The 144,179-nt window shown below is 40.1% G+C and overlaps 4 protein-coding genes across 5 annotated transcripts in view; 3 read left to right on the forward strand and 1 right to left on the reverse strand.

The window, feature by feature from the left end:
- Positions 1-10,514: 10,514 nt before the first annotated feature.
- On the forward strand, positions 10,515-28,455 carry fgf5 (fibroblast growth factor 5). Its single transcript, XM_085426437.1, has 3 exons — positions 10,515-12,258; positions 15,740-15,843; positions 24,938-28,455. The coding sequence occupies exons 1-3, from the start codon at positions 12,048-12,050 to the stop codon at positions 25,307-25,309; spliced, it is 687 nt and encodes a 228-aa protein (XP_085282563.1). The 5' UTR covers positions 10,515-12,047; the 3' UTR covers positions 25,310-28,455.
- A 3,906-nt stretch (positions 28,456-32,361) lies between these two features.
- Positions 32,362-112,103, forward strand: cfap299 (cilia and flagella associated protein 299). 2 transcript variants are annotated; one of them, XM_085426440.1, is made up of 6 exons: positions 32,362-32,504; positions 34,658-34,800; positions 51,817-51,907; positions 92,566-92,708; positions 106,919-107,048; positions 109,260-112,103. In XM_085426440.1, exons 1-6 carry the CDS (start codon positions 32,397-32,399, stop codon positions 109,350-109,352), a joined length of 708 nt encoding a protein of 235 aa, XP_085282566.1. In that variant the 5' UTR covers positions 32,362-32,396; the 3' UTR covers positions 109,353-112,103. The 2 variants fall into 2 exon arrangements, with proteins under 2 accessions (XP_085282566.1, XP_085282567.1); XM_085426441.1 differs by having other exon boundaries at positions 34,661-34,800.
- Positions 112,104-115,691: 3,588 nt separating this feature from the next.
- bmp3 (bone morphogenetic protein 3) lies at positions 115,692-124,572 on the forward strand. Its single transcript, XM_085426439.1, has 3 exons — positions 115,692-116,443; positions 117,736-118,658; positions 121,592-124,572. Exons 1-3 carry the CDS (start codon positions 116,167-116,169, stop codon positions 121,781-121,783), a joined length of 1,392 nt encoding a protein of 463 aa, XP_085282565.1. The 5' UTR covers positions 115,692-116,166; the 3' UTR covers positions 121,784-124,572.
- Positions 124,573-124,610: 38 nt separating this feature from the next.
- Positions 124,611-144,179, reverse strand: part of prkg2 (protein kinase cGMP-dependent 2) — a 37,725-nt gene continuing 18,156 nt past the window's right edge. The window contains exons 7-19 of the mRNA XM_085426438.1: positions 142,940-143,017; positions 137,544-137,638; positions 136,477-136,545; positions 136,096-136,194; positions 135,236-135,386; positions 134,536-134,672; positions 132,526-132,615; positions 132,300-132,441; positions 130,928-131,091; positions 130,653-130,775; positions 130,348-130,410; positions 129,752-129,818; positions 124,611-128,749 (exon numbers count right to left, since the gene is read on the reverse strand). Of these exons, the coding sequence (XP_085282564.1) occupies positions 128,654-128,749; positions 129,752-129,818; positions 130,348-130,410; positions 130,653-130,775; positions 130,928-131,091; positions 132,300-132,441; positions 132,526-132,615; positions 134,536-134,672; positions 135,236-135,386; positions 136,096-136,194; positions 136,477-136,545; positions 137,544-137,638; positions 142,940-143,017 (1,374 nt within the window). The 3' untranslated portion in view covers positions 124,611-128,653. The remainder of the gene's footprint in view (positions 128,750-129,751; positions 129,819-130,347; positions 130,411-130,652; positions 130,776-130,927; positions 131,092-132,299; positions 132,442-132,525; positions 132,616-134,535; positions 134,673-135,235; positions 135,387-136,095; positions 136,195-136,476; positions 136,546-137,543; positions 137,639-142,939; positions 143,018-144,179) is intronic.

The following is a 144,179-nucleotide window of genomic DNA, read 5'->3' on the forward strand; positions in this document are numbered from 1 at the left end:
CTAAAAACAATTTACTTTTTTAAAGCGAGTCCTACTTTCATGAAATATACCCAACCTGCTCCAGTTCCAGATGCCGCATGTTGTTGTAAGTTCTACTTTTAGATATGTATTCAGTGACTGAAGTGACTTTTCCTCTTGTCAAAACCATTAGTAAATCAAGATGAAAGAAAACGAAAAGGCCGCATAAACACATATGTTAATCCTGAACTGTCAAGACTTTGTTTTGTGGGAGTGCATGCATGTGTGTACGCTGGGAGTTCAAGTGTGTGATTAGACCCAGTGAAAGCTCCAAATGAAGATGTATGGTGGCCCAGGGGTGGGCCAGATTCAGAGGTGGATAATGGATTAGTGAAGATCAGTGTTGCTCAGTCTGGCTGTTTCCTGTGAGGAAAAACAGACCAGATTTATCTTCCGTCCTCCAACCCATGGCCACCCAGGCACCACTTAAAGTGAAAAAAAAGGACCTGTGTCTCATGTGTAAATATCTTTAGAAGGGACTTTATCTGTGGAAAAATGGATGTACCATCATGAGTTGACCAGAACAGAAAGAAGAGAAGGAGAGTTTCTGTTTTGATTGCTGGCAGATGTGTTTCTGGCATTTCAGGAGAAGTGAAAAGTGCTAAGATTTAAGTTTTTGCTGCCCCCCCCCCCTTCTCCCACTGTTAGTGCTTTTGGAGTTACCTGGCTCCAATTTGGAAATGTGCATAATGGAATTTTATGTGTCAGCTGGTATGTGACACAGGGTTAAAATGTAATCCATTTTTGACTGAAAACGAGTCCATAAACACTTAAATTCCAGCTGTCAGCTGGAATCTGAAGCACACAAACACACAGTACCAGCTACAGGCACAAACAGCTCCATTCCTTTCTGCTGGATGAGCTCCAAGTCTAGGATTGCAATCAGCTGCTTTTCAGCTGTTTTACCAGGAGCTGAGGACCTCCAATAAAGTCTCCACAGGGAACATTTCAGCACCTGAAATCCATCCAAGCAGTACACTTCCACACCTTAGTCTCAGCAACTACACCAGAGCTCTGCAGGAATCTGATCTGGGCCTGGGTGGACATGGCTGGTCTGCTTACTCGTGCAGTTTCACTCTCTATGTGTGCACAGAAAGCTGTTTTATGCATATGTGAACTATAGGGCAACCTTTTCTATTCTTGGCTTATACGTTCCTAAATTAGTACAACTTATTGTGACTCAAATCCAGGCTCCGCAGCAGCGACTCTAGCCTACAGCACATGAGTCACCTGTTCAACCAGATGAGCTATAGCAGCACCATCAGCTGAGAATCTTGGCCAAGGAATGAGCCACCCTGCATGGCTGCCAATGTGGTACAACGAAGGCCAATAAAAAGCTTTTCACTGTAGAAAATCATCCTGATCAGGAGATCTCCCTGCTCTAAATCCAGTTGCAACAAAACGAAGAGCTGCAACGTGTGTGTGTGCACCGTCTACGCGCATCAACTGCAAAAAACACACGTGCAACACACAAAACTGCCCCTCATGTGTTGTACAGACTGGCACAAAGTGCCCATTTGTTCAGTGGTGATCTGTGCAGATTGACATGAATCTGTTCAATATATGATTAATTTCAAAGAACCAAACATCAGTAGTGATGAGAAACCTCCTTCTGCTTATTTGTGTAACATAAACATGATTTTTCTTGCATCCATGTCTCGGTTATGGTTGAATTTTTCTCTCTTTTAATTAGATTTTATCACAAAAACCAAATAACTCTTTTATTCATAAATGTGCTCTAACAGAGGCAAATGCCAAACATTAACCATATATGTGTTGTGAATTGCTTGGAACTGGGATATAGTAAATTTGTTACTATTAGATAAGTTGTGCATTGAGAGTGTATTGAATTAATACCCTAATAATGCGACGTGTCCATCAGAGAATGAAAACAAACCTAAAACTTACCATTTCTGAACAATAGAAACTACGCTGAAATGAGAAAACTGGCTCTGGAAACTCACTGAAGCTGAAGCAGCTGAGACCACACACACACACACACACACACACACACACACACACACACACACACACACACACACACACACACACACACACACACACACACACACACACACACACACACACTTCTTTTCAGTGCTGACAGGTGGAGTATTTGTAACAAGTGAACAGGTGCTGCTTTGTGGCTCCGCCAGGAGACAGTGAACTGAGAAATCCAACAACAAACAAGCAGCGGTGTTCTTGTCCTGCTAATTACCGTGAGAGCTCTTTGATTATAACCTTAGTCTGAAGTTTGGTTAAAAAGCTCCTGAGCCCAGGTTTTGCAGATCACATGCAAATTTTTCATTTCCCCCTCCGTGACCTTCCTTTTTCCTCAAACTACTAAACTTCTTCTAATTTCTCAGAGCTGTCTTTCAGAGCCAGCCTTGAACTTTGGTTAAAGGGAAAGTTCAGGGAAAATGGAGATCCGCTGGGACTCAAAGAGGTCACCAGCAGACTTAACAACACAGCCAGTGGCAACTACTGGACATCTCAGCAAGGGTCCCGAGAACTTCTGATGGTAAGAAAGCACCGATCAGGGTGAACCACATCATGTTTGTGGATTCAGTGAAACACTTGACGTAACACTTCTAAAAGTCAATACAATCAGCTGGCAGTAATTTATTTCTGTGTGGCCTCTTCCCACTGCTGGGCATGCCTACATTCTTGTGCAAAGTAGTATAAACACTGTAAATCATATATGGACACAGCTGATGACTATGAGAATAACTTGGCTGACCCCTTTAGTCATAGATGAAGCTTTGGGCAAGCCACCACTGAAAGGCCTGATGAACCATCCTAAAATATTAAGTGACCAAAGAAAGTGTACACACCAACTGAGAGTCCACAAGTAATTTCACTCCCACGAACGAGCTCAGAAGCATAATAATATACAACAATCTGAGGCACAGCTCATTAATTCTGACCCATACACGCAGGACACATGGATGCTGAAACTAATGCATGTGTTCATATCAGTGTAGGTCTGAAACTACAAAGCTTTAAGCTTTATGTGATTACTTTTATTTCACATTAGTTATTTGCACACAAATGCTACGATTGTTTGAGCAGAGAAGAACTTGTCTTTAACCTCCTAGGACCTGGCGTCCACATATGTGGACATCACATTTTGGGTTCTCTAGACCAAAATACTAAATTTTGCTCCACAAGGGCCTGATATCCACCTACGAGGACGTTATACTGCCACTGCTCTATCGAATTTTAAAATGAACGTCCTCATATGTGGATCTCACAGCGCTGTACTGAAAACCTGTTTGTGATTGCTATGATTGCCACAGTGACCTAAACTGGTAACAGATACTATTTTCCTTTACAGTTAAGTTGCAGCTTTTGAAGTGTGTTCATTGCAGCAGTAAGGCATGAGTTTTACTTTGAAGGGTCCTGGTTTGCATCATGTTTCAAGTATTGAGTCAGTGTTTGGAGGCAAATCAGTGTCTTCATGTAAAATATTCCTCCTCCTCAGATACATCGTCCGGACAAATTTAAAAAAAAAGAAAAAGAAAAAAAAGAAAAAGTGCAAAGATCATAAAGAAGAGGAAAAGTCAGAGAAAAAAAGCACAGAAAGACAACAAAGAAATAATGACTAACTTTATAAATAAAAGTATTTGTAGGTAAATTCAGTCCCCACTTGATTAAAAAAACTGATTTATTTATAGATTCATTACATCCTTATTTGGCAGGTTGTAGTGTTTCTAACATTTCACAAGTTTGTGAAATCATTTCTTTGCAAATTTTTAGAAAGGATAAACTTTATACACCACTCGTAGCACAGTCAGCCCAACTTATACATGAGACAGAAGTCTTTTCTAATCTCACTTTTGTAACATTATTCTCTTTTTCCTTTTCCATTTTTAGTCCAAAAACAGATCCCTTGTTGAATATTAGCTTGAAAGATATTCAGAAATCCTTACATTTTTTCCGTTAAGGTTCTCAAGTAACATAAATGAGATCATTGGCACTAGGGGTGCAACGATACACAAAATTCACGGTTTGGTTCGGTACTTTGATGACACGGTTCGATATTTTTTCGATACAAAAAAAATGTTCATGCCTTTTTAAATTTGTCATTTATTAAAATTATAAATATAGATTTTAACTCAAACGTACAGTTTTTAAATTTAATGTTGCTGAAACAACAAAGTAATAAAAATAATAAATCTACCTGATCGAGAAATCACTCATCTTTGGAAAAGAGAGTTTATTACAGAGAAATGTCTCTTTCCAAAATAAAAGCTATACTATACGCTTCTTCTGGGCTATATTCTCAGCAGCATATTAAACATATCAGGTCCCCATAAGGAGAATCATCTGCTAACGGCTGTCTAAATGACTCGGGTGAAGTTTGTAGCATGGTGCTTGTTGTTTTTGTCTGCTTCCACTTGTCTTTGCACTAAGATGATGTCGGAGTAAATGTGCAGTCATATTCGTTGTGTTCCCACTAGTGCTGTCAGCGTTAATCTGAAATGACGTTAACGCCACAACACTGCAAATTAGGGTTGCCAACTCCCTGAAAAATAAATAAGGGACACCTCATGGCCAGGGCCGGGCAACCTAGTTGTCTTCACCCTTCCCAGTGTGGTAGCTCTTTTTTGTGTGTGTGAAATTATTTTTTAACCATTTGACTTGAATTTGATTTAAGCAGATGCATATTCTTTGTGATATGACCATATGGGAAACAAATGATCATTTAGCCATTTATTTTTAGCTCAAAATGACAACATTAACACAGTAAAACAGGTCTCTTTCTTAAACAGAAGCCTGTCATGCTTAACTTTTGAGAATATAAGTAAATCTTTCTTTAAAAGAACTCTGTCCTGCTTAACTTAAAATTATATAAATTAATAGAAAGCAATAGAACGAAAAAATATTCTTGTAACTGTGCACATTTAGTGCATTTAGTACAATTGGCTTCAGTTGAGGTATTATTTCAGCTTTTCTAATGCTAATCAGCTGCTCCTGTTTGTAAACCCGCTTGTTCCCATGATTACGCATCTTAACTCATCATCATTATTCATCTATGTATTACTTTTATGTATTAGTGATCTATTTGTTGTAATCATCTATCCTTGCAGTTGTTTATTACACAAAATAAATTATATTATCACACTTCTGGCCACATAGCGCTGATATTCACTGCACATGCCCATATTAACCTTAACCAGAGGGTTTAAAAAACAAACCAGTGTTTACATACCATATCTGCTTCTGCCGTGGCCTGGTGGACAAAAAATTGGTTAAGGGTTCCCCGAGCTTTCACGCCCCTCATGTTCTTCATGTGCCCACCATTAGAAGCATGCCTATGGTTAAAGTGCGCCGGCACACAGTGCAGTGCGCTTTATAGGTGTTATGGTGACCTTTTCCAGCCAGGTGTTTCCCTTTTCCCATTCCTCCCTGTGCTTTTGCAGCCTTTTTTTTCCTTTCTCTGAGCGAACAAACATTGCTGCTCTAATGCTGGGCTCACACTGTGCGATTTTTGGCATATTTTGAGACGATTTTTGAGTCGTGCGACCGATTTGGTGATCGGCCCAATTTTGGCCTTCATCGTGCATCGTGTAGTATACGTGGGGTAACGAGAAGCGATTAACACCTCGAGCAGCTCCCGATCATCAATCGCTCGTGAGCCGCTCACACTGCTCACGCGCAAACACGTAAACGTCGGTGAAAAAGACGGAGCAGCACGGCTGTGCAGCGTGTGATCTGGACACAAGCGATGGAGGCACAACTTGTAGAACTTTGGAAAGCTCATCCGAGCCTTTTCGATGTGGCCTCACAAAATTATCACGACCACAACAACCGTGAAAATAGTTGGATTTACATCGCTGCTCATTCACAGCCTGATCAATGTTTTTCATTAGCAATTTAGCAAAGTTGATGGTGGTGTGTCTGTGTGAGTGAAAGACAGGGAGAGCGACAGATTTTCTGTTATAACCTTCATGTTATGCACAGTGTGAGCACTCAGGTCGCATCAGAGCATCGGGCGGTATAGTGTGAGACCTGCATCGTGACCTACCAACTTCTAACCCCTGCGAGTCAATCGTGCAGTTTGAGCAGGAGCTGAATAACGTGACTGAAAAAATCGCACAGTGTTTGCCCAGCTTTAGGTGTACTGTCGTCCGAGACTTGCACCACAGTGTCGGCGTTTGTTTCCCTGTTGGCCATGCTTCTTGTTGTGGTCATCTGTTGTCTTCCGGTGTTTTCTCCGCAAGCGACCTTTCCTCGACCAATGAGATGAGCGGTAATCTGAATTGTCATAAGTGTGCTGTCAGCTCATTGGTCACAAAGCAGGAGAGGGGCTGGGAATTATGCTTTCAAACAAAGCGTTGATTCCATTAACATTTATAGACTACTTTTGATTCTCACTGTATTACGGGACAAAGTGCGTCCCTTATTAGCTCAATACGGGACGTGTACTTTTGTTTCGAAATACGGGACGATTCCGTTTTTTAAGGGACGGTTGGCAACCCTACTGCAAATCTCCGTTAACGAGCTACCGCGGATCGCCCCGTGCGTGGGGCTGGACAGCGTCAACACGTTAACAAGCTAACTGCGCTAACGCACTAGTTCCCACCAATGTAATTGAGCATTGCATGGCACATCCGACATACTGTTTTACTTTTGTCCATGACGCGCTTACCTTCAGGGTCATACGTCACATGAAGACCAAAATAGTTCCAAAGGCCAGATCTGAATGAGGGTGGGGGAGGTTCAGTTTGCCATGTTGCAAGGAGATTAGCTTCTGTCTCGCTAGCTTGCCCTGCGCTCAGTGAATCTGCGTTCGACTACTCCGCCTAGGCTGCACTGTCGAGCGCAGATCCACTGAGCGCTCAACACAGACAGCATCGTCAGAAGAAAAGTTGATAAAATAAATTAAAAATTTTGTATTGTTCGATATATCGATACAAATATCGTTGCACCCCTAATTGGCACATATTCATTTTGCCAAGCCATCCAATAATAATTGACTTTTTCCTTATTAAAAATTTATTCTGTAGCAACTTTGTTGATATTGTGATTCTTCCAAAATCCTATGTGTCCATGTCCACGCCCACTGGGAATGCTGTTAAACTGGGTTTCCATTTTTTGATAACAGTTCTACAACACCTGATGGAGCTACATGCATCCCATACATCTTTTCAAACCCAGAGTTGTACTCATAATAATACTGCTGTCACACTTCTTCAATCTAAGCACATCTGTATGGTGCCAGCATCATCCATAGGACATAATGTCAATGTGAGACCATACCTGTACTTTCCTTGTTGCAAACTGCCTTGAACCTTATGTAACACATACATTTATACCATGAGAAGCCAACCAACGTTCAGTCAGCGCTATCACCCAACAGTAAGAAGCCTACGTAATAGAACAGTCTGAAAGTTCAAATTTATATGAATCTTATGACCTTAAATATTGAGTTTGCATTGCAGATATTTTGACTTGCCACAGTAGGTCTGCCATTGAGTTACCTACTTAAGTAGGTAAGTAGAATAAGCAGAGTCTCACAGATATATCAGTAGGTACATATATAATAGCTAATATTAGCTATTTGATATGATTGCCACATCAATAGTTAATCTACTGATGTCCCTCTCTGGCCACTTACAGTTTGTTCAATCCTATGTGTCCATGTCCACGCCCACTGGGAATGCTGTTAAACTGGGTTTCCATTTTTTGATAACAGTTCTACAACACCTGGATCACAACCTACTTCAGTTAACTCCGGTGTACCCCAAGGCTCTGTCCTGGGGCCTTTGCTTTTTCATTATTTATCTCCTACTTCTAGGTAATATATTCAGGAAATATAACATTCAATTTCACCATTACGTAGATGACACCCAGCTCTATTTCTCTTCTGAACCCACAGCTACTCTCCCATTAACATCCATTTCTGATCGTTTAAGTAAAATCAAAGTTTGTTTTACTCATAACTTTCATAAAACAGCCAAACGCTTTTCATTATTTATTATTAACTCTGTTGTCACACCTTCTCCTCAGGTTAATAGTTTTGGTGCCATCCTCGACAGTACCCTCTCCTTCACCACTATCACTCTGCTTATTTTCATCTTCGCAATATTAGTCGCCTTCATCCTTCAATTACTCCAAACAGTACCGCCATACTTGTCAATGCTCTTGTCACATCTCGTTGATGTTATTATAATTCTTTTCTGTACAGCCTTCCTCATAAATCTCTCCATAAACTGCTGTTACTTCAGAATTCAGCTGCTCGTATTATATCCAGAACCAGAAGACCTGTGGTTAAACAACTCCATGTTATCCGTATTCATCTGATCTTCTCCATACATACTTACCCTCTCGTACACTCTGCTCCTCTTCAGCGTCTCTTTTGTCTGTTCCATCTGCTCACCTGACTATTATGGGACTAAGAGTCTTTAGTTGTTCTGGCCCAAGACTGGAAGGATTTCCACCAGATCTCCGGACCACGAACTCTCTTTCTACTTTAAATTTTGTCTTTAAAAACCCATCTGTTCACAACAGCATACCCTTCATTATTACTTGTCTTACTCTATTGTTAGGTTGGTTGGTTTTATAGTTGTGATTTTATTTTTTTATTTATTTGTTTTAATTTTGCTGTACTAATGTAATGTGAGCTTGAGGGTCTTTAAAAGCACCTATTATTATTACTACTGCTGGGATTTATGACAGCTGATTCAATTTTTAAAAATTAAGGAGACAGGATCAAAGAGACAGGAGAAGCAGTCTTATACCTTGTTATGAGTGTTGGGGTTGCTGTAATTTGTCCACCAGAGGCCGCTGTGCAATTTCCCACGTGGCAACACGATGACCAGCTGATCCGAGCAATGCTAGAAAGTGTGTAAATGAGTAATTTACAAGTTCTTTGTGACAAAAACAAAACACTTACACGTCCTTAAAATGTCTGTCTGGCTCTACTAGTGAGCCATCACAGTGAACCACTATTCACACAAGCAGGACCTTCCTGTTTCCATGAGGGAATGCAGACATTGTTGCTCTTTGCTCTTTGATCTAGAGCTCCAATGCTAAAGCTTGAGAATGATTTTATAAAACTTTTTGTTTTCTGTGAGCATTAACATAATAAAACTGTCTTTCCTCCTCACACTGATGCAGACCGTTTGAGCACCACACAACATCAGAGGACCATTGCCATTAAGTTGACAACTGCGACCGTAGCTGGTCGGATGCTCCCAAACACACCCTCACATTGATCACCGTCAGTGGGCTCAGACGGCTCAGGGGTGTAGCAGAACCTGCTGTCTGCTGTTTGCTTAGACTTAAAAGCTGCTAAAAGCTGGGATCAATCGGGCGGGAGAATCAATCAGGATCATCCATGTTTATACGACTCAGGGGGATTACCTCACTGTTACTGGAATGGCCTCACAAGAATGGCTGCCCATTAGAACAGTGGGACTAAACACTGCCCTGCTGTTTACATAAAATGTAATGTTGGCCCGGCCTTGACTCTGTGTGCCAGAGACAATTAGAACTCTATACAGCCTGTAATCCACAGCCGGGCGCAAGCTAATCAAATTCAGACATAGCTGGGCCCCTGAAAACAATGAGGGATGAGATTACGATGAATGTGTGTGAAGATAGAAAATTAATAAGCTTAATACAAAACACGTGCTAGGGTGACCAAGAGTCAGAGAGCACAGGTTCAGATGGACGATTTTAAACTGTTCTACATTTTGGCACTTTGAGCTGGCTGACAAATGTAATTTGAATTGAAATGGTGCAGGTAAGGAACAGGTAGATCATACCGTGTGCCAGAAAATATACAATTTAATGTATTTATAATAATGCACATGTCTGTGTCTTTTTTAGGTGTCCTTTCATGAGAGTTTAAAACAAAATCTACTAGGATCTAATTGCCAGTTGATCATAAAACACTACTACTGCTACTGGAGCAAGAAAGGAAGGGATGCTTTCATGGAGGAAAAATTAGTTTGTGAAAGATGAAAAGAAGTTTGAGGGGAAGTTTAAATACTTGCATACTTCCGGTGCTTTTGAGTGCATGAGAACCTACAAGTACCCAGATGCTGTAACAGTCAAAAAAATCAAAAAATCTTAGCTATATAGAAGAAAGCAAGAGCCTATCAAACAACTATCAGCCACTAGGCATGATAATCATGATTAAACCTAATGATCATTAGATCTAGAGCAGTGGTTGTATTGAAAAGTGGGCCTGACAGCCCCCCCCCCCCACCCTCAGCCACCACTCCCCAAGACACCATCTTTTCAAGCATTGTTTACTAGAGAGAGTACATAATCCAACAAGCACATTTGTTTGAGCCATACACGGGGCCTTATTATCCCTTTGCTGCAGCTTAGCAAGAAAACTGTGTCAGATCTCAAAAAGGGAATTTCACACCATAAATAAATAAATAAACACATTTGACTTGTGCAGTTCTGCTGGACAACTACTGAATCCTGCCAGGTTAAACTAAATGGGATGGCTGATGTGTTTTGGTCAAGTTTTTATTTGTCATGTACACGTAACAAATCAGAAAACCAGAAAAAGGAAGATTCGTCTGTCACAGGACAAACATTCAGACTGTGGTAAGCATCAGTTTCAAGATGACAGATTACTATATCTAAGACATTTTTACACATTTTTAGACACACATAGTAAGAAAAGCATAGCTGTTATCAGTTACATTAAGGAGGTTCCCTTGACAAAAAGCCAGAAAGTAAGAAGACTTTGAAGCTGATGCATCCAGATTGATCCTTTTATGATTTACCCATGCTTTTCTTTCTGTGATGGGTCAAAATGCCCATTTTATAAGTAAGAAAAACATAAAAAGACATTTAATTGTTTACAGATTAAGGCTTGACATGTTTATCCTCAGAATGACAGCTAGTGTAGTAAGCAGTGAGAACGGGCACTGACTGGAAATCAAGCAAAAGGCAGTGATCTCTGCAGAAGCTGTTCACTTGTGTCATTTCAGGTCCACAGGAGCTGTGATCTTCTAACAAACTTTTTTCGCTGACCTTGAACCAGTAAGATAAAGCCTGACAAAAATAAATATGCAGTTCTGTACAGAATCACGTAATCTTGCATCTTTGTGTTACTGGTTATAGGGCATGTTTTTATTTGGGGCTTTCAGTGTTTGGGCACTTTTCCTGGTAACATCTACTGCAAAAACAGCCATCCTAACGGGGTCGTTCAACAGGTTCAAGGGGATATGACTTTTGAAGTAGCAAAAGTCAAACTTGGGTGGAAGGGAGGGAGAAATGTTATACATAAATATGTTACTCATATATCTTCCTTATATTATTTATTTATTTATTTATTTGTTGCATTAATCCACACCACAAACAGATAATTGCATTGTCTCTCCCGCCACTGTACACTGCTCAGAATACATTAGTCAGCTTGACGCTTGTTCACCAAATGTGTGGACGCATCAGATGAAAAGGTGGACTGAGGCCTATAAATACGGCTGCCTGAGTGTCCGGTGAGCCAGTGTTAAAACCCTGCTGTACCACCTGAGGATCTCAGCCCGAACCTCTCTGAATTCACTCCTGCGAGCGGTGTTTCATTATTGCCGTCCGGTGTTTCTTTTACGGAAAGAAGCGTCCACAGCGAAATATTTTGTCCTCGTCGCTTCAAGTGCGAATTAATCGCGTCCACGCTCTATTAACATGTCGTTTCCCTGTGCGTAAAATGCCGCGCTCAGTGCGTCCTGGCGCGGACGATTGCTTGGAAAATGTGCGGTGTCTGTCGCGTTTCCATCACGCCCCGCTGCTGTGGGTCGGTGCTGAGCAGGAGTGGCATCTCGGCGACAAAATCTGGATGAAAGAGCGTCCTTTAGAGCTCAGGCATGCATCGAGAAGTGAGATCATTGGCGTTATAAATATCCCCGTGCCAGCAGAACCACTCCAGCTGCTGCAGCCGGGGTAATGCCTAGGAGCGCTGCATGCAGTGCGTGCGCACGGTTTCTGGTGCTCAGATCTCAGGAGCGAGACCAAAATGCTAGAAGTGGCCTCGCGGGTGTCTCCTTTTTGAAAGAATGAATGTTCCTCTTTACCTTCTGACCTTCGCTCACTTGATTTGCACCGCTGCGGGAGCTCAGCACGTCTCTTTGGAGCACCAACTTCTGGAGGAGGGGATCCGTTCGGGACGCAGGACTTGCAGACTCTACTGTAGGGTTGGCATCGGCTTCCATCTCCAGATTCATCCCGACGGTAGAGTCAACGGCAGCCATGAGCCCAACCAGCTGAGTAAGTCATTCAGTCCGGCCTCACTGTGCACGAAGCAGCCTAAGTACTAATTTATGAAGGTCTGAGGCTTGGATGAATCCGGTGCGTCCCGCTGAGAATGCGCACTTGGATCCTGTGTTTGTTCCAATTGATCCCCGTTCTGTCTGCAGCGATGTCTATTTTGACTGCCATCCCTGCAAGTTTGAACAATGATTTACACATAAAGACGGTAAGGAGCGCGCTGCTAAACTTAGGCTGCCCGAGCCTGTGAAATATCTGAGCAGGCATCTGTTTGACGAGCCTTGTTTGTGTCTCTCCGGGGATGTTGGCAGGTAGACTATTTGTAGAAGTAACAGGTGCAACAGGATGTATTGGACTGCGACTCAGCACGACTGACATAATCGCAACAACGCGACAATATGCACAAAAAAACAGATTTCTTTTAAAACGTTTATTGTTTGTTGTACCTGCAAAGTTAATGATTTGAGCTGCAGACTCAAGTATTAAAGTGAAATTGATTTTCAGATGATTTAAGAGAAATGAGATTTTGGAACCACAAACAAACGCTGATGTTTGCAGTGCAGATATTCGACTTAAGCGTCATCCTGCACGCTGGATTGTTTAGAGCTGAAATTCTGAAATATTAATGATCATGAATGACAAAGATCAAACAAACGAGTTGATATTTGTTGTTGCTGATAAATGCATAACAGAATTCTGGAATCACAGAGTAATATAGTTAAATGTATAGGTTGGGTATGAATCTTACAGCTGCCTGTGTGTTTCTGAAGGGACGAACTAAAAAAAATCCCCCTATAGATTTGGAAAATTGAATTATGACTTGAAATGTCTGAGGTGTAACCATTTCCCCCTGTTTCAAATTCATTTACACCTCTACAGGGAGATGACTAACATCACAGTTTCACTAAATAATCTGACTTTTAGAGCATGCCTGGCACTTTGAAAGCTATCTGTTCACACTAAAAACTCCTTCACACTCAAGTAGATGTTGACCATGAACACTAGTTTCTAAGTGACAGCACAAAGTAATGTGCAATTTGACAGTAAACATTTATCTAAATAAAAACCCTTAAGGGAAAATGAACTGTTAAATTTAGCTGTTTCAAAATGCAAAAAGTCCCACCTCTCTGTTTATGAAGTCCTGTGTCAGCTAGGCCACAAAACTAAAGCCATAAATCAGATTTTCAGCTTTTACTGCACCATCAGATCCTTCATCGCTCATCCGTTGACGAAACAGCAAAAGCTCACCGTGAAAGTGCACTTGTGCCTCCATTTCATGGTCCCCTTTAGAAGAGTTGTCAGGTTACATGGATTTCAGCCATGTGGTTTTGAAGCCTGAATGACAGGGCAGCAGACTAGCAGGAGACTGGGCGTCTTGGATTTGTAATATGAAGATTCTTTTACCATCACGCAGCATCAGATTCAACTCTTAGATTTAACTCAAATGCTCACATTCGAGTTTGGATGCGAGACCTTTCTGCTTCAGGACAGCGGTTCTTTATTTATTGATTTATTTCTGTGTGGGTCCAACAGTGTGTGTGCATTTTTGGGGAGTTAGTTTCACAGTTCATTATATTTAATCTTTTGTTTAATGCAGAGGTTCAGGGACTTCTTCTGGCATTGACCGCTTCAGAAGCAGAAAAGGATTTATGCCCCACACCCCACAATTTACAGTTTTCTCAAAGTTTTTTTTTTTTATCATAAAAAGAATCTGATTGAAATTTTAGTTACATAAAGATCAGCACAGCTGCATTCACACAGTCTTGCTGTTTATATTTCCCTCATAAATCATATTAAGCTTAGGTTTTCTCTATACTTTTGTATGGCATTCAGTCATTACTCTCCCCTGCAGTAGTCTCTGAGCCTGTGTGTTGTTCCTCTAATTGAAAAAAAGTGTATTTATCCAAGTTTATTCATGGCTCAAATACTCACATAAGCCATCAGCACAGGTAAGGTTTAGTTCAACATGCTATCACTTAACCCTGTAAGACCCAGTCCATCAAAAAATAGCCAGAAAATTCAGATTTTTTTAGAACTGAGATGTTTATCAACCCTTATAACAAAATCCACTTTTTTTTGCTATATCATGCTGTGTATGATATATTTTTTATTATATTTTTATTATATATGTTTTGTATCACATTTGTATCAATTGAGTGTTTTTGGCAACTTTTTGTTAACAACAATGTTAATTTTAGACAAAAAAAAGAATTTTGTCCATAACATTTTGAAATTATGGCGAGCACTGATCATGTCTGATCATGTCTCAGAAACGTATTTATCAAATATGATACCAAGGGTATTATAGGATCAACAATATCAAGCTTTTTGATGCATGCTCAATCATCCAGGAAAGTAAATCTCCAAAAAGTTGATTCCATTCATCTGGACGTAGCGTTTTGTGGGAGAAACGTTTCGTCACTCATCCAGGTGACTTCTTCAGTCTCAGCTGACTGCAGGTTTCCCCAAATCTTATAAACAGTACATTTGCATAATGACTGAAACCAGCCCACTGAAGGAACAATGGGCTGGGAGGTCAGCAACTTAATCTTAATTATGCAAAGTATCATAACCACTGATCAACAACCACTGATCAATGACCACTGAGATTAAGTAACTTGGATGAGTGACGAAACGTTTCTCCCACAAAACGCTACGTCCAGATGAACAGAATCAACTTTTTGGAGAATATCAAGCTTTGTTAGCAAGATAAACTAATTTACTAATCATAACTAAAGGAATAACTTTGTGGATGGTCTGTTTAAGTAGTCAGCTAGCTGCACTACAAATCACTGACAATCCTCCAAACGTGGTCCAGTTCAGTGGCATGTCCAGTTAGGCACGTGCATTTGTTCAGAACATTTCATATGGTATATTTGATGTAAATAACAAACACTTTGCACATCTTCATAGTAACACTTTAACGGTACACTTTTACGTTTGCATAAAATGTTTTCATTAATAATAAAATGGTTTTGCTTATTATTTTTGTATGAAGCAACTTTGGTATTTGGTCCTTCAGTGTTCAGCCATTAAACACGCCATGAACACTGAAGGAGGCGATGGTGGCGATAGGTTTGTGCCTCAGGAGGTGTTCTTCTGTGGCCCCCAAATATTTTATACACCAGTATCCCTCAGTTTGGTTCTTACTCATAACAACTGATTCCTCCAAAACAGCCCATAAAAATCTTTCGTCATAGAGATTTGGAATAATTAAAGATAGAACTACTGCTCCGTGTTCCCTTTTTTCTATTCATGCAAACACTAGCGATCTAAAGAAGCCTACTAAAGAGCCCACTAAGAGATAAGTCTCAACGGTGCAGCTGAACAGGATAATAGCGCTGACATGACAGCAGAGTAGATCATGTCAAAGTCTGTTATTCGGAGTGAGGACGAGCAGCAAGAGACAGAAAATCACAAGACGAGTAAAAATACATCCTGTCACCAGTCAATCATCAGATCATGTTGTTTGTCCTCTTAGGTGTCCTGGAGCTCTTTGCGGTTTCTCAGGGGGTCATCGGTATCAAAGGGGTCTACAGTAACAGATTCCTGGCCATGAATAAAAGAGGACGGCTGCACGCAACTGTAAGTATCCCACTCAGTTCCTACACTATTAAATTCACTCAGCACATACAGTGTGTGGATACTTGAGGGGGCACAAAGCAAGTGCTGACTGGAATGTTGTTGCCCAATTAAGCAGCTTTTAATATGATTAATTAGTTATGTGCAGTTTGGATTTATAAAGGTCAGGGCCTTACTAATGTTTACACTGTCATATATGCTTATATATTGTATGTTCATCATATTATTATTGCTAGCAAGCTGCCTTTTTCCATATCAGGCAGACACTGATCAACATTATCATCCAGCTGCAGACCTGTAATTACAATGTGTATTCGTCCACAAACTATTAAAGTGGATTACACAGAACACTAGCAGGGATATGGTGAGTGTGGAATCCAAGTGAAATCTGGTAACTTGCAGTGATGACATGTGAAATAATAGTTGATGCTACAAAAACTGTAACTAATAAGTTTTTGTAGTTTGAGTTTTTGTGCCAAACTCAGAATTAAGTTTGCCACTCAGATCATGGCAGATAGCTGCCCTTCACTGAGCCTGGTTCTGCCGGTGGTTTCTTGCTGTTAAAAGGGATTTTTTTCCTTCCCACATTTGCCAAGCCCTTGGTCATAGAGGGTCGTCAGATTGTTGGATTTTTTGTGTATTATTGTAGGGTCTTTACCTTCTAATATATATAGAGCATTGTCATGACTGTTGGTGCTATACTACTAAAGTCTTTGTAAGCTACCTAAATGAAAAACATGAGGACAAGACGTGGATACAGACAATTAAACATGAAACGCTAACACAAGAAAGAAGTGGGACATTCGGTATGCTAATGAGCGTAAAAGCATTCGGTAATGATCTGTATTAAACTTGTAAATCTTGACAGAGTATATGATCGATTATTCAGAAAGCACCATTATTCTTTGTGAGTGCACTAGCTAACTATAGCAGCTTGCTAACACATAGCTAGCTTTAGCTTTCTAAGAACAAACTACATATGGAGACAAATACCTGCTACTTGTAATTATGCTCAAGTGTTAGTCACTCACCTTGTTTGGTTAGTGAATATGCCGCTCTGTAGCATATAGTGTAGTGCACTGGTGACTGCTGCTGCTAGAAATGGGTCTGTCAAGAAGTGTAAAGCTGGATGAAAGTGGCAAATGTCTTATAAAAACATACCTGCAAAGACCTAAAAACTTTAAGTATTGTCTTTGTTGACCACTCGTCGTGCTCTGAGACTTCCTGCAAACATATAAACTCAGCACCAGAATTTGTTAACGGTTATTTTCTGCTGATATGATGCTGATTTCTGCTGGAATCAAACATCGTTTGGACTCGTGGTGCATTTATTCATTAGAATCTTTTCTGTTTGTTTTATTTATTAGCTTGTGCAGCTTTATATCTGTGCTGCATAACAAAAATCCCTAAATCTGACATCAACATGTCAAGGCACACTGCTGTAATCTGTAGGCACAGTTTTGAAGATTTTCAAATTCCCCCAAACACACAGTAAGCCCAAATCTACCCACAGCAGCTTGGCCTTGCCGCCGTGAGCAGGCCGGACAGCCAACAACCAGCCGCACTGACGAGTCATCAGCGGGAGTCTTGGCACGCACAGACATAGAAGCAGCTCCCGATTAGCATGTGCTAATGTGAAGAGCAGATTAATTCCAGTCTGGGACGTCTGATAGTATAAAGAGGAGTGAGCCATGAACTGAAAATCAATATGCTGAGTAAACAATCAGCTGGACAAGCAACAATCGGAGAGCCGGAGCGTCTGTGAGCTGCAGCGGTGCTCACGCTGAGCGATTTATGGCCCCTCAGCTCCCAGCATTGTTTCATGAAACCATGTCAGTGGGAAGCGATGCAGCGTTTTCCCTCAAAGTGGATTCTCAGCCACAGCTTGTTATTAAAATTATACACATGTGACTGTGTGCTATTCACCAGCAGAGATTTGTTAACCAGCTTATATTAGCCCTGAAATAAACTTTTTCGAGGTCTCAGTTCTTCGCAAACAAGATTTCAATGTAAACTACATCAGCTGGATATTAGGAGAAAACAATGTGACATAGCGCTGTTGGGTATTGCCTCAAACTAAAGATAATTATTTTGTTCTTCTGGAAGTCTTGAGTACACAATCACCAAGGCTGTGGAACCACCACAACTGCGTTTGGCTGACACTGTGGAAACCTTTAAAAAGCAGTTAAAAACTTAATCAATACTTTTGCATTGTTTATATTGTCTATTTTATTACTTAATGTTTTCTTTATTTTAACCTTTGTGTACAGCGCCTTGTGACTGCCTGTCTACGAAAAGCGCTTAATAATTAAACCTTACCTTACAATCATCACTGGATCAGGGATTTTCTGCTTGGTACCACAACTCCATGCCATGAACTGCATGGCTTATACTATGCAGAGGTCACCGACACTGTAATCCTAATCTGTTGGTGGTTTTGTGTGTTTTTTAGTTTATATGGACCAAGCATCACACCTTAATGTTTCCAAGGATTATTTATGGGCCCCTACAAAAGTGTTCTTGATATACCGTCTCTGATTTTGAGGCCTCGAGATGAGTGTTTTCACAGTCACTTGACAAGTGAAGTCAAATATGCCACAGATGGTCCTCAATTCTGAGCAAAAGCTACACTTTGGAGAGTGTTTGACCCAATAAACTCATCAGGAAAAAGTGTTAACAGAGGTCAAATCAGAAATCCTTTATCCCATAGACCAGTACGGGAGCAGAAATCTTCCTGCAGCTGTAGGTATTGCAATCTGGTGGCCTTAACATAGAATTCTGGTTTAATGCAATTTGCACTGGCTTCTTTTCCACTCTGGAAGCTACATTCATGTTTTATAACCTCATAGATCACGAGTGTGACCACAAAACCTTTTACACTACACTGGGTACACTGTCATTGGCTAACGATGTAGTTCTAACTATTTTAACCTCATTTTTAACTCTAATGAGGACCATGAGTCATACTGATAAATTTCATGTGTTCGTTATGACTTGAAAGTAGTGACTGACCTTATGAACTCCCCAGGAAAGCTTTTATTCAGACTATAGAGCAAGAAGCCATAGACATCTATACAAATGAGAGTTGCCTCCTGCTGGTTAGTTGAAGGAATGCATGTTTAAGCCGCTTCAACATTGGCCTCACTTTCAGATCCATTTTCTATATATAGCATATTATTATCTGTAAAATAACTCTGAAACTTTCAGTGACATCTGCCTTGATAGGTGGAGTTCAGATTTTTTCTTGTCACATTTCAACACTTTGCTGCCTCTGCAGGATGATCTCAGGCTTTTACGCTTATATTCTTGTGCACATTGCAGCTTATATAGTTGATATTTTCTTTCTTTGTAGTAGAGCTTCGCTGGTTAGATGCCTCGCACTCTGATAGTCTCGTTGCTTCCTGCAGTTGGAGTGTATTTTTGCCTCCAGAGCGGCTCTGCCTTCAGAGGAATATTTGTACAGTTAAACTCCAATCTGTGACTACAGCTGCACTGTGCTATTTAACTGCCTTGATGATTTGGTGGATGTAAAACCTCGGGGGCCTCAGGCTCAGGCCTCGCGGCAGGGTGTCAGGTGACGTGATGAACTGTATCTGTTGCATCGTCTGTCATATTTACTGTTTAGATGTTTTCACAGTGGCAGTTTATTCGCTGAATAATGGGCGAGGAGACAGATGCACATTGCTCTGCGTGACCTACTCAGCAGGCTATCGCAAACATAATCTTCTGAAAGGTGAAAGGGTCGCCAGCATTTGTTAAACAAACAGTGAGGGAGGGGTTATAGATAAAAGAGAGAGTGATACACACATACATAGCTAAAAGCAAGCCTGTGTAGTGGCAGAAAATACCACTAATCACTTTAATTTGTCACAAATGAAATAATTAATTAGGCAAGGCAAGGCAAGGCAAGTTTATTTGTATAGCACAATTCAACAACAAGGTGATTCAAAGTGCTTTACAGAGACATTAGAAACAAGAACAAATAAAAAGCATGATTTAAAATTGATTAAAACAAGCAAATAAACTAACTAACTAATTAACAAACAAACAAACAAAACAGTATATAAAATCAAAACAGATAAAATCAGAACAGTAGATAAAATCAGTAGTTAAATGTAAGTTTTGAAATTTAAGCTTAAAGTGTGGATTTGGTGCTTTATTCAAATGCAGCTGAGAACAGGTGAGTCTTCAACCTGGATTTAAATAAACTGAGTGTTTCAGCTGATCTGAGGCTTTCTGGGAGTTTGTTCCAGATATAAGGAGCATAAAAGCTGAATGCAGCTTCTCCGTGTCTGGTTCTGACTCTGGGAACTGATAAAAGACCGGATCCAGATGACCTGAGGGATCTGGAAGGTTCATACTGGGTCAGGAGGTCATTGATGTATTTTGGTCCTAAACCATTCAGAGCTTTATAGGCCAGCATCAGAACTTTAAAGTCTATCCTCTGACGGACAGGCAGCCAGTGTAAGGACCTCAGAGCTGGACTGATGTGGTCCACTTTTTTGGTCTTAGTGAGGACTCGAGCAGCAGAGTTCTGAATGAGCTGTAGTTGTCTGACTGATTTTTTAGGTAGACCTGTAAAGATGCTGTTACAGTAATCAAGCCTACTAAAGATGAATGCATGGACTAGTTTTTCCAGGTCCTGTTGAGACATCAGATCTTTTATCCTTGATATATTCTTGAGGTGATAGTAAGCTGACTTTGTTATTGTCTTAATGTGTTTTTCTAAGTTTAGGTCTGCATCCATCACTACACCCAAATTTCTCGCCTGGTTTGTGGTTTTTAGATGTATAGATTGAAGTTCTCTGGTGACCTGTAATCGTTTTTCTTTGGCGCCAAAGACTATTACCTCAGTTTTGTTTTTGTTTAGCTGGAGAAAATTGTGGCACAACCAGTCATTGAAAGGCCTCACCACCAGGAGCTGTGCTCAGCCTGCACTTCAAAATGTGAAGTAGAGTCCTTCAGGAGACACTTATCATCACTGAGGCACAAAATAATGGCAGGTGTTCAGGCCTTTGATGACATCTCTGCCATCAGATCAGATAACCTGACTAACACAACAGCAGGATCGTGTGTGTGAGTCAGAGGGAAACAGAAGCATTACAAATATGTCAGGATTTGTCTTTTTTTTTCTTGTTTCCTAACAAACAGAACAGAGAAGCTATTAAGTAACTAAATAATTGATCGTTTAAATTAAAACACTCATGCATTATATCCTTTGTTACAATAAAAAGTAATCTAATGTATTACTTTGTAACAACTGGTCTCCTTTTATGCAAATGATTGTATAAATGGAACTGTATCATGTACAGTCAAGTTATATACCAGGTTCAGAGAAGAAAGGTGAGTTAAGTTACAACTTCATGTTGTTGGTTGAGTATTTCTGTAAGTGCTGAAATACTAAGAGTATCCCACACAAACATGTCTACAGCCCAAAGTTAATTATGTAAAAAAAGAGAAAATAATTCATGCCAGAGATCAGAGGAGAATAGAAAGACTTCCAAGTGATAGGAAGGTAACAGCAGCTCAGATAACCACTTGTTAAAAAAGAAAGCCTACCAAAGAACATCTGTGAATGCACAGCACACTGAACTCTGAGCGAGACGGGCTACAGCACCAGAAGACCACGCTGCTTGGTCTGATGAGTCTCAGTTTCTGCTGTGACATTTGGAATGCAATATGACGGCATGGATCCGTCCTGCCTTATATCAACAGTTCAGGCTGCTTGTGGTGATGTAATGGTATGGTGGATTTTTTTCTTGGGACACTTGGTATCAAATGAATATGTTCAAAGGCCGCAGCCTACATTAATATTGTTCCTGAGCACGTCCATCCTTTATGACAGCAGTGTACTCATCTTCTGACGCCTGTTTCCATCAGGATCATTCGCCATGCCACAAAGTTCAATTCAACACAAACTAGTTTCTTGACCATGACAATGTTAAGAAATCAGTTGCAGTCAAACAGCCTCCACAGTCACCAAAGCTCATTTTGACACTTAGGTTTCGTTTTTTATTTAAATAAACTGAACTACGCTGTATGCTTTGTTTCACTATATTTCAGTAAAGGATCATTTTAAAATCACAGCACATTTAGTTGGAAAAATGTAGGATGTGTTATGTCTTACCTTTGTACCGAGTCTCTACAAGATGTTTGATATATATATATATATGTATATATGCATGTATATATATCAAGGATCATGGGAACGGACCCTTTAAAAGACTGTAACCTATCCTGCAGGGTAGGAGCCAGGTTAAACAGCTGTACAAGCATTATGATTTTTACAATGAGATCTCTGGAATCTGGCTGCAGCTATTAAATCCTATGAAACGCAGCACGGGCCAAATCTTCTTCTTGGTATGCATGCTTATGTGTGTATACGTGCCTGCATGTGTGTGTGAGAGAGTACATTCATACACGCTCCAGTGGATTTGTTTCCAACGTCTAATTCCCTGACTGGTTCCAGAGACGGTAAGTTGCTCAAATGTAGCATTTCATTTCAGTCCACCCACAGCTGTGACTCTGGAGTTCTATACTTTTTTCTTAAAATCGTCCTTTAAAAACAACAACTAAAAGAAACAGTCGGTCACTTTGAATAACTTAAAGGTTTGCGCTGTTCTGCTGCGGCCGCAGTGCACTCTCCTGTGACTGGCATGTTTACCGAATGCTGTAATGGCATCATTTTCTGCTATGCTGCACTCTTCAGCAAAGCAGAACAGTTTGTTTTATTTCAGAATGGCAGGAGGTTATACAAGGAAGTCATGCTGCAGCAAGAAAGCCGGCATCCCTGGGTACATGTCAAAGTTTCCCACCCGAGATATATTTAGGCACAAAACGGGAACATTCAATGAATATCTGCATCTCTGTGCATGACACGTGTGCAGAATGCAGTGCTGCATGCCAGTGTTACATTTTTACATCTCTTTCTAATACTTTGGTAGACAAAGTCTGATCAAACCTGCGACCCAAATAATACAATTTTGATGCAGTCCAACTATGTGCGTCAGGTCCATCTGGAAAACTTTAAGCTTTATGGTTCTTCTTGGATAACCAAACTATCGCAGGCATGTTAAGCAGTGTTTGGGAATAATATTTGGATCATTTAGATTATTAGTAATAATTCATTAAGGATTTTACTTTGCAGACTTGCTGATATTATCTGCACTATTCATACACGAGTAGTCTGATTTAAACCTGCCCCATTCCTCATCCTCTGTTTGAGAACCTGGGTGGGATGAAAACTTTTGTTTCAACATGAGGAAAAATCCATCTTATCCAACACAGTTTAGAAAAATACAATAACTCTGCTGATTAAATTGTAAGAAGAAGAATGATCATAAAAACGCCGGCCCATGTCTTCGTTCTGAAGTTCTTCCTGAATGAGTTCAATAGCAGATGCCTTTTGAGTTTTGTGGCTTTGCTGCTGTCAGTGAAGGTGTGACTGTGATAATGAAATCATGTAGATCAGCGGTCCCCAACCTTTTTTGCGCCACGGACCGGTTTATGCCCGACAATATTTTCACGGACCGGCCTTTAAGGTGTCGCGGATAAATACAACAAAATAAAACTAGTACCGGTACCAAAAAAGAAGAAGATTTATTCATAACACACGTGAAAATACTCAGGAAAACCGAGTTAACGATAAAAACGATAACAAAATAACGCTGGAAACCGATAAAAACCCTGAAAACCATACATTTCACACCTGAGCCTCAACTCTCGCGGCCTGGTACCAAACGACTCACGGACCGGTACCGGTCCGAGGCCTGGGGGTTGGGGACCGCTGATGTAGATGACTTATTAAACCCATCACCAAGGAGTATCTGATGCTTCTGCACATCTGTTGCAATTATTGCAGCACAAGCATGACCCAGCTGTCTCATTAGAAATGTAAATTCATGCTATTTTTATAGTGTGTGCAGGTCCAGGTTCAGTTCAGGTTTCTGTAAGTGGACCTGAAGGTAGAGTTTGGTAGGTGAACTGTCAGGCGCAGTGGCCCGTGGACATGGGATGGACTCAAGTGCAGATTCAAAACCGGAGGCCAGGGGTGAGGTGTAACGAAAAGAGATTTTATTTTACAATGCTCAGAGGCTAACAGAAAGTGCAGACTAGAATCAATGAACATAAACTAGATGTCTGAGGCGAGAGAAAAATACTGTGATGATAACTAGATGGCAGGGATAACTGGGTGCAGGTACTGGGCAGGGGAAACTGTGGCGGGCCAGGGCACTGAAACAGAGGACAGAGCAGTCAGGGGAATCCCACAGAGGGTTGCGAGTGAATCTAAGGATAGTACACTGAGCTGTCTTACAAGCTTGCAGGTGGGGGTTGCGTGGAGGGGGGAGGCAGGAGAGGTCCAGGTGGGTGCTGCATGCAATGCAGGGAGGCAGGCAGGAGAGAATGGCAGCTCCAAAACGGAGAGGGATTACCGGCGGCAGCAAACTGGTATCCAGGAGAGCTTGGTAGGTGGGTTTCAGAGGCTGACGAGAAAAACAGAGATACGGTTAATACACACGATTAGTCACCAAGGAACGGACGTGAGGCCGAGAAATGACTAAAGTTGGCAGATAATCTGGTGAAGACCAGTTGAGTGCGCCGGTCATAAATACTGCTGGTACGATTGCCATCAGGTGAGGAACAACAAAGACTCCACCCAGTGGGGAGGAGCTGATGCTGTGGAAAACCACCCAGACCACGACATGAACAGTAAATCCTCACGTGTGCATTTCCGGTTTTGCAGGAAAAGGACAAAAATCTCACAGCAAAGGAAATTTGTCACAGAAAGCACAGAAGCTTTTCACAGTAGTTGTGTGTATGTGCTGATGTGAAAGTGAGATCTTCTTGCAAAAAATGAAATAAAATAATAATGCTAAAAGATTTAGTAATGACTTTTTCTGTGTCCACTCACAAGGTAAACAAGTTTAGGTTACATTACATGTTTGGATATGCACAGATCAAGAATCACGTGTGTGAAAATGACTTGGGACTGTTTGCAAATACAGCAAGGTTCAATTATTCAGAAAACAAGAAAGAAATACAAGAAAATGACACGGAATAATACTTGTTAACACCCTGCATTTCCTTTCTTTTGTAGGAACGGTTCACGGATGACTGTAAGTTCAGGGAACGTTTCCAGGAGAACAGCTACAACACTTATGCCTCAGTAATCCACAGGAACCACAGGACAGGTCGCGAGTGGTTTGTGGCCCTTAATAAGAGGGGGAAAGCTAAAATGGGCTCCAGCCCCCGGGTCAAATCCCAACATGTCTCTACCCACTTCTTGCCCAGGGTCAGCATGCACGATAAGGGCGAGCAAGGCTTCACCATCACAGACAGGAGCAAAGAGAGGAGGAAAACCCCACTCCCACCACCTCCAAAGCCACCCGCGGCAAAGGCAAACATCCAAGCAGGAACCACACCGAGGCATACGCAAGTCAAGTACTGGCCCAAGTACAGGTTTGGATAGGTTTATAGAAATTGGACAAATGGACGTACCCCATAAACTGACAATGGTTATTTATCACATTCAAAGCATTCCAGGTATCTACAGACTGTGTGAAAAACCTCAAAGGGCTGACAGGTACAACTGCTGAGCTTTTCTTTTTTGAAGCTATGACAATAGCTGGATGCTGTGTTTGAGTTAACGATGCTCTGTCACGTTTTACGTCGTCATCCGTGTACATACCGATGAAGCTGAAATCCATAACATTAGAAATATTCTTGATGAGGAGTATTTGACAGAGAGACTTTCAGTTTGTTCTGCTTAGGATGTGGTACTGCAAAAGAACAAGAGCAAAGTAAATAAAGAAAATATTGTGTTTAGTTTGGATAAATTCAAATTAAAATGTACCATTACAAAAAGAATTGGTTAAAACTAATTAAAACTGATATAAAATTGAAAATCTGAAGTCGAAGCTAAATAAAAATAAAAAACTGATGAAAATTGCAAAACTATTACAACCCTGGTGCAGAGATTGGCAAATCTCTGCACGTTTGGGCAGTGGATCTGTGTGAAATCAGCAGCTTGCAAAACGAAATCAAAATGTGTGCAATTGATTCTAAAAATAGAAATCACACTTGCAAGAATAAGAATGATGCTCTTAATCTTGCAATAATGACACTACCCCCCCTGGCTAAACAAAAGCGATTTCGTTCAGGACCACTGGTGGATAGGAGATTATTTCTGTCTGCAGTAATGTATTTTTGGTCACGTGCTTCTGTTCTAGACTGCCCCACCCATCCATGTGTCCAGGTGGAAAGCATAAGGCAATGTTGCCTGCCTCCTCATCTTTCTATGTTCATATATGGAAAGCTAGAAGTAAGGGAGGACAGTACCAAGAACCCTCCACACAGAACAGCAATGACAACTGATCTGAGATTCACTGAGTCAGATGTGACTTGAAAGGAAAAGCTGAGGCTGCGAACTGATCTGCCAGTATCGCAGCTTGACAACATGCTATGACTGATTATGACTCGAGTGAGGACTACATAGTTATTTTGTTTTGTTTTGTTAAATGATAAATAAAATGATGATCAAATGAAGCTGGCGAAACACCATTGTGACTTTTCAGTCATACATTCTTTGTATGGGGGCCTTTTATTCTTCTAATAAAACATGTCATTTCAGAGGAAAATCATTTAAAATTTGCAATTATTTTATGAAATTATGTTGCGTCTAATTTCATTAGGCCAAAAAACGTATCTCAAAGTCCGATCTGAAAAAGTAACGTTTTATATTATGTCTAAAATTAGCAGGGAGGTGACACATCTAAAGCAGATAATGGATTTCAGCTTTAAACACTAAAAAATAATGAGGTCATGAATATTTTCATGTTGGTTAAGTCACACATGCTGTGATCACTTTTTGATGTAATCTGTATTTTCAAGCCACTTTTTGAGATATAACAATGTCTCTCAGTGATTCAGCCTGAACATACACACCGGCCAACTTTTTAGGAACACCAGATTTGTGATAATGAGCAAGAAAACGTGGACTGGCTCTCTGGAGGCTCCTCTTTTTTCTTGGACAGCTGTGAGGGATCATGGAGAAAACTGTCCATCAAAACTATCATTTTAGCAACCGGCTGTCCCCCCAAAAAATCCAGAGTCACGACCTCCCAGCATTCCACCCAGGAGGAGCGCACACCGCCGTCACCACAGGGATAAAGATGCCAAGAAAGAGCCGCCGCTTGTGTAGAGGAAGGTTCAAGCTGTAGGTGTATCAGATGGCAATGACCTCATAGGAGCACCGGGACATCTCAGGGGAAAAAGAAAAGCTTGGTGGTGAGGAACGCAGAATGTCTCAGAGTTTGGTTTAAAAATCAAATATTGTCTTTAATGTAATTGTTTGACTTATTGGAGACGGCTGCACATTTTATAAAACACTTGTTTGAAATCAGTGTCATGAATTTACTCCACTGGCAAAAAAAATGCATATTAATCTATGACGAAACTATTTGAGCACACAGCAGTGAGTGCAAACGTTTTAAACGCGTATCAGAACGCTCTATATTTAGTTTGCACTTTTTGTAGCTTGCCATCACCCAGTGTGTGAATGTGTGTGTGAATGGGTGGATGACTGGATATGTAAAGCGCTTTGGGGTCCTTAGGGACTAGAAAAGCGCTATATAAATACAGGCCATTTACATAAGATTGTCTCATCTTACGTTATGAAGCCACCCTGTCTCACAGAAAAAAGAAATATTTCTATTTGTTTGCGTACATGGAGGTTTTTGGTTTACAAAACTTCAAACTAACGTATTTCAATTGTAGGAAAGTTTTATGCCTACAGTAATGTTTTTTTAATGTGTGAGACACCTCGGACAGCGGCAGCAGTTTTATTATAACCCAAACAATGAAGTAGTTTTATTTCATACGCCAAACCAAAGAAATCTCATTCAGCACTCCTGCCACCAAACAGAGACTTTTTTGGCCGTTACACCTAAAAAAAACTACATTTACCCAGATATGAGTGAAGGTTGATAAATAAACAAACTGTATTTAAGTAGGTGAGAAAACAGGATGAAATTTGTGTCCATAAACAGAATTCTATATATTATTTTAGGCACTGCTGTGAGTCTCTTGACTGTATCTTCAAAACATGATCAGGTCAGTGTCAAACTCACACTTACATCCTTCAGAGCTGTATAATAATTTAAATGTGCTGTATTATATTGTTGTAATCGTAAGCATTACCAAATTATCATTTTGCATCCTGAACCACATCCATCCTCAGTTTTACCAATTACAATTGAACACACATTGTTGGTGAACATGGCAACAGAATATGAACACGATCATAGAGGAGAAGTAAAAAATATGTAGCTTCATATGTTAAAGTTATTACACCGGTTATTACAGTGGAATAAAGCCATTGTAGCCCAGTGTTAGCCAGTGTTTCTGTTGATGTTCAGCTGTACAACTGATGTTTCTCATGAAAAGCATGTAGCACATGAATGAAGCATTTTCCACACTGTATTTATGCAGATGGCAATCTGTAGTTTCTTGATGCTGTGTGTCTTGTTACAATGCTCTGTGTTGCCACTGCGTTGTGTGATCGCATCCCAGAGCAATATTTTTTCTACCAGATTGTTTTTTTCATAAAAATGTATGTACGACAAAAATCTTTATGTAATAATACCATTAAAAATATATATCAACATGTATGTGTTTTTTAATTGCATTAAGTGGGAAAATGCAGAAAGTGGTTAAACATGCTGATTTGAAGGTTCAGAGAGAAGGCTCTATCTAATTTGTGTGTTAAAGTTAGATATCTGCGGTAAAATATGGGAGTGTAGTATATTTCACTTAAGTCCTAATGAGGTCACCAATCTGTCACAGCAAAAGTCTGTGGCTGACTAATGAAAGACAGGTGTGTGTGTGCGCTGACAGGTCTGTGCTGGCTGACGTTCTCCAAATCCTCTGAGGTCATGACAGATTTTACTTTAGTCTAAAACAGGCCTGAGTGCTGATTACTTACCAACAATCTTCCTGTCCTTTCAGATATGAACACCAGTGGGATCCCTCCTCCCACTCTAATGATCCAACATTTGACCTCATTCACATTTTGTGCCACTCTATCACTAAAAGAGAATTTTTCTCAAATCTTGCTGTCTTCTGTGAAGAGGTATGAGGCCAAAGGTCAGGCACAGTGCTAAAGTTTAAAGATCATGATGCTGTCCATGCTGTATAACGTGGTTATTATCAATTTTATTTCAAATCTTTAATCAAAATCTGAAAAATGCCTGTTGTGTTCTGGCCAGCAGTAGATGCTGGCCAGTTACAGCTTTGTGGGTAAAGTAACAAAACACAGATTTATATTTCAAAATTAAGATTCACATCAAACTAAGATACATTTTGGGCAATCTGTACAAAGCAAGCTATATTATCTGTGAGCTGCTGCCCTTAAAAACCATCCATCCATCCATGCTCTGCATTTGGAGCTGTAACTCACTCCCAACCTTTGGAGTGGGCACTCCACTCTTTTCCACCTGAGAACCATGGCCTCAGACTTGGAGCTGCTATTTCTCATCCCAGCTGGTTCAGACTTCGCTGCAAACTGCCCCTGTACAAGGTAGAAGCAGTCATTTAATAAAACCAGCAGAATGATCTCATCTGCATGTAGCGGAGATGAGATTCTGAGACCACCAAACCCAACACCTTCCACCACCTCTATCCAGAAAAAGGTTCAACGAAATCAGTGACAATCAGTTTGACTTATTACTGGAAATGCAAACTAATCTCTCACTACGACTACACACAGTCACCAAGCAGCCCAACTGCCCAATACCCAATACACATGAGCTGCAGCCCCCAGATGCAGGCAAATGCCTTCTCCAAGTTCAAGGCAGGATTTATGTAGAACTTGGAGTATCAACATGGGTGAGTTATAAAAAGAATCCCAAATACAGTTGTTATGAAGATGGAAATTATTTATCGAGGCCCCAAAAGGTTGATTCTGTACACTTTGGCTGCCATGATTCAAATTATGGTTTAAATGCCACAGCTATGGCCTGCTCTTTAATATTGCTGATCATGTCTTCCTGCCAACACTTTGATGAATCCAAGACATCAGGAACTGAAACTTGTTTATGAGCAAAAAAAAGGTTCTACTAAGTATTTGATGCTTCTAAAAATAAAGTACTTGGTGAGTGTATTTTATCAAGCTCACCAAAGTGTAGAAAAAATAACTGTACATCACAGAATAAGAACAGCAGAAGTTTCACATTTATTATTTAAAATAGTGTTAATAATTAAATAGGGTTTATTTCTAAGTAAGAAAACACTCTATGACCTCAGAAATGAGAAGCAGCTTGCGTGACAAAGCTAATCTAGAAGGTTGTTAAAGCTCTCCTCCTTTGCTCACTAACCCACTGTGCCTCTGCTGCCTTTTGTCTTATTTGTCTGTGTGCATACGTGCATATAGGTCATATGTTACAGGGCTGCTGTAGGAGAGACCATTCATAAGAAAATTTTTGATCGTTACTTCACTTTCCATGGACGTCACTGCAGAGCTATTAAAATTCACGCTGGATGGCAAAATTAAACAAAATGATAATAAAAATGATAATAACAGCCAAGAGTCACAGTATTTCTGCACATGAAGCTGAGAAAATACCCACTGAAGGTTTTCGTCTCTATTTTATAGTCAGAAAAGGTGCCAAATTGTGTAGATTTGCCAGGATTTAGGGACTGACATCACGAGACAGGATAATTTGTCGTGTGAGACACTATTCTACTTTTATGCGTCAACTGAGCTCACATTAGTTTAAAATAGAAAAACGGTGTTACTGAGGACCTGCAGGAGCTTCTCTGATGGGATGTAGATATAGATGGGATATTATCGCAGGTCACAGGTCACAATATGATCAAAAACAAAGCTATGCATTTCATCTTAGGCAGGATGTATCATAGACCCATCTCATTTCTTTGTGTCTAGGCTGAAATAAAGCCACTGAAAACTCAACATTCGTAAAAAAATTTTTTTGAAGAAAGACAGTAAGACACAGTCTGAAATAAGGCTACAGTAGAATGTAGTTACAAAAGCAACATCTTAAAGCTTCGCCACAGCCACAGTTAAACAAAGCTACACAGTTCACACTTCCAACACTTTTTTTTCTGCGGTGGGCGTTAGATTTTCACCCAAGACCCGAGAAGAAGAATGAGACTCTTCCCAAACTGGTAGGCTATATTTTTCACAAGGAGCAGAAAAGACCTGTGACACAACAACAAAAAAATTCTGCAACAAACATTTTAGGAGCTCAGTTTACATTGCTACCTGCTCAGGGTTTCGGGGTTCTCTTCGGTTCCTCAGCGGCTGTTGACCGAGAGTAACAGCTTCTGCAGTAAAACTGTACAGTCCATGCTTATATACATACATCCAAATCTCTTTAACACGTACGCTATTACAACAAAAGCTTCTCACAGGGGAAATAAATACCCAGACAAACTTTCTTTCTTTTTTTTTCTGTTTTTGAAAAAGTGAGCTGGCGACTGTCCAGAGTGTATCTTTGCACCTTTTGTCCAACTCAGCCAGGATAGGCTTGAGACCCCTAACTAACTACATAAGAAAACAATGGATGGTCCTCTATTGTTGGTGCTTTGTTTCACAAATGACACAACAGTCTATGCAGTTACTTTTTCCTGAAGACAGACTGTTGATGAGCTTCAGACTGTTTTTCAAGAGCTGCAAGCTTCACTGTATGGTCTCAATTGAAAGTACATCCAAAAATTAATTGGGTATCTGGGTGTATAATGTGCTCTCTTAGAGTGTATTGTGGGCATCTAGGAGGTTTAGGAAGTCTAGGTTCAAAAATGTTCCACACTATAAGATGATAGTTTGGACAAAAGCTGCTTCCTCTGCATTATCTACCAACTCTATCATATTATATCCAATTAGCTGTCCAGTGTGCACTTTAAAATCTGGTTTCCAGGCCCTTAGGTGACAGGTAAGCCTATATTTTTATTCCTTTTTATCTATGGAATGTCCTATGATCCAATAAATCAGGAGATGCTGGTTTGCATCCTATGTGGACCATTTTTTAATTGTAATTTTTTGTCTTTTATTTTATTAATTATTTTATTTTATATTATAATATATATAATATATAATTTAACAGTTATAACAATTAGAAAAAAATATAAATATTTTATAGTTATATATAATGATATTTTATTTCTATAAATATTTTAGGTGTATTTAAATTAAACTGTGTAACACAATGCTCTTTATTTCTACCACTAAAATAAAAAATATAAATGACTGGAACCCGCCTTCCTTACCTCACAGGTGAATTCTGTGCGTCGTTACAGGGCAGCTGCTTCTCCCGCCTGTTCACAGCTAAAATCATTACTTGTGTGTTTTGCTATTTTTTCTGAAGGAATTGTATTTTTCTTGGACGGTTCTTGTTATAAAAATGATCTCAAAGAATTCCGGTTTACATAAAGGTTAAACGTGATGTCGTCAACTTCCGCTTCCTGTCTGATGAGAAGCCGGTAAGGCGGTTGCCATAGCAGCGTTTTCCAATACTCACGAGCGCACACGCACACAGAAGATGGAGTACAGCAAATTCAGCCGTTTTCACGATTCTCTAACACAGTTTAAATGTTACGAGGATTACCTGGACTCAAAAGTCACGCCACTGGATCTGTTTTACTTTAAAGTGAGTGAAAAGTACAACTTTTATAAGCACTTTTATCCTACCTATCACTCCTTACTCCCCGCTATTTTGTGGCATTGCGCCTCAGAGCCGCACTGACTGCACTACAATTTCTTCATCAATCTACAGCAGTGAATTTTATTAAAAAATAACCATAGTCTCTCCAAAATTACCAGGACTCCTTCAATTCGCCACGTATAAAACCGTCTGAGCTGCCTTCATTAGCTTGCTAGCACATCACCTGCTTCTGGTACGTTAGCCTCTTGGTATGTTGCTCATCTAATGTCGCTCCGGTGTGCAAAGCAAGAAAATAAATTTTACACGCTTTATGCAAATATTGGCCATTTTTAGCTACGTACTATCCCGACATTAAAAATATACTCTTAAAAATATGAAAATAACTTCATGGGTGTTTTACAAGGTGTTTACCTGTTTACCTGTGATCAACCAAACATAGTTGACAAACACTTGTCTGACTTGTGGCATATACTATACATCAAGTGTTATTTTCATCGACAGTAAATATCGTTTTAAGTTAATATCTGTTTGTTACTGCTCTCTGTTATTTTTTCTGCATTGGACTTAGTTCGCTTGTTTCGTTAAAAGCAGATTTGACTTGTTGGTGTAATTTCAGTAGTTCAACGCTAGGTGGTAGTCATACCAAGGTTTAGAATAAAACCAGTAACTCTTTATATTCAGTCTGTGGTTTAAACTCTGAATTTAACAAGCAGCTATCATCACTCCAGTCTGCTTGGTTCATGCGATAAAGTAGAGAAACAATTACTCGTATCACATGGCAGTCGTACCGTTTCAAAGCCACACAGACAGTACAACGGGCTGTATTACATTTTGTTGTTGTTGTTATTGTTGTGTTGTGCTCGCTATAGACCACAGATTATTTGCACAAGTAGCACTATTGTATATGAAATTATAATCCATCCATCCATTATCTTCCGCTAAGGTTAGGGTTAGTTATTTTCATATGTTTTTCAGGGATGAACGAAAGACTTAGGAGAAGTAGCTTTCAGGCTGTATATTATCAAACATATGTCTTTAAAAGGCCCTAAATCGCATTTGTTCTTTCTTTCATGTTGGTCTCTTAAGTTTTTCGAGCCACGTATTCTGCTAAATAAGTTGAAAATGAACCTGCCCTTTAGAAATCAGCAGTCCTGCATCCGTCCAGCAGATAGCGCCCATGCTAATGAGTTATGTGTCTGCTGCGGAATTGTTTGAACACCTGTGTCCACATTGAGAGAACAACGCCTATCTGACCTGATAATCAGCTGCAGTCAATCATTCAGATTCTTCCCTGTGTTGTGACACAGCACACTCAGCCCAGGTCATCTGGCATGTGTAGTTGTGTTGAAAAGGACCAAATCTGGATAAATCCACTAATTATGAACCCATTTATCACAGATCATGTTATTCCGGTCTTCTCTCTGAAATGCCGTGTATTACAAAGTGATTTCCACCTTAGCTGATTAGTGTAGATCCTGGTGTGTGCGCTCAAATCATCTGTTTGAGTGGATTTTCAGGCCAATTTTAGGACCAGCAAAGGTCTGAGACTCATTTCTGGTCAGCCACATCAAAGCTGAAGGAAAATATAACTTTTCCTCTTGGGTGCGGACACAGGCCCGGCTGCTGGGATTTTGGGTATGAGGACATGTGGCAGAAGCTTTGATCTAACAAGCCACTGGGTTTGACGGCGAGATTTGGTTTTTAGATGATGACTTTATGGCTTTGCTTTAATGACAGCAGGTTTGCAAGTGACGATCGGAATAATGTAGCTAAAAATCCCTGCTGACATACATTAATGCTCACACTTACAACAGAAATAGATCTGGAAATAGGAATGAAATCATCCTGAACCCATAAAACTAAAAATGTGGTGGTGTCGGAGAGCAGGTCATCGCTTCCATACTTTTAGGCAGGGCAGTGAAATGACACCTTTCAATCGAAAGACAAGCGTGACAAGTAAATCCTAAAAACCAGCTGAGAAAATTTCAAGTTTTATCTGTCAGTACTCTTGTGGTGATTAGTGAGTTGAGAGGCCACAATTTGTAAATTCGGCACTGCAAACGTCTGACAATATCCAGCCTTGACTGTAAAGCATGCTCCCTCTTCTTCACTGATTCTTCTTCTGTTTTCATCTCAAGCAGAAGGAGTTGGCCCTTAAGCTGGTGGAACACGGCCACAGGGGCACGGTCCTGAGCAGGGAGGAATTTGAGGAGAGGAAAGCAGCTGTGCAGGCTGCAGAGGCTGCAAAGAGCAACGCTTTCTACGACAGGAGCCGGCCAGTGTGAGTTAACTTCTCACTGACCCCACTGTGCTGTCTGAGGTGTTGTCCTTACGACTGACCAGGAGAGACAGATTCACACAAAGCACCAGTTAAATGCTAGAAGAGGTTGGGTTATATTTGGAAAATTAAATGAGGCTGTTTACAGTCCGAATGTGGTCAGAGGATTTTAAAATCAGTCACAGTGGAAAGGGGAAAAAAAAGTTACTGTTCTGTAGTTCATTATATTCACTTCTCATTTAGTGTGAAAGAATAATATTTTAGTTGAGTGATCCTCAGTCTCTTCCTTGGGTCTTTTTCTGTAGTTGCGGTTGAAGCCAGGGGGCTCCCCGTGAATCAGTTTCTGTGCTTGAGCTGTTTCCATTCCTAACCAGATCTTATATCCCGAGCCATATTTTTGTCAAAGTACCAACTTTTCTGTGTAAACAGTGTCACAGCTCACGTCAAGCAAATTTATTTGTCTTTACTGTTGGGGTGTTTCACATCGTTTCAGATTTGCAGGGGTGCATAATGAGAAGGAAAACCTAAGCTCCATCTGGTGGACTTTGATCCCTTGTTAAAGCAATAATATGTAACTATTTTCTTTTTAAAATAACAACTTCAAAATCATTTTGATGGTACACTGACTTGTAATAGGGCGAGCGGCTTCTCTTTCAACGCCTGCTCTGGCAGTATGTAACGTGGGTGAGTGGGTACAAACCTCCGAGAGAACTGTGTTGCCAAGAACACTGAGAGCGGAGCTCAGCAGATCAGCTACCGAAGACACGGTGCCCAGCAGCAGACGACTGGTGGAACAAGAGGAAGCGGCGTGCAAGAAAGCTTTAGAGGGGTAAACTGATCGGGCTTCTATAGAAGTTTAAGATTAGCGCAACCAGGTTAGCTAGTCCTGTGTTTGTTCCAGCCAAATTTTGTTCACTGTATAATAAATTATACCCGCTCCAGCTAAGATTAAACACACAAAAGGAAACAAGGAGCTATTTAGCTTTCTAATGACCAAAGCTTGGCTCAATAACAACTTGCCGGACTCAGCATTTTAGCTTGATTCGTCTTTTTCAAGTGGGCCAAGACTTGAAGTCTGGGAAAAACAGATGATGGCGGGTCTGCACATGTAGGTTGGTGCAAGAACTGCGCTGTGATTAACAACTGTTCAGTAGTAGAGAAATATATTACAGTCAAATACCCACCGCTGTGTCTTGTTTGATGTTTGGCTGCGTTAGCAAAGTCAGGCTGTACTCCAGTGTATGAACAGGGATTATTTATTATATATACTGTTTTTTTTTTCTTTTTTCTTAGACATAAGCTCCATCTGTTGGGTTAGCTTACTGTTGTTTTTACACATATCTTGACAGATACGGTAGTAGAATTAAAACTTCCACAAGGAAAGAGCTTTTTAAAACCTTATGTTGGCACCAAACCTTTAGTTTTTTAATTTTGGGGCGATCGTGGCTCAAGAGTTGGCAGTTCGCCTTGTAATCGGAAGGTTGCCTGTTCGAGCCCCGGCTCCAACAGTCTTGGTCGTTGTGTCCTTGGGCAAGACACTTCACCTATTGCCTACTGGTGGTGGTCAGTGGCGCCAGTGTCCGGCAGCCTTGCCTCTGTCAGTGTGCCCCAGGGTGGCTGTGGCTACAATGTAGCTTGCCATTACCAGTGTGTGAATGGGTGGATGACTGAATGTGTAAAGCGCTATACAAATACAGGCCATTTACCATTTAATACGAACCATAAGTAACCGAATAAAGGTCATGTTTTTATTAAGGCTTTAAACCAGACATTAATTTAGGTGATGTCAAAGTGGCTTTGTCCATCCATGGTGTCTCTGGCTGGATCCATTCTACCCTTGTTCAACATATATTTTGGCTAAACCACCAAGGCACAGCATCCATGGCAGCAGACATCTACACATTCACCAGTAAGTTCTGCTTAACACCAACAACAGGTGGAGCTTTTAGACTGTTACTGAGCAAAACTCTAAAAACAAAACAAAGTACTGTAGCTCTCAGCAATTTTGTTTGTGGCAGATGATGGTTGTCAGTATTTCAAACCTCACCAGTCTGACTAGGTGTTCATCAGTATAAAGCTACTTGCATTTAATCACACTGTGTATTCATGCAGTAGTGTTCAGAAGGAAAGTACCAGTTTGTTTTTCTCAAATGATGGAGATGGTGTGCAGGTACAATTACACATGAGGACACAAGTATTTGCCCCTCACTATTAATAATAAATGTTTGTCCTTCTTTAACAGAGCAAGAGATTTTTAACATAGCACTTTGAAACATACTTTCTTTAGAAAGCATCAATTATTTCTGTTATTTCTGATTGCTTTCAGACAAAAAAAATACCAGGGCCAATGTTATAAGGGATCGTTAGCTATTTTTAGCCATAGCACAAACCGCTGGCATGCAATGATATTCTTTAATTTTGCAATGCTCTAATCTATAAAATCAAGTTAAGACTAAGGGATTTTTTTTCTCCAATTTACGTAGTATCAAAACTTCAGCAAGAGTTTGAGATGTCACTTGAGAAAGCATCATGTTAAACACAAACGAAATCAGCAGAAAATGCATATACAAACTTATCACAGTGTTTTCAAGTGTCAAGAACTGAAGCGAGAAGTATAATCAGAAATTCAAAGAGAGCCACACAGTGCAGCACCAGTCTGGCAGAGGTAGGAAGCAAAGATTTGAACGACTGGGGGAAAAAAGTGAGAGATGTGTCTAAAGACCCAAGAACATCTGCCAAGACACTAAATTACTTAGCCAAGTTGTAAATTGTAGTCTCAAAGGAGACAATCATTGGCACCCTGCACAGTAAAAAAACAAAAAAAACAACTCCACTTCTGCAAAAGAGATGCCTTCAAGCCAGACTGAAGTATGCTAAGGACAACCTGAAGACAGATTATATATACTGGAAGTCTGTCCTTTGGTCAGATGAGGTGAAACTAGAGCTCTTTGACCCCAGAGACAATGTTTACATTTGGAGAAAGAAGGAAGAGATGTACAACCCAAAGGACACCATCCTCACAGTGAAACGCTGTAGAGATGCTCAAGTGTGCCTGGAACACCTTGAATTCTGTCAGGGTGGAAGGAATCGTGAAGAAAGAAGGATTCTGAAAGAAAAACTCAAGCAGTCAGTAGCAAAACTGGCTCTGGGTCATTTCTTTATCCTCCAACACAACAGTGAGAATGTCACTCCCTCCAGAAGACCAAAGTTAAAGTTACTGACCGGCTTGCACAAAGCCCTGATTTAAATCCCATTGCAAATTTATGGGGTGAACTGAAGACCAAGGTCCATGCCAGAAGATCATCAAATGTTGAGGAGCTTGAGAGATTTGCCAAAGAAGAATGGATTTGCTCAGGAGGCGTGTTTGAGAGACTTGTCGAAAACTGCAATAAATGACTGCAGGCTGTTATTCAACAAAAAGGATTCACACTTGAGTATAAGCATCAGGGGGGTAATAATTTTAACCCTGCTAATTCTTGGTTTTTCTGAAAAAGAAATCTTCATTGGGGGGCTAATAATTTTGTCCTCATCTGTAAAAAAAAAAATACAAATGAAGCAAGCAGTAACTTGACTTTGTCTGATATCAACTGAAAAATTATTATGTTGACATAGACTTACTGTTTTTGAACCGCAACTGTATATGAGTCATGTTTTGTTTTGTTTTTTAATTTATGCATCATAGGTCACTATATCGTTTAGATTCTCCCTGTGGCTATGAGACACAATTTCTGTCTTCCTGAATGAACCATGTGTTGGAAAGGAAATGCATTTTTGGCAGAAGTTCTGCACTGTTAATAAAAGCCTGACAGGTTGTAAAATTAGATTTTTTTTCCTTATAGCTCTGATTTGCATGGCTGCATTTTTTTTAGCACTTTATATTATTTTAAAAAGACAGAGAAAATGAGACCAGCTCATCAACTTCACATCCTCTGACTTTTGTTTGAACAAGGTCTCCCTGTCTGTTTAAATTTAGATATAAAAAAGAATCTTAACAAAAATAAGCCAAAACTACAAACTGAAGTCCTCTATATACTGCCCGGGATAGTGATCACACAGATATTTGATAAAGCCAAGTGTTTGTGGTGTCTACTTTGATGACAAGCCAGACAGGTAACATCATATACACACACACACACACACACACACACACACACACACACACACATACACACACACACACACACACACACACACGAGTATCCAAACATTTACCTGCTAGGTGTTGAATTTGATTGAACCCTCAGATGGTTATCCAAACGTGCAGATGTCTCGTCGTTCCCCCTCCCCATGGCCCCCTAAACATCAGTGACACTCGTGAAATGGGAGCCTCCACACCTGCAGTTACAGTGATATTAGGGCACAAAGCCTTTCATCTTGTCCCAACAGGATCCACGGAAATGTTGTACTGGAACATTGGGATGCTATACACACAGTAGTCTGTTCCCTTTCCAAGAGCTACATCCATGAAACCGTTTCCAAAGGCTGTGATCATATTTGTAAGCTCTTAACAGTGTTTGGACTACAGAATTGGATTCTTCACATTATCCAATCAGACCGATTTTAAATGAATACTCCAAGGACGATTGATCTTTGTAAAAGCTTTTGTTTTTAAGCGGCTCTGAGAGATTTCTAGCTTGCTTCTTCTTAGAGGACAGCAGCTGTTGTCAGCTTGGATTTACAACACTTAGAATGGATTATGTCCCGTAGTCACCGTGGAAAAAAACCCATCTCCCTGTCCATGAAGTGTTCTTAAAGGATTCATTCAGCATAATCAGCTTCTCAGCTGTTGATTCATATGTTGACTGTGTTTCAAACAACTGTCTCTTCTTTCTTTTTTTTTTTTGTAAGAGCTTTGAGAGCAAAAGGAGGCAAGGAGGAGCTTATATTGTAAAGTTGACCGTACTGTCACCCATTAGTTTGCTTGAAGGCTTGAGTCAGCAAGCCTTCTGCGTTTTGGCTATTGCCATCTTGTTTATTTTAAACCAGGTGTCACGTCAGAGTTGACATAAACTCATAAATTCAGCTGGAAAATGGTTACTGGGTACTTATGGTTAGACTTCTTTTACCACCACAGAAGTTTCCTGATGTTGTGCATTAGAATGTACTGCCCAACATCCACACTTCTGCATTGGCTTCACTTTTTTTTTCAAAGGTTTAGAGAGTACTTTGTTCATTTAGGTCCCAGTTACAAAGGCCTTGAGACTGGTCAGCAACCGTCTGGTAACCACTGGTTGCTAGGACAAAATGTGTATTCCCAAACCAGTAGTTGATTGGCTGCTGGAGAATTCTGTCTGTTTCCAGGTGAACTTGGTCGCAATGAGGGTGCTACACAAAAAGCACTCCTTGTGATTGCTTCGGTTGTTCGCAGATTTCTGCAGTTGCACAGAAGACTGATCTGCAAACACTCATTGTTTACTCTCTTTACTCTCTTTGCTTACCTCTAATGAAACATGGAGAAGTGTGATGCAGTATGCAAACATTTACTTTCAAAGTTGTCTTACACCAAATGTGTTGTTGCTGCATTCAGCATATTTCAGTAGGTGCAACTTTTACTTTAAATGTGAGCATTCAAATTTCTGGTTTGCAACACACTATTTCAAGTTTCACTACTTTTTGGCGAGGTGTTTGCGAGTGTTGGCAGACTTGTGATTGCAGCAACATGCTAGCAACCAAAGTAATCGCAATGATGTTTTTGGCACATTTTATACCAAGTTGAGCAATCAGTTACACACTAGCGACTGTCTGCAATCTCCAGCAATCACTTGGTCCAACTGGTCATGGAATACAAACTTTTACACACACATACACACAACTGCCTCTGTAAATAATGGGCCATAGCTGAAATACGCCTCACTCATACATTTTATGCCATATTTTTCTGAGCTGACTTAACTCTAGCAAATGATTTTTTTTTTAATCCCGTCAAAGGTATTTAACAGACGTGTTACATTATTTCAAAAAGAAAACTCTCCATGTGGGATCTGATTCTGTTCTCTGTCAGTGATAGCTTATAGCAACGTTAATGTTAATTTTATTGCATTAAATTTAATCCTTAAATAATCATCTGCTGTATCAGCTGTCTTTGAAGTTTTCTCACACTTTTATTAGTCAGTGTCTGACCCACTCCGGTGCCAACAACCTATAGCTGACTGAGCACCTTTTCACCCCCCTCACGTATGTCTTTTGAACTGATTAACAGCTTTCATAGCTTTCCCACACTTGGAAATTTGACATCCTGTAAAAGACCTTGACATGACAGAAAAAGAGCTGTACATCATTTACAAACTTTCCCCATCAAAGTTGCACGTCTGAGCTGCGTCCCCCTCTCTGTCTAAATGCAGATTTCTCTTTCCTCTGTGGTTTTTCTGATTGGATTTCCACCACACAGACCCCTTGACCTCCTGTTGTGGTCAGATTGTGAAAACATGGGCCCCAGGATGCAAAGTACCACCTGCAATGTGGCTGAACACAATCAGTACAAGGCTCTGAAAAACGACTTTGGCAACAAAGACTGGCAGCAGCACGGTAAACAGAATAAATGTAGTTGTTGGCTGAAAAAGAAATTGTTTTTCCGTATTTTCAACAAATCACTTCTGTTTGCTTCAAACATGTGTTCTTTCCTAAAGATTTCTGCACCTGCATGCTTCTCTCATGGCACTTGGTAGCCATGCTGTTTTGGGAATGCCTTTTGCCTTCTCTGCAGGCTTTAACCTATGTCTCCCAAGGCATGTCTTTTTTCACAGTTCTGTCACTACTCTGTTTTCTCCCCCCTTCCTTTCTCTTCTCTTCAGCCTCCCTGGGCTCTCTTAGAGACCTTTAGTGCCTGCAGGTGTATAAATAGAGCTGTTTTCAATTAAGGCCTAACCTCAACTATAGCGTGCATCTGATCAATGAATGCCCCTGCACCTGTGGTAATAAAATACCAGGGGAGTGGAGATAGTGCAGTGAATGCTAATCAGATGTTGCCCTGTTGTTGCCCTGTCTCATTTTTTTAGAACAACAGGCTCCTCCTGACTGCTTGGCTGTGAAAGAGGGGGGCTTTGCCAACACATCACAAAAAAGACTGAACAAAAGAGCTGCTGCTCTCATCAGACATAAATGAAATTCAATATGTGATTTGGAAAAGGAAACTTGGATGAATGGGATGCTTAGTGAGCTGTATGGATGTTTGGCTTGGGGGAAACCAAAGGCGTTATCAGAATTTGCAAATAGTTTTAGTCTCCTGGCTTCGATTGGTGGTTCCATTTTTTGATGTTAAAATAGATTTGTTAAAGGGAAAGTTTCCCACAAGATCAAATGTACGTATTTTGTCTCTGGTATGTAGTGTTATTTCTCCATTTATATAGATTATTTGGTTGTCAGTTGCTTAGTTTTGGAGATAACTGACTTGAATCTTGAATATAAGGGATCTAAATGGCAAACATGTCCCTGTGCAGAAGTAAACATGATCTAACCACGATGCATGGCTGTCAGATTATTTCATTTATATCTCTGGCTTCATAGATTTTGAAAAAAAGATAGTGAACAACAACTTATTGAAGTTCCAAAAGAAACTTCTCTTTGTAAATGTAGAAATCTTTTTAAAGTAGGCTTCCTTGAACTCTGTGCTGGTGACTGAGTTGGGCTTTTAGGGAGAGGCAAATGCACTCCTCTGTAAAGGAAATGGGTGTGCTTGATTTTATGACATGAAATAAAAGAGAGCTTTGCAGTGGAAACGAATGCAAAAAGCAATATTTTTATCCCAAATGTCTTGTTTTCTTTATATTGGAAGTTATGGTTAATTAAATTAAAATCAGATGAATAGCCCAGCCCTACCCCTTACTGTACCTCTCACCATGTGAAGGCAAGTAAAGAAGCTCCAACATGAAGCTGCTAACAAGATTTGTAGATACTTTTTTTGTGTGCTTTCTGGAGAGAGACATTTGTGCTGAATTTGTATTCTTAATCCAGTTCACGCCAAAAGGAACTATTATAGCGAAGCTGGCCTTTTAAGATCCTATCCAAATAGTTCAGTTAATGAATATGTAGTGTTGTGTTCTTTATCAAATATTCGTACTCATATCATCAACCTGCTGCACTTTGGAAACTGCTTTGTGTTTAATGTGTGCAGAATACATCCATGTCTGGGGTCTTAGTGTTGCATTTTGCATCAGGCAGGACTAACATTTGACATAAATTCAGAGACAAACAAGAGGAGCAGCAGAGCGCTGCTGAACAGACGTGAGGCCTCGGTTTCCCTCCGCTCTGGCTCTGACTCGGGCTCAGAAGTCCATGTCAGCATATGTCCTGACCTCGCGTGCTCACGGCAGTCCTGCGAGGTTTCCATCAGGCTCCCCGCGATCTTCCTACAGTCCAAACCACAGCCACGCTCATTGTCCATTGTGCTGCTACGTTTTTACAGTCTGCCTCAAGAATTCTGCGCTCTCTAACTCTCTACTCTATATTAAAAGTGAGCTATCATTTGTGGTGCCAAGTAAAACCAGTGCCACGAACACGCACACTGCACATTTCACTGCGGATCCAACCTCCAGATACTTAGCAAAAATAAGTTTGTGTATGTGACTGACATGAGAAGCCTCACAAAGCTGATCCCAAACTCTCTTTTTTTTTAAGAGAGCCAAACCCCCCGCCACTCTCCTCCACTGCTACTCTGGTGAGGGCCCTTGGGCGACGAGGTTTTGCAGTCTCTATTACATGTGCTGTCAAGCCAATTGCCTTGCTTGCACTTTGTGATTTTGGACGGGTGTGTAAATTTGGAGCTCTCCACTGCAAGAGCTGTCCAGAGACAGACATCCTGCAAGGCTTAAGCTTGCCACCACATCCCTTCATGCACCTCACAAATGAAAATATATGCCACTTTTTAACCAGCTGGTGCAAAAGATAATAAATAACAAGCTGTCATTTGACCGAAATGTTTCCACATTTTCTTTTCGTGTATCATATTAATGATTAATAAAACAGATGTACCTGCTTACTGCTACTTGTAACACAGTGCATCAAAGTGTTGTCACTCGCTTGCTTTCCTGGAGTTTTCCAAACAAGCCAAATTTTAACAATAATACTCTGAGAGTATTTAGTGTTTTACATATATTTCCATTAGTGTCCATGTCAACATTTGCAAAAGAGATGACGGCAAATTTTAAATTCTGTAACTTTAATATCCTAACACATTGCTGTTGTAGTTTAAAAAATAGAGTGAAGCATAGGAAAAGTTTAGCTACCTTAAATAAATATATAGTTATATTTAAAACAATACTTTTATTATTCTGTGCAAACAAATTGCTTTAAAGCTATAGAAAACAGTGATTCAGTCTCTGGTGATTCATAATATCTGACTCATAATATAGCTTAGCGGCCCTAATGATGTATACAAGTAGTTTTCTACATCATAAGGTCTTAGTATTTATGTATGCTATAGTTGGCGGAGTATTGTTATGGATTCATCAGGCAAGATCTGATGGAATTGCTTTAGTTTCCATCCATCCATCCATCCATCTATCCATCCGCAGCTTGTTTGTGTCTGGGTCATAGGATTAGCAGTTTAAGCAAAGACTAATGGAGTGTCTAATTGTTTTAATTCAGTTTAGAAGATAAGCAAACTTAAATACCAGCTCCTGAGTAGTTACACTGCTAAATAAGAAGAAATTAAAAATAGAGCTCTGCAGGCTCCATTGTGGCACTGCTTTGCTTGAGTCAGTGCTAGCATGTCTACATATTGAAGCTCTCCACTGCCACTTGGAGGCACTGCCAAAGCATCAAGCAGCTGAAGTTCTACTCTTAATTATGTTTGTGTTGGTTGTGTTACAGAGAAGACGAAGAGTTTCTTAGAAATAGTCTACTTGCTTGTTGGTGTGATTCCTATTATCCTTCTCTTTGGGTAGTTTCAGTAGAAGTGCAAATGGACACCAACACAGGACCATAAATCTGCTGTAAAAAAGTTGGTGCTAAGGAAATTCTTCACTAATCAGCAGCTGAAATTGGTTGAAAAATAGTTTTAAATGATTTCATATGTGTTGCTTTGGATTACAGTGTAAGCTAATAAGCTGATGAGGAAGAAACCACATTGCTGACATGTGCACTGCAGAAAGTCATTCAAGGATGAGAGCTCGCCCTCTCATTTTAGGACTAACAATTGGGTAGATTTTCCAAAACTTTCACGTTTCCTGTTGCTCTCTTTAAATCTACACATCGGATTCAAATTCAAAACATGGATTTGAATCATTGTAGTCTTACTCTTTTTCTGTTGTTGTTTGGAGGACATTATCCTTCACTGATTACAGAGGATTTGCTTTGTATGTTTCCCAAATGGAATACATCTTAATATGAGCTCCGCTGAAAAGAAATGACAATGACTCCTTTGATCCACATTTAGAAACAAGTACTTTTTAGGCAGGCGGTACACAATATGTAACCCCCACAACTCCGAAAGCCAAGGTGGCCACAGTATACAAAGAAAAGTCAGGTATAATATCATGTATGCCACATGTGTAACTGATACATTCAGCTCATTGTAATCAGAGGTGACAGAGGATTTTATAAACCCCCCCAAAATAAAGTAAATTGTCATGCTGTGTGGAATTTCCCTTGACGTCCACCAGCCCAAAATAATATTTTCCATAAGATTCATTTTCCCAATCATGCCGAGGAAAAATATTCTGGTACAGTATGTGTTGTTTCTAAAGAAATCACTGTACTATTGAAAGTTCCCATCTGTTACACTGTTGAAAGCTGCAGGCTAATGAAATCTTCAATCTGCTAATCTTTCCTAAGAATAAAATAAGGAATTATTCTATAGCACCACATCTGTTACCTGTCATTGGATCAAATTCTCGTCCAGTGGCTGCATATTTATTTGCAAACCAGTGATTCCAAATTAAGGTGGAATGCTACTCCACTTTTCCAGAAAGAACTTTTTAATGACAGTCAATGGTGGGAAATATTTCCTGTAGCAACTTTTCACACATGAAAGACAGTTAGCTGTAGATCAAATTTATTGAGTGTGATAAAATTTCACAAGCCTAGAATAAAACAAAACAAATGTTATAAAATCAATAAAAATTAGGATTCAAAGTTTTTTTTAAGAATAGAGTCATTATTTTAAAAAATAGGACGTAAAGAAAATATACTGAAGGGAAAGATATGGGCTTTAACCAATTAATTTAAGCATGTTACAGTATTCTTGGTCTTATCTTAAACTATCGTATCTTCTGTTAAAAATGACAAATTATTTGTGGATGTCATCACTTACAGTATATTATTTTCCCAGAAAACTTGTTTGGTTTTTTTTCTCATCCTGTCAGCTCCGAAGTCCACTTATTTAAGTTTCTTCTGTCAGACTTTCTGCTGTTTTCTTGCATTAGACGTACTCTCTTACAATGCTGTTACCATTTTCTCCACTTGAGCTAGAGGTAAACATGTTTTCCTAAATAAAGAAATGGGTGCAGGACAGTATATGGGTAGCATGTTCATGCTACTGCAGATGCCTGTTGGTTTTGATTTGCTAGCTTGCGTATAGTGGAAAGAACAAAATAGGCCAGTGCACAACTTCATGAATCTGACAGTAATTTTGTGTATCTGCTTGTTTTTTGCAGGGTATGAACCTTTTTATTTAAATTATTTGGTGGTCCAAACTACAGCATATTTTAGTGGTAAAAAAAAAAGTCTCACTGTGTATCTCTAGTGGGTGAGTGAGAGTGAGTGAGTGGACTGAATGAGCGTGTGTCCATGGCTGGGCTTGTGTTTGGGGCTTCCTGAGCCTTGGCCCCTGTGGGACATAGTCCCTGCTGGACTTTTCTGCCCCTCCCCCGGATACAGATGCTTGTTGGTTCCGGGGTACGTAACTGGCCCATTAAGGCGGGGGGGGGGGTTCTCTGCCGGGTGCTGTGTGGTTCTTGGGCACCTGGGGCCCTTGAATCGTACCAGGGTGCCCGTTGCCTCTGGTTCTCTAGGACTCTCACCCTTTGGCCTTGGGCTCCCCATCTGGGGCCTACCTCCTTCTCTTGCTTGGATGAACGCACGGATGTGTGGTCTCAGGTCTTTGGTACTCCTGGGGGCTGTGGTTGGCGTGGTTGTCCTGTTTCCATCTCTGTCTGCCTCTGGCCTTGGGTTTGGGGGCAGGCTCCCACCCTTATCAAGTACATTTGTGACAAAGACATACATAGACTCACACTCTCTCTCTCTTTCTCTCACATTCACACTCACACTATAAGAACATTGCTGATTTACGTATGTGTGTATTTTCCAGTTTTTGGGTTCCAGGTGCTGTTTGTTTGCTAAGGCCAAGCTGTATGAGAAATTATATATAAGAATCTATAATTGTAATGCAGCTGACAAAGCTCCAGAAAATACAGAATTACGGGATGACAGAATAAGATCCGACTGTTTTCTGTTGTTTTAACAAACAACATGGACTGTCAGATTTGTTTTTGTACAATCAAACAGTATACATAATCAAATGCTCTTTCCAAAAAGATATTAGAAATATGAAAACATGAATTCTCCAGTGCATCCAATAAGATTAGTCAGTGTATACTAATGAGAATAAATAGTGTAAAAACAACAGTTTAAGAACCTTGCAGCTCAGGAAGAAGCCGTCTGGGTTTTGGTATGCAGTGCAGTGGTGTGTTTACACATATATAAACACACTTGGAAGATACTGGTTATGCAGTAACAGCTGTTCACCCCCAGCAGAGGTGAACTAAACATTACATAAACTCCAGTTTGTAACACAGCGACCAGGAGTTTTTGTTGAGTTTCTGATTGTGTCATATTTTCATGTATTTCATAATTTATTGAGTTGCAGTCAAGTTAACAGGAAACCCTGTTAACTTCATGGCAGGTGTTGTCGTTGCTTTTACTGAACACTGCAATGCAACATCTGGAGGGTGTGGTTGTTATGAGATGCTGTCAGTAGGTAGTGTTGCACGATATTCGCTCTGGATGTGTTTTTCTTTCTGTTTCATGCTTTAGGATTGCTAGCTATTTAAAAAAAACAAAACATTTTTGCCCACATATGCATTTTCTACTGCATACTGTTTTAGCTACTTTCTCACTTATTTAAATGGACTTACAAACTAGCATTTCAGTGTCAGAACCACAACTAAATGAACTTCAAAAAATGTTTATCAATCTTTGATGCAAAAGGCTCATTAAAAAAAATACAAAGAAAGAACGCTAGCAGTGAGCTCTTGCACAGACATGTCATTGGAATGGTGGTAAAGATCAACGTGACTGCACACTTGTGTCATCAAGCCAGCTACACCAGCCGTGCCAGGTTACAAAAATAAAGAATAAAACAAAACTGCAATGCCATCTAAAAGACTTGTGCACAGTTAAATTCATTCAGGTATATATAATAATATTAAGTGCATAGAATTGGTAGATGGCTTGAGCTGTTTTCCTAACAAGAGATAAAGTTACAACTGTAAAATGGTCAAAGTTGTAAAGTCCCGACTGTGGGCATTACACACTGCTGTGCAGTGTTTGGCATCCGATAAGCCTTTTAACGCCGCTAAGGCCACTACTTCAACTGGACTTCCTGGATCATATTTCGTTGTCTCACTGGTACCTTAAACCGCACCACCACTAACCCAGCCCCCTGCAGTGTTTTAATCCAGCCCCGTTTAATCGGTGTCTTTTTAATAATAAGAGTTCTTGTTAGGAAAATTTGTACAAGCAAAGTAGTGTTTTCGTTTTGGCGAGCAAGGTCTTAAAAGATTTTGAAATCCCAACTCAGGAAAAACTGTCCAAGTGTTAAAGACGCAGATACGCTGACACTTGCATAGCGTCCAAAATTAGATTTATGATGTTTTCTAGCCTTTCCCCCTTTGAACTGGCACACCAACACATATTCTTTGCAAAAGTAATTTCATATCTGCCGTACAAATGCTCTTAGACAGATTTATTTTTTTCACAAAGCCAGATAATAACTGCTCACCTCCTCCCTCATTTCTTTTCTTTGAATTCCATGGACCACCTGCATGACCACAATCCAAAAACAAGACACTGGGGGCACATGGGTGGATCACTGTGAGAGTAATGCCTAGTCATTAGCCACTAATCAGCATCATTTAATAGTGAAATTCTTGTTATTCCTAAATGAGGCTTGATAAGAAATTTGTTAATTGACAGGAAACTCAAAATCTCAGCGGTCCGGTCCATATGCTTTACTGAAGTCTTACTTACTGAAGTCTCCGTGACTGTGTGTGTTGCTTTAGCTACTGGATGGGGTAACCCCAGTCACTTGCCTCCGCAACACCTGTGTTTACTTTGGGGCCTCAGTCCCCATGACCCAGCAGCAATCCTTCACTCACTCAGAAGATGAAGTGAGCTTCTAGCCTCCAAGTATGTGCTGTCCATGCACTTTTACCACTGTGTGATTCCTCTAAGACTTTCATTATGGGGTACTGGCCAAATGACTAGTATAAATTACAATCTTGGTCCAAATTCTAGTAAAGTTAAACATTTAGATTCTGTTCTGTTTTACTGTAATGTCAAGTTAATCTAAGAGCAGAAACTGCCTGTTTGTCTGTGCTTGTTGTGGATGTTAAGGCTTTCTTAAAGTGCTTTGGGAATGGAAAGTGAATTTGAGGAGCCATTAATGTAGAATATAACTGAACCTGTCTGCTCTTTGGACAGTGAAGCAGACAGAACTGGATTCAAGATGGAAGAAACAGATTTATTACCAACTCACAGGTGTCTGCAGGAACGTTTGGGATCATTACTTCCTTTCACATTGCCTGTAAAGATCCAAGTACTGAACCTCAGTACACTGTTTGGTTCTGTTATGTGTCAAATATACCTACTAAAAGAATTGACCGCATATTCAGTCAGATCCTTAATTGAGAAAGATTCAGTGACTCCTCCTACAAAAGTAAAAATTATACCTAATTTAAATTTGGTGAGTGTCCCCTTTGAGGTTTTTTAGCAATTTTTATTCACACAGAAGGCAAACATCTGCCTTTGTGTCCCAAATTTCATGCTGACGCTGTGGTTTGAAATCTATTCCTCACAACCAGGTAATTCTCTCCGTGCTCATAGCACGTTTTTCGGCCACACCAGCACAGATAACCAGCAGAATGAGATGTGCCTTTGTCTGCTTTCCCAAGATCCAAATCAAGTTAAAGGTGCTGCTTCGGCAAAATGAAGACCAGCTCACATCACAGATAAAATATAGCGCACAAGTGCCCAGAAAACATTTTGACACTGAGTAACTGTTGACTGGAAGTATTTTCTAAATATCCAGTCTTGGTTAAAAGTTCCAAATTGATTGATGAGCCCATGTCAAGAGGTGGTTCGGTGCAGATTAGTAAGAATTTTCTGTTGGATCTAAAACTTGACACCCATATAAGCACTAATATTAAAGAATTGAAAATAACACCCAGGTATTATTTTTAGTTATTTTAATAGATAGATAGAACCTTATTAATCGCTCGGGTAGATTCCTCTGGGAAATTCAGTTTCCAGTAGCAGAACACGGAAACAAATGTTTCTTTTATTGTTGTAATCCTAATATGTTTGCCTAGGTCTCTCTTGTAAATGAGACATTAAGTCTCAGTGGAACTAATAAAATCAAACCCACAAAAATACATATAGCTACATGGTACAGACCATCCAAGAAGTTCTGCTCACTCCAAGTGAGTGAAATTCTGCCATTTTATTAGTGAGTTACTTAGCAATGGTTAGCATGTGCGTCTGTGCATTCAACCCACTCCATTTATAAATTCAGATTTGCTAACCAATCCGTATGGCGTTAGCGCGCCGCCATCTCGTCCAAATACTTTCACTCCTTGCAAAAAAATAAAAAATAACTAAAAAATAATGGCAAAAAAGCTTACTTTGGTCTGTTTAACTAACTAAAGAAGAAAGAACAGTTTGTTTGGTCTGTTTAACTAAATATTTTCTGAGTTGATTAACGACCATTTTTAATGGATCAATTTGTCCCACAATGCACTGTTGGGAAATGGGCTTTGATGATATCATTACAAATGAAGATGAAACTGCATAAATATAAAGTTGAATTTAGGTGAAAAAATATTAAAAATCTTCATAGTTCAGTTCCACGTTATAAGTGAAATACTTAACTCAACACTACTTGAAAAATTGGGCATAATGCACTCATGGGAAATCTGTCGAGAATTTCAGATTTTGTTTGTGTTCATCACTGTTCCAGAAAGCTGAAGTAACACCGGAGTTGCACGTTCTACTTTATTGTAGCTTATTTAAAGGCTGTTCTGCTTCTTCTTTTTTTTTTTTTTTTAAATTTACATTCTTTCTTCTTCATGTTTTACCACAACTGAGAAGTCACCAATGGCCTGTTTACTGCCTTTAAGATGTTAACTTGGTGTGGGTCTGATGAATGTTTTGCACAGTCGCTTCTGGATGCGTGCCAAAGTTCTGCTGCTCATACTGCAGTGTTAACTGTTCAAATATTAGTGCCAGTGTTTTTTCAGGTGTGGATACGTTTGTGTGCGCCAGAAACAAGTCTCCATGGAAACAGGCTGGCCTAAGTGTAAAAAGTAAAAAGTCATTGAACTCAGATATGATTAATAGCATCTTGCTGGAACGTTCTGCTGATTTTTGTACATTTAAGATGTATTTTAGAATAAAAACCCCTACTTACTAACAACTTAATTTGATACCTTCCGTTAAGAATTTATATGTGGAAGCGTTCTCAGAGCTAGATAAGCTTTGGTGAAGTGCTGTGGATGACATACTAGATGCTGGCTTGAGTCTGCGGGATTATACTTGCAAATTGAAAGGAAAGTCATGCAGACAGAGAGCGGAAATATCTCTCTTCTACAGTGTCAAAGGAGATAAAAAACAAATCAATGGCCAATTTTTAATTCACTTTTTCTTTATAATGTTTGATTATTTGCTCATGTTAGAGCAGAAGGGGGTCAGACTGCCCTGTAGCAACACGAAGGTGAAAAGCTTCCATTAAGAACCTTTAAGGCTTCATGTGACTTATTTTCAGGTTAAGAGAAACATTTCAAACCGTTTGAGTGTTGTCTTTTCCAGGACACTGGCAAGTGCAGGAAAAGAACTCAAAGATAACTTCCTGAAAGCCCTGGCAGAGCGAGAGGAGGCCAACCGCAGTGGGAAAATGACTGTGAGTACATTATTACAGCACTCCAATTGCTACGTAATGGGATTCCCCTCAAATATTTCTGCAATTCCATTAGGATGGGAACAAAATCCATACTGTGTCAAGTTGAGTGGAAATGCCCTCCCCAGTTCCTTCCCAAATACCATGAGACCCGGCTGCCTACCCGTTTCTGATCCATAAAACTTTGTTTACAAAAACTCAAACTACCTGGTCCCAAGTTTGCTTTTTGGGTTGAACCACTAAGATCGTTTCTAAGGGGGCCTCACCTGTGGGGCTGTGGTGCCGACTTGAAGTTATATAAACTTTTAGGGGAACACGCTCAGCTCAGTATTTCATCTGGCATTGCACAATAAAATGGAATGATTAGTCTTGCTAGTGAAGTGAGCGAAGCCCTACCCAGACCTGCTGTTTTAATGTCCTTTTGCAGATAACCAGTAAATTTAGTCTTGGACTAAAGTGGACCTTGGAGAACCTTTCACCTGTAAAGATTATCCCGAGATTGTTACTTTATGTGTACTAATCACACCGAGTTTAAGGCCCAGATGTATTGTTAGTCAAATGCGATGGAAATGAAGGCCTTCAGTTGAAGAGTCATAAAACTGCATTCTTGTTTTGTGCCGAAGGTCAAATTTCTCAAGTTGGGAAGCACTTTGTTAACTTTATTGTGATCGTGTACTTCTAACGTCAATCCAGCAGGTCTTTGGGTGACTCACATAGGGTTAGGGGTAGTTTGAGTTGGATTTTTGGAATTCATATGAAAGGTTGTCTCATGGCGTCTGCATCTTTTTCACACATCTTTTCTGGGGAATCGTGGTTGAAGAGATTAAGTTGCTAAATGTTTCTCTTTCACAGTGCAAAATGTGGGAAGGAAAGTATTTAAATTGTACTGAATGTAATTCAGAAACAAGCACTTCCTATTTAGGCCTAATGTAGCCATGGATGGTTCAGCGCTGTGACTTTGTATTCAGCGTGAATGTTTAGAGCTGAGCCCCACATATTTCTGGTCCTCACCCATATGGAAAAGAAATAGTAAAAACTTATATGTGATTACTCATGAAAGTGGCCACTTCCTCATTACTTTCATACATTGTTTTAGTAAGTATCCAAAACATACAAGTTTCATTATATAATTTTTCAAGGGATCTTATATCTGTTTTCACTCTTATATGCTTTTCATACAAGTTTCACACAAGACAGATACAAACTTTATAAGATTTATATAGATCTTTTCCATATGGGCAGTAATGCTCGTCTTCTGATTAAACAGTGCTGTCAAGGTTGTTAATAATATTTTGTGAATTTCCCCTTATATCAAAAATGCATTCTTCTATAGCTGCCTCTATTCAGTCTGAATTGCTGTGCTGTGTACAGACTGAAACATATCTGTAAACCCTGAGCTTACAAAGAGTTATTTTGATTAGTACAATACTTGCTCCCTCCCTTAAAAGGTTTCCTACTTTTCGATCCACTGATTTGTGCTGCTCTTGGTAGGTTGCGATGCCGTTATTGAATTGAAACTACCTGAATTGTTTTTTGTTTATAAATTTCAAATCCCATTATCACATTTTTGCAATTGTCCTGCTTAGAGAGTCTGGTTCTAAACCAGAATCTGAAGACGACAATGATATTTTATTTCTATAGTCTCTGGTATTTCTGTTTAAAAAAAAAAAAAAAAGTTCACTAAACTGTGTTCAAAAACCCAGTTTTAATTTTTTATACCGAACTTCATTGGTTTCTTGCATTTGTTTTTCTCCTCTCAGTATATTCTTTCATATCCTAATACATAACTGTTCTTTGGATGCATTATTTTGACTGAGCCTTCAAAATAACTGCCCAAATAACTATCTGGAAGTGTTACTGTGTTACCAAGATGGTTTCTAAGTGGCAGGACTTGCTTATTTCTGGGTTTTACTTACCCATCTGTCCAGTCTCAGACGTAGCTGTTGAGTGAGATGTTTTTGGATCACAGGCAAAACCTGTATGCTTAATTAAACCTAGATGCACTAGGGAAAGATTTCAGCTCGTGACCATGAAGCTGACTATTTTCATTGCAAACAGTTACTTTTAACATAATTCTCAGTCTTTACTTATATGATGAAAGGAATGTGGACCATTTGAGGGCATGTACACTGCATTGTTCTGCAGGGAGTGTTAGTGTTGATAGACTTCAAACGATTCACTTCCAAGATGCTGGAGTAACAAAAAGGAGTTTTGTTTGACCTCCATTTACCTGCCCCTGTGGGCTTTGCAATTATGAGATCACATGAAGTGCATGGAGGGGAGTAGGAGTAGTAACACCAAAAGCTTCCCTGCTGGTTGTTAACAGAGTAAACCCTACCATGTAAAAGCCCCCACTCCCCTTTCTTTTATCCCTTAATAACTTAAGCCAACTTTTTTCTTTCACAGAAACATCCAGTGAAAATGTATTATTTCTTCCTGCATGCAGAAAACAGAGTCACAATAAAAACAAGCAAACCGTTACAGTTTACATCCCTACCTCTGTTTTGCTGACATATTTTCCCACCTCTTCTTATTTTTCACCTTTTAAGAGTTCCCTTTGCTGAAAAATTGGATTGGGAAGATGTTTATTTTCCTTTCAGCTCTTTTCTGCTTAAAATTGAACCCACATTGGTGCGCTTAATACTCCTCCTCTTTGAAACTGTTTATGTAACAGGTCATCTTAATGCAGTTTGACGAAGCTTGACCTCATTGGTATATTTACATTACACAGATGTGTTCCAGAGACAACATTTGCACATGTGTCGACACAGAGTAAAACATATGTTGAGGCCAGTTCCATACATAGCTTCAGACTGGTATTGTACCATATGTATTGTTTATAATACATTCGCTGTAATCTGTTAGTGAGCGCTGATCCCAGTGTTATTCATAAATACCACACATGCTGTATTTCCATACTAACATGTGCAAACCCCCCCGAAAAGACACAAATACAGTCATGCTGCATGAAAAATTTGGGCTCAGTTTAAATTTCTTTCCTCTTCTCTCAGTTACACCTAAAGTCCCTTCAGTGAAAGTGTAAAACTACACCTGTTTGTCTTCGATAAGGTTCGATAGTAAGACCACCCGGCATCATAAAATGTCTCTCACACTGTTTAAAGTTAGCTTTTGGAAGGACTAGATTTAAGCTTCCTACCTGCTACGCACCTCAAACCTGAAGATCAGTCCCTCCAATGCATTCCAGGTCCTCGTGTCTTCATTTTCTTACTGTGCTCTAATGCAAAGCAGTTCTCGTCCAACATGTGTTTTTACTTTTTCCTTTCTTTTTTCTTTGTGTTTGCACATTATTATTATTTGAAGCATTTAATTTTAAGTGTGGTGCATGCTTTAAAAGACCCACAATTAAACACAGACACACTCAAACACTCCCAGCCTTTCTTCTTGGTCAAATCCACAGGGTTAAGTTTGTTGCTTAAAAACTATCACATTTGAATTGAATTGAAATTAAATGATCAAATGACCTTATCTGTATGATGCAATGTGGAAGTTTTTATGGTTTTTCTTGTAAATCCATCTGGTGTCTCAAGTTTCACCTACCAAATTTCTCATAAAGGATTTCATCACTGAAAGGCTGTGAGGAGAAAAACCACACAATGGACAAGAAAGCAGAGTAATAGCTTTTCCTTTAGATGCATGACACATTCATTGTCATCTCTTGTCTGATTTGTCAACGGGGTCACTCCTTTGTCTTTCTTTTATTGTCACACTCAGCCTTTCAACTTTTAAGATTGAAATTACACCTGTCAATTAATTCACATGTTGGGTTATTCTGTCTCCTCTGTCCTTGCCCTAACAATGGTGTTAAAAAAGATTGATAGCAGACATGACTGTTGATGAAAAGAACTCATCTTTCCTTTGTGTGCTGTGTCACTGCACCCCTCCAGGAGCGTGACCTATTTAGTATTCACAGTGTTGACTTTAATGTATTTTTTAAATTTAGTTGCTTCATAAGTGTTCAGGTTGTAGTCAGCAGAAGGAGCCCTTTGCTAGCCGTCTGATCCAATGAACCTATAAGGCTTTCAGTGCCTTGCCTTTGTTGTGCTATTGGTTCCCAGACTCTGTTGCGAAAGCTGCTGCACTGCCAAAAGTTAGACACAAACAAAAGCTGCACCTGGGCAGCTCTGACTTTATTTGCACTGGGTAAGAAGTTAAGGGTTTTATCAAATCCAGGTCACACCTGCACAGGATGCCTGAGGGTGTCCATTGTTGCGAGGTTCACATTTGAAACTTAAGGTGTGCTGCCACCACCCACCCTGCTCCCTGTTTGTCTTCAGCTGTTTGTTGAAAGGCTCTGATGTTGCAATTTCACAGCCAATCTAACATTACCTATGGAAGAGCACAATTCTGTTATATATGAAGCAGGGAAATGATTGACACTTCACAGGGCTATTTAGCCAAGGCTGTGACAAAGATTATGTTATAGACTAATAAAGATTAAATAAGAAAAAATTGTCAAGCTATGGTCAAATACATTACATTTTAATATTTGAGTGGAGAGTGTTAAGTGGTAACATTGTTTTTGTAAAACATTTAGTAACAACATTTATCGTTAATTAACATTAACCTGTGGCAACGCGAGCACAACATGAAGCTTTTTATGGTTTTGTCCCGGAAAATCAGACCTCAGTTAAATTGTGGTTGTGAATTCATTAAAAAACAAAAAAGTTTACGAATGTTTCCCCTTGTTTGTCTGCTCTGAATGGGAAGTTACTCCTGATTATCCTCCTAACACCCCCACCACCACACTCCCCTGCTGTTAAAGTCAAACCTGCCAACCCACACATTCCCACCCCATCCTACCTCCTGTTGTCGTGCCAGTTATTCCTGTTAATTCATTTAACTTTGACTTCTGTTCAGTTTTCATGTTTCACTCTATTCCAAAAGAAAGAAAAGTCAGTTCGACTGTCGACCACCTTTGTTTGCTGGGTGAATCCAGTCCTGGCTGTATCCAGAACGTTTTGAAATGTTTAGTATTAATTAAACTTAAAATCTCTCTTCTTTGTTATTTAGGACCACTATATTCAAAAGTAGATTATTTTATATAGCCAATAGTTTATGAATTGAATAAGTTGCACGGTGGCTTGCAGATGCACTGTGTGCAAATTAAAGTAGTTCCTGCAGTATGATGGAACTTCTGTGTATCGTGATACAGCACACAAAACTTTGCCCCCACTTCTTTTGGGGGCTTTTGAATTTGTACAAGAAAATAAGACGCGGTACACAAAATACTGCCAGTGAACATAAATCATGCGATTAAAATTCGCCTTAAACCATGTAGCAGTTTATTAAATTAATTCTTCACACAGCAGATTTGATTAAAACTTGTTTAGCTGTTACATTTGATGGCTAAACCTGTGCCTAGCATGTCTAAAACAGTAATGGTGAAGCAGGTGAGCAGTGTTTATCACGGAGAAAAATACCAAAACAGGAGTAATTTTACTTTATCATCCTTTAAAAGGCACTCTGTCAAACAGGCCACAAATATTAAAACAGAACTGACAGGTTGATATAGAATAGTGCTGCACATTACAAAGATATGACATGCTCAACATGTAGTTTGCTACTGAGTAACATAATATACTGTCATCAAATGGTGATGAATCACTTATTCAGTTACAAAAATGTCTTCAAGTGACTGCAGAACATAATATACCCTGAAAGTAAACACCCACCGCCTTTAAGAAGCAATTACATGTATTTCTTATACTTTTAGTAAAGCCATCAGTCACTCCGTAACAGCAGGCAGCTTCATTCAAGAATGCATTGGGCAAAATGCCTCACAATCAGAGTGTAAGGTATGTTTGCTCTCAGATCATTTCCAAGCAGCAAGGCTGTCACAGAAGTCAGTGTCTTGTGTAAGGACTTGCAAAAAAGTGAGAAAACTGTTAGGAGCTGAATTTGCATACTAAACACTGCCTGCTTGTCACCTATGATCATCCCTCAAATTAGATCCAGTTTCCAATTCTAATATTTGCTAATGTTGCCTCAAACTGCGTAACGACAAACCAGCTTTTACTGGATGACTGAGTGGTTTAAGAATTGGCACTAATATCTTTGTTTTTTGTTTTGTTTTATTATTATTCTCTATTTTAAAAGAAAATTGCAAGAAGGTCACAAAGACGTGGGTATTTTTTTCCAGTGTACTCAGTGTACTCGTCTTTTCAAACCTCTCACATGTTTGGCTTCCTTTAGTCTGGTGTGTTTGCAAAGGTTTAACCATACATATATGTCTTAAAATCATATCCTGCCAATACATACAGTTATTCTGCTGTTGAATAATGGACAATTATTGGTTGAAAATCAATTATCCATGAAAACTCAGCTCTCGAGAAAGAGTAAAACATTTCTCAGCTTATGTTCTGGGTTTTTTTTTGTTTGTTTTTTTTTTTTTTTTATGTTATCCGATTTATTTTACTTTTTTGTTAGACTAATTTGGCTGTTTAGAAATTATTTTCAGTCTCCCACCCTTTCAGTTGTGGAATTCAGCTGGTTGGCCTGCGCGGCGTGTCTCATGCCCCGAGGGTACATCCTGCATAAAGGAAGTGTTTGTCTTTGGTCTGTGGGCCCAGCGAGTTCTGTATTGATAAGCTCCTGTCGCTATAGATAATAAGGTGGTCAGTCATGCAGCCCAGAGATCAAGTATAGCATTGAAATTAAAGAGGAATTCCCAGCCCTATTGCATTTCAAGCCGTGTGTGTGTCCCTGCTGCCCAGTCCCTTTGTCCTTGTCATGGGCAGTAAAAATAACAATGGCAAGTTTGATTTCAAAGCAGCAGGACCAAGGTGGACAGCCTTTAGAAAGGAAAGAGTCCTGCAGGGCTATCATATGACCTTGACTTGAATGGTCACAGAGTTGTGGAGAGGTGGGGATAAGGCCTCAGCAGTTTGCAACCATCTATCAAGTGGACAAAGAGGACATTTTGTCTGGAAAAGCAACCATTGTGATATTTGAGAATCACCTAATCAGGATCTATTTTCTTTTTAGTTCCACGGCTTGATTTTACCTGAGAGACACACAGAAATCTCTATATGATATACCCCAAATCACGCAGAAAAGTTATTTATTCATTAGCTCTTACTTCACGCACCTTCTCCTTTTTTCTTCTCTCCAGTTTTGCTGGGGCTACACTTTCTCACAGTTGCAGGTCTTGAGGAAAAGCATAACATTTAACTGTGAAATATTACTCTTGGCTGATTACAAGACATGGATTTCATGGCTAGTGTCTTAGTCTATAAAAAGAAAATGGATAGCCAGAGCATTATGTATTATGTTAGTCTGTGCAGCCAACATGGCAGCTGTGCCCTGTCTCTCAATGCATTGTATCTGCCACTGGGGGATATAGAAAGGAATTTGGAAACTAAAGATCAAACTGGCCTCATGTTTTATGCAATAATCTTTTAGAGCGCTTGATAAATGGCAATCAAACGATGCTAATAATAGATTGATCTGAATCATGCATATTTTAATTATTTGGACAGGCTCTCCTCTAAGAGAGGAAAGCTTTTGACAGGAAATAGTTCCTTGAATGAAAGCACAATTAGTTGGTTGAACTTGCAAAAGCCAAATCCAACGAGAACATGCCATGGGCCATTTGGAAGCTGTTTCAGGGTGGATGAAAGGCTTGTTTACCCATTTTTTGGGTTGTATGGAAGCCCCAAACGCAATTTCATTGTTCTTGACAATGACAATAAATAAATAAATACTAAATACTAAATCAAACATCACATCGCACATCAGATCTGTACAAGAATGCAAGTGGCACTTATATTGGCTCGCCTCTCTGTTTTGCCACTGAAAGCCTGGATGAGCCCCACTGTAATGATTTCTCCTGTTCCCCCTGCATTCTGTGAACAGCTGCTATTGTCCAGAGACAACATCACCCCAAAATTGGGGCCCCTGGACCAATTTCAGAGCAAATGAAAACGGATACACTTAATCTAATCTCTCTGAATTTTTTCCCTTTTTTGCGTGCGTTAAAGTTGATATTCTTTTCAGATACACTGGGATCGCATGTGGGCTGTGGACCATCATCATTAAAAAAACATTTGCCACTGGGAAGATTGAGAGTCATCTTAAGCTGTCTACTTGGTATCCGAGGAAGTCTTGCATTAAGTACACACCATCTGGGTGCCTGAAGAAAATATGATATCACTTTGTCTTCAACGGCACACATATTTGGACACAGTTAAAGATTTATTCGAAGGCTGATAATTGAAAGGATTGCTTGGTTTTCTTTAGGTCTTGTGTTTTATCTTGTATAAATATCTCTTAAATCAGGACACCAACTGTAAATACACCAGCTTCCTCTATTTTGTATATTTCACAAAGTCTGAAGTTTAAGTTATGACGGCAAATGTTTCCACCAAAACCATCAATCAGTACTTACTATCCATTATTTTTATGTGGTGTTTGGTGTGTTATTGGAGGAAGACATTTGGCTCGGTTAACCGTTTAACAATTGCTGCTGGTAATATAAGCAAAATGTATTCTTTGCCTTTTTTAAAACATTGGATACAAGTTCACAGAAAGTGAAAAAGCGTCAGATTCAAGCAGCAGACATGAGCTTCCTCCATAGAGTGTCTGGGCTCATACTTAAAGGTAAGATGAGGAGTTCAGTCATTTGAGAGGAGCTCAGAGTAGAGCCACAACCTCTTCATATCAAAAGGAGATAGCTGAGGTGACTCAGGCAGGATGCCCCCTGGATGTTTCCTAATGTAGGTGTGGTGAAGTGGCTTAGAATCACATTATTGTTTCTCTCTCTCTAATCAGATCCTAACCAATGGTATTGGTGATCATTGAGGGGGACTTTATGAGCAACCTGAAGTTGAGTTGAGTTTACATGAGACATTTATTAAAATAGGACCGTTCCACGAGGTGTTGCGGGCATGTCCCACTGGCAGGAGCCCCAGGGCAGAACCAGGACATACTGGAGAGATTGTATCTCTCGGCTGGCCTGTGAACACCTTGACATTCCCCTGGACAAGCTGGAGGAGGTGGCTAGGGAGAGAGGGAGGTCATGGCTTCTCTGCTTAGGCGCGTGCCCCCGTGACCCAGCCCCAGATAAGCAGCAGAAGATGGATGTATGGATCGATGGATAATAGTTCTTGTGGCATCACAAGTTTCTCTTGCACAAGCTTGAAGTAATTGTGATCTATCATTATTTACTGTCTCGTTATCCTTTTCATGAACCTTGGTATGTTTTTTACTCGAACTCCCAACCATGTATTATGAAGATAGAGGGCTAACATCTTAAGTAGGGTCAAACATCTGCGTTAAATACTACCTCAAGGTTCCTGGCTTGTCCCTGGAGGAATGTGCACCTGCTGCAGCGCAGGCAGGTTTTCTTAAGACTCCTTGGGCTTAAAATCAACACTTTGTGATGCAGGGCCTTTAATAAACCTGTTATGCTCTGAAATATAGTCACTAAAATACCTTTAAATCAGCAAGACGCATTTAAGTGCAGCAGAAAACACCTTGCCTTAAATCTATACTCTCAGTCACGTTCATTCTGAAATAACAAAATATTTAGTTTAATTGCGATGACAATGCAGCTGTATATTTAGCCCCTGTTTACATTTCCTCTCCATCCCATATCTCTTACATCATCCCTTTGGATTTTCCAACAAAACAGTGATTAGACTATTACAGCTTGCATCTGCACCCATCTTCTTCCTGGCCTCCTGTTCGGGATCTAAGCCAAAGGTGACTCACAGTCTGAACTCAACTTCTGGCACCAATCTTTAAGTAATTTTTTTACTACTGTGTCAACATGTCTGAATCTGAACTATTCCAATAATCCAGAAAGACACTTTCATGAAAAATGGAAAGCATCAGTGATCAAGGAGCAATGTGGATAATGTTTTTCAGTCGTGAAAAGATGAAAATTTACAACTCCCGATCTAAAAAAAACGACTCACCTGTTCTAAAACACAAGAGGCAAAATTACAGTGGTGTCTGGTGACATTAGCCAGTCTATTCATCATTTCACCTGCTTTGGTTCAGAGAAAGTTTGATGTAATTCTAAAAGTATGATTATTGAAATCCATAGGATACAAGTGTGATGGACTGGAACCACAGAATGTCACTTTTGTTCATTCAAAATTAAATGTCAGTCAGTTAAAACAGGCTTTAGCAACCACGAGGAAATGATGAGAGCCAGGCAGAAAATGATTTGCACTCCAAACCATCTCAAATGACCGTTTGGAAATAAGCTGGATTTTGGTCAGTAGATGATAAAATGTTGGAGTCCTCACGGTAAAGTTGTGTGACAGTTGTAAGCTCCACCTACTATTCCAACACGAGCAAGCTTTGAAAAAAATCCTTGATAGTACGATTACTTTGTATCATTTTAGGAAAACATAACTGACATAACATCAGTTATGTGCACATGTCTTCCAGAGGTGTGCAGTGCATGCTTCAGCCCCTGTACCTTCTGGCTTACTCTTGGGTCCAGTAGCTCGTTGCTCCCTGCCATCTAGGAGCAAGTCCTGGAGTCTTTTTGATTTGTATCTTGAGAGATCAGCTGCTGCCGATGGACAGTTTCTCTCTTTCTTGATGTTTTGAAGAGGGAGTGATGGATCTGATTGGAAAACTGAGGAATGTTTAACCCTTTAAAGCCGGCCGCTCCATTTTGCATAACTATTTTTAAATCCCGGTAGCACTGCAACCACGTAAGCTAGCGCAATAATTTTTTTTGCATATGAAACCGGAGGAGTTGTACTTACATCTTATACCATCAGCTTGTCCTAGGTCACGGTTTCCCTCCACATATAGCTTTGCAAGAACTGCATAAAAAGCACTAAAAAACACATAATATTCCAGAAACACGCTTTGCCGATCCGATCAGCTGTTTGTAACACTTCCTACGTCCATCAGCGCGAACTATCGCATGTCCGCCATTACCTGCCCAAAACCGGGAGTGACGTCATTATGCGGAAATGTAGTTTTTTTTTTTTTTTTTTTTTTACCATCAGGGCCTTATGAGCCTATACTGGTGTTTTTAAAAGTTATGTTTGACTTTTTGACTTTCTGTTTCGTTTCTGGGATGCTTAGGACTCATATTGCACTGCTGGAAATAGTTTATTTTGATGCATATGCTGTTTTTTTTTTGCAAATTTGCACTATAATATTTATTTTCGTTTTTCCTGCAATGTATAAAAATTGGTGTATTTCAAAAATAAAACTATGAAGACACTTAAAATAAATTTCCTGTGGTGGGAAACTATTTTGTGCAATTTTTTGGTATTTACAGTTTTGAGGGATAAGCCTGTTAAATTTCTCTAACTAGAAATATATGTTAAAAAAACAAAAACGATTTTATTTTTTTTTTTGTAGTTTATTGGGTAGTCTTAAAGTATATCTTGCTTTATAGCCTTTATAGACACTTCTAGGGACCATATTTTGTAAAATAAACATGACACATTCTAAAAGACTTGAATATGAAAATGATAGGAAAATAGGAAAAACTCATAAGGAAAACGTGTAGTGGTGGCACTAAACGGTGTTCAATGCATTTATACCAACAGCTTTGCTTTTCAGACAAAGTCTACGACTATGTTTCATGCATAGTTCTTGTGTCTAGATATGGTTCATTAACTGGTGGTTTTGAATGTGAGGGAGATAACTATATAGAATAAAGCACTGTATGAATGCGTGGTTAAACGTGACTTACTGTTTCAGTGGTCAGTATGTCTAGAAATGCTGGTATATTATAATTTTACACTTAGATATTTAAAAAAAGAAAATCAGACTTGGTGTGCGAACAGTTTTACATTTGATCCTTTAGGGACTTCCAGTATTCCCTAGCTAATCTTTTTGACTAATAAGGTAGCCCAGAAAGTGTTAAAGGAATCCATTTATGGCCCAAACATTGATACACAATCTGGGACTTAAGCTAAAGCTTATCTCCTCTTAGCAATATATGGAGCACATTTTTCAGAATCTTCTTTGTTTTATGACTACACACTGTACAGCTTTGGCTTTGTATTATTCCACCTGAGTAAATATTAGATGGCATCTCTCCTGCTCTCCTGCTCTCCTAGCATAGTGCACATGTCTTGCAGAGGTGTCCAGTGCACACTTCAGCCCCTGTACCTTCTCCCTTAGTCTTTGGTTCAGTAACTGTCTCATCGCTCCCTGCCATCTAGAATCAAGTCCAGGAGTGTTATTGATTCGTATCTTGAGATCTCAGCTGCTCCCGATGGACAGTTTCTCATTGGGTCAATATCAGTGTGTCTCTCTGTTTCCTGCACAGATTCCCACTGAAATACCAAAGAATTGAGCTCATGTTTTTACTTTTGAGCTCCTAAAAGTCTTACAGGCCAAATTCTCAGCATATTTTCATGTCATTGTAATACATATTACATGTGTATGATGCTCTTGCCAGAGAGAAATGCAGATGGTTAGAATATATTTACAAAATCTGGAGGTTTAAGTTAATTATATTTAAATCACCTCCTTTTAAACATGGGGTATCTGTTGTCGACATCTGTTTTAATTCAAAGTGCATTCAGCTATATTACTTAACCTTTTTCTTTGCCATCGGGTTAAGAAATTATTTTATGAACAACTCGAAACATTAACACTAGGCAGAAAAGACTCACGCAAAGAACATAGTGTTATGGTGAGTCACATTAATTACACAAGGCTTTAGACCAAGTGGATAAAATGAAAAATAAAATGTATATCATGGTTAAGAATTATCTGACACTTTAAGCTGCTGTATTTAAAAATAGGTGCTAAGACTGATAGATGTATTTGCATTAATGAGTCTGGTTGGAAGGTAAACAAGAGTGAAATAAGTATACACCCTTATTTGTCCGAAAAGCGATATGTAACCCATTTATCTGATTCAAGATAACGAGCTCCGAAGACTTGTTTGTCATTTATTTTGAATGCTTTGGAGTGGCTACTCTTAATGTAATAGTCTCAAATTAAAGCATTTTCTTTTCCTTTTTAGAACTTGGTGTGTCACAGAGTAGTGACATGAAGAAAAAAAAGATTTTACTGGAGTTTCTGCAGCCCTGTGAAAAACTAAGTACACTCTGCTTCCATTGGAAATAAGATGGTAGGTAGCAGGCAGGTTCACGTGCAGAGTTTTCTGGAGTGAAGCGTTCAGGTGTGCGTCAGAATGCAGCAGTTACCTTAGAGAAGCAGCTGTTGTGCCCATCCATCTGGTAAGGCTTGTAAGGCCATTTCCAAGGAATATGAAGTCCATCATTGTAGAGCGAAAAAGACTATTCACAAGTGAAAAAAAGTTCAAGAGAGTTGCCAATCTTCCCAGGAATCACTGTTCCAGCAAATTCAACTTAAGATCAAACCACGCAGTTACCTTCTCTTCCAACCAATTTCAGTTGATCTGTTTTTTAGATTTTCCTTAATGTTGTTTCACCTTTAGATTATCTTTCCAAAAAGTTGATTCTGTTCATCAAAGGCTGGTGTCCTTCAGGTTTTAGATATCACCCTGGGTCAACACACCTGAATCAAATGATTAGTTCATTTACAGATCTCTGGAGAACTTCAAGACATATTGAGGAGGATCAAGGACACATCTAAAACCTGCAGGACACCGGCCCTTGAGGCCTGGAGTTCAACACCCCTGGTCTAAACGTAGCGTTTTCAGTGGGAGAGACTGAAGATGTCACTTGGATGAGTGACAAAACGTTTCATCCCACTGAAAACGTTACGTCCAGATGAACAGAAACTTTTTGGGATTTCCTTACATGGATGATTAAGCACGCATCAAGACATTTAGCTTGTCTTAAATATTTTAGTGTGGTTTGTTTCAGTGTTTGAAGTGATACACTTTGCTATTTGAAGGTACGTTTTAAATGAAGTTTATTATCATCAATATTATTTTGAATTTGTGCATCTTCAGCAGACAATCTGCAGAACAGAGGTGCAGTTTTGCAATTGTGGCGTCAAGCTTATTTATAGTGCCGTGCAGGTTGAGAGACATATGTCTGTATTCAGTGACATATATGTCACTGTAATATGATTTGATTATGTGGTATGCCTCTACACTTTGTTTAGTTGTTTTTAAATGTGCTGGTGGTAGCACTACATTTTCTTCTCCAGTAATTGTTGGAATCGGGAATGCTTATTTAATCTAAAATTCAATATACAACCTGAACCTAAGTAAGTGGCAGGGAAATGGATGGATGGATTTTCCAAACCTGTGTCCTTAATGTGGGAGCAGAAGCTTTAATGAGCTGCCAGAAAAGTCTTAGAAAGTATGTTTAAGAATCCAGTTCTGCATTTTCTGGTTGCAGTAACACAGTTTTTGGTTGAAATAAATACAAGAATTTGGCCATTAGCATGAAACGGACTAAAAAAGCTCACACCTATCATCAGAAAAGCCCAAGAACCTATCACTCTGCTATTTTCCCTTCATTTGATTCCAACATGGAAACAAGTCTAGCAAGTTGCTAAATAACAAAGTTTATTACAAGAGCCTACCACAGCATTTTTTTCCCCTTAACATCACACATGCACACACAAATTAACACTTAACCACAGTTTCCTCAGTGGCTGGCAAGAACTCACCTGCTGCTTTAACTATTTTCTTTAGTTACCTACCAAAGTGGCTGGTACAGTAGATAAACTTCCAGACCACAGCCAGATTTCCCCCAGTATTTAGCTAAGAGCTGGTATTTACTTCCTTTCCTGCCCTCTTGCTGTGTGCAATGTATTTCCAGGCACCATCTGGCTGAGCTGATATGCCATTGGTGGACTGGCTGTAATATCGATATCTCCCTCATTTATCTTATCCCCTATAACACAAAAACAAAAGAAGATCAGCTCATCTTGTCTTAGCAGAAAATAGTCAGATATCAGGCAGCAGAGGCCAAGAAAAGGGTGAAAAAAGATAAACATGTTTGCACTACCAGACATGCAGCGTTGTTCTTATTGCTTTGGACAATGTTAGTGTTGTCTTAAACCACAAGCCCCCTCTTTAGTTATTTCAAAGCAAAGCAGAGATCAAATGAAATCACAGTCTCTATTATTCTTTTCCTCTTGCAGGGCTGAACTGAAGTGCATTTCATGCTTTAAAAAACACAGTAAAAACACTGTGAATTCCCTGCATTGCAGTGTGACAGCCGGCGATTGCAGGAGCCTCATGGCAAGCCCAAAGGGGGAGCTTCTCAGCAGAGCTGCAGGCCAACTAAAACAGAATCATGTTTGAACACCTATTTCCACTGGGATGGAGGAAGGAGGGGGAGCGCTCCTTGCTTTAATCAGTCTTAAAACAGGCAAGCCTTTGATAAAGACCTTGCTCCTTACATTTATCTTCTTCCTCCAAAGGTTGTGCTGGCTTATGTCATCTACTTTGATCCCAGTTTTTTGGAGCGCAGTCCTGGGCATATCTCTGCCGCTGATAACACAACGGTCAGGTTGCAATGTAGAAAATAAAATTTAAAAAAGAACAACCCCGAAACCCTGACCCCCACCTTCCCTTCTGTAAGTGTATGAGAGTGTGTGGTATATAATACCTCACACATTTTTTTTCTTCCTCTTTATGGAAACAGGGTCATTAATTTTCCAAGGGCTGTCATAAACATCACCTCCTGGTTAAAGAGGAGCTGTGACAGGGTGCTGCCCCACAATGTGTGAGGGCAACAATATTTGACTTGGACGTGTTCCTGGTGATGAGGCCAAACCCTGCAGCAGGCCTCTTGGCAGATGTCATGCCTGAGTGCTTTGGAATAATGCTGATAGGAGCTGAGCTGGACTGGACTATACCCATGACAAACTCAGCTTTTATCTGTGCATCAGCATTCAGGGCACGCCAGGCAGTGGCACAACTCTTTGTCTGCACAGACTCAAGTTGTCATACAGTTAATTTTACGTCACTACTCTGCCTGACCCATTGAAGTAAATGGCTGTCCAAACTACACCTACCTGCTGGATAATAATAATAAAAAGGCAACTTTCCATCAATTGGAGATTGATGTCACAGTATGAGCAGCACAAGACACAATGGCTGAAAAACGCCCTTTTTTGAACACAGTGCTCCCCGTATTTAGTAACAAGGTATCTAAAGTTGGGGAAGGGAACAAAATTCAGCTTTGTGTTTGAAACCCTGACCCACAGCAATTAGTATAGATTTAGGAGATCATATTAACCCGAGCTTAACCTTCCTGTAAACACTAAAAGAATATCTGAAGACTTGGAGGAAGTTCACCAGGAAGACAATGGGAATATTGAGAATTCTTCTGCGTCATTAGGGAAGACCGGGATTAACGGACTTCCTGTTTGTGACTAGCTTGGGGCCAGACGAGCCTGTGATGTTGGCATTAAAGCGAGATGATAACCTTTGAAAGTATACCCTAAACAGGCCAGCCACAGGGGGCATGTTTTCTTTCCCGTGACACATTGAGCTGCCATTTAGGCCCACAGAGCAAATTCAGCTCGCCCCCTTCTCCGTCCAGCCCGGGGCCAACTGACGGATCATAAACTGATACTAAAGAAAGGGCTCACAAAGAGAAATTTACTATTATGGTTTGTAAAATAACTTTCAAATTACAAGGAGTGGAGGCGCTCTGTTTTGTGTCACAGTGGTGTGGTCACTGTAGCGCAGCCGTGTTTAAGGTCCACAGGTGTGAGCTATATGGTACAGAGCTCTGCAGCACTTGACACCATTATCATTCGTCATGCCAGCTCAGTATGCTTTATTTATTTGATTGCCGTTCACTACAATTTGTCTGGGGAATCCTTATTAATGTCTTGATAATGTTTTCGACACACATAAGTGTTCTCACACATTTGTTCTGTGCTTCATGTTTTTGACAATCCAAGATAATTCTGTTTAAAACGAGACGGGGACACACCTTCACTGTGGAATCACATTTCCTATGTTGCTGTCTTGGTGACAGTTTGTAAACATACAGTTTTCAGTCATATAATATTTTAGTTTAATATCGCCCCATCATATGGGTTTAGAGGAACAGATCCATGGGACATGCAGCTTAACAAACTGCACGAATGACAGTGTTGACATGTGATATAAACATATACATATAGCATTCAAACTCTAACAGGTAGGCATGCAAGCCTAAGAGAAATGTTTGGGTTTTTTTTTTAATATAAAATAATTTATGTATTATTTTTAAAAATGAAAATGTTTCTGAAAATAATCCTTAAATATAAAATCTTATTAGAAAATCTATCAAATTGCACATTGAATCCTGTAAGCAGTTAATCTGGAGTAAAACGCCCCTGGTGTGTAAAACACATGGCTTAATATAATGTGTTTGGCAGAAAACGACATTAAAGAAAATGTAGATCTTGATATGGAAATCACTTAGAGAACATAAACAAATTCAATTGCTGCTTGATATTTAATAAAAATGTTGATTATAGTTCAAAAATACTGTGTAATTAAAAAAAAAACTGAAACCTTTTGAGGCCTTTCTACATAATACCCAACAGCTGTTGGAGCTTATTCTGCTCCAACTGTCACTTCCACCAGAGGATGCTTTTCACAGTATTTGGTGTGCTTGGGTCATAGTAACATCCACATGAAGGTTTTCCGCCAGCGCAGAGCATCACTACATTGCCTGTTATTCCTTCTTCTGATTGTGCATTCTGCTGTCTTCAGGGCACCCAACAATCTGCATCTTCATATGCCATTTATTTTTACCAATAAATGACGAACCCATGACCAGGATTGGCTAAAGAAAGCACACTCATTAATGCAGTGTTTGCTGGTGCACCAGTTTGCCTACAACCCCCCCCCCCCCCCCCCCCCCCTCGTTTTGAAGAATTGTTGACCTACCCATCCATCAAGATTAGGTTCTTGTCACTCAGGTCTTTAGGTCATTAACAGTTCATTAACTTCCAGAACTGACACCCACCGACCAATATGCCGGTTCCAAGTGCCTTTGTAATACAGTTGTTAACTTAACCTGTCAGTCATTATAATATATTCATGTCTGTTTTGGTAAAGGTTTTATTTCGAATTCAAATTAGAGTTTAAGAATAACACTAAATATGTATGGGGAAAAAATTACGAAACAAATCATAATACATTTCTGTTGGAAACAACACTTTCCTTATGGGCGGGCTCTAACTCTGTAGAGCCAAGTCAAAAGAGTTATTGCCTCTATTCACTCATCATGACCACCAAACAGGAGACTCCTGCCTCATTGAGATGGCTGGCATTCTTGGTACTTTCGCTGACATGTTTGGTCTGTAACGAACAGGCTTTGAAAGCTTCTGTCAACGGCAGAAATGCCTAATAACGTGGAAAGAGTTTGTCTCAGGTCAAAAGAATTAACCTCTAGTTGTGTGCGTGGCTAAACTTGGATAAGAGTCAGACAAGGGGCATGATAGTCAGGTCTTTCAAGATTTATTTTGGGTCCCTCCCACTCTTAAAAACACACTTCAGTTAATTTTACGCAGCCTGCTTGGTATGTGTAAGATTTCCTCCTCATACCACCACACACCCTCATTGTTCCCCACATAAGGACACTCAGCATACTTTCAGATTAGCTGAAACTGAGGCCGTGGCATATTGGGTCGCACTATCAGGACATATGTTTGCCTTGTTAGCCTATGGTACTCAGTGGCTTAATGCTGGTATTTTAAATGGGCAGACTTGCAATCCTTCCAAACATTGCATTTTGTTTTTATTTACATTTTAAAAAGCATTTTAACTTCTTTGGAATTGGTGTTGTACTCGAGACGGAATGGATGGATGTTTTCTGGTCTGCTACCTTTACAGTTAAGGTGTAGAAAACTAAAACCCTTTGATAAGTTTAGAACAAGATTTTAAATAATTATATTAAATGCTTACCTGGAGATTCGGCAAAAATGTGCCATCTTTGTAGTCACACACTTCGTACTCCCAACCATCTACCCTTACTTGCCCATACCGTAACATAAACTTCTTAACAAAAACTAAGGTGGTCACAATTTAAAATCCCCAAAAAAATATGCTCATATGTTTTTATTGAAGCAGTTAATAGCTGCAGTCCTGTATTAAAATGCATGATAAAAATTTTCCACATGAATCGATGAAAAACAGAAAAGTACAGCATCATCCAGAATCAGAGGCCATTCCCCTCTGTTATGTTACCTAAGTTGTGCCTTTAGAAATACATCTCTTACAGAAGGCACAACTTTTACTTTGAAGGTAAATGTAATTGGCAGCTGTCTGCAGACAAGTCAGTGTCTTCCATGCAAACCATGGAATGCAATAACAAGGATTTGTTTGGTGCAGTACTCTCTTTGCGACTGATTTCACAACAACTGCCAGCAACCTCCAGCAACCCCTCGCCAACCAGTCAAAGAATACACATTTTTCCCTAGTGACCAGAGGTTGCCAAGAGAGTCCAACTGGTCTCCAAGCCTGTATGGTAAGTGGACTAAGTTGGTAGGTGTGAATATCACAGTGAATAGGCACAAGTTAGTCTGAGGATTGGCCTTAAAACAGAAGAAAACCAAGCTAAAGAGGACAATTTTACTTTCGAGTTCTGCGTTTCTTTCTCTTTCAGTGTGTTGCCTTCTCCAGTTTCAGATAAAACATGTGCTCACTAGCAAATGCGGAATTGTGACATTGCTAAAGAACCACAAAACCTCTTAAGGATGAGGTGGATAGATGGGTCACAACTGTGTGACTTTTATATGTAAAACCACTTTCTTATTGCCAATGTTGGCTTCATTTAACCCTGCCAGAGTTCTTTCCTCATCATTCATTAAGAAGTTCTTTTAAGGCCGTGACCAAGACTATTCCCTAAACTTCCACCAAGTACTTTCTATAAACCAAACCATAATCTATATTTGCTTAACCTTACCATGTGTGCACATAAAACTGAAACCATATCCTAGCCACAGAAATATTAGATCAGTCATTTGCTATTGTTTTTATTGTAAATAATAATAAATATTACCATTTAGGTGCATTTGTTGGCAACAGTTAAACCATAGGCCATTTCCGCACTCTGCATCCGCAGTACCACTTTGATGAACAATCTGACCATTAAACAGTTATAGCACAAGTGGACTATTTAGACATATATATTATATTTTTATGGCATTATAAGCTTTAAAATGCAATATTTAAGAACTCTATAAGCAAAGCTCTCATATTACCACATTGAGATTTCTTAACATAGTTTCATGTCTCCTGAATCCAATCTAGACCTTCAAAGGCCTAATCATTACCTTGTTTTGCAGTGTTTATTTCTGTCTGCTCAATCTTTAATTACCAAACTGGAAATCAATCTCTTGCAGGTCTCTCATTTGTTTGTGCTTCACCACTTAAATTATTAGCTGCATTTACCCACCAATAAAATTGTACCACTGTTTTTTGTTTTTTTTTTGAGGGAAGATGAATATATGCCAACTTTCTTCCACTGTCCCTCTGACAGAAAGTGGTAATCTAGAAGCTTATTAGTGGATGTAGCAAGTTTGGTCATATTATACTTAATTACAGGCCACGTCTACAAATCTTCCCATTTGAAGCTGGTAAATTGTGAACAAAGTTTTCACAAGTTTTCCATCAAGTTTTCATAGTTGCCGTGTACAATGCTCTCAATGTCAACCTAATGCTCTGTAAGAATCTAAAGGTTAGCATGCTAAAGGTTTAGCATGTTTAATACTTACTCCATGGACAAAACTAATTGAATTAAGTGCAAGCATTTCCTTTAAGCCCTGCCCAACCCATGCCCTAACAGTCATTCATCTGCCTTAAGAACCGATTGTGCTGTGTACACTTTCCCTTTCAAGGCCTTACACCTGTGGCTTTGTCTGCCTGGGAATGTGTCCACAAACATAAAACTCTGATAATACTGCACCTGTTTTATGAGTTATTTTAAGCAGGGTAAACAATAATCATGGAACAACTCATCATTATGCCGTGAGCTGAGCTATTAACATGGTTATGTATGCGTGTACGTTAGCTTCAGTTCATAGTCCCACAATTCTTTATACAGCTGCAAAAGCTCAAGAAGTTGGGGTTTTAGTTGAAGGCAAGTTTTTATATTAATGATTGTAGTGTTGAAAAGCTGTCTTATGGCTTTCAAAACAGACAAAAATTATTGTGGTCTTGAATAAAGAGGGGCAGAGAGCAAAGTTCATGCACTTCGGGCTCAAACAACCTTCCTCGGGTCATTATTATGTTAAAATACACCTGTGTAAGCATCCTAAATCATGGTTCAGGGTCCAGCAGTCTTGTTTGTACTGACCGAGATGCACTAGATTCAGACTGTTTCCTAAGTCTACAAGTCTTCTCCCCATGCAGAAGCGATTAATTAAGATTTATGAGGTAAATATCTCAAACACGAGGGAGTGCTCCGTCTGAGAAGAGAGTAAGAGGAAACAATGTAAAAAGTTTTAATGTTCCTGTTCCTTTAGTATCTGTTTATACAGGATAATTGTTACAGATTTTGTACTTTGCTGAGTACAAATGCTAATGTGAACAGAAGCCTTACTTAAAGTTGGACCCAGTCAGTCTGTACCTGGCCTCATAAATTTCAGTCAGAGCCTAATCACTCAGACTTTATTCTGGCATATTTATGTTTAACTTACTTGTGTCTTGGCACAGTCTTCATCAAGGTGTTTGCAGATTTCAAGAATCAAGAGTTTTCTAGGATAAGCACAAACACACCATGAGAATAAAATCATTTCACTTCTTATTTAAAAGCCTATATATATACCTCCAAAAGAGCACCTTCAACAGAAACCCCTTTGAATCCAGGGAGCACTCCTGCTGAAAATATTGTTCTTAAGGTTTTCTTCTTTCTTTAAGTCTTTTATTTTGATTTTTTTTTCTTTTATTTACTCCACTTAGGTTTGACTTTGGTACTATTGCTGTGTTAATAAGGGCATAGTTTCATGTTGCCTTCCTTTTGGTTGAAGACCTAAATTGTAATAGCAGTCACACTTCACGGTACATTTCTGCAGCAGCCAAAAAAATGACAGCTAAATAAAAAAACTGGTGGCATTTTCTCCCATTCCTCTTTGCAGAATTTCTCAAGATCCATCAGGTTGAGTGGGGAGCATCAGCAGCCATTTTCAGATCTCTTTAGTGGTGTTTAGTTGGGTTCAGGTCTGGGCTCTGGCTGGTGCACTCCTTTGTTATTTTTGGCTTTGTGCTTAGGGTTGTTGTCCTGTTGGAAGATGAACCTTTACCTCAGTCCAAGCTCTGGAGTGCTCTGGACTAGATTATCATCAAGGATGTCTATGCACATTGCTGCATTCTTATTTCCTGTCGACCCTGACTAGTCTCCCATTTACTGCTGCTAAAAAAACCCACCATAGTTCACTGTAGGCATGGTATATACCAGATGATGAGCAGTTTCCTCCAGCCATGATGACAAAGTCAGCCTGACAAAGGCCCTTCTACTCTGATCCTTTAGATTCACCAGGCAGCCAGCTCTAGGAAGAGTCCTTGTGGTTCCAACTTCTTACATTAATGGATGATGGAGGCCACTGTGCTTATTGAGACCTGCTGATTTTTCTTTGTACCTTTTCCCAGATCTGTGCCACAATACAGCCCTATCTTATGGGTCTTAAGACAGCTCCTTTGGTTGTGCATGGCTTGGTTTATTATGGTCTGACATTCACTGTCAATTATCGGACACAGGCGTGCCTTTACAAATCAATTCCAATCAACTGAATTTACCACAGATGGACTGAAATGAAGTTGCAGTGTCATTGCAAAGGCTGTGAATATTCATATACATATTATATTTTGGTTTTTTTAGTCTGTTTTTTTATCATTTATAAGAATTTCAAGCAAACTTTTTTCTCATTGAGAGGCTTGTGTGTGTAAAACGTTGAGTTGAAAAATAAATTTTATCCATTTTGGAATAATCCTGTGGAACAAGTGAAGCCCTGTGAATACCTGAAATAATCACCTGATTTACTTCCTTGTACACTATCCTGGACTTAGGTGCACTGTTATTGCTGCCTTAATGTCAACGATCTATCACGAAATAACAGCAGGACCAGATGTTTATATTATACAAAATAGTGGTAATTATGGGTGCCTGGTTATATTTTAACCAATCTTGAAAGTATTTAGAATTGGCAGGAGAGTCTAGGGTTCTTCCCCCAGGAAAAAAAAGGGTATTTATAACTGCATTTTCACACCAACTAATCTCTTGGATTACCTCAAGAAAACACCTGCTGCACAGATTAGTTAAAGTTGCTGCAAAGACCAAGAATGCATCAGTTATATTCAGAAAAACATTATATCACCTAAAAATGGTCTTCATGGCTTTTAGTAAATCCTGACGCAATTTGACACATTTGTTATTCATCTGGCATTTAGGGAACGTTAATGTGAATAAGTTTGGTCTCAGTTTCAGTTGATCTACATATGGGCCTTTGCAGGCATCATGCCTGTGACCTTTTAGTTACAAGGTGGTTGCTGCAACCACAAGGCCACCCTGCCGCCTTTAGCTCAGTGGAGGTTCCTGGCTTGACTCACTTATATGCTTAAATGTTAACAGACTTAATACAGTGGAACTCCATCGTGTCATAAGCAGTGTGTGGTTAGAAAGGCTGCTTCTCATTAGCTCATGGACTGGAATCAATATTGTGTGTGCACTTTTATGCACACGCGTATGCACATGCAGATGTGTTTGTGTCTGTATCTGTATTTCACGTGAAATCAACAAGTAGGGACTTCCCCTCAGTTTGGATCTAATCCCCGGCTGCACTGGCCAGATTAATGTGCACTGGGAGCAAGAGCTGACAATTAGAAAAGTGCTTGCTCACTTCAAACCTTCAAAGAGAAGCCTGCTGTGACAGACACGCACCGCAAATGTTAACATTTCAAATGGGGATCCTGGAGATGTGAAATGTTGAAACGTCTCTGAAGACAAGTGTAATAATGCATAGCATACTTGCTTTGAACAGGAAGGTAATGGCTTCATGTCTGCAAATCACGCTGTGGTAGATTTGCTAAGATCAAACTAATCTCCAAACATTTAAGGAGGAAATTGTGCCCCACCCAGTGGCTTTGAAGTCTGATTTCTTGTCAAAAGATTGACAGTTTACTAAGAACAAGTAAACTAAGTAGAGAACATGTGTGCTTGAGCAACGTGATGCTCTTCATCATTCTAAATCCAAGCAATTTTTTATTTTACTAGATGCTGTCAGCACACAGTAGCTGCTACTGGTTGCTTTTTTTTATCTAATAGGAGTTAAATGTAAGATATAGAATCTATTGTCTAAATCAAAATCGTGGCTTTCTACTGTCAAAAAAGTATTTTTTAAGCTGGCATGCCTTTCCATTTAGACTGGCAAAGCTATCCAGGCTGTACCCCTCCTCTTGCCCTGGACAGCTGGGATATGCTCTAGCCCACAGGTGTCGAACTCAAGGCCTCGAGGGCCGGTGTCCTGCAGGTTTTAGATGTGTCCTTGATCCAACACAGCTGATTTAAATGGCTAAATTCACCAAAGGCCTGGTAATGAACTGATCACTTGATTCAGGTGTGTTGACCCAGGGTGATATCTAAAACCTGCAGGACACCGGCCCTCGAGGCCTGGAGTTCGACACCCCTGCTCTAGCCCAACTGTGATCCTGAATGGATAAGCGGAATTAATGGATGGATGCCTTTCTATCAAACCTCAAGAAATTAATCAAATCAGTTATAGTGCTTGTGTCATGTTAGGGTTTTAGGTAGCAACCTGTTCTGTGGGGACTTGCTACATTCAGTTCAAAGATTCAGTGGATAAAAAGAAAGTGTTTAAAATGAAATATGATAATTATTAATTGAACTGTAATGTTAAGGATTTCAAGCATGTGGGATTCTTTCATTGTAGGAGAATATCAATTTTATTTAACCTTTCAAGACTTTCATCTTTAGGAGCAAAATCTGGTCCACATGTGTTCTGAAACATATTAGTATTTAGACATTACACAGTTTTCCATTTTTCTGAAAGTCCTGTAGCAAAGTCTTTGTTGGTGCCGATTCTCGACCTGGAGAATGTTGAGAATTTTTTGGGGGGGGTTTGTCCCATGAACACAATGCAACCTAACATGTGAGTTGAAATGAAAGCTTGGTGTTTAGATTGTGGTAAACAATATCAAGCTGAAGCTTTCTAAGCATTTACTGTGTGGCTTCCTGTCTCAGAGGATGCAAGATGTTGAGGAAATGACTTTGAGATTCAGTAATTTTTACAGCTTTATGTGGTTGGTCACGGTTTTGAGTTATGTTGCATTTGGAAATCTTGCACCAGCAAGATTCGGACAAGAGGGCACAAGAGGGCATTTCGTTGATCCTGAAACATTTCCAAAATCTTGTTTTTACTTGTGTCAGGTATGCTGCGGCATTTCTGTAGTTTTCAGTCCTTGAGTCCCTACAAGCCGACCCTTAGACAGCACTGTTTCTAAAATAGGTTGAGATGCTGTGTAAAATAAAACTACGACTTTTTTTTTCTTGAAAATGTATATACTTATTTTGAATTTCACACCAGTAGCACTGCAAGTGTTTGGAAACTGTGACTTTATTTTTTGCTTTCTAATGTTAAAATTGTTTATAATACTGTGTTTTCTGGGATATTTTCTTCAGCGTTAATAAAGTAAACATTTGCAAGTTACCCATGCCAGTGTTTGCAAAGCTGCCCTGAGGACACAAAGTGAAAGTGATATACATTTCTAACAAAAAATTTGAATTAAGCACTGTGTAACTGATCCTCAGATGATTGGATTATCTTTTTAAGAACATTTCACACAGCATCCAAACTGTGTGAGACAGCGTTGCATTACTGCTCAGTGTATATAAAACTCAAGAAGCAATATTTCTACACAACGAGTGAGCAACTTCACCACATTTGGACCATTGCAGACATGTAGTCAGGTAAAAACGTGGGAAATAAAGACATTAAACCCCTTAGTCTCTCTTCATCTGACAAAAGCAAAACTAACCTTTGTCCAAGACAAAGAAGGAAGGAAAATAATTATGCCTCAGGGGATTTCTGCAAGAGTGTTTTCACAGTGGTCAGCTCCCTCAAAGCATCCTTTTTTATTTTTTTGTATTTACTACACCTGTGTTGGCTTTTGAAGTCTTTTGATTTTTTTTCTTCATGCCATATAAACAACCCTTTGACAACTTTTTTTTTAACACTGTCTCATAAAGACATTGGCGTTTGACTTTACTTCCTGTGTTGACTAGAACAGATAAACTATCAATCCTGGCAATGCATTTGCTTTGTTTCACTGCAACAGAATTAAGTAAGATGTATGTTTGCTTTACATTATTGAGATCTTTGCTTTTAATTTGTGTAGCTTGAGTGGATTTGAAGTAAGAAACCAGGAAACGGATAATGGACGAGTGTAACACATGTACACGTAAAAATCTAGGCTTAAATTTGTTGACATTTAATTTTATGTTAGAGAGCAGCTTTTGGTTCATAACGTTTGCGCCACATAGCAAAGACTAAATATTGTCAGAAGTATGAAGTGAATCTTCAGATACCAGCAGTCCTTATAGAAGCTGTTGGTCGCCCTTTAAATTCTACTAAGTGTTGCAGTGAAAGATTGGTATGTGTTTACTACTGCTGGATCATCGTCATGTGGTTACTGTAGCCAACATCTCCGCTTAAAATAGTGACTTTGTGAGCCAGGGCACTGCTGTATCTTCTAAGCTGCAGATGCAGCTGACCAATGTAACATGTATTTGCCTCCACTCAAAAATCTGTTAAAACATCCGTCTCAAATAACAGGAAGGGAGTGCACTCAAAAATAAAGTTGTTTGTGGCAGCCTTGTTCGAGCCTACTTTAGAACTACGGGCACTGTGTAATTTCTGCATAGCTGCACTCTGAGTAACTATACGACAACTTAAACCACATTAAAGTTATTTGTCCCCAAGGTGATAATAAGTATTCGGACCACTAAGATGACTTCCCGATTCCAGCCAAATGATTCAAGAATTTTTGTAATCTTGACTTTTGCATCATTTGCTGTATGTCATCTTGGTTTAGGCCAGTTGTGGAGATGCTGTCATACTGTAGTTCATAGAAGCTCATAAAATGTGTTTAGTAGCTATTACTCAGTTTCACATAACATGCAGAAAATCTTCTACTTTACTTTCCCCTTTACTGACTTTTCTTTTTTTTTGCATAGTTTCAGATCACCAAACAAATTAGAATATTAGACAAAGGTAACCAGAGTAAATACAAATACAGTTTTTAAATGATGATTTCACTCATTGAAGGAAAAATGTTGTCTAAACCTACCTGGCCCCATGTGCAGACATAATTGCCCCCTAAACCCAATAACTGTTTGTGCCACCCACCTTGCAATGAGTCTTTCACTCTCGGTGGATGAATTTTCACCCACTCTTCCAAGCAGAATTTTTGTTCCATTCAGCCAAACTGGAGGGTTTTCCATCATAAGAACGTGCCAAAGCATCTCAATCTGATTTAAATGTTTTCTTCTTTTTGAACCATTTAGAGGCAGACCTGCTGGTGTGTTTAAGGTCATTGTACTGCTACGTGACCTGAGTCCACCTTTTCAGGGCACAAGCTGATGGCTGGTCATTCCCCTTCAGGAGTTTCTGAGTTCGTGGTCCATCAATTATCAAGTTGTTCTGAAGCAGTAAAGCAGCCCCAGATCATGACACTATCACCACCATGTTTGACTGGTGATATGATGTTCTTTATATGATACGCTTTTTTTTTTTTGTAACGGGACGTAAACCTTGCAAATTACTTTTTTTTTAATGTAAGCAGGTGGGTTTGGATAGTTTTGGCTTCTTATACCACTAAACATGCATATTTTATGTTTCCTGATTCAGGCGTTTGTATTAACCAATGAGGTCATGTGAAGTCAGTGGCAATAGCTTTGATAGCTTTAGAAGGCATAAAAAACAAAGGAAGCAATGAAATAGTTTGGAGAGAAGATATATAAAGAACGTTGTTTTGGCAGTGAAAGCAATTTAGTTTAAAAATAAAATGTCACTGATTGATTTATGAAATTTTCTTTATTTTAAGCCTGAGTGTTGTGTTTTTACTGCTGCTATGAATTTGTTGTTGTTGTTGTTGGTTCAAGAAATTACCATATTTGGGCAGGGAATGTTTTAGCTATTGCTAACCAGACTGGTTAGCAAATACAATAATATATCATATGATATAGTTTACCACCAGCAAGCCATATTATTGCTTAGATAATTCAACTGGAAAAACTTTAAAAGGCGCCATCAGTGCAAACACAGTAGAGAAATCCAGTTTAAATGAGCTTTAAGCCTTAACAAAATCCAGACAGGTGAGTTTTGATAACATTCACCCTCTTGCAGTTATCATGAAGAGGAAAACTGTCCATAGAAGTCTGTTCTGTTTGCAAATGTGTATTGTTGAAGGTAGACATTTTAACAAATGTCTTAACTTATGTGGTGATGCGACATTATGATCCTCAGTGAGAGGAAGAAGCAGCAATACATGTGTGTGAATGGGAGGGAGACAGGTGCTACAGGTGCAGGTAAAGCTACAAGGAGCAGAGGTAGTGAAGCAAGATGTGTTTAAATACCTGGGATTAACCATCCAAAGCAACAGACAGTGCACAAGATGAAGAAGAAGGTGCAGGAAGGGTGGAGTGGGTAGGATGATATGTGACAGAAGGATAGCAGCAGGAGTGAAAGGGAAAGGTTTACAAGATGGTAGATCTGCTATGTTTTATGGTTTGGAGCAGGTGGCACGGACAAAAAGACAGGAGGCGGAGCTGGAGGTGGCAGACAGATTTTCACTGGAAATAACCAGGATGGATTAGAAATGAGTTCCTCAGCTTAGATTGAGTATTTTGTAGACAAAGTTCTAGACGAGGTTGAAATGGTGTAGAGAAGGGTGGTGGACATACTGGACAAAGGATGTTGAAGATGGAGCTGCCAGGCAGGAGGAAAGAGGAAGACCAAAGAGAAGATTCATGGATGTAGTGAAGGAGGCAGGTGTGACAGAAGAGCATGCTAGGGAGAGGTGGAGGTGCAGGTGGAGGCGCAGGTGGAGGCATCCACTGCGGTAGAAGAAAAAACAAAAACTAAGTAACTACTGGCCATCTTAGCATGTTGTTAGAGCCTGGCTGATGTTGACGGGCCGATCACATGCATTTACATTTGTGTTTAGATATTGTTTGAAATGCATTCAAATTTGAAACGTGAGGTTTTTCGATTGTTTCTTCTTTTCCTCCTGGCTTCAACCCTATAGTTTACACTGCAAACTGTCTTCATCACATGTGACAGAGCTGAGAAAGCGGTGTTCACAGAAAGTTACTGACTAGTTTGTGCAACATTCAGTCATTCAGGTTCTCCTGGTCCCTTTTTATCATAACTCTTTCAGTGAAAACAACTTTGTTCTTTCACAGCACTAAATCAGTTGTTACAGATGGTACAGCATGTAGCACAGATGACAACATTGCTTGCATGGCCCATTTTCACATAGATGTATAAGAAATCAAATCCTCAGCACGGCTACAGTTACCTGAAGGTCTTCGCCTTTGTTCCACCAAGAAAACACAGCAGCTTACATTCTGAGCAGCTTCCCACCGAAAAACAAAGACAAGAAAACCTCAAGTTTTGTGTGTCAGGCATTCATGAACAGGTTCTCAAGGACTCAGATTTTCATAAATGCTTGCTCATAAGCTGTTGGTAATTTCATGCACCTGCACAAGCAGATCTCTGGAAGTAAGTCAGGAAGTTCTTCTTTTTGTGTTTAGGTGTGTTCATCTTTTGTAATAATAATAATAATCCTGTCAAGAAAATACAGTTTCCATGTGATCCACTTTCTATATCACGAAATCACAAGGAGATACAATTTATAGAAACAAAAAATTCTTGGTTTTCGTGGCCCCTAATGCACCAGATCTTAAAGATGATCAGTAATGATTTGAGATAATAGAGGTTTGTGTATTTTCTAGAACTTATTAAAGGGCTTTCTCTTTATTTATACTGTATTCTGTACCCTTGAATAAAATAAAATAGGGTGGGGCCTTCAACATCACTCTTAACAATGAATATGCTCATATTATGCTCAAGTTTTGAATCACATCCTCAGTATATTTGATCTGAACTTCATGACTGTTTTGCTAGTTGTGGTGTACCACAGTTTGTACCCTGCAGTCTTTGGTACAGATGATAAAAATCTTGTTTTAATAAGGGAGGGTCTCAAAATAAAACTGTTTCCTAAAGAAGCCCAGAGCACAGAAAATACCTGTGTTTGCAAAGCAACTTCTGGTCTGTAGAACACTGAAAGATTTTCTTAATGTCTGTGCCAACGATGGGCATGTGGTCAGAAGTGGAGGCCTGAACTGACCTGGAAAAATGAGATTTCTTGAAAGATGGATAGAGTTGTAAATGTCACTGTTACAGTTAAAACCCCCAAAAGAAGTTACAAAAATAAAAATCAATCGTCATGTATGTAATTTGCAGGAAAAATATGAATAACTGCCCTAAAAAACTGATTGGAGGGAAGCAAGATTAAACTATAACTCTAAGATGACTCGTGGTATGCAAGGATTTCTGTAAAGTGTAAAGCTGAGGTAATTACACAATAAGAAGCAATGTTACAGTATTATAGTGACTACTGCAGTAGTCAAGTCAAGCTGAAAGGTTTATTTATGCTGTATTAATAAGTAAAACTCTGAGTCTTATCTTAGACAAATTGAATATTTAACAAAAGATTACATATAACAGATGAAGGTAGAGTGTGGTTTTGAAAACTGAAGCTATTGATGGGCGATTAGAATCAGAATCAGAATACTTTATTAATCCCGAAGGAAATTATGGGTAAATTAGATGTTTTTGTCTGTCCTACCTTAAAAGCTTACAAAAGCTTACAAAGATTACAAAAAGGTGCCTTTGGTCAGCCCACCACATGTATTTTGGTAAATGTACATATCAATATCAATATTAATAACAATTTTACAACATAAAAATTATGAATATTTTTGCTACAATCAAATAGTCTAAAATGAATCCCATTGCTGTGCCTTGAACTGTCTTTAACCGGGGGCGTGGGGGTACTCCTGCAGTTAAGATGTCTGATTGTATATGGGTTTATGAGAAACTGTCCTCTGGCTTTCTTGCTATTTAACCTGAGAAAACTTTCTGTTCACCCATTCGCTAGTTTAAAAATTAATGTATATGTTTTGTTTGTAAATCATAGTCCCCATTAGAGTGAAAATGGACGATAAAGCAGGGTATGCTTTTTGTTTCTCAGTCAGATCCGCCCCTCACTCATTGCATCCAGTTTGCAAACACCAAGATGTTGGTAACCTAAATGTGGACCTCAAGTTTTCACAGCTGGACCTTGCTTTCCAGTGATGTCACAATGTCTTCATCAACTATATTCGATACAGATGTTGCATAAACGATGATGCTGCAATTTAAAATATAAAAAGCACTGGTCATTATGGATGTGGAATCTTGAATTTCTTAGTTACTGCTGAAGCAAACTGTCATAAACTGAGGATTTTTTCAGGTTTAAGACATGCAGATTTACACCTTGTTTGCACCGAGACTTAAAGAATATTAGATGTTTTAAAGTAGAAGTAAAGTAGGAAGGCTTAAAGAAATGTTGTTTTCCTTCTATACATGGACGGTTGTGTCAGCCAACCAGGTTTAGCGTAGAATTTGCACAATAAAAGATTATCTCTACTTAAATAGGATTAAAGTGGCCACAAAGTTAATGACACCATCGCTCTTTTAGACTGTGATTTGCAAACTTGCTAGTGGACAAACAGCTTTGTTGCACTACTCTCACATATATTTTGGGCTAAACTTGTATTCTTCTTCCCACTGGTAATTTAAAAGCCAGTGGAATGTGGAAAATGATTGTAGGAGTGGAGGGGAGGGAAAAGATATGCCTCGCATGGTCACTTTGGTGTCTGAAATCCGTAGCTGAGATGGCGTTTGACTGATTTGTGTTGCGACCACATGTGCCAGACCCGCCCGCTATTCTCAACCCGTAATTCCTCTCTGAATTCAGGCATGCGACTAATTTACTGTAGGGCCAGGATTTTTTTCTCCTCTCGGGAGTAGAAACTTTACCCTGTTTCTGTTACAGGGCACTGCACCGAGCGCTGTAAGTGATGCCACCTGTCAGGCTGACAGCTTACTCTCCATATGGGGAAGGCCTTTATCAGCTGCAGTTGTGGGGAACAGGAAAATGTATGCCACCTGCCAAATATTTCAAACCTTTTTCTCTTCTTTAGCAGGCTGCAGAGTAATTCTAAAACTTTACTGTCTTTCTGTCTATTAATTTAACAGTGACGTTCTGGCCATCATGAAGTAGCAGCAGCAGTAAAAGCCTTTTCTTTAAACTTAACTCCTTCCTGATACATCGAGGTGCATAGCAGATGATTCACTGATGTTGATCTTGCAAAAGAACGCGGCTTGTTCATAATAGGCCTGCATTTACTGCTCATACACGCTCCCTTCTTAGTTCCAGATTAGAAACTAAACTGATATATTGGGTTTTCTACAGTGTTTTCATTGAGTTGTGTCTACAGTTGTGTCTACTCCACTCAGAGTGGCTCCAGTCGATATGAACTGATGCAGTCAGAGGAAAAACTGCAGAGCTGCACCGTGGGCCCAACTGAGGAGGTTTTAATAGAATTTCTAAAACATCAATTGCAAAAAGCAGGATAGCATTTTCTGATTTCGAGTGCCCTGTAATTTGAAGTGTGTGGGTTCAAGCCACTTATTTTGTGGTGATGGCTTTACTGGCGGGTTCTCCAAAAAGACAGAGGCCAATGCAGCCAAGGGTTGAGCTAGCTGCCTTGCCTTTCCTTGCTGACTGACTGAGCCGCTTCCTCTTTGGTATTTGGCCATAGTTGTTCTGCCCGTACGGCTAACCTCAGTGGGTGTAGCTGTCCACTGTTGGGTGTTTAGAAAGCTCAACAGCAGGACACCTGTTTCTGGATTTATTTACTTCATTTCTTGCGCAAACAGTCATGTAATCTGTTTATGGATGCATTTGAAGAGCAAATAAAGTAAACACATGTTTTTGTTTTTGTTTTTTGTTTTTTCAGAAATGACGTCTAAACCAGAATTAGATATCCTGTATTTTAACATCCACCTAGAATCTCATGCATGTCCAGGAAAATATATCCAAACATACTGTGCATTATAAAAAATTTATTCTGGACCTTAGGTCGCATGACTTCAAAACACTGTATTCTGTCTTTTGTGCACTTTTGGACATTTTTATGGTCTTTAGCAACAAAAGCATGTGTGCATACACTCTGTGACGATCTAAAACTCTTTTAGCTCGGTGCTTTTCATACAATCATTTAAAAAATATTTGTACCATTTTGTGTGGCCTGACCAGCCTTTGTGCAGTGCCTTAAGTGAATACAGATATAACATTAAACCACAGTGTAGAGCTTGAAGTCCTTTTGAACAGTTCACTTGTGCATTTTTGCATCCGGTGCCAAGACATCTGTCTAGAGACACACCCTGTAATTATAAGTGAGAGAAAAAAAGAAATGTCTTTTGATTATTTCCAATCCTTATTGCATACATATACTACAGCGTCTGTTAAGGCAATTACATCTTTTATCTGTAAATTAAAGATTTTATTTTTCTATAAGGTAAGATAAGCCAATAACATGATAAGACGAAAATGGCGAGGTGTAGAATAGAAGTTGTTCCCATTAAAGCTGCTGAGCAGAAGTTACCAGCTTTATTTATTTATTATTTTTGTAGTTATAGACCTGTTTTAAAATTCCACTCGGCTGTGGGTTAATGCAGCAACATTCACTGGAAAGGGTGGCTGCAGTATATCAGTGGTTGAGGGTTGTGATGAAAGGGTATGCTAAAGACTGCTTCAACAGATTATGGCTAGCAATGCACAAACAGTTCACAACCCTCTGCTCTTGTACCTGCTCTTGTAAGACGCAAACTCTAACACATTTTAATCATTGCATATATTAGATGTCTCTGTGTTGTGGTATCTTTGTAGCTTGTTACCTAAAGTCTCTTCAAAATAGCTCTGATACACACTGAATTCAGCTGCTGGCTCGTAGAATGAATTCATAGCAATTTAAACCATGTAAGTATTTTTTGTGGTCTCAGTAGTTTAATCATAGGTGATGACTTCAACCCCAACCTCTGTGCTGTTCTTCCAAACCCTGGCAATTGTGACAAAAGATAATAATCATTCTGAGGGATGCACATCAAATCTATTTGCAGTTTTTACAAAAAAACCCCAAACCAAAACATGCTTTCTGCCTGCCTTCAACATTAGGTTAGCATTAGAATTCAGTGCTAGGGTTTGGGTCATTACTGAGGTCAATTATTCTTTACCAGAAGTGATTCGTCTGCAGGGAATACATGAAAGAAAAATCACAATTTGATTAAAAAAGGCTGCTGTGAGCCACAATAACAAGATAGAATAGAATAGAATAGAATAGACCTTTATTGTCATTGTACATGCATGTGCAACGAAATTGTAGGTACTCCACAACAACTGCTCTGGAATAAAATATAAGTAGTAAACAGCAGGAAGAATAGCAAACAGGAAAATGTATACAATCAAGAGGGATATATCCAAAACAACACAAATATATATATATAAATAAATAAGAGAAAGGCACACATTGGAGAACAAAATACTTGCAAAGTACTCAGAGGTAATGCAAAGAAAAGACTTGGTCTGAAGGAGGCTGTGTGTGATTCGCCTGAGTGATGAAGGTTACTCACACCATGGCTCAGATTGGTGAGGTGGGTGGGCAGGGGTGGGGTTTGGGATGGGGGTTGTGTTTGTTAACAGCCCAAATGGCCCAGGGGAAAAGGGTGTTTGTGAGTCTGGAGGTGTGGGACCTGATTGACCTGAGGCGCTGACCAGAAGGCAGCGGGTCAAACAGGTGGTGGGCGGGGTGCAAGGGGTCACCTGTGATGGCCCTGGTTTTCCTGAGACATTAGGATCTGGCGATGGTCTCCAGGGGTGGCAGAGGGAAGCCAGTGATTTTTTTTTGGGCGGTGTTAATTACCCTCTAAGGCTTTCCTGTTTTCATTAGTGGCCCCTGCGTACCAAACACCCAGGCAGGAGGAGAGCACGCTCTCCATTCAGCAGCAGTAGAAGGCCAGCAGCAGCTTCTGGTCCAGGTTATTCTTCCGCAGGACACTGAGGAAGTGCAGCTGCTGCTGGGCCTTCTTTATCAGGGCGATGGTGTTGTGGGCCCAAGTGAGATCAGCGGAGATGTGGATGCCCAGAAACCTGAAGTTTGACTCAGATTCCACCCGCTCTCCACTTATAATAAGAGGATAGAGGACCTGTTTGTGCCTCCTGGGGTAAAAATACACAATGACTCATACTTTCTCCTGTGTTTGCATGTTTTGTATTTGTGTTTTTCGTTCTCCTCACTGTCCTTGTGTCTGTCTACTGTTTTGCAACAAAATATATATTAGTATAATGTTTTTACTTAAACTCTTAAACCTAAAAAGAGAGGGGGGGGGTTCTCTATTCAGGTTTCTGCTCCACAGCCCAGCAGCATGAGTTACAGAGGATGGATGGGTGGATGAATGGATGGATGGCATTATTATCAGGCCAGTTCAGATTTGGTGAAGCCTTTTCAGAAGCAAAGCTGTTTGGAACGATTAGCATGTCATGCACATAGCCTGGTTGCTAAGATTATTGAGTAAGTTGTTAGCGTTGCTCTCTTTTTTTTTTTAAAGTCACTGCCATTAGTGCCGGCTAATGTAGGTTACTGACTGCTTTGACCTGGTTCATTGCCTACACTCTTCAAGTAAGTGAACGCGGGCTCTGGATCACATGTCCTACAGGATGTGTAATTCGGGTAGATCCCCACAGATGCAACACACCTCACCACATATGGTTTCTGCCATTGCATCTATTACACAAGCAGCCTGTGTGAAGTCACTTCCAAGTCAAATAAGCAATGAGCGCCCCCCCCCCCCCCCCCCCCTTATCCTACTCCTGAACCCCTCCTTAAACCCTCTGACAAACACACATATGTTTCTCAAGAAAGGGGACAAGGGTAAAGCCAAAAAAAGGGCTCTCACCTCAAAACATTCCTGCAGTACAGGCCATGTTTTCCTTACCCCAACAAATTTACACAGTTGTTAGTGATGGCCCGGGATTCCTCCTAAAGCGTAGCCTACCAATAATAAACAGTATGGCAGCTGACACCGCAAGACACCTGCACGGCTCCCTGACACTGCAGGATTGTTCCCAGGGACTGGGGGCATGTGGGTGTGGGCTGAAGGATGGGGGAAGTGGGGGCCATGAGGGCCTTCAGACAGGTTGGTTGTGTGTGTGTGTGTGTGTGTGTGTGTGTGTGTGTGTGTGTGTGTGTGTGTTTGGGATGGGGGAGAGGGGTTGGTGAAGGTGGTAGTAAACAATCAGTTCTCTACACAGGTTTACTGATATGATTTTATTTATGTGAGATTATGTACAACGTGCAAAAGATAATACATTTTGCTGTTTCACTATTTGAGACCATTACATTACAGCCTATTTTATTACTCTGTTTCTTATTTTTAGTGGAACACTTGTTTTTTCAATATGAATTCTTTGCTTTACCTATGTATTCTCTTATTACCTAACACAACAAGTAAAATACATCAGAGCCAGCCCTACACACAGGGAATTACAGTCCAGTCGCTAGATTTAAAACCGTTCAGATCCACTGAATGCCGAGTTGATTAATTAATGTCTTTTATCCTGTCTTCCTTCTCTCTCCCCAACCGGTCGCAGCAGATAGCCCCGCCCCTCCCTGAGCCTGGTTCTGTCGGAGGTTTCTTCCTGTTAAAAGGGAGTTTTTCCTTCTCACTGTCGACAAAGTGCTTGCTCAAAGGGGTTCATATGATTGTTGAGTTTTTCTCTGTATGTATTATTTTAGGGTCTACCTTACAATATAAAACACCTTGAGGCGACTGTTGTCTTGATTTGGTGCTGTATTAATAAAATTGAATTGAAGTGAATTAATGTGCTTCGTCTTGTTTTATTTTGCGTTTTCTCAGATGTCACTCATTGACTGACCAAAAGCAATGTTGACTTAAAATTTAAATAAGGAATCATTAGATTAAAGGATATGTGGTACTTCAAAAGATAATAACACTCACCAGCCATTTCAACTATATTTATATATAGTATATTCAAATATTTTAATCAATGCAGTTGTATTTTTATAGCAGCAGTTCACAGAAACACTTGTTTTAAGGTGCTTCATATTGCAAGGTAAAACTCTATAACCCCAACAATCGCTCCTTTGACCACGTGCTTGGTGACCCTCTGGACAGGAAAATACCCATTTAAGAGGAAGAGACCTCCATCAGAACCAGGATCAAACCGGTTCTGGGTTGAAGTAAAAGAAAAGCGTTAAAAGGTTATAAGTAACAAATGGGGCAAAACACAAACTATTGGAAATGAAACTTTTCTTCTCCAGCTGGGCACTTCTACTACTCATGTTCCGATTACTGGACAACTCTCTCGATCTCCTGATCTATGGTTGCCTCCATCTATCCTACAGACATATTTAAGTGGCTTCTAAAATCGAAGCTTCAATTTCCTTGTTGCCACTTAGCTCTATTCAGCTCTAATTTGGCATTTTTCTTTCTTTCTGTGTCGTACCCACTACACAGGCAAACATCTACAGTCACACACACATTCAGATGTCTCATGCTCCTCTACAGGATTTCAAGTGGTCTGGCCATTGTGTCCCCACCTGTAGAACATTGTCAAAGCACAAAGGAAGACCTCCTGTCAGCTTCTGTTTGATGTGATTTGATTTTGTATAGCCCTCTCAAACTGTACGTCCATGGGGCTTTGAAAGAAAGGCCAACAGCATGTGGAGTAATTTACATGTGTGTGTCAAGGAGGTATTGAGTTCCTCTCAATTTGTCACAAACCTCAAAAATCCTGCTTACTAACAAACATGCTTACTTTTGTATGGAAGTGCTTTTATTTGGACTTTTTTTAAGGTTGTATAGTCAAAAGAACTTGTAGATGGTTTGTTGTGTTTCGTGGCCACAGGTAATACTTCACTTGCGTACAAAAAAAAAAAAAAAAGAGTTTCAAACTGAATATTGAGTATCACAAAAGGCTGGAATCTCTACCTGAGACTAGTTCAGCGCTCAGCTGCTCAAGCATTAAATAGACTGATGTTTGCCATAAAGTGGGGCCCCTTACTCGCCGCCCTGTGAGGTCACAGCACCTGTTCTTGGTAATTGCTGGCAGGTGATGTAAGGCCTCCACTTGTTTTCCATGGTGTAAGGTGGAGGTCCCCCTGCTCCCTCCTACAAGGCGGCTGGAAACTCATGTTGCTTGTTTGGAGCAAATAATAGAGTCTGACTCGTTTGTTCTGCTTTCCCTGCGACCTGTGAGTGAAATGGCTCTTTACCCACCTAATTCTAGTTCCAGAAATATGCAGTGGCTTGTTTTTGATGGATGGACCATATTGATTTGATATAATTTTCAGTTCTAATTTTCCAGAAACTTATGTCAAAGACTATTTTCTCAAGAAGTTATACTACAAAAAAATAAACTTTTACAGAAAGAGAAATGCTAAGTAAGCAAAACATTTAAAATACTGTTGCATTTGTTGGTAATTCTAAAATTTTAGTCACATTTTAGTGTAACTACTAGAGTCTTGAAATACAGTTACTCAACTCAACACAATGCATATTGTTAATATCATGATATAACCTTGTTGCAGTTACGTCCACTCAGATTGACAAGACCTGAACACATCTAAGAGCTGAAGGCTGTATAAAAATGAGACGTTTTAAGTGTTACAGTGTGAAACTGAGGACACTGAAAATTGTGGACTATTTTTTTTTGTTTGCACCCCAAAGACAAGCTAAACTGTTATTGTTTTAATCAGAATTTCTGACCATCTTTGTCTTTGCTGGGTCCACCTGATGATGTCTTTTCAAGGCTGGCTGCAGGAGGACAGAAGCCAGTAGATAGGGTATATGGCTCAGTCCTCCAGCCAGCTGTGAACCTGATAGCATCTGTTTTAAACGTTTGAGAGGTGGAGAGAAAGCAGCCCTCTTTTCGTCTGAGCTCTGGAGTGCTAGTTATCTCATGCCTTTTTAGTAAAGGGATCCGCAGATGGCCCGTGTCCTGACAGCTATACAAATGTGATATCACTAGCTGAGGTATTCCACAAGGATCCTCTTACTGTGTTACTGTAGGCCGAGAAGTGGGACTCATTCATGCTCAGAGTAAACAAAACAAGTCGGCCACAAAAAGACTTCTCCTATCTCAAGACGAGGCAGAAAAGACAGAAAGAAAAGCTGCTTTCTTGTCTTTGTGATGGCAGACAAAACAACCTCTTCACACCTGAGTGTGTCTCCTGTTCAGTTCTTTCCACGCATTGTCATCCTGTGTTATCGAAACCATCGAATCGACATGAAAAGATCATTTCATGTTCGGCTGTCGCCTGAGGGGGTTTGGACAACTTGGCTTCCATTTGCTTTGTCTGATTCCAGTGACGGAACCATTCGTCATCATCTTTTTTCTCAGGTTGTGTCTAGTTTGAACTAATTTCAAAGACATGATGAGCAGTCATGAAGCTGTCCTTAGAAGTATGTGTTTTGCTGGCAGTGAAGAATCCAAACCTGTTCATGGTGTTTTAATCAGATCGTGTTTGAGTTAAGGTGGCCCAAGTGTCGCCTGCACATCCTGTGTTATGGTGAATGGCCTGTATTTACTACTCCCTAAGGACCCCAAAGCGCTTTACACATGCAGTCATCCACCCATTCACGCACACATTCACACACTGGTGATGGCAGCTACATTGTAGCCACAGCCACCCTGGGGCGCACTGACAGAGGCGATATTTCATATTCTAAGCTAAACAGGCATTCAGCTTATATTTTGCTCCCAGTTTTGGTGGTCTCTGTCAAGGCCTGCACTGTTTTGTTACATAAATAAATGTAATGTACTGGCAACCCTGCTGTTAGAAGTCTACTGTAAAGGGTGATTGCCTGTGTGCCTGATAGGACCCCTCTTGAGTTGTTGATTTATGCCTGTCTGGTAGGTTTTCAATTGTTTCAGACCAAGTCCAAAGACTTTAAACATCAAGGCATGGGTCTGTCATTTTCATGTAATTTTACTAGACTGACTTGGTCTGAAATCACAACTTTGCTTCAAAGAGCTTACAATATGCACAACACATGACACCCTGTGTCCTTAAACCCTGAAATCTGGATAAGGAAAAAAAAAGCGAAACCTCAAGTGGAACAATGAGAGAGGGTTCCCTCTACGGGATAGGTTTTTTCTGACTTGACTCTCCCTCCCTTTCCACCAAAGAGTCCTTATATGACACACAACATCAAGTTTTAACTAAGCACTTCATTTTTTATGTCATTTAAAAGTACATTCTTCCCCCAGCTGTAGGTGTTTTGGAACGGAACTCAGACTTTAGTTACTGTAAGTGGAAGGACTCAGACCGTGTCCCACGCTAGTATCTGAGCAGGATATTTTGTAGACATCCCACTTCTGCAAGCGAGGCCTATTGAAGTATAACATAAGTTGGACTCATTGCTGATTTGAACCTGATTCAAAGTAAAACACGACCCTTTATATTTCAAAGTGGGAGGATTTGTAACAGATCCCTTCTATCTTTCCACAAGTGACTTTTTCCTCACTGGCTGTTACTCAGGAGAGGTTTGATGGTCATGATTATTTACACAGAGGGTTTCCTTCTTTTTCTCTCTTTTTACAGTCGGTCATTTTCATAAGGGATCATAATACTCTTGGACAGGAAGTATCTGGCTATATAGACTACACCCACAGACTCAAGACCCAAGATTTTGAACCATATTTCAGTGGAAAGAAGAGGCTCATGCCAGCACGCTCAGATTTATGGTAAGTCTCCTTCCATTGTAACATGTCCACATTGGTTTAAGAAACCTTTACTCAGGTGGGATTTGACAAAATTTGAAGTGTAAGGAAATCATATTATCCAAGAATAAAAATTCACATTGTCGTGAGACACCAATATAGGTTTGGAAGGAGCTCTTTAAAAAGCACAGTATGGTTGATACATACAGAGCAAGCTGCTGTGAGCTGAAAATGTAGAATAAATAAATAATAATAAAGTAGAGCTGCCAAAGTGCAGAACTTCTCTGGCTGACGCAGACGTGACTGAAGTCTCGATTTAAACAGACTGAGATCATGAGATTATTTTTAATGTATAGTTGATGACTGTAAAACAAACTGAAGACAATCCAGTTTCTTCAGTGTGACAGCGTTTTAGATTGCTCTTTAGTTCGTGGGGGGCCTGGACACAGTTCCTTTAAACAGGTTCCTTTTAGGTCTTCCTCTTTGTTTGTAATTCTGTTTTCCACTGTGCCAAATCTCCCGGAAGAATTTGTTGGAGAAGGCAAAGATAGAGTGACAAAAACAGAGGAATGGAGAAGCATCACATTAAAGTTAGGGTCCTTGAATTTAATTCAAAACCAGCTGTCAGTACTGTGGCATCTCTGTAAGGTTTAAGTAAGGTTTCATTAAGGGTGAAGGGATGGGAACATTTCACTAACCCACAGTGACTTTCTGTGCTTTTATTTATCAGTCACCAAAGTTAGACTAACACATTTTCAGTCATACATGTGTACTGTACGTTTGACAATTCGAGGGTCAGCACCGGTCACACAATCCCAGAACAAGCCATCAATGAACTGCTGACCTTACAGGTGTAAGCTAAAATCTCCACTCTACTATTCAGCAAGGCAGGTGACATCTTTATAATTCCTGGTCTATCAGGATAGCTGTTTACACAGAGAGCTGTCAGCAGATTACCAGAGCCAAAACCATTCCCACATTCCACATATTCATGCAGACTAACACCTTACCAACATTTCAGATACGTGCGAGAAATCCCAAAAGGACAGACACAACCGGAGAAGGGTGAGAATGAGAGTGTAATACGTGGTTTTATTCAGAGTTCAGCCAAACGGCACACAGCCTGTTTGACCTCGGTGACAGAACAAGGTCTATAACATCCTAATGTAGATAGCTTTTCACGCTGAAATTCTGCTTTGTTTTTCATGCTGTGAATCTCATTTTTCTACTTTCAACATTTTTATAAACAACTTTCCGTCTTCATGTGTGAACCCCACATCACTGAGGACAACATATTATAATCATGACGTTTTTGTCTTTTTAATGTGGTTACAAAGAAATACTGAGTATATTAATAAAAAGTTTGGAATTTGTAAACAGCATCTGTAGTTTGTTGGAACCAAAAACTGCTTCATAAGCACATTGTCCAACAACAATATTCAAAATGCTAAATGGCAGTCTTAGAGAAAACTGCTATTGTTCCAGCAGTCAGAAGACAAGAATGACAGTTGGGGTTTTATTTTTGGAAGTGGTTTCCCCTTCCTTTTGAAACCAAAGTGTCAGACATGTGAAGCTTTGTTGTTTTATTTATCCATTTCTCACCACGTGTTCCGACACACAACCCCGCTTGTGGCCTTGAACTCGACCTCCTCTCTGGTGAGTAGAAGCCCTAACAAGCTCTAGGTGTGAGTCATTGGGTGAGCATGCCTGGAGGTAAAACCTACTCTCTAATGATGCTTTTAAGACACCCCTCACCACCCCGCCCCACCACCATCGACCCGCACCCCCATCTGACTTGCCGCTCCCTCTCTCCGACTCATTTTTCAGTCACTAAAACTTCATCAGATTTACACGTCTCCTTGTCTTTATTTAACTTCTCTAAACTTGCCTTCCATGCTTCGCTACCGCTCCCCTTTTCTCCCCTCATATGTCATCTTCCACCCCCCCCTTTTTTTTTTTCATCTCTGTCGGGAACAATAACACCCAGTGTGGTTGCCGCTAAGAGGGAGCAGATGCTGGAGCTGCTGCCCACTCAGTGCACTAAACCTCCCACCGCAGGACTCTGAATCCTGTCCCTCCTCCTCCTCCATAGCCACAAAGAACACAGGGCAGCGACACCAGCGCCAGCTCTGGCCTCCACCTCCCATCTCCAGCAAGGAAGGGTGGATAGGTTCACGTACGCAGCCTTATGGGGGTGTAGCAGTAGCAGTACTGTCCTCTTGGACTAAAGTATGAAGATTTAAAGATATAAAATACTAGAGAAAAAAACATTATCGTTGAAAACCAAATGTGTTAAATGTACAGTTTATCTGTTCCACAAGTTTGATGTGGAAAATATTTCTAACTTTCCAACTTTGTGTAACAGGTGCCTGTGCTGTTTGGAAAAAAAGAAAGAAAAGGATATTCAAGACTAAATACATACGACTTCCCCTCTGAGTAATAATAATAAAGGAGAAGAGTTGTCGTCTCTTATATCTTACTACAACCTTTAGTTCCTATTTAAAATCACATCTGGTTACACAGGCACAATCATTTCACAGTTTAATTTCTTACATGTGAGTTGCAAAAATGGGAAGTGCTCAGTCATGTGACCGATAGAGCTGTGAATGTATTTGTACATAAACAACGAGCCATCCTTCTGAATATTTCCATGGATTCTATAAGAGCAGCAACAATATTCAGCTAAATGCTGGATGTGATTTATTTTAGCACGCACACTCGGCAGGTGGGTCATATAAATATAATTTGTAAGGACACACGTTCTGAGCCTCTGACCTCCAGAGGAAACCTGGTTAAAGTATGTCAAGGACGGGATTTTCCCAATTGCTTCAGAAGAAATTTAACATCTAGAAACTAGTAAACAAGACACAATCTCATAACCAGAAACACAATATTTGCTCTTCTGCTCTACTTACTGTCACCTCAGGGGAAACTGTGGCGTAAGCCTTTAAGTAAATAAAAGCAAAACCTGACACTAATACTGCAAATGGAGGGTGAAAAAAGTGTGTTTTTAGGTTAAATTTGTGAGCTTCCAACATAGACACGCACTGAAGTTCTGACCCTGATCTAATTAACCCACAGATCTGCAGCTCTGTGCACCCACCTTCCTGCCACTCCAGATGTGCCTACAGCATCTCTGATGTCTATTTAATGTTCACCAGCTAAGTGACCATCTGTTTATGCACTCTAGCTGTTCCCTTCCTCCCTCTCTTTATCTCTCCCTCTCTTCAGGCCCTGTGTTTAGCCAAGAGTTTTAAGAGGCTGAGCAGCTCACTATATGGGAATCCTAATTGATTTACTGGTTTTTCCTGCTTTACATTGTTTATGTTTTGTTCTACTTGAAATCATGCCTCTTCCTGAAAACAAAACTTCTTTCATCTGAAGTATAAAACATCTTTACTCTTCAACAAGTCGTTCAAACGCAAACATTTTAAATTGCTGAATAATATAAATATCTCCTGCCTGCACTGCACGCCTTTGCCAACAGACTGAAACAATGAATCTAAAGGATCAGCTCGACTGAAACATATAGCGCATGCCTCTTCTGGAGCCAAAACCATGTTGCCGCCACGCTCGGCCTCTGCAGTGCACCTGTGTGTCTGGCTTCATTTTCTGCTGTGAAAATATTTGCACTGCTGTCCCATTTTATTAAGTTTTAATACAAAAGAGAAACTGTTCCAGCTCTGAAGGTGATTTAGCGGCTCCGTCTCAAGCGTTGTGCCTGGGCTTTGTGGGGGTCGGTGGGACGTTTTATCAAAGCCAGCATGGTAAATATTTGCGGGAAGATTTCATGTCATCTTTGCTGATCTTCACATATGACACACACATACCCTTTTGGCAGGGTTAAATCCAATCAGATTCTTCCCAGTGCTTATGGGTATAGATTGTTTTTGAGGGTTCCAATGTCAGTACCATCGTCAGTCTCTTACCATCTTTCTATCTCATGTGCGTGTAAAATGACAGCGGCGACTCTTTAAATACCATAAGAACAAAGGCATTGTGTGTTTCACCCCCTACCGCTGCCCATCAGTATGCTCTTACTCAATGGCTACATTCAAATGGAACATAGCATAGCACCCAGTTCTGTCAGTTGACATGTAATGCATGTAATACACACAAACAGTTTCACCTTTTCTAAGTTACAAAAATCTTTGCAGTTCAATAATTGGAATAACAGAAGTAAAATACATTTATCAGCTCTACAGTGGCTTGCAAAAGTATTCGGCCCCCTTGAGCTTTCCCACATTTTGTCACATTATAGCCACAAACATGAATCTATTTTATTGGAATTCCACGTGAAAGACCAACACAAAGTGGTGCACACGTGAGAAGTGGAACGAAAATCATACATGATTCCAAACATTTTTTACAAATAAATAACTGAAAAGTGGGGTGTGCGTAATTATTCAGCCCCCTGAGTCAATACTTTGTAGAACCACCTTTTGCTGCAATTATAGCTGCCAGTCTTTTAGGGTCTGTCTCTACCAGCTTTGCACATCTAGAGACTAAAATCCTTGCTCATTCTTCTTTGCAAAACAGCTCCAGCTCAGTCAGATTAGATGGACAGCGTTTGTGAACAGCAGTTTTCAGATCTTGCCACAGTTTCTCGATTGGATTTAGATCTGGACTTTGACTGGGCCATTCTAACACATGGATATGTGTGGACAGATTCCCCCACCTGAGCTGTAGATCTCTGCAGCTCGTCCAGAGTCACCATGGGCCTCTTGGCTGCATTTCTGATCAGCGCTCTCCTTGTTCAGCCTGTGAGTTTAGGTGGACGGCCTTGTCTTGGTAGGTTTACACTTGTGCCATACTCCTTCCATTTCTGAATGATTGCTTGAACAGTGCTCCGTGGGATGTTCAAGGCTTGGGAAATCTTTTTGTAGCCTAAGTCTGCTTTAAATTTCTCAATAACTTTATCCCTGACCTGTCTGGTGTGTTCTTTGGACTTCATGGTGTTGTTGCTCCCAATATTCTCTTAGACAACCTCTGAGGCCGTCACAGGGCAGTTGTGGAGCTGTTTTGCAAAGAAGAATGGGCAAGAATTTCAGTCTGTAGATATGCAAAGCTGGTAGAGACATACCCTAAAAGACTGGCAGCTGTAATTGCAGCAAAAGGTGGTTCAAGTATTGACTCAGGGGGCTGACTAATTACGCACACCCCATTTTTCAGTTATTTATTTGTAAAAAATGTTTGGAATCATGTATGATTTTTGTTCCACTTCTCACGTGTGCACCACTTTGTGTTGGTCTTTCACGTGGAATTCCAATAAAATTGATTCATGTTTGTGGCTGTAATGTGACAAAATGTGGAAAAGTTTAAGGGGGCCAAATACTTTTGCAAGCCACTGTATATACAAAACCCTTTTGTAAAAACCATCGACTGTATGTAAAAGATGAACTGGACCACATTTTGCGGACATGAAGTACCATTACTGCATTTTTTTCTAATGGTCTTAAGTGGGCAACTCCTCGCATTGTAGAAAAAACTTCAATTATGTAGAAGTCCATCAGAAAATGGCCATACTGCTCACTTGATGCGTGGCCTCAGTGAACATTTCTCTAATGAATTTATGGTCTAAATGATTTTTAATCATCAATTTTGATGTTCATTTTGTAAATTGTGTTCCCATTTAGATAAAAAAGATAATGATGGTAGCACGGTACGCTATCATTTAGCACAGTCAGATCCATGTGTTGGGTTTCAAAAAAACAAAATCCAAAAGGTTTAAGTCAAGGCTTTAAAACAATACATACAAAGCAGTGTTGATGTCATGGACACCAAGTTAACCTTTTCTGTACAGTCAGTGGTAAACGCTTTTTAGTCAAACTGATACACCAGAAGTGTGTTTTACAGCTCGTCTTCTAATAAAAAAACAAACAAACACCAGAACAACACGATGTTCACCTGAGTACTCAATTCTAACAGCACATTATACAGCTATGTTTTATAATTTAATATAAACATAATAAATTCTTAGATGAAACCAAAAATAATGATCGAGTGTGTAGGCGGACAGTTAGTTATGTGTCTGCTAAAAGAGCTGTCAGCTGGACATGGTCATAGACATGATTTGCTGTTGAACTAGGCCCGTGACACTCCCAATAGGTTTAACAGTAATTTCGGCACATTACACTACTCCTTTCAACATTGAAAAGGCCTTTGTGATTTACACTGGAAACATTAACTTCTGAAACACTTGCTAGACTATTTATTCTGCAGCCGCTAAAGAAAAGAATAGCTGAACGAATACACATGCTGAGTACTTGTACTTTATGATATATATCATCCAGCTCCTCTGAGCCCTGTAATGAGACTGTTGACATTACACTGGAAAATGACTGCCTGGAGATAACAATAGAGCTAAGCAGGGTAACTATGGAAAGTGAAAGGACACACTGCACGTGTCAAACAGCCATTGTAAATGCATAGGCAACCAGGAACCGGTGCTGAGAGCAGCGTCATTGTTTCCACCAAATCCAGGTTCTCACACTTTTACTGGTCCATGTGTCTGGGTGTGGTGCCATCCAGCAGCTGGAGCTTTGTGACCAAATGTGCACCGACCATGCAGTTAGTTGCCCTAGTGAGAGTTCATATAGGACAGCGAGGGAGGTGGGTCCAATAAACGTATGAACAAAATTCTCGGCATTGCTTCAAAAAAATTTTCTTTTACTCTTTCCGTCTTTTTCTTGTTCAGTGTTAAAATATCTCACATCTGTCCCAGTAAGCGGTTCACCATGGAATAAAAGTGGTTGACCAAAAAATGTTAATTGTTGTATGGCATTTTGGTATAAATAGTCACTGAAACACTGTCAGGCCCAATTTACAAAGAGAAGAAGGATGCATGTGCCTGAAAGCAAATCTTGGACAATGTAATTTTCTTCTGAGTCTTAAAGGAAAAACCTCAATTTGTATTTCATAATTGGGTCATTGCAGCAATCTATTCTGAACATGCTTTATTCAGCTCTGTTGGCAACTTGGAAAAAAATGCCAGACCTCTCATACCTTATAATTTTATGCATCAGTGTATTTCCCCACACAGTTTGGACTGTAACAGATTATGTGTTTTCTGGAGAGGGAGATTACTTTGACAGCTGGTAGGGAATGGCTGACAGATAGCTGAAACATCAGATGCTGTTCATTGTCACATTTTCTGACAGCTATTCTGTAATAGTAGTACCAAAATATAGCAATGTGTAGCTCTTTATATTGTTAATTTCTAACAAAATAAATAAAGAAAATCTTTTTTTCCTGCTACATTATCATTAAAAATGGTAAATGGCCTGTATTTGTATAGCGCTTTTACTAGTCCCTAAGGGGGACTGGTTACACATCCAGTCATCCACCCATTCATTCACACACTGGTGATGGCAGCTACATTGTAGCCACAGCCACCCTGGGGCGCACTGACAGAGGCGAGGCTGCCGGACACTGGCGCCACCAGGCCCTCTGACCACCACCAGTAAGCAACGGGTGAAGTGTCTCGCCCAAGGACACAACGACCAAGCAACCTTCCAAATACAAGGCAAACTCCCAACTCTTGAGCCACAATCACCCCCCATCATTAGAAGTCTTAACCTATTAAGGTCACTGACCCCGACACTAACACTATCTAACCCTAGGCAATCACAATATGTCATTTTTGTTTTGGTAAAAGTCTCTCCCAAGTCTTGGCAGTCAGGTAACCAATAAAATAATCATTTTACCTGAGACCGAGATGTTAAGCCACAGTAACACAAAATTAGGACTGGGATTTGGGTTATCGCCTATAAAAACTTAGACCTCAGAGTGTTGTCTGTTTTGGTTCTTAGTCATCCAGGTCATGGTAGTTTTAAGCACTTGAGTTGAAGGCAGCTGGGCTTCCTTTTTGGGTTTTTGAAAACATTTCACCTCACTCCAAAAGCTTCTTCAGCACTAAAAGGTGATGGGGCATCTCAGGTATTTAACCTCTAGTGGGGCTGGTATCTTGAAAGTGTTCTGAGCATCACTGATCCATCCTGTCTTCATGTGAGTTGTTAAAGTTAACATGAATCATGACTCCAAAGTAAAAGCCCTAAAAACAAGTCCACTTGTCTTCCTCCAAAGTTAAATTAATAAACTATTCTGACCATCTGCACATCTGCATATGCAATTTAACCAATAGCTTCAAGTGTAGGCTGAGAGAAAACATCAACTTCTGTGTAAAACTCTAATTTGTGTCAAGGATCATCACCATTAATGAGTTTTGCACAGTGACTTTATCCCCCAAGAGGGAGTTCTACCCATGAAGGGCCTGAGGACATTCATCATGAACCACCTGTAGTACACCACCTGTCTTCACACACCTGCTCATGTCGCACTGAGAAGGCAGAAATTTTCAGTGTAGATTTTTGCTTTTTATAGGAAGATTTGCAGAACTATTCAATCATACCTCATGTAGGTCAATGACCAATCATCATAGTGAATCTTTTACCAATGTTTCAAGCATTTTATCTGTTATTTAAACTATGTTTTATTTTTATTGTTTATGTCACATTTCTTTTTAATTTAACAGAATCATTTTAACCATCCGTGTGTATCGTACGCCCTTTGTTTTCTGTCTTGGTCTAAAGGCAGAAGCTTTCCTCGGTAGCTGGAGCAGGGTCTTTATCACAATGCTAAATACTAGACCAAGCCTCCAGGGTCTGACATTGGAGATCAACTGTCTGTTGGAATATGACAAATATCCAATCCAGGAAAATATGTCGCATGGAGTCACACAAACCACCTGCAACTCAACATCTCAAAGACTAAGGAACTGGTTGTGGACTTCGGGAGGTCTAGAGCAGGTCCACTGCCGGTTCAGATAGAGGGGGAGGAGGTGGAGGTGGTCAACAAGTACAAGTACCTCGGGCTGTGGGTGGACAATAAACTGGACTGGTCATGCAACACAGAGCACCTGTATAAAAAAGCCCAAAGCCGACTGTACTTCCTCAGGAGGCTGAGGTCTTTTAACATCTGCAGGAAGCTCCTGAGGATGTTTTACCAGTCGGTGGTTGCTGGAGTACTTTTCTATGCTGTGGTGTGCTGGGGGAGCAGCACAGCAAAGAAGGACTCATCCAGGCTGGAGAAACTGATCAGGAGGGCTAGCTCTGTGGTCGGCATGAAGCTGGACACTCTGGTGACAGTGGCAGAGAAAAGGACATTAAAGAAACTGATGGACATTATGGACAATGCTGGGCATCCTCTGCACACGGCCATAAACAACCAGAAGAGTCTGTTCAGTGACAGGTTGCTTCTCCCAAAGACAAGAACTAACAGACTTAAAAACTCCTTTGTCCCACACGCCATCAGACTGTTTAACTCCTCTCTGGAGGGGAGAGGGAGGGGAAACAGGAGGACAAAGGAGGGGGGAACAACTAAGCTGTAGTGCCTCTTCACCTCACTGTGCAATACCTTTTGTGCAATACTTTTGTAAATAGTCAACGGTGCAATAGACTCAATACTTGAAATGTGCAATTCACTTGTATTTTTATTTTTATTCCTATTTATTCTATTTATCCCCTTCGTATATTTTATTTATATTGTCTCTGTATTTATATATATGTGTGTGTGTATAACTCTGTAACTTCTGTCGGTGCTGTGCTTTTTTGGAAATCGAATTTCCCAGAGGAACCCACCCGAGGGATTAATAAAGTTTTATCTTATCTTATCTTATATGTTACCAGGATACGAGCAGTAAAGTCACTTTTGTTGTTGGCTGGAATACCTGGTCCTTTTCATAGCTATTCAGAAACTGACCATTCTGCAGAAATATGTATTTACATTTCCCAAAATTGCATAGTGGGGGTCTGTGGGTTTTGGAAAAACCACATGGTTGGATTTTATATTGCTTGTACTATATGTTTGCTTGTAATTTGTAGCAAGCATGCTTTATATGTTGCAGGGAGAAAATATTTTTATGGCTCAAATGCAAATAGTTTTTTGTGAGCAGTTTTATGTTCCACTAGAGATTAGCTCTTAAACAGGTTCTGGAGAAAACATCCTCACGTCAGCCAAACTGCCAGGATATTTCAAAGATCATAGGGGGGCCTACAGTGTAAATGCAAACATTTTGAGATGTATTTTACCTAATGTGGGTCATTAATACTTTATATCTACTGTTAATCATGCACTGCTCTAGTAATGCATCACAGCCAGAGAAATATAGCCTGCAGAATGCTGGCAGTCCTTCATTATGTTACTATCCCATGTTAACAGCTTGCTGCTGCAATATCAGCCTGTTCAACTCCCCATCATAATATAACTCGTCTCAGATTTATACTCAGACTTCTCCCTGAGCTCCATCTTTGTAGTTGGACCACGATCTGCTGTTGGGGACCAGCCAAGGCTCAGTAAAGCAACCTTTGGGTACTCGGTGTGACATGGAGTTGTGTTGCTAATTATGCCAATTGTTAATGATAAAAACCACTAAAAACTAGTGCTGTTTGAAGATTTTGAAAACTTGTTGATGCAGTTTGTTTTCTGGGATTCTGGGATTATTTGCTTGTTTAGAATTTTAAATTTTTTTAAAAAATGTGCTGGGTCATTTTTGTAAGCAAGCTAGCTAATAGCCAGATGAAAGCAAGCTAAGGATTGGCTTTGATCCCTGAAGCCAACCAAACATTTCTTCATCTATCTAGTGCCCCATTCACATTCAGTAGAAAAATCTGTCGTTTTTCTGCATGATGTTAACTAATGTTAGTTTACCTGCTAACACCAGAATAAATTTGACAAGCTTGAGTCGAGTATATTCATAACACCATAATTTTCTTTCTTTCAACATTGGGTGTAATGAGTGAGGGATAGATTTCACTGAGAAACTGCACACCCACAGGCTAGCAACTTGTGAATCACACAGAAAAGCACACTTGGTTTTATTCTCTTTCAAGGGGGCCCCATTACAATTGGGACCATAATTTACTAAATGAAAATTATATTTTGTATAAGATATTGAGACGATCGTTTACGGAGGTCACAGACAAAGACACTGAAAGAATGGAGGTTTACAGTACTTTCAGACCTACACATTTTACATATAACACAGACTAATTGTGAGATACCCCAAAGGCATGCATGGCCATCTTGCCAAGGCAACTTTTTTCAAACTCATGTGGAGTTGTGTTGGAATCTGTGGGTACTGGGAGACACTGTGTCCAGTATATGTGCATTTTTTTAACACCAACATGGTATTTTTACAACAGCAAACCCTGTTTTTGGATTCTTGAACTGGTTAATGTTCTTAGCATGCATTCTGGTTTTATCCAGAACATTCACCAATTTTCTTATGCAAAAATATTTGAAGGCCGATAGTTATTGTTAAGGCCTCAGACTTGGAGAATAGTCAGAGACCTGGTTGCTAGGGTCACTTGGTGTATTGCCCAACCACTTAGCAAGTGGTTGCTCGCTGTCATTGAGTGAAATCTGTTGCTAAGAGGGTTCTGATACAAAGCCTGCATGGAAGAAGCTGATTTGTCTCGCTGATTAACCATCTAGGGGTTGTATAACTTGAAAAAGCACCAGTTGCTACGCATTCTTCACAGCTTCACTATTACTTAGCGATAGGTTGGCAAGTGTTTGCAGTCAACAGTGTCTTCCATATCATAGTCACTGCTAACAACCATTCACAACCAGATGGGAATACTCATTTTTCCCTGCTGACCAGTGCTTGACAAATGGTTGCCAGCTGGTCTTATGAATGTGTGACTAAAGCCTAATATCACTGGATGTGGGTCATTGTGTGGTTAACATTTCTGGTCCATTGTTGAAATTTTTTTGTTTGTTAGCAAGTAAATAAGCTGAGCCAACATGGCTAATGTTGCTCATTGTTGGTGCTGTAGTGTCACAGATGAGAGGTAGAGCGAAGTGAGCATACTTTTTTTTACATTATATATATGTGTGTGTACTTACATGACATGTATTAACACTTAAAAAATGTACCTTTGAGCTTCTCAAAGTAATATCACATTTCAGAGCAATCAAATACCAATTACAGTGTGTGCAATACAAAGAATACATGTTTTAATACACAAATATGTTGTAAATTAAACACGTATTAATTCCAGACCGGGCATTGTAGCTCAGTCTGGCATCATTTAAGGTTAGTTTAGCTTTTTTTTTCTTTCTTTCTCTAAAAAAAAAGTTTAACTAATTTTGAAATTTGTGCCTTTGTTTTATTTATTTCCATGCCTGGCTCGTCTCGACTGAAAGGCTGAGCTGAAACCAAATCCAACATGGGAACAATGCAGGACTCAACTCTATCATAATGAGATGTTTTCAACTCACAAACTCTCATATTTCATGTTAACAAAGGGTAATGATCTTCCAATTTTATGGCTAAAGGATGTTAACTTGATGTTTTATTCTTTTTTTTAATCAGAAAGCGCTTTGCTTCCAAGACACTGCTTGAGAAGTGTTTCTTTGATCAATCATCTGAGAGGGTTAAATGCTATCTAAATGCATATTATGTAAAAATACTAATAAATCACAGCCTAAATTTTATGCACATGCTTATCAAATTATCCTCACCTGCAAGTCCAAACATTTTGGTTCCTTTTGCTCCATCAAAAAGTTGCATATTCTTGTTCTGCTGTATCAGAAATAGCAGAAAACTTAAAAGCAGATCAGGATCCAGTCGGATGCTGTAAATTAATCAGTCATTTATTTTGGAATTCAGACCTGTCTTTGGTTTCACTTGGTTATTAGTCCCAGCTTTACTCTAATGCCTGGCTTGGCGAACCCACAAACAGCATCCCAGAGATCAAATTGGAAACAGACTTCTCGCTATTATAAAAGTTGCATTACTCTGCAGGTTGCTTTTCTTTCTTTTCTGTAAAACAGAGTTCTTTTATAACCTGTTGTTGAATAATAATATGATAATGGTGGCTGTGAAATGCTCTGAAATCCATCAATCTTTTTTTTTATTCCTCATGGTAAGTCATGACCTCAAAGTGGTCCTTTTTCTTTATTTTAAGGCCTCCTGCTGCGTGAGCCTATAAAGAGAAATGTTCCACAAAAAAAGCAGAGGGTCGAGTAGCACGCACCACTAGAACTACGCAGCAGTCGTTTCCTCCTAATAAAGTCTTAGAAAGTCATGCAAAAAATGTTCTACTCTCATACTTTTCTTTTTTCTTTGTAACATATGAAGTCATTATTTGACAATTTAAGATAAAACGTATTACAGTGTTCTTGTCATGCAGAGATCACTCTCTGTGACTTTCCAATGCTGCTTTCAACTTTTGACTGTTTGATTCGATGATTATTTCTAGTAATGCTGCAAATATGCTGCCTAACCAATCTAAAAAAATGCCCAAATTAAAAAATTATTTACAGAGTTAGAGGAAAGATGTCATGCAGAAGAAATGGTCATGATGATTGTTTTCTGTTTGTTGTTGTTGTTTTTCATTTTAGTTCAGACCTGCATATTAGTTTTATTTTCCAAAAGAAAAGTCACGGCACTCCCCACCAAGTGCTATAAATTACCTCCTACATGCTTTAAAACTGTGTTTTAGTCACACAGGCTTAGAGACCAGTTGATGACCGCTTGACAAACGTCTTGGTCGATAGGGAAAAATTTGTATTCTCCCGCAGTACCCTCTTTGTGACCTTTTTCACCTAGTGACACCCAGCAGGTTCAGTCAACTACTCACAAGCAATCAGGAAATGCACCTTTCTTGCCTAGCAATTGAGGGTTTCCAGGATGTCTCCAGGCATTTCTATGCACGGGTCTCTAGGCCTATGTGAATGAGATCTTAAGCACTATGCTTGTGCAGCTTCAAAGCAACAACAGAAGCCCAAAAGGACAGTGAGTAGAATGGAAAACACTGGTTCATAAGTTACATTCCCACACTTTGTCACTTCAAAAAGTGCCAGATGTTCTTCTGCCTTTCCAAAAAAAAATACTTCCTGAGATACCTTTGCTCCCAAAAATGATCATCACTAAAGTGGATTCAGGTGGTTTGGTGGATAATGCCAGCCCTTTTGGTTTTCTTTAAGACACTTAAACATGATGGTAGCTGTGCCATCATGTTTAAGTTGGAGTCATCTTCCACTGTCCGCACAAGCATCGGCTGCTGCCAAGATTGCAACATTTTCCAGCTGGCCTCAGGGAAAACCAGTGGTATATCAGTGCAGCAGTAACCCCATGTGATTATATAAAATCCTTATATAAAGGATATTCAAGCTTTAAATAAAATGACCCCAATCATCTTACATTTATTGTTGCCTCTTTTTTACAGCTATTACAACTGGAAGACGCAAGTGTCCACTTCCAACTCGAGCCCAAACTTTGAGGTGATTTATGACGACCCTAACGGCCTTCTCTTTAAGAACAAGAGGGACAAAAAGATTCTGAATTTGGACCCTTTGGTAGGTTTTTGTGTTGCTGTTGTTATTGTCCTGCTTTGGTTTTAAAACCTAGGGAGACAAATGGTGCTGCTAATTAGACCGGGTCACCTGTTCCATCGCAGTAAAAATGTCTCAGGGGAGCAAAAAAGGGCTTTAGGGAGAAGGCTCTTTTCTAAATTCTTTTTGCTGCACAACGGACTGCTTCTGAAAACAGATTTTGTTGTCCTTTTGGCTCAGATGACTGTGATGCACCTCCAATATCCTGATCATTTCCTCTCTTGTTACCTTTAACACCTTTTACTTTGTTGCACCATTTTAACGAACTGCAAATGTTCCAAAGAAAATCGCTTGTTTTTCAACTAGTCACAAGTTACTTCAGAGACTGCACTCTAAGGGAAGAGGTTGGGGAGACAGAGAGAGATAAAGAAATCAGTGGGAGGGAAAGATATTTGTGTTCCACCTGCACAAAGAAGGGAGGATCAAGTGGTCGAGACAGGTGCTTCCTCTACACTCAAAGGCTGACAGGGGCCCTGGAAGAATAACGACTCCCTAATGTTTTTTTCTCTCCAGTTTCCTTCTTTGCTGGGGGGTAGGGAAGTAGTTGGTGGGGCTGAACTATTTTGAAATTGCAGACAGAGCTGTGGGGACTGCGTTTTTGAGGCCAAGCGCCAAAATGGCAGCACAGTGTTCTAGCTGTGGTCGAGCACCGCCCCAACCAGGCTGTCTATTAAAAACACAAGCGAAGGCATTGGGAGCCAGACACAGCAAACCACCCGTGTGCCCAGAACCCAGCTCAGCTCAGCCCAGATTGGCTCGACATGGAGCAGCACAGAACCATCCGGCCTTTAACCCGCCATGAGCTCACTAGCTGCTCATGTGGCCTTAGAGCCACCGGAGAACCTTCCAAAATCAAAGCTCACATCAACTCATTTGGGGTGGCTTGTTTGTTTTTCTGCCTTTGTCATTCCATGACCGCTTTTCTATCCCTGCCAGAAAGTGGGTTGGGGTGGAGGGGTTGTCATTTTTCAGTTATGACAATGGCTTGATTGGCTTGGCAAAGTAAAAGTTAGAGAGAAAAAAACCCCTTGATGCTCAAATTTGAAGAACAGGGTAAGCTGACATGAATTTAAATGTGAGTGTTAATGACAGTGTTTGGTTTCTATAACATTTGAAAAAAAAATGCTTGGCCTTAAGCAGCATTTCCCATTATCTCTCACTGTGTCTGTGACATCAGGTTTATTGGCTTATTTTTATTGATGCTCTTTTCAACTTGCAGAGGAAGACTGTCTCAGTTATTAGGACACCCACAAGTGTGGCTTAGGTAAAAGTGTAAATTGAGTGTAATGGTTCGCTATGGTTCCGTTCCCTCCAGAAGCTTTTGACACACTTAGCCTGAAATAAATGTTCCCAGCTGGTAGTGGCTTCACATCTTAGTGGTGGGGCTGTGTCAGCTTTGACAGCCAAAGTAACACAAAACATCTTGGAAAATGAACAGTTACAGTCACTGTCAAATTATGCAGCACTTGGCCTCCCCTTTAATATACCTGCTATTATAAAGAGGTGTGCTCTAGAGATGTGCGGTTTTGTTTAATTGCTAACATACTCTCTCTGTGGCAGCTGTCACATTTTCAGTATGGTGATATTTTTAATTTAACACTGAAACTAATATTCCCATGCACTGGAAAGCTATCTTTGGTATTTCTAAAACCACAGCAACTCTGTATTTATTTGAAGATTTTAGCTTCTTTCAGCTCACAGTTTTGGTTCTAAATGATGCAGGTTTGATGCAGAAAAAAGTAATAAAGATGATGTTTAAAAAGTCTCATGAATTCACCTTTTTTGTTCTAAAAAAAACAGAAAACTTTCATAAATACAGATCATAAATTTGTACAGAAAGTCCTTAATAATGTCATAAATCAAGTGACAGGTAGGGGCCTTTTCTTATAGACTTCTATAGAATCTGACTCCTTGTCTAATGCCCCCTGCTGGCCATTAGAGAGAGTGCAGATTTTAGAGTTGTCCACATTGGCTTCACTTTTACAGACGGACGCTACATCCATCTTTTCTTATACAGCTTCTGAAAACATGTCTTGAGATCTTGAAAATTCATGAGACCAGTCGAAAACATCACAAATGTTTAGTTCTTTGCTTTGCGTTTGAATGCACGATTGTAGACTGTAGACAGCACTACCCCCAAACAAGCACCACTAACTTCTCTGTGCTGGGTTTCAGTCTGGTCCTGGCGAGGACTCCAACAGGACATTCCTGCAGTCGGACATCTACATCCATGTTGTCATCTACGACCACAACGTCAGGACAGTCTAAACTTCACAGGCCGTCGCCAACACTTGCATACATATGGCACATATTGGAGAGCACTGGAAGCCTCTAATTTGACTGAGTTGCTGTAGTTGGACCATCATTTACACTGTTCCCCTCATATCATGCATGCCATCTGGGTGGAGGTGTTGTAGTGGAGAAAAAAAGGCTTTAAACTGAGGAATCCCAGAGGATGAAGTTGATGGACTCGTGTGACAACTTGGAAGTTTCTTTGCAAATACTCTGGGGTTTTATGTCTAACTTTGGCCTTAAATTGTTGCATCCAGGTCGGGATTGACTGTGCTTTTGGCACTTACCCAAGCAAGCAGAGTTAGTTAGGGGCAAGAACCTGCTCAGAGACCCCAGGCTCGTATCATCATTTGGTCTGGCATGTTTTGGGCTGTTTGTCTAAACAAATTAAAGGCGTAAGAGCTTTGAAAGATGATGGGGGTTGCTTTCATGTCCTCCCCCAGGCTGCGGTAGCTCCAATTGGACTGGAAGAGTGGGTAATGGGCTTAAAGCATTCCGTATGTTTCCAGATGCAAGGCACACGTTACGGGACATCAAAGTGCCCTATCATTTACATATTAGTCATTCACTATGACATTTTTAAATTATTTTCTCAGAGGGCTTTTGGTAACTTAAATCCCTTTAATTTCAGGATTATTATTTGTTGTTTTTTGTAACAGTATCTAAATCTAGAAGTTGAGTCTTTATTAGTTCATAAATTTGCTTTCTGTACATTCTGCTGACTCAATGTCTCTGCATGTAGAAAATTTGGGGGGATAGCAGTAATGCTGCTTCTCAGACTTATCTACCTCTGTTTATTGTGTTTAGTCCTTTTTTGGACTAAACACGTTCACTGGGCGAGATTTAGGGTGCACCCTGGACAGGTCATCAGTCCGTCACAGGCCTAACAGAGGGACAGTCAACCACACACTCTCACATCCACACCTACAGCCAATTTGGAGTCACCAATTAACCTAACTAGCAAGTCTGAGGGTAGAAGACTACCCAGAGGACACCCGTGTAGGCACAGTGATATGCAAACTCCACACAGAGAGGCCTCAGCCAGCCAGGAGATTCAAATCAAAAACCTACCAAAGGTAAGTAACAAATAATGAACACATTAAATCTTGGTTAATTAATCCAGACATGCACGCATAAATAAATAAATGGCTAGGGGTTAGGATTGGGGTTTTATGAGTGGCTGTTCTGAACCTGTATCTGAACATTTATCTGCTGCACAGACGTGCAAGTGGTATCAATCTTTTCATCTAAATCAAATAAGCTTATTTCCTTAACTGCTGAGCCTTTAAGCTCACACTGTCACCTCCACATTTTATCTCACCTTTATATTAATTTTCTCATTACTAATCTATCACCTGTTTTTCCCCTGAAAGTCACAAGCTTCAAACAAATTAGTTCATTCTAATACAAACGTCTAATGTTTCTCATCTGGCTTGATACCAGAGAAGCCTCCCACTTGCTGCATCTGTTTGCTTTTTTAGTTTATGTGATAATCCTGGAGTTACTTCTTCACCAAGTATGTGCGATGATTTTTTAGCATTTTTCAATAACAAGATCTTATCGATTAGGGCCCTTGTTTCGTTGTCTGTTGTCTCAGTTCAAAGCCCTCCACCTGTGTGTTCAGCTGTCTTAGAGCAGTTTGATCCCGTCTCCCTTAAGGACCTGACCGCGATAGTTAGTGGCCTAAGATCATCACACTGCCCCTCTGATTCTCTTCCCCCGAGTCTGCTCAAAAACACTTTTAATATTGTTGGCCCTTTTATTCTGAAATTGATTAATACGTCCCTTACTACAGGCTGCGTCCCACTATGCTTCAAACAAGCTGTAGTTCAGCCTCTTCTTAAAAAACAAAATCTGGACCCAACTGTTCTGTCTAATTACAGGCCCATCTCAAAGCTTCCTTTTCTATCTAAAGTTTTGGAGAAAGTGGTCTATCTACAGTTGCAGGCACACCTCGATTCTAATATGATCTCAGAAAAATTTCAATCTGGTTTTAAATCATTACATAGCACTGAGACGGCACTTTTAAGGATTTTTAACGATATTCTCTTAACTATGGATTCTGGCAGCCCTGCTGCCCTTTTACTGTTGGACTTGTCAGCAGCTTTTGACACGGTTGACCACGACATCCTGTTATCACGGCTAGAATCGCATGCTGGCCTAAAAGGATCTGCCCTTCAGTGGTTTCGCTCCTACTTGACAGAAAGGTTCTTTTATGTCAATATGGGCCCCCACAACTCCAAATTAGCTCCTCTTAAATACGGCGTTCCTCAAGGCTCTATTTTGGGTCCCGCCCTCTTCGCACTCTATTTGCTGCCATTGGGCTCCATCTTCTCGCGGTACAGCATTTCATTTCATTGCTTTGCGGATGATCTACAGATTTATCTACCTTTAAAATCAGGATCAGATCAACCGCAGCTCTTATTACGCTGCCTTGACGACGTTAAACAGTGGTTATCATTAAATTTTTTACAGCTAAACGAAAACAAAACTGAGGTTGTCATTTTTGGCAATTTCAATTATATCGACAGCACGTTGGGTACCCTCTCCTCGTATTGTAAAACACATGTAAAAAACCTCGGAGTTTACATTGATGGTTCTTTTAAATTGAATAAGCAGGTGAGTGCAGTAGTTCAGTCCTGTTTTTTTCAGCTAAGACAGCTAGCCAGGATAAAGCCATACCTTCCGGCTGACGTCTTCGAGCGTATCATCCACCTTTTTCTTACTTGCAGATTGGACTACTGCAATTCATTGTATTATGGCCTAGATCATGCCACCATCCATCGCCTTCAGATGGTTCAAAATGCTGCTGCTCGCCTGCTAACCGGTACCAAACGGAGAGAGCATATAACCCCAATTTTAGCCTCTTTACACTGGCTCCCTGTCCCCTACAGGATCCAATTTAAACTCTTACTTTTTGTTTTTAAGTCACTCAACGCCCGAGCCCCCCCCTACTTGTCAGAGCTCCTTTCTGCCTATGCTCCAGGAAAACCCACGAGATCTAGTTCAAAACTATTGTTGTCCATTCCACGGACTAACCTCAAATCTCGTGGTGATAGATCCTTCTCTGTGGCAGGTCCCAGACTTTGGAATAGTCTCCCCTTTAATATTAGATCTGCTCAAACTCTTGAGCAATTTAAATCTTTACTAAAGACACACTTTTACGCTCTGGCTTTTAACACATTATGACCCAAGCATTTTGGATTTATCTGAATTAGTTAGTATTGTTTCAATTCTTCTATTTTATTGTTTCTATTGTTATTATTGTATTACACTGTAGTTTCTAATTTTATTGTTATTGTTAAGCACTTTGTGCAGCATCGGCTGTTGGAAATGTGCTATATAAATAAATCTGACCTTGACCTTGACCTTGACCTTTCACCGAATTGGACCCTGTTGTCCTCATTGAAATAATATGTGTGGTGACAAGGCTATTTGGGCTGTGGTTCTGTAAAAACTGGGGTTAGGGAAATGACGGTCTGGTTTGGGGTTGTTAATCATTACTGTTCTTTTGTTTTTCCTTCCCTTTTTTAAAGACGATAGGAGTTCTGGGCCTGTTTTTGTGGTTATCGTGAGCAAAGCTGGTGAAAAGTCTGATGGAGTTATAAAAGTGACACAGATGGGAATGTAGGATATGCCTATTTTCAGTCTTTAACATGTTTTCGTGCAGTTTTATGTATTTTTTTTTATCATCTATTTGTGGTTGCTGGTGTGTAAACTGATCTTAAACTGTTTCTTTGTTTCTTGCTGAAACTACAACCTAAGTAGCAGAAGTATATTCAGACCTGGTTTCTCTGTTGACTGCCTTGTTGAACAGCATATTTAACCTGAGTGCAGCGCGTGTTGTAATTGAGAAACCTTCCACCTGCCTGTCTCACTACTTGGTTATTTGTTGTTGTTTTTTCTGTTTTCAGTTTGGAGATTTTTTTGTAATTGTGTTTGGAAATGAGAAGTCAGGCAGCAAATGAACACTTCACCCTCATCTACAGCTGTTTAGGCTTACAGGCCACGGCTCATTTATGTGGCCAGGTAATGGCGATGGAACTGGCTGCTTTATTCTCTCTCCCACCCTGAAAGTTGCATCAGTCATTCCAAATACCTTCCAATGAAAACAGCAGATGTGCACAAGACGGGGAAAAGGCCATCTAAAACAAACAGGCAAACAAGTGCACTGCATCTGAAATGCATTGGTTGTTCTTTGAATGCCTTACCTCTGTAGAAAACAGCATTTAAAATGATTACTGGAATCCACCCAGATCATGTGTCTGCAAACAGGGATGATTTCACAATAAAGTCCAGGTTAAACAGTAATATTCCCCTTCATTTCCTTTATTGGGCTTTTAAGCTGTTGGGGTTTTAACTGAAGCGTTAAAACCCCTAATGTTAAAACATTAGTTAGAGGTCTGAGGTCTAATATGCACAACTTGAGTCAAAGTGGTGGATTCAGACTGCAGCAGAGGCACGATTCAGTCTTTTCTATGAAACAAGCTCAGTTTCACCTCAGTTTGTCTTTTTGTGTAGTTTTCACTCATAGATTATTGTGTTTGACATCTGATTACGTACAACCTTATGATTAATAGATTAATATTGGCATGCAGATATTACAATAACCTTGTGAATCTAGTGATAGCTGCCGACATGCAAAAATAAATTCCAAATTAAATCCTAAGCTAAATTACAGCGCTTTCACTTTCAAACACACAACCACTTTTTACCCCTCAGCCAAAAAGGCTGATGGGTTATTGTTGTCACCCGTTGGATGGGCGAGTGGGCAGCGTAGACACCCAAGTTTTTGAATGCGCTAACTTGAGAAGGATGTCACCTGTCCAAAAATACAAACCCAATAAAAATGTCTAATTAGCAGAGGTGTGGCCTAGCAGACTTCTGCTGATTGGAGCCGCCTGTGTTGTTATACCTAAAAGCCTTTCTGTACAATTTTTAATGAAGGGTGAAACTATCGAGACCAAAACCAGGTTCAAAACATCTGTTTTAATGCTATAGATTTGGGAATGTTATACAAATATACGAGATTGACTCACTTTTGGGGCCAGTCTCAAGTGGCCACAAGTGGAACTGCAGTTTCTGACACTTCATGTTGGCTTTATTTTCAGAACTGACTTCGGGTGTTAACATAAAAAAAATAGAAGATTTAAACTAAATATTATAGCTGAAGTGTTGTTGGAACATTTGTTTCAATCTATAAAGTCATGGTTTTTTTGAAGTGTCTTTCAGCACAGGAGTCAATTAATTGGTTTTTCATTGGATAGTTAAATACCACGGGCACCGTTGTTAAAACTCACCAGTTCAACAGTCACGGACATACATGTTGAATTTGACCATTTGTAAGTTCCTTTACTTGAATAAGTTTTCTTTTCCTTTGACAACTGTTTTATTACTGAGGGCAGTACTACTCTTAATCACTGTCCACTTTAGGGACTGGTTTTAACTCTGGCTTACAGTTAAATCCAGAGTTGTCCAACATCCAACTTACAAAGTGCTAAATGATCAGGCCCCGTCATATCTTAAAGACCTCATATTATCTCATATCCCAATAGAGCACTTTGCTCTCTGAGTGCAGGCCTGCTTGTGGTTCCTAGAGTTTCCAAAAGTAGAATGGAAGGCAGAGCCTTCACGCTCCTCTCCTGATGCTTCTTGCTTATCTGGTAGCAGCTGAAGACGTTAAAGTCATTCAGCCTGTTGACTGCTATGAAAGACATGGCATGCTAATATTATTGCCATCAGATGTCCAAGGGCGGGGAAATGCCCTAATCATTTCCTCCCGAGTGCCCCTGAAAGAGGACCAGTGGTGGGGGGGACTGCAGGCCGACTGGGTGGGGTGTTCAAACCCCGCCTGATGGCTGTTTGGGGGGGAAGGCGGGGAACAGTATGCATCCGGATCGGACTGTGATGGTACAGGATGTGTGTGCTTAACTCCATTGAACTAAACTAAGTAGGGAAGAAAGCCTTTAATGCCGACAATAAGCCGCTTCATTCAGCAGCGCGGCCCGGACGCGCAGCTCTGCGGAGTAGAAATTGCGCACGGAGGGGCTGTTCTCTGGCAGCAGTTTAGGTGTTGAAATCAGTTCAATAAACCTCTGGAATGTCGTTTAGTAAAATATTTTCACGCTCTCCGTCTCGAGTCAACCGACAAAACACGCCCCCTTCGGCTCTTGATAACGAGATAATTCGAGATAATTTGTCCCCAGGCTGAATGTGCGTAGAAGTATTTTGAACAGGAAACTCTCTCTCTCTCTCTCTCCCCCCCCCCCCCCCCCCTCTCTCTCTCTCTGAGGGTGAGCATGTGTACGTGTGTGTGCGCAGTGTGTGTGTGTGTGTGAGAGAAAGGAGAGAGGAATACCCAGCTGGTCCCACAAGCCCTATAATACCAAGCACAACATGCTTTACCTTCAATGAAAGCTGAGACTGAGGGACGGTTGACTGCTGGACCTGAAATCAGCTTAGAGTCGGAGAGGCGCAGTTTTTCTCCTTCTGCTTTCTCACACCTCATCCTGCGCGCCGGAACCTTTTTATCATTATTATTTTTATCTTTTTACTGACTTAATTTACTGACTCAAACACATTTAGACCTGCAACTTATCAAAAGTAGAGACAACTTGGATAACGCATCTTCCTCTCTTGTTGTGACCGGTGTCAAAGGTGATGGTGTCATTTTCTTGCAGAGGACTCAGGTGATGGTATGTGTTTCTGGAGATAGGGGCCACTTTCGGAAACGTGTTAGTTTTTCCACAGCTGTTATTTTTTCGTTTGCTACGTTTCCTTTGCCTCGAACATGGCACTCTACTCTCGATTTGTGATCGTGCTGCTTTACGGATGGAGTTATTTGTGCGTTGGATTGTGCGCGATGCTGAAAACGGACAATATCCCCGAGAGACTAAAGGTGGATTTTACGCATTCGGTGGATAAAAAATACGCGACAAAAGAAGACCGGGATGCGCTTTTACAGGATACGATGACGGAGCACATGCAGATGCTTTACGCGAAGTACAACAGCGCTGGATTTCCCTTCAAGGACGGCAACACTGTTCGTAGTTTCAAAGCGCATTGGGGTACGTATCAAATGTTTTATGTATATTAAGAACACCGACTTCTACCAGCATAGAAGTCAGTGACCGGCATGCCTTTTTGATGTTATATGTTTCCATTTTGCCTCAATCAGCTTGAATCACCTGCATAGTAAAAATGCAAATCGGCACATTTTTTCCATCTATAGATGAAAAACTTAAAGTAGAAAGAACATCTATAATATTGAGTAAGTCTTATTTTATAGAGCATAATGTAAAATTCGTTAAGACCGATGCCGTTCATGTGTGCGGAGCTGAAAAAGAAATACACCTGTTGATCCAGTAATGGAAATGTGAACAACCTGTTACGCATTCCTTTTGCCAGTAAGAGTAAAAGATTCGCATCAGATGGTGGCATGCAATTTAACATAGCTTGGCCGCACAACTGTTCACACCTTCAGATTTTACTGTCAGATAGTCTTGATAAATTTTCTCTCGAGCCAGCATCTGGCAGCTGCCCAGACTGCCTGAGCTGTAGCAGCGTTTGAGTTTCCACTGCAGCGAGCGCTAATGTCCTTTCAGCTGGAGCTTTTTTTCCCCTCTTCTTCAGGTTCATTTATAGTAACTTTAATCCAATAAACCCTCAAGTGTTTACACTTCGCTGTGTTATTATCACTCGGACCATGGGGCGACCAGTTGCCACTTAGGGTTAAACTTTGTTAGATTACACTGCCTCCTGTCGCCCGGCTGCTGTATGGTATAGCATTAAAGGGCAGGTTCACCCAAATCACAAACATATTTCACGATTGATCCTCAGAAGAATTTGGCCATGCAGGAGTTTTTGGTTTTTGCTTGAAATTTCTGCTTTTATCCCAAAGCAGTGGAGATAAGTGGGAGTTTCTGCTATGCTGTTGCAAGCAATGACATGTTTAAAATGTTAAAGAAACCTTCTAAAGTACTGGTCTGTTTTTCCTTTTTACTGTGACAATTTTCTTTTTGATTGAAGCAATCCTCAAAATGAAAGCCTGTTAAAGCTTGGGTGAATTGTCCTGTGTCCTGCCGATCTTTAAAAATATTTTGTAATTAATGATTTTTTTAATACGTTTTTTAAAATCCCAAAATAATTCTATTGCATTAGGGTGAACAACTGTTTCATGACCTGAGCAAAAAAAGTGCACAACATAAGCCCGATGATGAAAACGCTGGACTAAAAAGAGGAAATACAAACATATAAATTATTATTACTAGCAGTAAAGTTTAGGAAAGGCCATGGTCAGTTTTGAAATGATGTGAACCGTGTTGCACTCTGTTCATGATATTACTCATTATATGCACAGGTACTATAAACAAGAAACAGCTGCAGATTTTCAACCTCACCTCCCTCACCAAATCAGAAGACATCCTGTCAGCTACTCTTCATTATTACATTGGAGACCTTCAGAACAGCACCCAGGGCTGCTCCAGGTCCAAAAGCTGCGCTCGCCATGGTCCCAGGAGGCACAGCCACATCCACATGGTCATCTGGAGCTTTGCATCTGTGGATAACAAGATGAGGACTCTTGGACATTTTCGGATCAATGTGTCCACCCTCTACAGGGACTTCATATCTTGGCAGTGGAAGGACATAACTCGTGTGGTCAACCAGGCCAAACACCACGACGAGCTGCTTATTGGGATTGAAGTGGCTTCACAAGGTTCCCAGCCGTGGAAGAAGCTCCTGTCAGACCGCTCACCCTACATCCTGGTCTATGCCAATGACTCTGCCATTTCAGAGCCTGAAAGTGTGGTAGCTACTCTCCAGAGGCCCCACTCAGTGAGAGGTGAGGGCTCCATTTCACACGGCTTCCATAAAGTGGGACTACAAGAGCAAAACGACACCGAAGGACAGCCGCAGCCCAGACACAGGCGCTCAGTGAATGTTCTCCTACCTTTGCAAAATAATGAACTTCCTGGTCCCGAGTACCCATATGAGACGACCAGCTGGGACGAGACAACTCCCTACGAACCATTTGAAAACAAACAGGCACGCCGGCCGCGTAAAAAGACACGCAAGAATCAGCGGCATAAGATGCCCTTGCTACAGTTTGATGAGCAGACGATTAAAAAGGCGCGAAAGAAGCAGTGGAACGAGCCTAGGAACTGCGCTCGGAGATACCTGAAAGTTGACTTTGCCGACATTGGATGGAGCGAATGGATTATATCGCCCAAGTCGTTTGATGCCTATTATTGCTCAGGGTCCTGCCAGTTCCCCATGCCAAAGGTGAGATTCAAAGCCCGGTAGCGCCACACTATAGTGCTTTTAGACAGTACTAAAGGTGCCAAAGCAAAAAATTAGTGGGTTAGAGAAGGTAAAGCTCAGTACGGTGGCAATTATAGTATTTCTACCAATTAGCTATATGAAGAGGGAAAGCTGATCTTTGGTAGACTTCGTCATTATAGATGGGTCACTTGTGAGAGCTGGTTAAAGATGGAATTTTTTCTTTTTAAAGTGATCACAGCCTAAAATGGTAGCACTAATTCAATACTCTCTAGACAATACATCTGGGAACCTGTTTTTGTTTTTTCACAACTGAAGATTATAAATAAACCAAAAACCAATGGGTTTTTTTGTTAAATTTAGTTTTTGTTCGGTTTTGATATTAATAGTGCAGATAAAAGTTTTATGAAAGCAGTTTAGGCAACTTACAGGTGATCTGCAGGAGCAGAACTCTTTATATCCTCTACATGGGCAAAGAACCAAAGGGTGGTCCGAGGCAATAAAGTATGGCCATTAAAGATGGTGAATAATCTGCTAGCTGATTAAATTGGAGAAAACAAATCAGACCAACTGCTACGTAAGTACAAAAAACAGCGATAGCACATTTATTTCTGTCTGTAATGGAAAATTGTGATAGCTTAGCAAAGCAACATAGTTCTGCAGTATATAGATATTTAAAAAATTTGTAGTTATACATTTTGTGTCAGAGTCACTGACACGTAACCATGGAAGCCGGGTGTCATTCAGTATCGGCCAATGCTAGGCTGCACTGCTAGCCAGACTGCTAATTAACTGAACTTCCTGTCTCTACAGTTCACAGATTTAAAATCTATTTTCATTATGAAAAGAATGGGATTAACAAATGTCTCTTTAACATAGCTACAATAAATATGTGGCTAATGCTTAACCTCATCCGTTATACTGTCTCAGTTTTGAATGTTTAAGTGTTGGTCACCTGGGCTATTTTTCTCTCATTTAAACAACTGGCAATTTTCTAATATTTAAGAGCCACTAGAAACCACTCTCACTGCAATCTTATCATATTTTAAATACTGCAGAAATACGCGTGGTATTTTGCCCTAGATTCATGTGCTGTGTGAGGTTAACGTTAGCAATGCTAGCACCAGCAGCCCATCTTTACAACTTTATCATTTGCAAGTCTCAGAGTGAATTTACTAATGGTTCTGAAAGGATGATGTCTATTTAGTTGCTATAATGAAAAGCAAATAATTTGTCTATCCAAGCAGAATTTGTGGAAGGAAAGAACATTTAACCATCTCCGTACTTGCAGAAATCCTTATGGCCTCCGCTCTGGCTGCCTGACAATAGTGAAGCCCATTAGGTGGTCGTCCCCATACTTTTAAGCTAAAGTTAAATCCAGTAGCTTCTGTTTTTCCAGAGTAACTTTTTTGAAAACCATTTCTTTACATGGTGATTATTAATGATTCCTTATGACGCAGTCCTAAATGACAGTCATGTCTGCATAAGCAAATGATAAGAATAGTTGAAAGTTAGAGCCATCAGTTTCTATACCAGCAGTGTACATTATTGGCTTGGCTTGGCGACCCCTGTAAGAATTGTTTGGCTCTGTAACTAAAGACTGCAGACATTAGTCTTTAACTTTTTTTTTTTTTTTGCAGTATGGTATACATTATGTAAATAGGACGGGCTACATTCAGATAGCAGTCTCTTTACTGCTTTGCATTAATTTAACATGGGGAAAATCAACCTCAGGGGTCCCTGCTATCTTTCTGTTTTATATAACAGGCAACAGTGGCAAGCCTTATGTCATTGGCTTTGATCTTCAACAGCAGGGTTAAAGTAGTTACAGTAGTTGTGCAGATAGTTCTTCATGCTTTTATCTTCAGATTGTATCTTTGTCTTTAAAGATGCACATCAGATGTAAATCTAGATTTAGCCCAAGCAGTCCTACTATATTAAACCTGCAGTAATAGTGAAGCTACAGATGTCATCTAACATGCTTAGTAAGAAAACCGGCGTCCTCATAAACAGCTGGTTGACCTCCTCATCAAAATTCAATAAAAATGTTATTACCTAAAACAAACCAACAAGTATCTTGAATGAAGTATCTACAGAGGATAACGTTAAGCCTTTACACAGAAGATGGAAATAAGTGAGAGACACAAAAAACATCTGCCTGATGTTAAACATCAACTTCCCTTTTAGCTCGTGGCACCGGTGATAAGATAACCACGCAGGTATTTTAAACATGGCCGGAATGCACGAGCTACATCCACTTAATTCATTAAGTCGGAGTCACAGGTCTTTGTAGTCGGAGGTAATTAGTCCCAGAAGTAGAGCCTAGGGCTTTTAAGGCAGCCGCCTCCCTCTCCTGCAGCTTTTCTGCTCAGCCTGTGCAGAAAACGTTGTCTCGTTTGTCAGGTTGAAGTTTTAGAAGCTTCTAAATAGCCATGATTAAAAGGGTGCACTTTTTTTTCCTGTGGAGTGGTGTGGGAAGACTTCTATCGCTTACTAGTTCCTGTTGAGAATGAAGCAGCTGTGCAGGTGAACTGCTGGGCGTGTAGAACTTAAATTCAGACCCACAGACCCTTCGGCCAATGCTGCATGCTAGTTGCACTGAATAATATTGCTATGCCCTTGACAAATAAGATTATATATGATCTTAAATGGCAAATAGGAAAACTACATGTGCAGAACTTCAGCAACAAGTAAAGTTTGATATTGTTGAATTGGTTATACATTTGGGGACGTTTCGAATGTCTTTTTTCTGCTTTCAAATATGTTCGGTAGAAGGAAAAATAAATGTACGTGTGAATATTTGCTATCACTCTGGGTTTCTGTGACTCTGGAAAACAAGGCCCAGCTTGTTAGAAACATGTCCTGTTGGCTCATCAAAAGTTCATAACTGTTTAACTTTTACTTTAAAATGACATTTATTTGCTCTTTTTTTTAAGGCTCTGAAGCCATCTAACCACGCCACCATCCAGAGCATAGTGCGGGCGGTGGGCGTCATCCCAGGCATCCCTGAGCCGTGCTGTGTCCCCGAGAAAATGTCTTCCCTCAGCATCCTTTTCTTTGACGAGGACAAGAATGTGGTGCTGAAAGTCTACCCCAACATGACAGTAGATTCCTGCGCCTGTAGATAGTTTCTTTTTCCTCCCAGGCCTCATCGCACACACCTCGTGTCATAAAGAGAAGTAAAAAACAAACAAACAAAAAAACCCACATACAGCCATAAAGACGGTCTCTTCTCCTGTTCCTGCAGTCATACACTCACTCAGATACAAATATCAAGTGAATACAACTTCCCTTTTGCACTGGAGGAGAGCACCGCCTGTTGTTCCAGGTGACGATGTGACTGTCAGTGGGAAGAAATGGATCACGTGAGTTATCCTAGTAAAAGTTGTATTTTAAACGTATTTATCATCGCTGCTCAGTTATCAGTTGGGCGACGGCAGGGTGGATGCGATCATAAACCCACTATCAAGGCATACAAACACCAGCTGAGGCATAAAAGAGACAAAAACTGAAGGAAAATATTCACTTTTCAGGAAAAACCAAAAAGATCTTCATTTCAGCTGGTGCCCGTGGAAGGGCGAGGTGGTTGTACTCATCTTTCTCTCCTTCACAGCTTGAAGTTGTCACCTCCAGGTCACCTCTGCTCGCATTTGCATGGTTTTTGTTACTATGTGTAAGTATTTATGTCTGTACTATCACTGTGTTATTCACCATACGAGAATTTATTGTATCATTTTTTGGCTTGGCTGCTATAAAGGGTTATATTAGATTCCAAAGCCAGAATTGTGACGTAGACTTTTAGGTTGCTTTACATATTTATGTTTAACTCTGTTGTTGTACAGAACCAACATTTTTTTTAGAGTTTATTATAGGTGGAAGAGTAAGCTACATTCATATGGTCTCCTCATTAACAGGGACATTCTGAGGCATGTTTTGCTTCTCCAAGAAAATGAAAAAGCTTCATGAGTAAACCTCGTAGGTGAGGCCAGATTAACTTGTTAGCATGAGGCCAGAACTGCAAAAATTAATGCTCAGTGAGAGGCAGCTGAAGGAGAAATATGTTTTTGACATACTCTTCTGTTAGAAACTGATGGAAAGTGTTGCGTGAGGTCTCGGAGGTGGAGGTGGATAAAATTTCTGAAAAAGTAATTTGGCTGCCTTTAAAACCCAGCAGAAGATGGATTTTTGCAGGGGTGCAACTTCTGCTGGGACGTTTTTCTTCTCTGCGAAGCTCCGCTTCAAACTCAGTTACGTTCTGATCCGTTTCATGAAAACACCAGTATTACTGAGGACCAGAAACATGTCGGGCTGCACTGTAGGCATTTGGGGGGAAGAGCTTTAGGACGGGCTGACAGCTTTAAGCCATTCATTCGTACAAATTGGTAGATGGCTTAAAATAAATGAACACTCCAACTATCAGGTCAAAATGAACTTTTTTCAGTGTTAAATTGAGCACAATTTGCAGTAAACTGCCTGCTACCAAACTTAGCAAATTAAGTTTTTATGATTCATTTAAATACTCTCCTCCCAAAATTTTATTCTCACAGGAAAAAATACATATGCAAGTTTTTCTTTTTTACCTGTTTCCCCCCCCAAAAAACTTCTTGAAGGTATAGGATATTGAAAGGTACCGCTACTCTGACTTTTACTTGGATTTCAGTTTCACCTTTGTGCTGTTTTTCAGCTTCAGGAAAAACAGAAAAGTGGTACTTGGTGCAAGCTACTAGCATCAGCTGGGTACAGTGGTGGCAGTAGAAAAAATGAGATGAAGCAAAAACAAGCTGTGCATTATTATGTCCTTTCTGTTATTCACGTTTTGAGCAATATGACCGTCATTATTATTACTGTGTATTATTCTACAGAGTGGGTTTTACATAAATCATTAGAGGGTGTGTTATTCGAGTCAGATCAGCTACAAACAACAGGCACACCTGGAGGAGCAGTTAACATGTCGTAACCTTGCCTTGAGTTGTGCGTTATTGTCACAGTTCATAAAACCAAATATTTATTCAGAGCAAGTAGACGTAATTATAGCAGCGTTTTTTTTTTTCTATACACTTGTACATTGCCTTTGTATATAGCTCACTCTACTACAATGATGCGTCTTTGAGATAGAAGTGCCTTTTTGAATGGGTGGATTTCTGCTTCACAAAAAGTTCGAGTTGATTCATCGTGAAGCTCAAGTCAAAGCAAGCAGCTGAGTATTTTTCTTATGGTACAAAATAGGCTCCAGAGTGAACATAGCGCGTATTCTTTTGTGGAATTTATTCTCAAATGTATTTCAAACCATTTTGATAATCCAGAGACATTTATTTTGTGTCAATACCCGAGGGCAGATTGTGTAACTTTCTATATTTTGTACTGACACGTTTTACAGTTTGTGCTTCCTCGTTTTGTGCCGACACGATTTTTAGAAATGCATGTTATAGAATGAAGTGGCTTCCTCCGTTGGTGCCAGTACAACTTTGCAGATGTGACGACTGCTGACGCGTCACTTTCTGGATCCTTGCTTTTTCTGCATTTGTGACTCAACTTTCCGAGTATGAATCGGCGCAGTCATCTACAGCGCAGCGCATCGACCTTTACTTCACTGTTTCATCTTCTCGTGTAAATGTTGTGCTGTAGGTTAAACAAAGAAATGCCTGTACAATAAGCTTCATAAAATATATTTGTATATGGAAAAGGCCTTTAACATGCATCTATTTATTTTCTCTATGTTGCATATCTTGTAAAGGTGTGGTCTGGGAAAGGGGGGGCCGAAGCTCAGAAATGTCGATGGTCTTTATATCTGCGATGGACATTTGTCACTACTGACTAAAAGTGTGGTGAACTGTTTAAAGGTCTCCCTCCTCTGAGCTCGGACCCTCCTTCCAAAGCATTCAAAGAAATGAATAAAAGTATGCAAGAACAAAATCTATCAAGACTTTTATTGTATTTAATTTTTGTCAACCTTTGGTTATGAAATGCTGTATCCCATTTTAAAACAAAGAAAAATACTTAAAGTTCATGTATTTTCTCCCTCTGTACCTCCTGAAAATAACACAAAATCTGTTTCTGAGGTACAAGTACCAAAATTCAAAGGTATATCTGTATGTACAGGGATGTTTGTGTGCTCCCTTTTTATTAGATTATTTACTTTTTGTTCATATACAGTGTATATATATTTTTTCAGGATCGCGTCAGACAAAGGCAGGTATAGATACAGTGTAGCACATTATGTGTGCTGATTAGCAATCCAGTTAAGTTCAATCACTTTGTCTTCAACCACTTTAAAGTGTTAAAGTCAGCTATTTAGCTGCCTCCCCACATATCTGTTATTACACTATAACATTTGATTAAGAACTTTCGAACATATTCATAAAATTCAAAAGCTTTGCCTGATTTATATTTGGCCAATCGCATAAGGTCATCTTCTCAGTCATCTTCCAGCGTGGCTGCTATTTTTAGATCCCTCCCCGGATGTCCAGTTCTGACAAATTTCACTGTCCGTGCTGCGATTTCTCACCAACCTCAGACTTCTGCTTCCAGCTGACCCAGATTTTGTATCTCGCACTGTCACGGCTGATGAGAGCTGGGTCTGCAGGTACAGCTTAGCAGGTTTTTAGCTGTCCAGTTTGAGTGCAAAGTACACTCGACAGATTTGCTTTTCTAAAAGGTTGAAGCACACCCACTGAAGGGTTGAGGAATCACCATTTTGACGCAGTGGAATAAATCCAGCACATACCAGAGGTACAATTACATAATGGGACTTCCTCTGAGAGAATAGCAGCCACGCTGAAAATGGTCCAAAGTTGCACAACAAGGTGAGAATGGATCAAACTTTTATTGATCCGTTCTCATAACTTTATGATCACACCCCGTGGGCTTGCTGGCCTAAACTGTACTAAGGTAAACATGTAGCAACGTGTGAGAGCTTGTAGATGTAACACAAGAGTGTGAAACATTTTTAAAAGTGAAAACAAAACTTAAAATGTTTTCTACATTTTATCTTACAGGCCCGTGAATTTTGCATCATATTTACCTTCATAAAACTGCACTTTCACTCATGATACATTTCCATTTTTTGTGATGAGAATCTTCTGATTACAATGCAAGACATCATGAGTCATTTAAATAAACCAACAACTTCCACTCTCACGCACAGACCACTAGCTTCATTTGTCAGAGAGAGCTCCGCTGACTGCCATTAACCAAAATGCCTCTGCTTTTACCATCAGATCTGCCTCTGCAGTAATGACAGTAGAATTTGTGAATTCAACGTCTAAATCCACCTCCGGTTTTCCATTGCAGCAACAAGTGGGCCACTGTAGGACGGCCCACATCTCTGAGTGTGATCCAACCACAGGTAAGACCTCTTTAGGGCTGTTGAAAGGAAAAGGAAATATCTGCTGTGGACTAGAACCTCCAGATCAGCCCAAAGGAAATTGGAGTTAATGCCACTTTACTAATAAAATGAAAAAGTTCAAATGTTAAACCGATCTGTTTGAAGGGATTGTGTAAATGCAGTTAAAAAACTCTGTCCTGAAACAGCACTGCTCCTCCAAACTCACACATACATTCACCAATCAGAGGACACATTTACAATATACATGATATTTACAAATTCACTCACCCGTTTTTTTTTTTAAGGTTTATATAAAGGAGCAAGTAGGTTAGATTGTATAAACTGTGTATTTCGGATGCTTGTGCTTTATATCATTGAGTATATACACAGAGACGTGGTACCTCAAATGTTTAAAATGGAAAACACACCAATTTAAACCCCAGGTTCCTCAGAATCACCTCACAGTAAACCCTAAACATATTCTGCTCACTTCGGCCTCTGCTGTTCCTCCTCACATCATCAACGGCTCAAACGTGTCTCCGGCTCAGGAAGCCCACCGCGAGACGCTCACACTTTATGATTCAAGTGGAGAGAAGGTGTTCCTGTCTTTGTTTGTCATCTGTGACAAAAGTGAAGAGGCTGTGAGGATAACACAGTTGGCACAAGGAGCTACAGATGCTTCATGGATGTTTCTGTTGGGGTTCATATCCAGCGTGTGTTGGTTTTCAATGCAGTGTCATCTCCTCAAATTCCCTTTAGCTGTTAGAAATAAAGGCCGCATCGATGTTTCTGAAGTAAAAGAGCAATTAGGGAATTGAAAATAAGAATAGTATGACGTATGGCAAAGAATGCTGAGCTGAATAAACTCTTGGTCCCTCCAAAGCAATCGGTTATGAAGCTCGATGACACCATCCGAGTGTTTCTGGACCATCCATAAAATGTACTGTGCCTGAGGGCAAACTTAAAAAAGCTTGAGCTGTACCCAATAACTTCAGGAAATCAAAAACTACAAACACGGCAGTGAATCATTTCTGTAATTTCTGCATGTCTGTAGTTACTCTAATGTGATGTTAGCACAATAAATTTTGTTTTTACTGTTTTTTGTGGGTATTACCAACTGGAAAGCTACCCTGAAATGCCCACATTGCCACTGGGAGATGTTTTTAAGAAAACAGTGCACGTTCAGGATTGGTTAAAGTGCACGTTCTCTTTCACCAGCTCTAAAATAACTCACAGGGTTACTGTGCTTTACAGAGGGGCTCAAACTTCCACAAGGGGACAGTTACATGGAGGAGTTTATTCCCAGTCACAGTGCTGGCTGTTATCACTTCCCATGTGTTTATATCGCCCTATTGCATGGGATCAACTCTCCTGTAGTTTTGGTTAGTTTCCTGCCCCTCCCTGAGGCTGGTTCTGCTTCTCTACCTCATGTGATCTTTGAGGTTCTCTCCGTAATACTGTAGGGTCTTTAGCTTATAATGTAATGAGTCTTGAGATGACAACTGTTGTGAACTGGGCCTATATAAATAAAAATAAACATTTTAATTGAATATGGGGTGGAGGTGTTTATCCAGCACACCACCCTGGTGCAGCACATATCAGCAGCAGATTATAGAGAAGCTCATTAATGTTTATAATAGCGTTATTATGGACTCCTAGTGTATCCCAATACCCGGTTCCAGGCTGACGGCTTCATAACGAGCTGTTTAACTCTGCAGTGAGCCGATGAAGCCGTTTGTGTGGCATTTTTGTTACCGAGTGTCTGCGGCTGCACGAGGTGTTGAACTGATAATATGGCTTGTGACTCCCAGTTGCTGATGAGTGTACGTCATATAGAAGGTATAGAAAGAATTTTATCCTACTGTGATGCTAACCTTACTTATTCTAACTATGAGAACCTGTTATATTCCACAGTAATACCACAAATTGAGCTAGTTGATTCTGTGCAGCCACAGTAGCCCTGAGTGTCCTCTTAGCCCACTAACATTAGCCAGCTAAGGAGTGTTAACTTACCTGACTTAATGTGATTCAACACAAATATTAGAAATCTTTCTTTTTTGTTGCATAACGGGGCTACATCTGAAGTTTTGTCTGGGTTAACGATTAATACATTAATCCTGTATGTCAAGCTAGGCAGCTTCATGCTAATTAATGTGACACTGAGCACCATTAACCAGAACCTTCTGTTTTGTTGGCATTAATAAAATCCTTTCTGGTAATGTTCTTAATCTGCTTCTGGCAAATGTCTTGGTGGTGGCCCGACTGCTCTGAGGTAAAAGCTTTTGCATTTCACATCCAGTTTTGTTCGAATGTTGAACGCTGACACGGCTGTTGGAGCAGCTTAAAACTGTTCTGAATCGCTTCGATTTTTCTCGACATCTTTGTCAAAAATAGTGTGAAACAGAGAGTAAAAGAAAAGTCAAGCAGTAAACCTTTACACCTTTGAAGGCTTCCATTCAAATGTGCACATGTTGTATGAAGATGCAGGAGCAATACGGGTTTACCTTTTGGTAATATCCCATTTTCAATTATCTGTCAATCTGTGACAATCATAAAGCTGCTAAACCATGGCTGAGGTGATGTAAAGTCACCTGTAAGTCCACTTTTGCTGTTAGATTTTAGTTGTTAATGTGTGCAGTGGAAGGAAAATGTTGGAAAGATGGAGGAGAAGCCCTCAGAAGTCCATGTCCCAACCAGACAGCTCATCAGGAGGACTGTCATCATCTGGAGGGTAGCTGTCGAAGTAACTGTGATCTGTTGGTCCTGTAAGCTATGGAGCAAAGGAAGGAAGAGGAGAGAGAGATGGTTAGCAAAGCATTGAGTTGGTCTGAAATCAAATAGTAACAACTGATGGGGCAACAAAATTCAACATGGCATTTTTAAGGTTAATACAAATTCCCTTTGGGGTTGTGTCAGGAAGGGCAGCTGGAATAAAACTTAAATCAAATGTGGAGCTACTTGCTGTGGTGACCCCTCGTGATAAATCACTACACATGAGCGGGGGACACTGGTTTCCTTTTCCAATGTGGAACAGTATAAAGTGTGCAGGAGGCAGAAAGCATGATGGCCACGTCTTGCTGAGAATTCACCTGACAGTTACCTCCTTTATCCTTATTAAGCCCATTTTTCCACAACAGGAGCTATAAGACATTGGGTGTGCGTTCATAACACACACGTAAGGGTAAGAAGGAAGAAATGCCTGCTGTGGGACAGGTATTTCTGTGCTGGAAGAAAGCTCCTCGGGCTCTACACTGACTGGCTAAAGTCAGATAAGCAACTACAGTAAGATTTTTGGGGAAATCAAGCAATCAGCACTTGCTAGATTAAGAAAAGCAGAACAAATGGAAACTGGATGAAAAATAAATCTGAACTCCATCAAAGTTCCTGAGAGATTTTACAGAGACAGGAGGAGGCTGGAAGAAAGAGCTAGAAGTGAACTAAAGATTGGCAGCGGTGCTGGTGTAAATGAAGTGGTGAATCTGACAAATTGCTCTGGGAGCTGCCTCATCCTGTCTGCTGTAGCTGCTTTTATCTTTTGTCCCGGCCTTCACACTGAAGTGCAGCTCAGACAACAAAAGGAGAGACGGAGACAGCCGAAGTGACGTCGGGACGCTTGACTTTTAAAAAGTCCCGCGATCATTGTTTCAGCCGGCTAATATGCCTACAGGTCTCCTGCACACTTTAAACAGCAAACAGATATTTTGTTCTGAAAGTTTAATCACGCTTCAGTCATGACGTGGAACTACAAGTTACAAGTTTGATCACAGCTTACTTCTCTTTTCAGTGGCGATGGTAACGTCCTTGCCTTCAGCCCCTCCCAGTTGAAGCCATTAAACCACCTTCAGATACATTAGAGAAAACACACATCTGTAAGTGTATTTATCTTCTCACATTTACATATATGAGTTTGACTCTGTCAGAACAAACGCAAAGTAGGAAACGTCCCAATTTAAAGTTTGAACAGTGATTCGAGTGGTTGTTAAATGTCACTTGTTCTGAATCAAGAACTCTTTCTGTACATTTTACTTGGACTTTGACTTCTATTCCTGGCTCAGTATGGAAAATGAGAACTAGGTCAGCATCACGTTTAAGAACAACATATCAATCCCTGCATTATGAGTATATATTGTTTCCTGTAATGCGGTAGCCTCATGCTGTCTTTGTAAAGGAAAAAGGCAAGTGGCAAGTTCAATCATTTGATAAGCCTTGACGATGTTTGCATCCGACTGCTCTTGCACACTGTTCAGTGATTATCTAATTGTAAAGGCTATGAACCACGAGCCTTCATCCATAATGTTCAATCAGTGCTAATTTGTGGAACTAATCTTCCCGCTGAGATCCACAACAAATGAGTCAGTTCCTACTTACCTGTGCTTCTTAATATCAGTTATTCCATTTTTGAGATTACCCAGTCGCTCTGAGGGGTTCCGCCTATAAAACAGATCAAAGTCAGGAAATTAACTCTTCACCAAATTACTGTGCTAGTTCCAAGATGGTTGGGTTATGTTTTCCTGCTCTGTTGTTCAGAGCTTGAAGAAAACTGTTTAATGTACCTGGGTGTCAGGTATACTGAGCACATCAGCCATCATCAGACTCTGTCCTGAAAATCTGAATCGAGAATTTTGTGTCTACTTAAGCTTCAGGTATGTCGGCCTGCGCATGTGAGTGTGTACCTGCATAGCTTGCGTATGAGGTCCTCCGGTCTCTTTGTTATCTTCTTCGGGAAGTCCATCTTCTCAATGCCTCTCAAGATGAAAGTGTACGTCATCATCTGGTCAATTCCTGAGAACGGAGGACTGTGGAGTGAAGAAAAAATCGGCAGATATTCAGCAAGCTTTTAGCAGTACTTTGTGTAAAAATGACTGCAGGTCAGTGGGCAGAGTGAAGTGGATGAGTGAAAGGATGATCTTGCTGCAGATTGGAATCACAGAAGAACGCGTGCTCTAACCTGCCGGTAAGAAGCTCAAACACCAGGATGCCCAAAGACCAAAAATCCACACTGAAGTTGTGGCCTTTGTTGAGGATGATCTCTGGTGCCACATACTCTGGAGTGCCACAGAAGGTCCAAGTCTTCTGGCCACATCTGATCTTCTTGGCAAAGCCAAAGTCGACCTGGAAAAGGAGAGTTTAGTCTTTAAAGAGATGTTTACTGTCAGCCTGTCAGCATACAAGTATACAGTAATGTTGAAACTTTTAAAAGTCCTCTGGGGAGCCTTTAAGGCTTTTCCACAAAAATACCTGCCTACATTAAAAGCCTTACTCTTTAAGAAACCACTGTGCTGCTTATGTCTGCTTAGATGCCATAAAACATCGTGACGTCTAAGCAGTTTTATCAGACACATGAAAAAGAAACCAATCAACAAAAAATGTGTTATGTGACATGAATTTCTCCCTAATTCATTGTTTTCTTATCCATCCTACTTACTGTATCCATAACTAGCTTGTCATAGCATTTGTTCACTGCCCTGCTGGGTCAGCAGACGTGATGTTCATGTGTAATGAAGCTATAATGTTGTGACGCTGTCAAAGTTTGATTTGCTTTCAGTAAATGTGCCAGTAACCACTAAAACTGTAGTTACAGTGCTCCCCCTTTCTTTTAGTAGCCCTTTTAATTGCTTACTACCAAACTATTTAAACTATACTTCATACTGCATGCACTGGTGCACGTTATTAAAACAGTGGCCAGAAGTCGAACCCAGGACCTTCTTGCTAACCCTTGTGCTACCATGCTCCCATTCTTATATTAGTGAATAATTCACCATATGTCACTAATACATGACATACTCGGCAGAACACTAAACTTGTGACTCAAGCCACAAACCCTAAAAGCACCTGTGAGTCACAGATCAGGGCACGGTAGAGCTCACAGCACCCGCAGAGCAGAGGAATTAGCTGCATCAATTTGCACAGCATTTAAATGGATGACGCAGAACGTGGGTGGAGAAAAAAACAAAGCAAAACGCTCACAGACCTGCCAAATGTCAGGCGCACACACAGGTGTGACCAAAGGAAATGTTTAGTTGTGCCTGACAGACTTTTTTGGTCGCAATTAACTCATTCACTGCAATTGACGTCTATAGCCGTCAATTGCAGTGAATGAGTCAATGGGTTTAACTCATTCACTGCCAATGGCTGGCAGTGAATGAGTTAAGACCAAAACGGTTGCATCCTGGAGTCTGGAAACACACATTTTGATTAAGCCTGATGACTCCAAACTATAAGAAATGCACTGGTCATCAAAGCGGGAGGAACATGCTGACAAGTGTTGTTCTTTCATGGTTCTGAGACAAAATGCGTTTACTTTCTGGAACTAATCTCACCAGTTTGATGTATCCTTCAGAATCCAGAATGAGGTTCTCAGGCTTCAGGTCTCTGTAGAGGACACCTTTCCGGTGGAGGTACTCGAAAGCCTCCGTGACACAGCCAATGCAGAATTTAGCAGCAGATTCATCAAAGCTGCCCCTGAAGACCAAAACCCAAACATCCTATTAAAACCTTTTGCAGCTTTTGTGACAGTGGCTCCAGACAATGGTTGGCATCTCCTACCTGTCCCTGAGCAGACTCCAGACCTCTCCACCCAGACAGGCCTCCAGCAGCATGTACACATATTTGTTATCCTTGAATGTGCGATACAGTCTGGAGAAAATGAAACACAAACAAGTTTAGCTTTAAATACAACAAATGCCATTTTATCATCATTTGAGATCAGCATTAGTCTTTTTATTCCTTTGATTTATTTATGTGGTTGACGCAGTTTCATAAAGAACCCGACAATATTTGAGACTGAAGACAACCAGACGTGCAGCTGGTGAAAGAACCATCAGGGGCAGACAACTGCTAAGACTCTCAGGTCTAAAAGATTTGCACATATTTAACCAAATCACTTTCTGAGTTATAATTCGATACCATCTGGAAAATCTAGTATTTATTCTATTTTGACTCCACTGATATTTTGGTTTTTAAACATGTCATATTTGCTCAATCAGCCATGAAAGTTGAATGAAAATGGCAACAATTTTATATTAAAGTATTCTTTATGCTATATTTACAACAGTATTGTTAAATTCAACTATCACATTCAAAATAATCAGTAGTTGTCATTTACAATGTGAATTTTCTTTTGTTTGTTTTAGTGTGTGGTCAACAGTGCTCTTCTCCAAGAAAGTAACAAAAAAAAAGTAATCCCTTTACTGATTACTTATTTTCAAAAGTAATTAGTTACTTTATTACTTAGTTACTTTTTGAAAACATGATACACAACCCGGATAAGTAATGAAGCAATAGACCTTTCAGCCAAATTCTGTTTTTCTGCATAATCCATCATGTAAAATTGAATCAAATGAAAAAGTCTCTTTTGAAAACTTGTTTTATTAGTTTTAACTTTATGCAAAAATAAGTTTTCTTCCCACACAGAGTGAACAGCGGACGCTAATGTTTTTGTCACTTTTTACGGAATCAAAGTAATGTCAGTACTTCCAAGCTTTAAACTCTGCATGGTCGCACGCGCTTAACGTCATTGTCACGAGACACTCTCACAAACAAAATCACGATTTAGTAACGCAGTAATGCAGCGTGCTTACGGGAAAGTAACGGTAATCTAATTTTTTTTGCAATACTAATCCCTTACTTTACTCATTACTTGAAAAAAGTATTAAAGTATTACAGTAACGCATCTCTGGTACTCAAATGTTGGACTTTGCAGGAGTGCTGGACTTTTCTTGATACTGCCTTGATTTCAACGTGGGGAAAATCAGGTGGGTCAACGGCTCGTTTTTCAAAAAATTATATCTTGAAAACTGTTTGATAAATGATGCTAAAACTGCACAAAAATCATTGTATATGTTTAGATTGTAACATAAAATTGACGGTCTAGCAGAGGGCTGCTAGATTACCCATGAAAAGCAACAAAAATACAAAATATATGATAAACAGGAAGCAGGGCACCTAAATTATTAAATTTCACCCGAGCTGTAATTATCACATAAATGAATTAATTCTAGCTTAATATATGAAGTAATGTTTTCAGATTTTAGTGTAAATAGGAGCCTAGATCGACATCCGTGATTCAACATTAAGCTTAAAGGCTCTTAAAACTGCAGCGTGGGTGTCAACCACTCCACCACAATGCCACCGTACGTAGCCTTAAGTCTTACATCACCCGACGTCGGTCTTGAAACCAGATTAGGAATAAAATAGGTACACAGAGTGTATGAAGAGGAGGTTAGCTGGATGAGCGTTACAGAAGGTGAAGAATGGCTTTAATATCAGAGTCTGTTCCACTGCATACGGTGAAATCGGATCATCGTAATCTCACAAAAGACAAAGAAAAGCTCCTGTTGCAATATTTCATAAGAAATAACCACATTTTCTTAGCAGACATCTCAATATCCCCTGCTATTCTACCCCACTGAGAAGATGTAATCTGCTCAGGTCCCCGACGGTGATCTCATCAAAAACTAATAAGCGCAGCATTGTGTTCCCAGACTAATGGAGCAGAGATTCATCATGTAGGATAAAAAATGGAAATGAGTTCCAAGGCTGGGCAAGAGGACGCACTTGACTACGAAAGGCGAGCGAGCCTCCGCGAGGATCCTCCTCTCTGAGTGGATGTGTTCTTCCTGCCTGTTGTCCACCACGTGCTTCTTTTTGATGACCTTGAGTGCAAAGGTGACATCCTCAGTCTTCACCTTCACCTGCAGATGGACATGACAGGGTGGGTGTGACTCAGCACAGACCTCAAACAGCAGGCATGGTTCCCATGTAAACATTAAGTTTACTCCTACCCATGAAAACACCGTCCTAATGAACTTTCAGTAGAGTAAATTGATGCACTATCAAAATAATAATTTCTATATGAAGAAGGTCAGATTAGATTTTGCCAGAAAACATCTAAAAGAACCTGCACAATTCTGAAAAAAAGATTCTTTGCAAAGATGAAACCAAGATTAACATGATGGGAAGAGAAAAGGATGGAGAAGAGCATCAACCATCGAACATGGTGGAGGTTACTAGTGTTTATTGATGGTGTTACTGCTGATACAACCAGCAGGATGAAGAGTGTGTAGGACTACACTCTCTGCAAAGATTCAACCAAATGCTGCAAAACCGGTTGCGCAGCGCTCATGGATAATAACCCCAAAAAGAAATAGGATATTCTTCAGTAGGCATTCTCAATCCAACAGATTGCATTTTTTCAGTTACTGCAGACAAACTGAATGCTGGAAGATTCTCAAACTCACCAAAGGTCAGCTCTTACCAGTTCTACTCGTCCAAACCCGCCGACCCCAAGGGTAGCAATGACCTCCAGGTGATCAAAGGGCCTGGATGAAGAGAATTCGGAAACCAGTTCCGTCAGCTGGATGACGTCAGGAGACAGAGGCTGACTTTGGTGGCGTGACACAGACGACCTGGATGGAAGACACAGACAAAAACAGAGTGTCTACCTTAACCTAAACATTTAGCAAGAGAAGCAGTAGATCATAACTACTGTACATCTGTGAGTGGAGTTTTCACATCTGTATCTTTCAAATCATAATTTATTACAATTTAAGTGAATATCTGAACATTTCATCTGCTGACAAGTGAGCCAACGAAAACTTTAACAGAGAAAAAACAGCTAACAGACGAGTGCCTCAGATGGCGAACACCAGCTTATGTTTTCATCAGAATTTTGAGCGAGTCTTCTCCTCGCTGTATTATCCGTAAAGTGTGTTTGAAAAGGGATGAATGTGTAAAGCTCACAGAGTCGTTGATAGAAGTGGAAAAGTTCGATGTGGATGCAGTAAGAACAGAAGGTTTTCAGTACTCGTTAAATACCCCGGATAAGAAGGATGGTGTGTCACGTTTCTACTTTAACTTGGTAAAAACAGCTAAACTGAAACAAGAGGTAAAAAAATCTAAGCATGAAAAAAACTATAACGTGAATCTCCTTTGCAACACAAAAACTTAACAACCTGCAGACATTGTATCAACCCAGAAGCTGAGAATAATTAAACATTGCAGTGATGTGCAGTTTGTTTTGCAATAAGTAGTCATTTCTCTGTAATGCAACCCATTTCTTTTTCCATGCTCAGAACATTTTTGTTCACTGTCGTGAACATCGGGTGCTGCACCTACTTGGCATGTCTCTTCTTGTCGTCGCGATCGAGTGTTGCCACGTACCCTTGGAGGTACTTCTGCAGCTCATTGAAGGTGCCCACCGTCTGATCAAATGTCCTAGAAAAAAGACATCGGCACATTAGCAAACGAACCACTGGAATGTTGGCTGATTCCAAATCTGAACTCAGATCACTGATAGCGATCGAACACGGTGAGATAACGAATGAATTTTTGTGGGAAAACGTCTGGAAAAAGAAAATGTTGACACCGGCTGAAATGTATCAGAGTACAGCTTTGTTCTTCATCATAGACTGGCGTCTTTGTTCAGAGTCATTATCGGGTGAACAAAAGCATGTCTTTTACAACCTTTTAGGCATTATTTTAAATCTCAATACTCACTCTCTGTCGATGACGAGGCACTCCACCCCGTTCTCATCAGCAATGATATTGGCAGACCTGACGTCGTCACTGAAAGAGATGTGAATCACATGCACACAAAAACTAAGACAACTGTACATTTTACAACTGTTTTCATTGTGAATTTGGCATTATGAAGCTATTTCTACCTCTGCCCACATTATGCTTTTGTGTGTTTTTTCTGTGAATACAAAACTTGAAACATTTTTAAATCATTCTGATAAACAATTCACTAAAGTTTAGTGAATAAAAAGTTATTCATGGTTACAGATTTATCGGTGGAAAGTTGACAAAGAGCCTTTAAAGTATAAAGATTTAAAATATCATGTCAGACTTTTAAGGTCAGTAGATCGATCTGAGGGTGCTATAAAGCCACTTAAAACTATGTTTCTTACTGCCATTGTTTGTATTGACAACATATCGGGAATGATGTCTGGGATCTGAAATATCACGTTACTTTGGACCTCTGACCTCATCTACAAGGTCAAATAAGATCAAACTTTCATATAATACTTTTTAAAATGGTTTTCAAAACATGTTTTTAATTTCTACTATCTTTGTTTATTGCTGCAACATTTAGGAAATGATACTGGCATAAGGAGATTCTAAACATCACATAGTTTGCATCCAAATATCATGTCACATTTCTTTTTCTTTCTTTTTTATGTGTTATGGCTTTAAAGACAAAAGAATGAGCTGCCTAATTAGTTCTTACATATAAAAGAAAACAAAAACAAAACCCTTCCCTTAAAAACACAGAGAGAGTGAGCTGGTCCTTGTTTGTTTATGATGCATCGAAGAGGGCTCCACATGATTTCCAAAGCTGTGGTTGGTTCATTTTTCAGATTTTGTCTGTATTCACTAATTAATTGTTTTGCACTATGTTATCCTAGCATTGGTCTCGGTATTGAAGCAGGTGCTGCGTTGTGTTACCTCCCAATCCTTACCTTTAATATTCATCTATATAGCACCAGTCCACAACAATCCCCTGACGCTGTTTGAATATTTCAGTCTTTTGTTGACATGACCTGACTGTTGCTGTATTTTACCTTATAAGTGCTTTTTCTCCAAAGTAGTCTCCCTTCTGCAGCGTGTTGATGATCTGTGGCAGCTTGTGGGCCTCGGTGGTCTGGGTCACTTTCACCTGCACAAGACAGTTTGCTGGATGTTCATCTCTTCACCTCCTACAGACGCTTTGATTTTCTCTAATTTTTTTAAAGCACTATAAAAACATAAAATGCTAAAGAACTGAAACAACAGACATAACCTACCTTCCAAATGTTTGAGGTTAGTTTAAAGTCTTCTCTAATAGTACATAATCTGAAATGTCGTAGATAACAGTTACTGATTAACATTTTGTATAATCAGGCATGATTTTTAAAGCGACGTCTACGTGGACCCGTTTTTAAAATCCTCTCTCCTCCCCTCTAGGTTTGTTAAACAGGCAGAGACTTTTAACAAACCTGTTTTGTTCAAAAAAATTAAATAGAAGACATTGACACAGTCTGCAGTACTCTCTTCATAAATCCATACAGTCAGGCCTCCATGGCCTTTAATGAAGCTTCCAGATGAGAACCTGTCTGTCTGTCAGACGATGATGTATCGCTGTTCTTTTTCTCTTGCTACTTCGGTTCAATCTAGTTTGTCCAGTTTGCAGGACAGATTAGATCTCTTTGCTAGCCTGAGAAGGCCTTGGTGTCCCTCCACTTCTGGCAGAGCTGGATGGGGAGCTGGTAGCTACGTAGCTTTAACACAACAATTTCTTCAAAATTGTTTTGGATTTCCCCTTATCTCACCTAGACGACTGTGTGACCCATGGCCTGGTTTTTCTCCTATTTTTTTTACACAGAAGTGATGTTTGGTGAAAGCAGGCCCTCAAACTGAACGAATTTATTACTTCCAGGCTGGACGACTGTAATTCATTATTATCAGGATGTCCAAAAAACTCACTGAAAAGCCTTCAGCTAATCCAAAATGCTGCAGCAAGAGTCCTGACAGGGACTAGAAAGAGAGAGCAGATTTCTCCTGTTTTGGCTTCCCTTCATTGGCTTCCTGTTAAATCCAGAATTGAATTCAAAATCCTGCTCCTCACATACAAGGTCTTAAATAATCAGGCCCCATCTTATCTTAATGACCTTGTAGTACCATATCACCCTATTAGAGCACTTCGCTCTCGCTCTGCAGGCCTACTTGTTGTTCCTAGAGTATTTAAAAGTAGAATGGGAGGCAGAACCTTCAGTTTTCAGGCCCCTCTTCTGTGGAACCAGCTTCCAGTTTGGATTCGGGAGACAGACACTATCTCTACTTTCAAGATTAGGCTTCAAACTTTCCTTTTTGCTAAAGCATATAGTTAGGGCTGGACCAGGTGACCCTGAATCCTCCCTTAGTTATGCTGCAATAGACGTACGCTGCCGGGGGATTCCCATGATGCATTGAGTTTTTCCTTTCCAGTCACCTTTCTCACTCACTATGTATTAATAGACCTCTCTGCATTGAATCATATCTGTTATTAATCTCTGTCTCTCTTCCACAGCATGTCTTTATCCTGTCTTCCTTCTCTCACCCCAACCGGTCGCAGCAGATGGCCCCGCCCCTCCCTGAGCCTGGTTCTGCTGGAGGTTTCTTCCTGTTAAAAGGGAGTTTTTCCTTCCCACTGTTGCCAAAGTGCTTGCTCATAGGGGGTCATATGATTGTTGGGTTTTTCTCTGTATCTATGAAGCGCCTTGAGGCGACTTTTGTTGTGATTTGGCGCTATATAAATAAAATTGAATTGAATTGAATTATAATGAATGATTACATTAACTATTAATTTAATGTTACAGTGCGTACACAAATGTGCTTTTAAGGAGTGTACTTAATTATACCAAATGGAACATGATGGGCCCAGTGTGATGTGGTGGTGTTGAAGTACTTTATGCTTTCCTGACTTGCTGTTTGAATAGAAGCATTATTTGCATATCAGACGTCTGGATGCTGGATGTTCATCTCTTCACCTCCTACAGACGCTTTTAATTTTCTCAAATTTTTTTTAAAGCACTATAAAAACATAAAATGCTAAAGAACTGAAACAACCTTCCAAATGTTTGAGTTTAGTTTAAAGTCTTCTCTAATAGTACATAATCCGAAATGTCGTAGATAAGTTACTGTCACGGTTTGCGGGGCAAGCCGTGTGGAGTTGAAATAGGACCCAAAATGCGGCAGCTCTGGTGCAGATGAGTGTTTATTTGACAACCGAAAATACAAACAGCAACGGTGTGGGTACCATGAAACAGGAAAACCTAAACTGGGTAGAACTAATAACACAAACCAGAAACGAGGATGCAGGGAGGTCCGGGGAAATACATACGGGAAGACGCAGGGAGACCGAGGGGAAACAACACAGACGAACCAGCAACTACTATGACAGAAGACACAACTTAAATACACTCAGAGAACACAGGGGGATTACATACAGGTGGGGACACAGCTGGGAGTAATTAACATGACGAAACTAGGGAGGCAAACTGAAAACACTCACATAAGACACAGACCTTCACAATAAAACAGGAACTTACACATGAAAGGACACAAACTAAGAAACGCGGACTAGATACAGGAACACACGGGCAGAACAGAGTAAACACTAACCAGAGGAAGAACAGAACCAAAATCGCGAAGAGAAAACACAAAACGCTGGGTCAAAAGGACCCAGGATCATGACAGTTACTGATTAACATTTTGTATAATCAGGCACGATTTTTAAAGCGACGTCTATGTGGGCATAGACAGACCCGTTTTTAAAATCCTCTCTCCTCCCCTCTAGGTTTGTTAAACGGGCAGAGACTTTTAACAAACCTGTTTTGTTCAAAAAAATAAAATAGTCTGAAACTCAACATTTTTTCTGTAGAAGACATTGACACAGTCCTGCAGTACTCTCTTCATAAATCCACACAGTCAGGCCTCCATGGCCTTTAATAAAGCTTCCAGATGAGAACCTGTCTGTTCTGTCCCTTCACTTCTGGCAGAGCTGGATGAGGTGGCCGGGGGGGGAAGCTGGTAGCTACGTAGCTTTAACACAACAATTTCTTCGAAATTGTTTTGGATTTCCCCTCATCTCACCTAGACGACTGTGTGACACATGGCCTGGTTTTTCTCCTATTTCTTTTACACAGAAGTGATGTTTGGTGAAAGCAGGCCCTCAAACTGAACGAATTATAATGAAGATTACATTAACTATTAATTTAATGTTACAGTGCGTACACAAATGTGCTTTTAAGGAGTAGTGTACTTAACATGGAACATGATGGGCCCAGTGTGATGTGGTGGTGTTGAAGTACTTTATGCTTTCCTGACTTGCTGTTTGAATAGAAGCATTATTTGCATATCAGACGTCTCTGATTTTCCTCTTCAAACTGTTGCCTGCTCGAGCTGCAGGCTTCCACCATTCCACGCCTGCAGCCTGAGAGTTGTCAAACCTTTCAGTAATTTGTGAAGCACTGAAAACCAGCGGCCCACCCTGGCCGAGGTCAAGCATCCCACTGGTGGCATCGTGGTGCCGAAAAAATGCCACAATTACATCACAGCCGTTATGGTCAAAGCGTGCTTTAGCTAAGTGTCCCATTTGACCCCACTGACCTTTACTTCCCTGTTTTTCCTGATGGCAGGCACTCTCAGATGTTATTTCTACCCTCGTTTGGGGGGGTTACAAAGAGGAGGGGTGGGGGGCATTTCCTGTATTAGCCCCCTTCTTTCCAAACAACATGTGTCTCTCTTTGGTTTGGTTTGGTTAGCTTAGCGCTGAAGAGCTGCAGTCTCGGATCAGCTCATAATGGCATTTTGAGAGTCCCCGTGGACAGCTCTGGTGTCGGGTTCCCGACTTATCAGACAGACTGGCGGGTGAGTCATAGCCCTACAACTCCCCAGACTCACGTACAGTTTGGTCAACATACTGGTCGACATATTGGACTGTTACTGAGGGAAGACACTTATTCTGTGTGTGTTTTATCTTGTCTTTTGGACATTTTCTCTCTTAATGATTAAACGTTAAACGCGATATGAGGCAGGTATATTACCAAGATGCTCCTCTTTCTTTTGTTGGAGATGTGCTTACTATAAAACACTGCTGTATGCAGCGTCGTTTTCATTTGTGGAAACCAGATTGAAGCAACGTCCTGCAAAGCTTTGAGAGTCGAGCGGTGCTCGAGCAGCTGTTTGGCACTCAGGCTGAGTAACAAGAGCTTTTGCTGCAAATACGGGAGCAGCATCCGGATCCGTGCAATGGAGACATCATGTAGTCTTATCTCACCAAAGCACTTGAGGATTTATTCTATTGTTGGAAGACAGGATTATGGCTGGTGTCCCTAATGAGTGCCATTGTTGCAGAAAATGTCTCAGAAGTCTCTGCAGTGCAGCTCATGCGTTTTATATTTTTATAACTGACAATAGCAAAAACTATGAATGACAAGTTAGACTGACTGGCAACATAGAAAGCATTTACTATTTTTGATTAATAATTCTTAAAGTAAAAGTAGTAATGCACTGATGCTATTCATAAAAATGATCTAGTTTGGTTTTGGTGATTAGTTTATTCCAAAACTGCAACAACAGCAGCATCCTGCTCAGTCATGAAGCAAATATCCACAGAAATGACTGCTGAGGGCGAGGATGTACGGCTTGTTTCTTTTTGAGAACGACGGGTTATTATTAGCGTCAACATATCCCAGTTTACAGCTTATGAATGACAGGTTAGCCAAGCTCCAAAGCCCCCATTTGTTTGACTCTTTGACTCTATTTGTAATCATAATTTGCAAAAGGAGGATCAGGCTGTAATAAATAAGACTTACAACTAGTAACTGAGACCACGAACTCAACAAGAAAATGTTTACGAAGGTCGTGAATCAAGTGAGAAGTTGGATCGTTTTCTCAAATACTTCTAATAATAATGGATTGCATTTATATAGCGCTTTTCGAGAAACCTCAAAGCGCTTTACAATACCACTATTCATTCACTCTCACATTCACACACTGGTGGAGGCAGCTACAGTTGTAGCCACAGCTGCCCTGGGGCAGACTGACAGAGGCGAGGCTACCATATCGCGCCATCGGCCCCTCTGGCCATCACCAGTAGGCGGTAGGTGAAGTGTCTTGCCCAAGGACACAACGACCGAGACTGTCCGAGCCGGGGCTCGAATCGGCAACCTTCCGATTATCAGACGAACTACCAACTCTTGAGCCACGATCGCTGTCAATAAGACACCCCCAAAGAATCTCCCCCTGCTGGCCAGTAGAAAGAATGCAGGTTTAAAGCACTTCTGAACTGGCTTCACTTCACAAAGGCTAAATCTTTTCTTAATATATAGTGTATCGGTGTCAGAAGCAAGTTTAGGTTTAGCATAACCCTAAATTATCTTTGAATCATGTGGCTTTGTGTTCGTGCAGCTTGTTCAACAAACGACAAACACGTTACCTTTCCTTGTGCGATGATGTAAAAGGTGCTGCCCTCCTCTCCCTCTCGGATGACGTACTCGCCTTTGTCATAGTATTCCTAAAGGGAAGGAAGGGTGTGAGATCGGGGGAGGACAACCGTCAGAACTGAGACGTTGCATTGATTTAATCACTGGAGCAGCCAGTCTGATTCCTGGTAGCCGGGCCCTGCGGGCTGAGAGCAGCTGTCAGTGACGCCCAGTCATTCAGAGCCTCTCAGCCTGCTGTTCAGCAGAGATTTTCAGGGCTCATGGGGAAAATGAAAATTAAGTCAATAGAAAAATATTAATTATGATGTTTTTAATGTCTGTTAATGGGGGCTTGAGTTAGGATGAATTTGTCAGCCAATTTGTGTTTGACACATGTTTTAAATGAACACTGAATGAACCTCAAATGAATGCTTGAAATGAGGTACAAATATTTTCCGCAGAGAGGGCTGAAATTAACTTTTCAAAATGCCACAGATTTAAAAATTGCACTGAGGTTTATGATTACACAGAGACCACAGAAATGTTTTCCAATTAAACTGGTTTAAAGTGATCATTTAGATAAAATATGACGTGTATATAATTATTATATTATATGATGTGAATAGATCTATATGTGGATGGAGCTTTAAGATAATAAACTGACTATACAATGCAGACAGTAAAAAAGGTCCAGCTGACACAAAGTCAATATTCCAATTAATTCCAATTAATTTCAAATACAAATCAGTCACTGACTAATCATTTGTTACATAACTGAATCTACAAAACAGGCCCTCTAAACTCGGTGGCCGACAGGTGGACACACACCTGCGCTCTCTGTGATCTAATACTGTGTTTCTACCACTTCGCCAGTTAATTAACAAGATTTGGAATTGGTGATGCAATATTGGCCCATGATGCATCGTGAGATGATCGATGGATAGTGTCAGATGACTAGTGTAGACTCACAAGTCCCACATGGACATTTATTTTGCCACTTGGCATCCACAGGCGGAAATCATCTGCACTGGTGGACACACAGAGCCTGCTTAGAGTTCTATTGTGATACATTGTTGCTTGCTCTGTAGTGCAGATCGTGTCCCGCATCAGTGTGTTATCATAATACTACAAACATTACTCATGGGTGAAAAGACAATTAGTCAGCCAATCAGAAACATCATATAATAAAAGCTGTTATGTAGTTCAGTCATCATGACACGCTCCAGCGACTTAAAATCACGCTGGACTTGTTTC

The sequence above is a fragment of the Rhamphochromis longiceps genome, linkage group LG12 (genome assembly GCF_057381845.1).
Source record: "Rhamphochromis longiceps isolate RC_006_pf linkage group LG12, R_longiceps_female_GT1.1, whole genome shotgun sequence".
Lineage (NCBI taxonomy): Eukaryota > Metazoa > Chordata > Actinopteri > Cichliformes > Cichlidae > Rhamphochromis > Rhamphochromis longiceps.

What these genes read in the sequence shown, in the direction of transcription:
- bmp3 (XM_085426439.1), top strand. Translation starts at nt 116,167, where the DNA reads ATGGCACTCTACTCTCGATTTGTGATCGTGCTGCTTTACGGATGGAGT. An exon ending in TAGTTTCAAAGCGCATTGGG is followed by an intron (nt 116,444 to 117,735) that starts GTACGTATCAAA and finishes TTATATGCACAG; the next exon opens with GTACTATAAACAAGAAACAG. An exon ending in GCCAGTTCCCCATGCCAAAG is followed by an intron (nt 118,659 to 121,591) that starts GTGAGATTCAAA and finishes CTTTTTTTTAAG; the next exon opens with GCTCTGAAGCCATCTAACCA.
- fgf5 (XM_085426437.1), top strand. Translation starts at nt 12,048, where the DNA reads ATGAATGTTCCTCTTTACCTTCTGACCTTCGCTCACTTGATTTGCACC. An exon ending in CCATGAGCCCAACCAGCTGA is followed by an intron (nt 12,259 to 15,739) that starts GTAAGTCATTCA and finishes TTGTCCTCTTAG; the next exon opens with GTGTCCTGGAGCTCTTTGCG. An exon ending in GAGGACGGCTGCACGCAACT is followed by an intron (nt 15,844 to 24,937) that starts GTAAGTATCCCA and finishes TTTCTTTTGTAG; the next exon opens with GAACGGTTCACGGATGACTG.
- cfap299 (XM_085426440.1), top strand. Translation starts at nt 32,397, where the DNA reads ATGGAGTACAGCAAATTCAGCCGTTTTCACGATTCTCTAACACAGTTT. An exon ending in TACGACAGGAGCCGGCCAGT is followed by an intron (nt 34,801 to 51,816) that starts GTGAGTTAACTT and finishes TGTCTTTTCCAG; the next exon opens with GACACTGGCAAGTGCAGGAA. An exon ending in TTCTGAATTTGGACCCTTTG is followed by an intron (nt 107,049 to 109,259) that starts GTAGGTTTTTGT and finishes GCTGGGTTTCAG; the next exon opens with TCTGGTCCTGGCGAGGACTC.